General features: G+C 40.7%; 13 protein-coding genes, 1 long non-coding RNA gene and 1 pseudogene across 15 annotated transcripts; 1 reads left to right on the top strand and 14 right to left on the bottom strand.

The window, feature by feature from the left end:
• Positions 1-8,422: 8,422 nt before the first annotated feature.
• On the bottom strand, positions 8,423-9,385 carry LOC143522450 (trace amine-associated receptor 13c-like). Its single transcript, XM_077016170.1, has one exon. It carries the CDS (start codon positions 9,383-9,385, stop codon positions 8,423-8,425), a length of 963 nt encoding a protein of 320 aa, XP_076872285.1.
• Positions 9,386-13,773: 4,388 nt separating this feature from the next.
• Positions 13,774-18,944, bottom strand: LOC143523643 (trace amine-associated receptor 8b-like). The gene is made up of 2 exons (XM_077018199.1): positions 18,731-18,944; positions 13,774-14,747 (listed from the first exon to the last, which is right to left on the bottom strand). The coding sequence occupies exons 1-2, from the start codon at positions 18,942-18,944 to the stop codon at positions 13,774-13,776; spliced, it is 1,188 nt and encodes a 395-aa protein (XP_076874314.1).
• Positions 18,945-22,138: 3,194 nt separating this feature from the next.
• LOC143522449 (trace amine-associated receptor 13c-like) lies at positions 22,139-23,122 on the bottom strand. Its single transcript, XM_077016168.1, has one exon. The coding sequence runs from the start codon at positions 23,117-23,119 to the stop codon at positions 22,139-22,141; it is 981 nt and encodes a 326-aa protein (XP_076872283.1). The 5' UTR covers positions 23,120-23,122.
• A 7,065-nt stretch (positions 23,123-30,187) lies between these two features.
• LOC143522448 (trace amine-associated receptor 13c-like) lies at positions 30,188-31,180 on the bottom strand. The gene has a single exon (XM_077016167.1). The coding sequence runs from the start codon at positions 31,178-31,180 to the stop codon at positions 30,188-30,190; it is 993 nt and encodes a 330-aa protein (XP_076872282.1).
• Positions 31,181-34,774: 3,594 nt separating this feature from the next.
• Positions 34,775-35,761, bottom strand: LOC143522447 (trace amine-associated receptor 13c-like). Its single transcript, XM_077016166.1, has one exon. It carries the CDS (start codon positions 35,756-35,758, stop codon positions 34,775-34,777), a length of 984 nt encoding a protein of 327 aa, XP_076872281.1. The 5' UTR covers positions 35,759-35,761.
• Positions 35,762-36,655: 894 nt separating this feature from the next.
• LOC143523641 (trace amine-associated receptor 8b-like) lies at positions 36,656-37,249 on the bottom strand (annotated as a pseudogene).
• Positions 37,250-41,361: 4,112 nt separating this feature from the next.
• Positions 41,362-42,348, bottom strand: LOC143522446 (trace amine-associated receptor 13c-like). Its single transcript, XM_077016165.1, has one exon. It carries the CDS (start codon positions 42,343-42,345, stop codon positions 41,362-41,364), a length of 984 nt encoding a protein of 327 aa, XP_076872280.1. The 5' UTR covers positions 42,346-42,348.
• A 4,002-nt stretch (positions 42,349-46,350) lies between these two features.
• On the bottom strand, positions 46,351-47,337 carry LOC143522445 (trace amine-associated receptor 13c-like). Its single transcript, XM_077016164.1, has one exon. It carries the CDS (start codon positions 47,332-47,334, stop codon positions 46,351-46,353), a length of 984 nt encoding a protein of 327 aa, XP_076872279.1. The 5' UTR covers positions 47,335-47,337.
• Positions 47,338-59,316: 11,979 nt separating this feature from the next.
• On the bottom strand, positions 59,317-65,086 carry stx7l (syntaxin 7-like). Of its 2 annotated transcripts, none has more exons than XM_077016613.1 (10): positions 64,942-65,086; positions 64,177-64,283; positions 64,017-64,086; positions 63,747-63,837; positions 63,389-63,529; positions 63,158-63,207; positions 62,822-62,912; positions 62,039-62,111; positions 60,464-60,546; positions 59,317-59,804 (listed from the first exon to the last, which is right to left on the bottom strand). In XM_077016613.1, the coding sequence occupies exons 2-10, from the start codon at positions 64,247-64,249 to the stop codon at positions 59,709-59,711; spliced, it is 768 nt and encodes a 255-aa protein (XP_076872728.1). In that variant the 5' UTR covers positions 64,250-64,283; positions 64,942-65,086; the 3' UTR covers positions 59,317-59,708. The 2 variants fall into 2 exon arrangements, with proteins under 2 accessions (XP_076872728.1, XP_076872727.1); XM_077016612.1 differs by lacking the exon at positions 64,942-65,086 and adding an exon at positions 64,369-64,392.
• A 14,782-nt stretch (positions 65,087-79,868) lies between these two features.
• LOC143523640 (trace amine-associated receptor 13c-like) lies at positions 79,869-80,915 on the bottom strand. The gene has a single exon (XM_077018198.1). It carries the CDS (start codon positions 80,913-80,915, stop codon positions 79,869-79,871), a length of 1,047 nt encoding a protein of 348 aa, XP_076874313.1.
• A 4,504-nt stretch (positions 80,916-85,419) lies between these two features.
• Positions 85,420-86,445, bottom strand: LOC143522444 (trace amine-associated receptor 4-like). Its single transcript, XM_077016163.1, has one exon. The coding sequence runs from the start codon at positions 86,443-86,445 to the stop codon at positions 85,420-85,422; it is 1,026 nt and encodes a 341-aa protein (XP_076872278.1).
• Positions 86,446-89,300: 2,855 nt separating this feature from the next.
• LOC143522443 (trace amine-associated receptor 4-like) lies at positions 89,301-90,332 on the bottom strand. The gene has a single exon (XM_077016161.1). The coding sequence runs from the start codon at positions 90,321-90,323 to the stop codon at positions 89,301-89,303; it is 1,023 nt and encodes a 340-aa protein (XP_076872276.1). The 5' UTR covers positions 90,324-90,332.
• Positions 90,333-95,720: 5,388 nt separating this feature from the next.
• LOC143522442 (trace amine-associated receptor 3-like) lies at positions 95,721-96,752 on the top strand. The gene has a single exon (XM_077016160.1). The coding sequence runs from the start codon at positions 95,730-95,732 to the stop codon at positions 96,750-96,752; it is 1,023 nt and encodes a 340-aa protein (XP_076872275.1). The 5' UTR covers positions 95,721-95,729.
• A 3,089-nt stretch (positions 96,753-99,841) lies between these two features.
• On the bottom strand, positions 99,842-100,561 carry LOC143522441 (uncharacterized). Its single transcript, XR_013132999.1, has 3 exons — positions 100,423-100,561; positions 100,235-100,334; positions 99,842-99,984 (listed from the first exon to the last, which is right to left on the bottom strand). It is a non-coding gene; the product is annotated as an uncharacterized LOC143522441 (long non-coding RNA).
• Positions 100,562-105,991: 5,430 nt separating this feature from the next.
• Positions 105,992-107,041, bottom strand: LOC143522440 (trace amine-associated receptor 4-like). Its single transcript, XM_077016159.1, has one exon. It carries the CDS (start codon positions 107,039-107,041, stop codon positions 105,992-105,994), a length of 1,050 nt encoding a protein of 349 aa, XP_076872274.1.
• Positions 107,042-114,591: the final 7,550 nt, after the last annotated feature.

The following is a 114,591-nucleotide window of genomic DNA, read 5'->3' as shown; positions in this document are numbered from 1 at the left end:
TTGTTGTTCGCACACTCTTCAATTGTCCTCTGCTAAATTAGATAAACAAGTTAGGAATAAAACCCACCCACTCTCCCAAGTGTGTCCACCCCACACACCCCTAGAGCCTCCCGCATTACAACCACCAATCTTCACCACCAAGTAAGTAATCTTGTGAGCTATGAGAGCTGATTGTTAGCCTGTGGTGGGGTTGACACCAGTATTTGTTGATTTTTTTTGATTGGTCCAAACCATTTTCTTGGTGAAGATAAGAGTGAGAAATTCTTGGCCTGGTTTGGTATTCATCTATGTCCATGCATGTGTCCTTCCCTGGCCCACTGTCTGCCTGTGACTGTTGTAGTAGATACACTGATTATTTATGAATTATGAAATGGGGCACCATCCTGATTGCTCAGGAACCGATATTTTGATAACAGGAACAGGTGGATTATTGTTGAATCAGTCTCATTACCAAAGGCAGGGGCGGCCTCTGACAAATATATCAGGGGGGCCAATTGTTGTGATGACATCCAAGGTGACCATTTCAGTGGGTAAATAAAAAACAGTGACTTAACCAATGAAAATATAATGATAAATATATATTTCTTTTTACATTATAGACTGTACAGTATTTGTGTACCAATATCTTGTAAATATCATATTGGTTAAAGCTCTACAATGACTGAACAATTAACTGAGATTGTCATCTCTCAATTTGCCCTCACAAACAACTTTAAACATGGAGAGAGGCCAGATTTACCATTAATTAAATAAAGTGAATCTTTCCCACTCACAATAATTTCTGTATTCCTCAGACAGCATTTTAGTTTAGGTATTAGAATATAAATGGGCAACAGCATTAAGGATGGAACAGAATGCAGGGAGAGCAGAACAGGGTGCGAGCTACTTCACAGCCTGCTAGCCATGTTTTCTCTTCATACCAGTTTAGCGAAAATCCTTGGTTATATTCTTTTCCTCCCTTTGTGGACACTTCACTTGTTTGATGTTTAAATTTGGTCTCGGTGGCCCTAAGTCCTTAGTTGCTAGTTTATCTTGATTATTACGACGACAGAATGGCACTTCTCTTAATGAAACGATTGAGTTGTTTTGAGTTGAAGGAACGCTGGCCGTGTTGAGCAGATTATTTTCCCTATGTTACGTCTGACGTAAGCACGTAAGGGCAAGCCCTCCCGGAACCCATAGACATTGCATTACAGCGCCTACACTTTAGAAAAAAAACATTTAACATGAGAGTCTACGAGAGCAGTCGGGGCAATTTTCGTTAGACTCAAATCGCCCCAAAAGAGGCGGTACTACAGGGAATGCACCTCAACGCTGATTGGACAATGGCATTCAGAGGCAAGAGACGCTGTCCAGAACAGACATAGCTAAGTAAATACCGTGATAGAATGTGAGTGTCACGTATGGCTACGCCCCCTCTCCCCGCTGTCACTCCAACGTCTCTGTTCCTCGTGGTTTTGTTATTCCCTGCCTGTTTATCCCGCCCAGCTCGTTGTCTCTGATTCCTCGTTGTTACCACGCCCCTGTCGTCATTGTTTGCACCTGATCCTTGTTTGGTGTTCTGTGTATATATAATTCCTGAGTGTCCCTTGTCCCTTGTCGGTTGTTTTGGATGTTTGGATGTTCTGGTATTTTGATTGTTTGGATGTTCTCTGTTTCGTGTTGCCCTGCCTTGGTTCGTGTACTCTCTGTTCGTAATGCCCTTGTATCTGTCTAACCTTGATGGCTCTCCCGTTGCGACCCCTGCCTGTTACTACGACGACGATTATGGTATGTTCTGCAATAAATCTCGCTCTTCTCAGCGTTTGTGTCCGCGTTCTGCTCCGTGTTCTGCTCCGCGCAGATCGTTACATAACAACCGACCTTACGAGGACACAGCGAGAGAGCGAGACTCTGGTAAGTTCAATCGCTGTAATGAAATGTTGGCTGGTTTAATTCGGTTCGACTCTCCGGTATTACAGCGTGAACGAACCAGAGACAGGAATTCCCCTTGTGCTGTGGGTACAGGGGAGTCTCGTCGCTGTAAAAACAAGGCAAAATCACTTTCGGTTTCTAGCTTTAGCGACGAGCTCCCTGATAAGCGCTACGTGTCTGCCCGACTTGACACACGCTACAGGGAGGAGCAACCTGTAGCACGAGATTCGGGCAGACGGAATGAATGTGCAGACGAGCGTTGGCTTGGCTCTTGGTTGGCTTTCAAAAGCCATTGTGAGCTCCCGATACCTCCGACGAGGCGGAGTCACAATGAAAGCCACCGAGAAGCAGTTGTGTCTGTATGTTCTTCCAGGCGCAGACCAGACCGGGGAAGGAGGAAGACCACGCCCCCGGTTCAGAGCCCCGCTGCTACAACGCATGAGGTCGTAGCTTACCCTGAGGAACTCCTCCCTCCTCTGATCCTGCCAGCTTCCCCCCTTAAGACGCCAAAGAATTTTTTGGGGGGGAGTAGTGGACACTCACGGCAAGAGTGGCCGACTCCGCCCCCCGGTGACGTCGATATGGCGGTCACGCCCCCCGGTGACGTCAGTATGGCGGTCACGCCCCCCGGTGACGTCAGTATGGCGGTTCCGCCCCCCGAGGACGTCAGCCCGGTTGTTCCGCCCCCCCCCCGAGGACGTCTCGTCCACGCTGGTTCCTGTCCCCGCGACCCGGAGGAAGTTGTCCACGCCGGTTCCTGTCCCCGCGACCCAGGAGGGGTCGTCCACACCGGTTCCTGTCCCCGCGACCCAGGAGGGGTCGTCCACGCCGGTTCCTGTTCCCGCTGCCCGCCTGCCGGCTCCTGTTCCCGCTGCCCGCCTGCCGGCTCCTGTTCCCGCTGCCTGCCTGCCAGCCAGGCCTGCCCCCCAAGAGACTGTGCTGCCCACGTGTGGGCTTGGACTGAATGTGTTCCCTGCTTTGCCCTGTGATCCTGTCTTGTTTCCCATGTTCCCCTTGCTCCCGTGTCCTGTGCCTGGTTTTGTGTTGGTTCCTGTTCCTGTGTGTGTGCCTGTTCGAGTCCATGTTCCTGTGTCTGTGTCCGGTGGTGTCATCTCTGTCCCGGTCCTCATGTCTGTTCCCCAAGTTGTGACCCACTTTGTTCCTGTCCCAGTCTGAGTTGTCCAAGCCAAGTTTGCCTTCGTGTGTGCCTCTGCCCTGTCCCCTGGCCCCACTCCCGAGTCTGTTCCTGGTCCTGTCCCGTCCTGTCCTGCTCCTGTACCTCACCCTGGCCCTGTCCGGTCTCCTTATGTTCCCCATCATGCCGTGTCCCAGTCCAGCTCCTGGCCAGTCTCTGCTTCCCCTGTCTCTGCCATGTCCCGGTCTCCTTGTCCTGTCTTGTCTCATCCTGTCCCTCTGGTCGGTCCGGTAATGTCCTGTCCCGTGTCCCCTGTCCCTCGCCTTGCCCCGTGGTTCCCCGTCCTGTCCGAGTCTGGTTCCTGTCCTGTCTGCCCTTGCGTGCCCCAGAGTGGCACGCTTTGAGGGGGGGTACTGTCACGTATGGCTACGCCCCCTCTCCCCGCTGTCACTCCAACGTCTCTGTTCCTCGTGGTTTTGTTATTCCCTGCCTGTTTATCCCGCCCAGCTCGTTGTCTCTGATTCCTCGTTGTTACCACGCCCCTGTCGTCATTGTTTGCACCTGATCCTTGTTTGGTGTTCTGTGTATATATAATTCCTGAGTGTCCCTTGTCCCTTGTTGGTTGTTTTGGATGCTTGGATGTTCTGGTATTTTGATTGTTTGGATGTTCTCTGTTTCGTGTTGCCCTGCCTTGGTTCGTGTACTCTCTGTTCGTAATGCCCTTGTATCTGTCTAACCTTGATGGCTCTCCCGTTGCGACCCCTGCCTGTTACTACGACGACGATTATGGTATGTCCTGCAATAAATCTCGCTCTTCTCAGCGTTTGTGTCCGCCTCCGTGTTCTGCTCCGCGCAGATCGTTACAGTGAGAGAAAAAAAAACTTCCTTTTCATCCTTTCGTGGTGCGTCGCCCAATGGCCCTAATGAACAAACCGCCCCTGACCAAAGGGGTTAAGTTCTGAATCCATGCAGTAACCTAAAACCATAATGTGACCACAATATGTATTTACCACCATGATCAGATTAATGAATAAATGTCCAAATTTATTGAATGGTTAATATCACAGTTGATGCTTTATAAGGAATAACATGTGGACTGATTTGGCTCAAGAATGGAACTAAACATATATGTAAATCTACTAATCTAAACAAAGGATGTAAAATAATAAACAATAAAAGATGGAAAATAAAACAACAATAGAGAATAATAAACTATTGACGATCATTTGATTATGAATGGATTACATAGCTAACATAACACGTCTCTAACTAATGTAGGACCCAGGGAGGGAATCAAAGCCTCAGAAAGAAGTTAGAAAGAGAGCAAGAATTCTGACAGAGGCTAATGAACAGCCCCGATTATATTAAAACCAGACATTAGGGAGAGATAGAAGTATTTGGAGGCCAACGATTAAACTGGCAACCCCAAAGCAGCGTATGAATGACGCGCGTCTTACTTGTGTGCAGGGAGGACACGTCCGTGGGCGGTCCCTGTAGGTTGTGAAGGCGGATTTATTGATGCACCATATGGAGCGTGGTTTCTGGCCTGTCTAGGGGCGCATACACTATCCGTGCTCAAAGCCGGCCTCTCTGAGACTGCCCAGTGGTGAAGACTTAGCAGAGACGTCACAGTAGCAGCTGCGGGGCACAGTCAAATTCTTGTTGCGTTGGTTACTTTGCCGAGGATTATTCAAAGATAAACTAAAATAATCAATGCCTGTTGGCCAAACAGAATTAACTTTAATTTAACTAAGAAAATAAAATAAAATTGACTAAAAGGACTAAATAAATGAAAGCATGTTTCGTCGACGACACATAAACTAGGTTAAATACTCAGGTTCGAACTTGGCTGCGGTCTCTTGACATCACTCCAACTAACTCGGTTGGATGAGATATCTTGGCATGACTCCTACAACTCAAAGTTACTTTCACAAAGGGCATGATTGTAGTACACACATAGGTCACTACACTGTTGACCACTGGATCTGGGTTACTGAATATTCATTACCTCTGTCTGGAAAGGAAGTTCTTTGAGGAGGAGAGAGAGAGAAGGAGAGAGAGAGAGAGAGAGAGCATAGTAACAACTGCCCTTCCCCCCAGGTCCAGTTAACGGGTGATGAAAAGCAGACTAGGCATAGAACCGCAGCACAATTCAAAGTGAGGATCCCTTATTCCTAAAATTATTTACTTGTATTATTCTGCCTAATTAAGTATGTTTGGTTCTATCATTGTAAACATTGAGCCATTTTGAATTCCCACTTTTAGACAATAAATGACACATAATGCACAGACAGGCATGAATCTGAGGTCATATAAGCATACATGGATAAGCTTACATTTGAACTAATTGCACACATACTAATACATAGATATGCATACACCTAATATAGCACATTACACGTTGATACTTGGTTATATATAAATCAAAAATAATACTACGCCAGAACACAAGGGTGCCTATATGTCTAAAATAGCGCTGCACAGGAATATAGAGCTATGCATGTCTCTATGACTCTAACACACAAAATTAATAAACATACATGTCTAAAATAGCAGAGCACACCGGAATATATATATATATATATATATATATATATATATATATATATATATATATATATATATATATATATATATATATATATATGCATTCATGCATTCATAATACAATTCTAGAATACAGGGACATGTATATCTAAACTACTGAAACACACAGGAATACATAGATATGCATCAATGTGGGGTGATTACACAATAAAAGGTATTATGAAGGAATCAATTAATACTAAATACATGAGAGATCCTAAGTTGTGCATTTACATCAACAACAGATCACATAATGTTCAAGTCTCATAGGCACATGTTTCAGCTTGTGCATTGATACTTTGTCCAGGGTCCTTAATGGCTGGTAAAATGAATACTGGTTTTAAGGATAATTACCCTTCCCTTGGTTGGAAGGCTGTCGAGTTTGGCGTCTTTAGACTGATTGCGCAGAGTTCCTTCCTGTAGGCTAGATTTTGATTCAGTGTACATCTTGAATTTAAAATTATAAAGACCTCTGAAATATTTGGATCCTTACGTATGAGTTTTAACAAAGAACTTCCAAAAGATGGTAAATTGGGGTGAAGCCTTGGGGAATCAGATAAGGTTGGAACTTAAGAGTTTGTGAGTGTAGGGCCTTCCTGAGTTTGTGAACTTTGTGTCCTTCAGAGGAAGGGTGAACATGACCAGAACTCTTTTATGGCCTTTCCCACTCACTCAGGAGATCAGATGAGGTCAGTCTCTCACACTCTGCGAAGGAGGGGTCTCTGTGTGTGATGGTGAAGTGGCCTTGGCCATCTCCACTACACTGTCACTGTCACGTCAGGCTCCATCAGTCATGTTCTCATGTTCAGTTTAGCCCCTCCTCTGTCTGTTTGTTTTGGTATTCCATGGGCTCATGTTTTGGTTTTCCCATGTGTTTTGTAGCCATGCCCAAGCAATTTGTAACTCTGCTCCCTCGTCATTGTCTCCAGCATGCCTTGATCAGGTCCTTGTTTAATCTTGTATTTAAGCCGTGTTTTGTCATCAGAGTTTCTGGTCATTATTTGTCGTGAATACCCTGGTTTCCTTGTTCCCTGGTTCCTATCTTACCAAGTTTCTGTTGCTTTATTTTTTTCATTGTTTCTGGTCTGTCTCCCCTGATTTTAGTTAGTTTCTTATTCTGTTGTGATTCCTGGTTTTTCTTTTATTGATAATGTCTGTCAATCTCAGTTGTTGTTCTTTGTCTGGTTGCTCACCTGTTATGGCTCCAGACCATTTTATGAACTCTGATTAGGGATTTACCTGTAATAAATCCCGATCCTCTCAGCGCTTGTGTCCACCTCAATCAATTAATCAATCAAAATTTATTTATCTAGCACTTTTTACAACAGTTGTTGTCACAAAGCAGCTTTACAAGTGTTAGAGCCTAAGCCCCCAGTGAGCAGGCTTGGGTGACAGTGGCAAGGAAAAACACATGAGGAAGAAACCTTGAGAGGAACCAAGACTCAGCGGGGTTGGTGGAACCTATCCTGTTCTTGGTCGATGCCAATAAGAATGTAATTCTTATTCTTAAAAGGACATTTTAAATGGCGAGACAAGTTGCACATATAACCCACATGGTGTAAACACGGTGTGTTCAGTTGCGTGTAGATGGCTGACAATCAGTATGCAGGAAGTTATACTAGTTCTAAAATAAAATTTAGTGTGTAAATGTAGTGTGATGTGCTTGTGTTTAAAAAATGTATATTATTAGTAATTTTTATGCAGAAAAATAGATTTGTACCAGTGACAGGACCACTAGAGGGCGCATCTGCACAAAGAGGGTAACCCGGGACACAGACACAGTCTCAATATATCTAATCTTAGCATCAGCATCATGCTTCAGTTATTTTACCATTACAGTCTTCTGGTATTACAATACAGTGAGTCCCTGCTTAACGACAGGTCTGGTTAACTACGAACCGGAGTTATGAGTTTTTTTTTTTGCACGGTGCGCAGAGGAGCAGTGGTAGCACAGTGGAGTGTTGTGTACGATAAGCTGAGGCAGTGCAGCCTCCACCGCAGCCCATCTCGGCAACACGATCGCTCTTTCTCATGCTGTACGCACGCACGAGAACATTGTTAGTTTTTTTCTATACTGTATTTACGATCAAAGCATATCTAAATCTAGGGTCACGCTTAACAACGAAAACTGCTTTACGAGGGACTTTTCACTCTCTAACCCCATCGTTAAGCGGGGACTAACTGTAATATATTAGTCATATCCACTAAGCTATTCTGTGTCCCAAACACCACTGATTCCCAAACACCACTATGTTGCTCTGAATCACCCTGATCTGGTTCAATCTAATTGACTGAGTACTGCTTCTGGGCGCTGCTTTCCAAAATCATTGTAGTGTTAAGATCAGCAAACAAATTAAGTTACATTTATATAGCACCTTTCAAGGAACCCAAGCATACTTTACAATTACCTCACACATCTTACATCCAGTCACACACAGGTGAGAAGTGGCAGTACACAACTTACTCTCAACCAGAAAACATAGCCTCCATGAGCACTGAATCAGGTGCAGGGTAGTGATGGCAACACCCGGTTCAGAACACCATCCAATACTTGTAATGTAGACACAATGTCAACAACACAAATATACAAACCAGGACAATTTATTAGGATAGCCAAGATGTCTACCCAGAAACTCAGCTTGATAACGTTTTTTAAATATTGAGCTCAGATGCCCTTCTTATACATACCTAATGTAATAGAAAGACATAAGTGACCTACTGATTTAAATTACAGTTCACTTGCTCAAAAACTTCAAGTATTGAGACAAATCCATAAGGAATTTCATATCAAAGAATATTTATCAATGAAGAGTCTGTGCAGAATATGTGAAGAGTTAAAATTAATTTAACAGATCTCCTAAACCATGGATAGAACAATGCATAAATCACTGGATTGATGGCTGAATTAAGATAAACCAGCAACAAGACTTTTTGTAATGGTTTTTCTTGAATGTCTATTACACTACCTAAAACAGTATACACAAAATATGGTAATAAACAAGCCAAAAACACAGACACTAAGAAACCAAGCACTTTTGCTGCTTTTCTCTCAGATTTCATTGAGTCTGACATGTTCTTTCTGGTCCTAGTGTGATTGGTAAGCTCTCTAATAGCTGTGGCATGTTTCCTGGCAATAAAAAAAACCTGAACATAGAATATGATTATTACAGAGAGTGGAAAAACAAAAGTCAACACAAGGTCAACCAAAGACCAGATAAAAAAGTTGTTTCCAAGACATAATGCAAGACCATCAAAGCTGCCATTGTAATACTGAAGCACTATATTATACAAAAATAATAACATCCAGACAGATACAACTATAGTGCACATTGTCCTCAGAGAAACTGTTTTGTTGTACAGAAATGGCTTAGAGAGAGCAAAATAGCGATCAACAGCAATGAGAGCCACATTAAATATTGATGTGGTTGTCAGAAAATAAGACATGAAAGTAAAACATATACGGTACAATGTACTAAAAAGCCAACATGATTCAATCATCCAAATTAATGCAGCAGGGATGACAAAGACTCCAACCATGAAGTCTGAAACAGCCAGAGAGAGGATGAGCATATTAGTTGGTGTGTGGATCTGCTTGAAGTGACACACAGAGATGATGATGAGCAGGTTCCCACACACTGTTAGCAGAACAACAGCCGCTACACAAAAATATAACAACCCATATGCTGCAGTAGACAGAGATCTCTCTGCACAGGAACCCCAGAGGCAGTGTTCAGTATTGTTCAAATTCATCATTAAGATTCTGTATAATTTAGCTATTGAACATTTAAATTGCAGTAAAATCAATACTTCGCATCTGGTATTTTCTTCTTGGAAACAGTAGTGAGAATGGCAACATCCCAGATTCACTGTGATAGTAATGATGTACTAAGCTGCTAACAGTGCTGATATTTGTATGGTTTAGAAACTGTTCCCACCCTCTAGCCTGGATGAGACATGTGATGTCACGGGTTATTGTTTGGCTAGTGAAAAACCTGTCTGAGAGAGTGGAGGGGGGAACTATATTGCAAAAAGTATTCACTCACCTTCCTTGACTCACATATGAGCTCAAGTGACATTTCATTCCCATATGACGTTTAGGAGTGTGATTATGGGGATTTTTGATCATTCTTTGTGAGGTCTCATACTGAGTCCAGGCTCTCAGACTCTCATCCCAAAGGTGTTCTATTGGGTTGAGTTCAGGACTCTCTGTAAGGCAGTCAAGTTCATCCACACCATCCATGTCTTTATGGACCTTGCTTTGTGCATTGGTGCAGTCATATTGAAAAAGGAAGGGGCCAGCTCCAAACTGTTCCCACAAAGTATGGATCATGGTATTCTCCAACTTGTCTTGGTATACTGAAGCATTCAGAGTTCCTTTCACTAGAACTAAGGGGTCAAGCCCAGCTTCTGAAAGACAACCCCACAACATAATCATCAGCAAACTTTACACTTGGCACAATGCAGTCAGACAAGTACCATTATCCTGGCTACTGCCAAACCCTGACTCATCTATCAGATTGCCAAATTCGTCACTCCAGAGAACATGCTTCCAATGCTCTAGAGTCCAGTGGTGGTGTGCTTTACACCACTGCATACGATGCTTTGCATTACACTTGGTGATGTATGGCTTGGATGCAGCTGCTCAACCATGGAAACCCATTCAATGAAGCTCTCTGTGCACTGCTCTTGAGCTAACCTGAAGGCCATGGATGTCTGTAGTGACTGACTGCAGAAAGTTGGTGACCTCTTCGCACTGTCATTCGCACTGTCATTGGGAATGCTGTCATTCCCAAACACCTCCCTTTTTTATAGTGTGTGAATATATAGAAATATAGTGTGTGTGTGTGTGTGTGTGTGTGTGTGTGTGTGTGTATATTAGTGGTGGGCCGTTAACGACAAATCGTATGTGTGTTTACATGGATGCAGCCACGAAGTCGCCAGGTTTGCTTCATGGAAAATTCATTTTTAGGAACGTAAAGTGTTACCGGAGCGGAGCTCGGAGCGGTCGTTTTCTGCATGGCCCTAGCGCTAGATTTGTCGCTATTTAGATATATCTTTTTAACCGTTAAAACTGCAGAGGACCAAAACTGACTTTTGAAAATTACGTCCGTGAGGTTAAATGTACTAAATGTTGGCTTACATTTCAAATATCATGTTAACTGAATAAACCGTTGAACACGAATAGCCTACATTTTATTGAGCATGTAATTTTTCAAAGTATCAAAGTAGAACAGCTTCCTCAAGCAGTCATTGATGCATTTTGGAAACAGGAGATGAGCCCCTGGTCTAATCCACCCTCTGTATTAAGAAACCCTATCTCAAAAACTGACTTTTAGTCATTACTTGGGTAGCACGCATATGAGCCATTTTAATATAGATTAATCTAGATTACTTTCAAGATTTCAGTGAGATTAATCTAGATTAAAAAAAAAAATCTATGCCCACCCCTAGGGGTGGGATGCAATAAAAAAAATGTATCTGATTAATTAGAAGCTTTGTAATTAATTAACCTAAAGTTGTGACGTGCCAGGTTACGCCACCCGGCCAAAGATAGGCAAACGGCCCAGCAAGCGGCAGCATCATGCCTCTTCCACCTCCCAGCACCGCAAGGCCACCGTCGACCCTGAGCTGATGGAGCAGGACCAGGTGTGTGCGTACATCCTGAGTACGGCTCGGGAGACCTCCATCCCCGAGTTGGCGGACCAACTCCGCGCGGTAAGGATATGGAGAGAGCGACACCCCTCTCCTGCCCGCGACCTCTCGCCTCTGAGGGTGGGTGCCTGTGTGATCGGCGCCACAGAAACAACCCCAGAGAGCGAATTCGAGGACGAGGAGTCTGAGGAAGAGGACTACCCTCCATCCGTGTGCTCCGCTCCCACCGTAGTCTACGGTGAGGAGGAGGAGGAAAAGGACTACCCTCCATCCGTGTGCTCCGTTCCCACCGTGGACTACGGTGGGGAGGAGGAAGAGGACTACCCTCCGTCCGTGTGCTCCGCCCCCACAGTGGACTATGGTGGGGAAAAGGAGGTGGAAGAGGAGTGCTACATGGAGGAGGAAGACAGGTCCTACACGGAGGAGGAAGGAGAGTCCTCCCCCCTCAGAGTACTCCGCTGGGACTGTGAAGGGGAGGAGGACTCCTGAAGAGGGCGTGTCCTCCAAACCGTCTGAGGCCAGCGCCATGGACTACTCCTGGGGTGAGAGCCCGGCAGAGTCCATGAAATGGAGCCTGGGCAGTGAGGAGGAGGAGATGGAGACCGAAGGGGGACTACCATGCAGCCCACCGAGAGGAGAGACCAGTCGCGCTGCACCCGGTGGTCCGCCAGCCGTGCTGCACCCGTGATTTCTGTCTCGTCCTTCGCTGCGCCCCAGACATCACATATTTTTTGTATTATGTTACAGTTATCCTGCGCCACTTTGCTCTTCAGTTTTTGTGAATTCACTTTTTCATGGGTTTTTATAAGATATTAACCTATACTGCAGAAGCACCCCCTAGTGGGCCCGCCGGCAGGACCAGCTCCTTTATGGGGAAAATAATTCACGGATCTTCGCTTTTTCGCCGGTTGTCTGTGGAATTTGATTGGTGGAAAAAATAAATTTTTTATGATTTTTTTACATGATAAAATCCCAAAATGTATAAAAATATATTATAAGTATTCATTATAACAATAAAGGAATGTTATAAATAATAAAATAGTATGAATTACAGTAAATAGTGCATATTTACTCTCGGAAACAAGAACCAGCATCGCTTGCCTGAGACGCTACTCGTCTATATAAGATTGTAAACAACATGATTAGTTGCTCGCTGGACAAGCATGACTATTATAGTGTATAAATAAATATACTTAAATAAATATACCGTTTCTACTTCGAGGATTTTCGGTTATGGCGGGTGGGTCTGGAATCTCCAGAATGTGAGAAACGAGGGATTACTGTATTTGTAATGTGATTTATATTTCCTATAATAAATCCAACATTTAGTTGCATATTTTTAATTATAAATTTTTTACAACACTCTCGCCTCCTGGTCCCTGAGGCCGTGAACTAAACTGAAACATGAACCGTTCAGCCGTGTATCAGTTAGGTGGGTTGGAGTCCTGTGCCAAGCGCTGAACGATTCGGTGAACGAATCTTTTGAACAAATCTTTTTAGTGAACTGATTCTAATGATTCAGTTAATCTAAAAGAACTGCTGTGCCCATCACTACTGTTGTGGTTCAGAGCAAAGACCCGGTCATAACAATATATATTGATATACTACTGTGAGGGCACAGGAATTAATCTTAAATGACTGTAACTTAAATACATTTGTAATTGCATGAAAGGAAAATGAAACCATAATTCATGTATGCACTCGACAGAATACCAGCTCACTTTCATTAGAAAAGTGATTAAATTTTGTTATGAATAATACCAAAAGCAATTTATTAAATATTTTTTAAAATTATATTTATTACCTGGTTTGCTAACTTTAGTTTTGCTCAAGATATTGTCTGGCAAATTAAAAAATAGTGTAAATACAAATCTTTATATTTGTATCGCACTAAATCATGAATGGACATATTATTACAGTTCTAATGGTTATTAAAAACAACCCATATGTAAAAAATATATATGCATATAATGATAAAAGACATATTTGGATAATAGTGACCACTGGGGAGTATCTCAGATATTTTTCTTCTATGTGTGTAGCCAAATCATGCCTTCTTTTAGAACTGCCTTCTTACAATATCACAGAACAGCTAAACATGCTTAATTGACTGTTCTGTTTCTGGTAACATGACCTAACAGAGACCTGCAGAAAGTAAGCATTGCTCTGATTGGCAAGAAAGGTAATTAAGCTGTCCTTCTCATTCGGCGAGCTGAGGCATCCAACACTCAACTGCTGATTATAGGCTACTAATATTAAATAAGCACTCAGCATTTAAAATTGAACTATAACTACATTCCCTTACTAATCAACTTACCAATCCACACTGTCCAATTTATTTTTCATTCTTTTGGATATCAAAGAAATGTGGACAGTTTATGATTTGAGTCTGATGCAAACTTACACACTGCAAATTGTGAATAAATTAATTTATAAAATAAATACACAAAACCGTACCATGACATCTATAATGTTCGTTTCTGTCATCAAAGAACATTAATTAATGCAGAATTAGTGCAGAATATTTTAAGAGTTAAAATGAGCTCAACACACCTCCTAAACCATGGGTAGAATAAGGCATAAATAACTGGGTTCATGGTAGAATTAAGATAAACCATAATCAGAACTTTCTGAAATGATTCTACTTCTATTTTTACAAAATTTCCTAATATGCTGTAAACAAAGTATGGCATTAAACAGGCCACAAACACAGACACTAATATGCCAAGCACTTTTGCTGCCTTTCTCTCAGATTTCATTGAATCTGACATGTTTTTTGAGGTCTGAGTCCTAATAGCAATGGCATGTTTCTTGGCAATAAAAAAAATTTGAACATACAAAATAATTATTACAGCAAGAGGAAAAATAAAGGTCAATAGAAGATCAACTAGAGACCAGACCTCATCCAGGACCATAAAGCATTCTCCAGGACACATTACCAGACTTGTGAAGTATCCATTGAAGTACTGAAGTGCAATATTATAAAGAAGCAATGCAAACCAGTTACACAATACAACAATACACATTGTGCTGAGAGAGACTGTACTATTGTACAGAAATGGCTTAGAGAGAGCAAAATACCGATCAACAGCAATGAGCGCAACGTTAACGCAACATGTGGCTGTGAGAAAATAGGATATTAAAATATAAAATAAACAGTAAATTGAACTAAAAATCCAACATGATTCGATCATCCAAATTAATGATATAGGGATCACAAGCCCTCCAACAAAAAAGTCTGAAACAGCCAGAGAGAGGATGAGCATGTTAGTTGGTGTGTGGAGCTTCTTGAAGTGACACACAGAGATGATGATGAGCAGGTTCCCACACACTGTTAGCAGAACAACAGCTGCTGCAGACACATACAATAACACATATACTGCAGTAGATACAGATCTCTCTGTACAGGAAAACCCATGGCAGGCACTGGAATGGTTCATCTCCATAAGATTAATGGACTCTGCATTAAAATTCTACTTAAAAAATCCAGATATTGCTCTTTCCTGGTGAGTAGTAACAGTCCATATTCAAAGTAATATGAATTTTGGTTTGAGTAGGTAGCAGTGCGGCTATTTGAATGGTTTCGAATCTGCTCCCTCCCCCCTGTTGGAATGAGAGCTTGTCGTCATGGGTTGGTAACTGGATAGTATAAGACTAACTTAACACAAACAGATCATATTCTCTTTTGGGACAGACTTATTGGCCACAGAGACTGAGTTAGTTGTAAATTATTTCATTTAGGGGCAAGTTCAGTTTGCTTGTATCATGATCACCATGATCACCAGGCACAAAGCTGGTTCCTCTGCTGCTAATGCAATCCCATAATCCAACATTGCAGATGCAAGGAGAGCCTCTTTTCAAATGTACATTATTCTAATTATTTCAGTTGTTTCTAGAATATTCAAGAATTATTCAAAAAATATATTTCTTGTTATAAAATGACATAGCAGTTTGCCCCTTATGTTAGTTTGGGACCACGAGTGGAAGGCTTCCTCATTTATTTTTTTATTGCTGTGAATTCATTTTAACGACAATTTTTACTTTTAAGCAGCTGCATGTGCTGCGTCATGGGAAATTGCAGCAGCAGCTGGGTCTTTGGACTGATACTCATCATAGGGTGGAAAAAGATTATAGTGTTTTAAACTGGTCTTAACAATTACGCTGGTTTGTTCCAGTTCCCGGCAGTGCTGCTGTTTTGTCTGGGGGTGATTGTTTATGTTGTCTTTTTTGTTATTGGTTGCTCTGTCTGTTAAATTGTTTGGTGGTTGATAAAAATTTGTATCTTGTATTGCATTAAAGTTAAGTGCTTTTGGTATTTATTTATTTATTTAAGTGCTTTTTGGTATTTGGTATTTAATCTGTTCTTTACAGTGAGTCCCCGCTTAACAGGGTTAGAGCCTGAAAAGTCCGTTGTAAAGAAGTTTTCGTTGTTAAGCATGACCCTAGATTTAGATGCGCGTTGATCGTAAATGCAGTATAGAAAAAAAACTACCAATGTTCTTGTGCATGCGGCAGTCATGGCCTAGTGGTATAGTCTTGTGGCCGGAGGGTCGTGGGATCGATTCCCAGACATGAGGCCATGACTGAGGTGCCCCTGAGCAAGGCCCTTAACCCTCAATTGCTCACTTGTATAAAAAAATGAGATAAAATGTAAGTTGCTCTGGATAAGGGCGTCTGCCTAATGCCATAAATGTAAATGCGTACAGCGTGAGAAAGAGCGACTGAGGTGGAGGCTGCGCTGCTTCAGCTTATCGTACACAACACTCCACAACACTCCATTGTGCTGCCACTGCTCCTCCGTGCACCACGCCAAATTATTTAAAAGTTGGTCGTAACTCTGGTCCGTCGATAAGCGGGGACTCACTGTATAGTGTTTTCTTTAGTGTTTTGATGTTCCTTCTTTGAGTTTTTATTACTTCATTGTTATGAGTCAGTGAATATTAGATTTTTATATTGTCACTAAAAATGTTGGAACTACATCTCTGTAGTTCTACTCCTCCATGGATCACCACCTTATCGTGGTGGAAGGGTTTGCGTGTCTACATGATCCTAGGAGTTAGGTTGTCGAGGGCAATGCTCCCGGTAGGGTCTCCCAAGGCAAATTGGTCCTAGGTGATGGGTCAGACAAAGAGTGTTCCAAAAACCCCTATGGGATTTAGCAATAACAGGACCCAGATACCCTTGCCTGGATCAAGGTTACCATTGCCTCACCCTGGAGCCATGCCTGGGAGAGGGGCTCCTTTGCAATTGCCTGGTGTATCTACCCATGGGGCCGACTGGGCAGAACCCGAAGGAGATACATGGTTCCACTCTCCCATGGGCCCACCACGTGTGGGAGTGGTAGTCCTAAGGGTTTGGTGCATTGTGGATCGGGCTGTGGCCAAATGCGGGGCCTTGGCTTACCGATCCTCGATTACTGAAGCTGGCTCTTGAAACATGGAACATAACCTGTCTGGTTGGGATGGAGCCTGAGCTTGTGTGCGAGGCTGAGAGATATAGTTGGGCTCAGCTCAACACACAGTTTGGGTCTGGAACCAATCCTCTCAAGAGGGGACATTATTCTTTTGTGGAGTTGCCCATGATGAAAGGTGGAGGGCAGGAGTGGGCTTACTCATAGCTCCCTTCTAAATGTCATCTAGCTAAAGGAAACTTTTCCTATCTATTTTGTGGGGTGGCGTCATCTGGCCACAAGTGGATAAGATAGAGGCCCTTAGAAACAGTCTGATACCTACTACCAAGAGACAAGTAAGGTGTTTTCTAGGATTGGTAGGTTGGCATCAACATTTTATCCCCAATTTCTCTAGCCGCGCAGAGTTGACCAGAAAAGATACAGTATACTGCAAAAGTATACACTCATCCATCCAAATGATCTGAATCAGGTGTTCCAATCACTTCTATGGCCACAGGTGTATAAAATTAAGACCACAGGCATGCAGACTGTTTCACATTTGTGAAAGAATGGGTCGCTCTCAGGAGCTCAGTGAATTCCAGCATGGAACTGTGATAGGACGTCACCTGTGCAACAAATCCAGTCATGAAATTTCCTCGCTCATATCCCCTTTCAGACCCGAATTATGTTCCAGTAATGAGAAAAATATACGAATGCAATTTTTTGTCTGTAATGAAGTCCAAAATAAGAGTCAGTAAAAAAAATCAAATATAATACTTTATATATAGTTTTTTTTTTATGTCCACTGCAGTGTATGATCGGTCTTAACAGTTGTAAAGCAATGCTATATAATATGAATAGTTTATGGTTTGTTTGTTTATCCCTTTTTGAACATAAACCTGGTCAATAAATTAAAACTGCTATCCAAGTTTTGGGAACATCTCTTATTATGAAATATAATATATATACTGTAACATGTAACAATGAGAAATTTGTTGAAGTTTTGGTTGCATTTTGAAAAGTAAATAGTTGTCATGTAGAGCTACACCACCCTCTTCTAGCTGCCACTCCGGTTTTCCTGTTTCTCGTGTCTGTGTTGTTACCTGCACGTTGATCCCACCTTGTTGTCTGTTTCTATGGTTTCCCCCATCTGCCACGCCCGTGTCGTCAGTGTCTCCAGCTGTGTCTAGTTTAGTTCTGTGTACTTATAGTCCCTGTGTTTCCCATGTCGATTATCGGTTGTTTTGTTCATGTGTGCATTTTGTGATCTTTGTGCTCTTTATGGATTTCATGGTCTCTGTTATTTCATGAGTTTGGTTCAGTTGTGAGTATTGTTCTTTCTACATTTTGACCCTGCCTTTTTTTGTTCTAGTTTTAGTCAATATGCCTGTTTACCTGTCGTGTATGGACTGCCCTCCCGATATGACCCATGCCTGCCCTTACGACCACGACTATAAATCTCGCTCTCCTCAGTGTTTGTGTTCACCTCCTAGCTCTGCAGCATGTGCTGCGTTACATTAGTGTTTTCTGTTTTTTTTTCTTTAACTGGATCCTGTAACTGTACAATATTGAGGCATGCCAGTCCATGTCTTAGAGCAGGGGTGCCCACAAGTTTTCAACTTGCGAGCTACTTATAAGATGACCAAGTCAGAAAGATCTACCTTTACAAGATCGCTTGGAGTGAGATTTGAACCTGTAGGGGGTGGCGAGTGTAAATTGTTGACGGGGGGGTGGGTGACGAACATAAGTTGTTGACGTAGGGGGTTGGCGAACGTAAATTGTTACCGGGGCGTTGTGTATATATACAACCATCAGTGCAGATGGACGATCGCCTGTCATTCATCCACTACTTTTTAATGTCATGCGATCTGCCCACATTCCTTCGCGATCAACCGACACTTCCTTCCTTCCAATCGACGTAATGGGCACCCCTGTCTTAGAGGCATTGTCTTTGAGCTGTTTTGAAGCAGTTTCCTTGTGGAATGAAGCAGTAATGGATATGGCATTTGTCACAGTACACATGTTTTCCCAGTGCATTTTGGTTCCTTCTTTACGATCATCATAATTTGGCATGTGGTCCGTCATGTCCAAGCGGACCTCTTGAGGTGGAAGTCTTTCAGCAGAGGCTTTCTTCAATGGTTCCTCTGCTTGCACATGGGCTTCTGCAACATTCATTTTGAAGTGCAGTAAATCCAGTATGTCCTGTTGAGGAATGCCCTGGCATTCTTTGTCTCTTTGGTACTTAAGATCAATGGCATGTGTAGTCATTAGAAGGGATAATTTTCTGGACTTGACATCTATCTTGTACAGGCTTATTAGGACTTCAGGACTCTTGATTTTCACAAAGGACCATTTCTTTTTATCCCACCTCTCAACTTATTTTCCAACTCCAACAAAGTTGGAAGCCATGACCACAGTACGATTATCAGACCACTTTAATAACACTACCTTTCTATCCCTGCTTCTGACCTCATCATGGTTCCCTTTCTCTTCTAGACATCTCGTTGTCCCTCATCAGTGGTGGGTTGGCAAAGCGAGACACCCTAGCTGTTCCTGCTGCATGTGTTTTCTTTGCTGCCAACAACTTCAGCAGTCAAAGAAGATCTTGTGGTTTGGGCTGTGCAGCCATTGACAGATGGGTTATCATTGAGGCTCCATGGCGTAAGATGGTCTTGTCCCGCTCAGAAAGCGCTGTGGTGGCACCCTGGTATATAAGAAAATTATATGCCAGGCCACTTCTGCCACAAAGACAGTACATTTTGATGCCCTATAGTTTCCCTTTGATGTACTGACAGGAAAGTTTTCCTCTGAATGGTACAATTTGTTCATCAATGCTGAGGTTCTCTTCCATGGACAATGAAAGACACTGTTTTCGCACAGTGTCATACAGAGTTCTGACTTTATAAAACACTTTATTGTCAGGAGGTCTGTCATAGTTATTTTCGACATGTAAATTGGAAGTTGGAAAAAAAGTTTTAGACTAGATTCCCAGTACATTCACACTCAAACTCCCATTGCAATGTGCAAGCCTACTTCTATTTCATGCACTGATGCATATTTGTACCCCCTGGCAGCAGTTTGTTCAGAATAGACATTTATCATGGTGGTCATCAGCGCAAACATCTATTGTGGAATGTATTGTTTGAAGTAGGCATATGGAGTTAATGTTTCAGTGATGTTTGTGATGGGATCTTCCCAAGTAGACAGCACAGGAGTCTAAGGAGTATGATGCCACTGAACATGTTTTTTCTTTGTCAGGTTAGCATAAGGATTACCTTCACAATATAAAACAATCTCTTCCTCATTTTCCTGCCTTAAGAATACTGTCTCAATAATAACCTCTTGCCCTTATCACTGGTACTTCCTCATCTCTGACATTTCCTGGAATCAATAACAAAAATAGCTGTGCTCATATACAGTATTTAACAGATAGCTATGCTTACCTACTCTTGAGAGTCTTGCACTCTCTGCAAACTCTCTTCATCATCATCACTATCCAAGCTTTCAATTTTCAATTTTGGTGGAGGGGGGGATTATGGTGTGGGGTTGTTTTTCAGGGGCTGGGCTTGGCCCCTTAGTTCCAGTGAAAGGAACTCTGAATGCTTCAGCATACCAAGACATTTTGGACAATTCCACACTCCAAACTTTGTGGGAACAGTTTGGAGCTGGCCCCAGAGAGTCAAATTGATAGAAGAATGCAATGCAGCTTTTAACAATTTTAAGGATTCCTTGAGCTTAGCACCAATCTTGGTGAGCCCAGACTTTAGCCTGAATTTTACTGTGCAAAGAGATGCATCAGGAAATGGATTGAGTGTGGTCTTATCTCAGGTGAGGAGAACTGTAAGCCCATATTTTATATTAGTAGGAACCTTTTCCTAAGAGAACTTGACTGTTCCACAGTTGTGAAGGAGACCCTGGCAGTTAAATGGGCACTCGTTGAAATATTACTTGATGGGGGATGACTGTTTTCGAGACTCGCCACTGAAAGAATAACACAATGTTACCTGTACTTGCAACCTTTCCAGTTCCAGGTTTGTTGGACAGAATCACACTTTTGTATACTGTATCTACCTTGGATCCTAGATTCAAAATGTAAGGGTAGCAGAACTGTCATCAGCAGTGTGAACTGTAATAAGCTGTTTCGGATAGAAGTAACGGACAAGCTAATTCATGTATAATGAGCATAAAAAGAAAGATGTATTCATTTCTGTTAAAACCCGTCCACCAATGACGTTGACTTTCTTGAGCAGTGAGCAGGCTTCTTGGTCCACGTGATTGGATTTTTGGAGGTTTCCAGACCTTTCGGGGCAAGAGTCAATTTTGGTTTTGATGGACCAAAGTTAAACACAAGCTAAGCAATGTACAGTGTTGTGAATTTTCTTCAATGCAGAGGAAAGAGTCAGGAGAATCTGGATGTTGATGCAGTGTTATTTATTGAGTTTGGTGTCTGTCTTCAACACAGGTCCAGATCCTAATGTGTTTCTGTGAAGTGACTCTTTGTACCTAGTTACAAGAACTATGTCCCCTCTCTAACGTTACGCAGAAGTCATCTGTCAGTCTTGGGGTGACACAAAGCATGAGAATCACTAAGATAAGGATATCAGAGAACACAATTTCATCGTAATTTCATCAAGTGTTCAACAATATAAATCCAACAACAGGGTAATTGATTATGAGGAACAATGCAAGTATATAATGAACAAGGAGTAAAGGGAATAAAAAAACAATGGATACTTATCAAATGAGAGATGCGAACATTACAATTTGAAGGTTATTCTCAGATAGCCGTGCTTTACTGTCTGATTACCAGTGGACATCAAAATAGGTTAAACAGAATATCATCCTTTGTGAAGCTGTGGGAAAGGGAATATTTATATATTTGTGTGCTGAGAAGTTGTTTGTATTGGTAAGTTTTAGGTCTGGTGGATTTAGGCTCATGATTCCTTGAAACTTGGCTGGTAAGAGATTTTTGCATTCTTGCAAGAGAAGGGAGAAAGGGTCAGGAAGTCAGGCCAGCATGATAAGCCATCAGCTAGACTGCTTATGGCCTTGTTGCTAAGCATTAAAGTGCCATAGGGATCCTGTGAGGTCATGGGATGGGCTGAGACAAAACCCACTCTGACCAGGTCCAGGTTTCATCTGAGGAATATGTGATTGTCAATCTTCACTACATGTTGCACCACAGTAGGTCTGATCCAGGGTTGAGGGTTAATCCCTTTTATCATTTAGGTCTTAAGAGCATCACTTGGCCTAATAGTGGGTAAGCACTTGAGAAATGTTGAGGAAAATATTACCAAGCTGTGTTCAGTTTCATGAAAAAAAAGTTACAATGGAAAACACTTCATTTGCATATTCTTTTGAACTGATTGACTGATTGTAACAAATTGATAATGCTCAGTGTTGCCAATTCCTCAGTAAGGAAAGTAGCTAATGTCATGCTTTTCTGATTCTGATTTTGTTCCTTAAAGAACACTGATCAATGCAGAGTCAGTGTGAAATATCTTAAAAGTTAAAATTAATTTAAGACACCTCCTAAACCATGGGTAAAACACAGCATAAATAACTGGATTAATTGCAGAATTAAGATAAACTAACATCAATACCTTCTGAAAATGTTCTACATCAATTTGTATTACATTACCTAATACACTGTAAACAAAGTATGGAAGTAAACAGGCCAGAAACACAGACACTAAAATGCCAAGTACTTTTGCTGCTTTTCTCTCAGATTTCATTGAGTATGTTGTGTTCTTTGAGGTTTGACTCTTGGTGTGACTATTGACATCTCTAATAGCTGTGGCATGTTTCTTGGCAATAAAAAAAACAAGAACATACAATATAATTATTACAGCGAGTGGAAAAATAAAAGTCAGCAAAAGATCAACCAGAGACCAGACATCATCCAAGATTAAGAAGCAGTCCCCAGGACACATTATGAGTCTCGCAAAGTGTTCATTGAAATACTGAAGTGCTATATTATAAAACAGCAGTACAAACCAATGAATTAGAACTATGAAGCACACTGTGCTGAGAGAGACTGTTCTGATGTAGAGAAAAGGCTTGGAGAGAGCAAAATACCGATCAATAGCAATGAGAGCAACATTAAATATAGATATACTTGTGAGAAAATAAGCAATCACTATAAAACATACACAGAAAAATTTATTAAAAATCCAACATGATTCAATCATCCAAATTAATGCTCCAGGGATGACAAAGACTCCGACCATGATGTCAGACAGAGCCAGAGAGAGGATCAGCATGTTAGTTGGTGTGTGGAGCTGCTTGAAGTGACACACAGAGATGATGATGAGCAGATTCCCACATACTGTTATCAGAACAACAGCCGTAGCACACACATACAATAGCACATATAATGCAGTAGATAAAGGTCTTTCTGGACAGGAAAATCCAAAACAGAGATCAGTATGGTTAAGATTCATTAATAAGATGTTGTATTATTCAAGTATTCAGCATTAAAATGTACTAAAAATAGATTAATTGAAACTGCTTAAAAATAGCTTTATCCAGAAATACATCAGCTGGAATAGTAAGATATTAACAGTACAATTCATAGTCTTAAAGAATTCTGACTTAAGCAGCAAGAAGTACTGATATTTGTACAGTTAAAAACTGTCCCCACCCTTCATTTAAATGGCAATGCGTCATATGTGAAGTCATTGTCTTTGGCTGGCCAGTAAAAGAACAACTTGAAGCAAACAAGGCAGAAATGTTATTAGCCACAAATTGATTTGTTTGAAGTACAGTAAGAATTGAAGTAAATCAGATGATGTTTTTTAATACCATTTTAGATGGTATATTTTTCTTTAATTTCCCAGGCCTCTGCCACAGGCATAGTGCCTAGAAGTGGTCTTCTGCATGTTCAAAGCAAATGACTGGATCTTCTATTCATCATCTATAATATGAGCTGTCACACCAAGATAATTCTTGTTGCTAACAGAGGTCCAGTGATCCCTAGTCAGAGCCACATTTGTGGCGCTCTTCACAATAACCTGTTTTACTTCCCTTTCCTCGTCATACAGCTGCTGGATTTTCGACATTGTCATTGTCTTTCTGGGGTGAGTTTCCCAAAACGTTCTTAGCGCTAAGTAGGCCTACTTCGTAACCTCGTTCTTACGTACGCTAAGAACGTTTTGGGGAAACTCACCCCTGGTGGGTAGTTCGTAACTTGCATCATTTGACGCAATGTGCAGCGCTTCTTGTAAGTCTTTATCTTCGACCACAGAGAGCGAACAGCACTGCAAATAATGTGACGCGTCATGTATAAACACGTGCGGAGTCGCGCGCTACGGTCACTCGCGAAAGTTTAATCCAGTCGTAATTAAGTTTAATCCAGTCTTAATGGTCCAAAGAAGGCAATTTAAAAACCAGGACATTTCCTCACTTAAAAAAACCCGGGACGGCCGGGACAGGATGTGAAATACGGACATGTCCCGGGAAATAGGGACGTTTGGTCACCCTATCGTACTAGGAATACATTTATCAGCCAAGTTATCATTACTGACCTGCGCATTAGCCCCAACATGTGTTGCGTTGAGGTGGTAACGAAGGGTGCAAGTGCTCCTGTGATAAGCGAACTCCTTCCTACATAAAGTGCAAATAACACAATTTTTGTTTGTACTTTCATCTGGAAGTTTCTTATATTAAAATTTCCCATCCACCAGCGTAGCCTCTTCAGTCATCTCCATCATGATTTTATTGTGCGTTCATATAATCTGTATGTCTGGAACTCGTGCACTGAGAAACATTCCACGGTGCAAAAGTGTCTTGTGCGTTAAATGCATTCAAATGCGTTAATTTTTTTAGTGCGTTAATTGTCCTGTAATTAATTAATCGAAATTAACACGTTAAAGTCCCACCACTAATATCTATATATATATATATACACTGCTCAAAAAATAAAGGGAACACTCAAATAACACATCCTAGATCTGAATGAATGAAATATTCTCATTGAATACTTTGTTCTGTACAAAGTTGAATGTGCTGACAACAAAATCACACAAAAATCATCAATGGAAATCAAATTTATTAACCAATGGAGGCCTGGATTTGGAGCCACACACAAAATTAAAGTGGAAAAACACACTACAGGCTGATCCAACTTTGATGTAATGTCCTTAAAACAAGTCAAAATGAGGCTCAGTATTGTGTGTGGCCTCCACGTGCCTGTATGACCTCCCTACAATGCCTGGGCTCCTGATGAGGTGGTGGATGGTCTCCTGAGGGATCTCCTCCCAGACCTGGACTAAAGCATCCGCCAACTCCTGGACAGTCTGTGGGGCAACGTGACGTTGGTGGATGGAGCGAGACATGATGTCCCAGATGTGCTCAATCGGATTCAGGTCTGGGGAACGGGCGGGCCAGTCCATAGCTTCAATGCTTTCATCTTGCAGGAACTGCTGACACACTCCAGCCACATGAGGTCTAGCATTGTCCTGCATTAGGAGGAACCCAGGGCCAACCGCACCAGCATATGGTCTCACAAGGGGTCTGAGGATCTCATCTCGGTACCTAATGGCAGTCAGGCTACTTCTGGTGAGCACATGGAGGGCTGTGTGGCGCTCCAAAGAAATGCCACCCCACACCATTATTGACCCACTGCCAAACCGGTCATGCTGAAGGATGTTGCAGGCAGCAGATCGCTCTCCACGGTGTCTCCAGACTCTGTCACGTCTGTCACATGTGCTCAGTGTGAACCTGCTTTCATCTGTGAAGAGCACAATGCGCCAGTGGCGAATTTGCCAATCCTGGTGTTCTCTGGCAAACGCCAAGCGTCCTGCACGGTGTTGGGCTGTGAGCACAACCCCCCATCTGTGGACGTCGGGCCCTCATACCATCCTCATGGAGTTGGTTTCTAACCGTTTGTGCAGACACATGCACAATTGTGACCTGCTGGAGGTCATTTTGCAGGGCTCCAGCCTCTGGACACTACGCTGACAGACACAGCAAACCTTCTTGCCACAGCTCGCATTTATGTGCCATCCTGGATGAGCTGCACTACCTGAGCCACTTGTGTGGGTTGTAGAGTCCGTCTCATGCGACCACGAGTGTGAAAGGACCACCAACGTTCAAAAGTGACCAAAACATCAGCCAGAAAGCATAGGTACTGAGAAGTGGTCTGTGGTCCCCACCTGCAGAACCACTCCTTTAAAGGGGGGGTCTTGCTAATTGCCTCTCATTTCTACCTGTTCTCTATTCCATTTGCACAACAGCAGGTGAAATTGATTCACAATCAGTGTTGCTTCCTAACTGAACAGGTTGGTTTCACAGAAGTGTGGTTGACTTGGAGTTATATTGTGTTGTTTACGTGTTCCCTTTATTTTTTTGAGCAGTGTGTGTGTATATATATATATATATATATATATATAAAATCAGTGGGGAACAGTCAGGGCCCTCTACGCCCTCTGAGGGCCTAAAATATTCTTAAAACATTATATATATATAATTATCCAATTTTATTTTATCTACTTACAGTTTTACAATCGACATCTAAACAATTACAAAAAATATAAGCAAATAAAATATTCAACCATGCCTATTCAATCTGTGTTGGAAGGTGAGGGGTTAAGTGGAAGCCTGTGAGCCTGTGTCTCCCCCTATCAGGGCTGTGATGCCCGCTGATGCCCGCTGCAGCGCAATACCAGTTTCAAATGACAGTAAAACTGACCAATCATATCTTCCCTCTTAGTGGGCGGGCTTAACTGTATGATAATTTCCGCCCGCTAGCCTACCGTTAGGTAGTCGTTAGCCTACCGCCGCTAGCTAGTTTCGATTCAGTCCTTTGACGTCCTAATTTACATATTCCGCTTGCGAGAACCACGGAGCTGTGAAACCTTATTTTGTTTGGAAACTTATTTTGCTTAACAAGTTATCTAGTACAAATGTTATTTGAACGCACTACATGCGTTTCTAAAGCTATACTGTCGTCTCAGTTTTTTCTTTATTATTTAGTGCAGTTTATTAGGAGAGGAAAAAAAAATTCGGGGGGGGGGGGGGGTGTAGCGGGCCCAGGTTTAATGGTCACGGTTCGCTACTGAGATATATATATATATATATATATATATATATATATATATATATATATATATATATATGATAGGACAGGCGTCGATAACCAATGAGGGATAGGAGGGGAGGAGCAGATAATTAGTATTATTAAGAGATAGAAATAATATCACGTAAAGCTCCCCTAGAGGTGATCGGGGGCGGTAAGCATTACAACATACAAGGGGAAAATATATTGCTAGGGCAAACAAAATAGAACATGGCTCAGAAACTTCATTATAAACAAGACAGTCTTCAGACAAACTGAGGTAGAGAAGGCTGAGCCTGGTTGATGAGTCTGGCAAATAGATAAGCGTGATTAAGGGAATGAGCTATGGTGGAGGTCGTGCTTAGCAGGTTGGCATTTCTAGAAACTAAACCAAATTGGCCAAGGGGATGTCTGCAGTCCTTAACTCCTCAGATGCCACTTCACTTTGTACCAACCTAATGCCAGACCAGAGGAAAATGACAGTCAGTTACACTGGTTAAAACATTCCTTGAAGAAGAGCTCATGGTCTAACACAGTGTAGACATTGTGTCTCTGATTAGAGATGGTGTTAGTAGTGCTCATCAGACTACTATGGAAAAAGGGGCCAAAAATTTTCTAGGTAAATATTTTTCTCCAAACATATTTAGATGACACTTTAGATTAATTCTGTGAGAATTACATGTTGAGAAATATTATTAAGTGATAGAGATACTGTAGATGTTACATTCTTTAAGGCTGTCAATACGCCAATGGTCAAATAGTGATGTAAAATACCCCTGGCCTAGGACCTTGATCATCACTTTGAATAACTGGAGCCTACTGATATTGATAAAACACATCTATGTATATGCTTATCTGATTTCACAATGAATACTATATGTAAGCTTTAAACAACAATTTGACCAGAGATGGTGGATAAACCATCTTAGACAGGCTAGTGCCGTCACTTTTTTCGGCTAGTTGCCCCCTGCTAGTCAGCATGAGTTAACATTTGTTACATTGCGTTATTCACATTTTCATATTTCTAACACCAAGTCTAACTGTAAGGTATAATTTTACACACACATTTCATTATAGCCTACTGCAGGAAGGAAATGAATGAGTCACCGGAATGTGGGATCTTAGGTTGGTGCTAGATGTCAGGGCTCTCAAGTCTCACGCATTGAGCGTGTGACACACGCATTTGACCGTCTTCACACGCTCACACGCCACACTTCCGATTTCACACGGCGAGAAAAAAAAATCTAGTTTATTTACCTCCGATCACACCTGTCAAGTTTAGTATTTAAAAATACGGGACATTTCCCGTATATGACGTCATCGCCTAATTTGCATAATCAGTTATTTGCATATAGCCGCAATCGAGGCTGTAGGAGAAACGAAAACATCTTTGGAGTGGCAAAAGTGAAGAAAAAACACCCCAAATATGTTTTGAACTACAAATGAATAAAAAAATTAAAAATTTCTAGTGGTATTTCTAGCTACAAATGGGGACATCTCCTGGGCATATTTCTGTGCCTTTAGTCCGCGTTTGTGCTTGGCAGATTGTTCGTGCTGATGGACATCGTTCCTTCCCCCATGAGAGACACTTAAATCACTGCTACATATCTTACAGAATGAGTAGCTGTGCCCCTTCATGCTCCTCTTTAGGAAAATAAATTCCCTGTCGCATTCGTCAAGGTACTTACACGTACGCTTAGCTTTTTAGGCAGGACTGCCTTCTCTCGTTAAATCCTGATTTGTTGTTCCACGTTTGCTCCCACTGTCGACACTAAACCCGCGAGTTTTAATTTATATATTTTTTAAAGCATTCATGTGCCGCGCCAAACAGAATTCTGTCACTAGCCTCGCGAGAACTGCTACCTGCAGTAGTCTGGGTGGCAGTTCTCGCGAGGCTAGTGACAGAATTCTGTTTGGAGCGGCACATGAATGCTTTAAAAAAATAAAAATTGAAAACTGAAAATACGGGACAAATACGGGAAAATAAAAATACGGGACGTCGCCGGGACAGAGCGGTAAAATACGGGACTGTCCCGGCCAAAACGGGACACTTGACAGGTATGCCTCCGATCCATATCTATGTCGCCCTCCACTGGCGATCGATCGCGATATACAAACCCCCACCCCCTCAACAACTTACGTTCGCCACCCCCCCCCCCCGCCACCCGCTCAACAACTCACGTTCGCCAGCCAACCCCCTCCCCCCAACCCCCCCCCCCCCCCCCCGCTCAACAATTAACGCTCGCCACCCCCCGTCAACAACTCTCACACTCTGACATGAATCCAAAACTTGAGAGCCCTGTAGATGTCATGTTGACATCAACAACAGTTTGGTTTTGGGATTGCACAGTTAAACACATATTTAAACACACAGTTTTTCTCTGACAATTCAACAACTGTCACATTTTGCAGGTATGTCTACAATGTGACTTCAGTGTACTGCTCTTCTTCAGTGGAGTGCTATTGGTTTTTGTCTTTGTGTACCTTTATTTGGAATACTTGTATGTATTTTCTGTATACTGGCTGGTGTGTCTCGTTTGGTTCCCTGATTCCGCCAGTGTATTTAAGTCCTGTGTTTAGGCTCTTGTGTTGTCGGTGATTGTAAGTCTTTGTGCTGCTTGTAATCTTGCTGTTCCATGTCTTAAATGTTAGCCTTTATGTCTCCCCTGCTCTGTGTATTGCCTTTAGTGTTAGTTGGTGTATTTTTAGTTAATGTTTGGTTTATCTTTGTTTTATGCCAGTGTACTTTTTGTAGTTTTGTTAATAAACTATTATAGAGTCCGCACTGTGTCCAGCCTACCATGACGAAATGTTACAGAGCAAAAAAAAAAAAAACGCAACTACTGCAAAGTTATTTGATTCAGAAATCAGTAACGCTACTGACAAGCTACAGGAACATGTGATTCAAGCAATAGCTTCTCTACATTTAGTGGTGCTACTGCCCATCACTGCACCCAGTAGAGATGGCAGTAATCTCTGGGACAGGAGATTAATGGTCATAACAGAATAGGGACCACATTGATTTGTGGAACATATGTCGTCCATTGGTTCAGATCCCAGTCACAGTGGAGGCACAAACCAAGCTCCCTGCTTTATCTTTCAGTGTGTGTCAAGTGAGTAAAGAGTAGGTACAGGCTCCAGTTCTGGTCAGGTGTAACGAGAAAGAGGTGGTTGTGTAAAGCAATGCCCCTTACAAAGGAAGTCATTTTGCAGGACATGGGAGCAGTTACGCATTTTGCTTATATACAGTCCAAGCTGTGTTACAAAAATAATTGCATACAATTTGATATAGTTGCTATTTGCCTCTTTTTACCAGTGTATGATTTATTTTTGGGTATCCAATAGAGAATCATCTATTCATGCTCAATTGGTATGTACATACCCACACAATGGTAATCCAGTCACATAAGTGTTCACAAACATAATGGCCATTGATTCATTTTCAACATCAAATTCATTTATCAAAAACATTTATCAATGCCGAATCAGTGTACAATATCTGAAGAGTTAAAATTAATTTCACAGACCTTCTAAACCATGGGTAGAACAAAGCATAAATAACTGGATTAATGGTAGAATTAAGGTAAACCAACATCAACACTTTCTGAAATGAACTGACTTCAATTTCAACTATATTACCCAAAACACTATAAATAAAATATGGGAATAAACAGGCCAAAAACACAGACACTAAAATGCCAAAGACTTTTGCTGCCTTTCTCTCAGATTTTACAGAGTTTGACATGTTATATGATGTCTGAGTCCCAGTGTGACTGTTAAGCTCTCTAATAGCAGTGGCATGTTTCTTGGCAATAAAAAACACTAGAACATAGAATATGATTATTAAAGAAAGTGGAAAAACAAAAGTCAACACAAGATCAATCAGAGACCAGACCTGGTTCAAAACCAAAAAGTAATCTTCAGGACAAACATGACTTACAAAACCTCCATTGAAGTACTGAAGTACAATATTATAAATAAACAACACAAACCAATTAGATAAAACTACTATACACATTGTGCTGAGAGAGACTGTTTTGTTGTACAAAAATGGATTAGAGATAGCAAAGTACCGATCCACAGCAATGAAAGCAACATTAAATACTGATGTGGTTATGAGAAAATAAGCAATCAATATATAACATGTACGGTACAATGCACTGAAAATCCAACATGATTCAATCATCCAGATTAATGCTATAGGGATCACAAAGACTCCAACCATGAAATCTGACACAGCCAGAGAGAGGATGAGCATGTTAGTTGGTGTGTGGAGCTGCTTAAAGTGACACACAGAGATGATGATGAGTAGGTTCCCACACACTGTTATCAGAACAACAGCTGCTGCAAACAAATAAAGTAACACATATACTGCAGTAGATACAGATCTCTCTGTACAGGAAAACCCACGGCAGGCATTAGAACGGTTAATCTCCGTAAGATTCATTGATTCAGCATTTGATGAAGTAATGCAGATATCAGGTTTTCTTGGAGAGACAAAAACATCCCAAATTCGCATTGGCAAAATAATGATGTGCTGAGCTGCTAACAGTGCTGATATTTGTATGATGAAGAAACTGCTCCCCCCTTCTAGCCTGAATGACAGCTTAATACATGTGATGTCATGGGATACTCTGAGAGCATGAAAAAAACGTTGGCCATTTTCTTTTTAAGTAAAACAGTCCTAATATAAGAAATTAGGGATGTGCATTAACATAAGTTAATAAAATAATTTTAAAATATCTAAATATATTGAATATTTAATTATATTAAACTCCCTGAAATCCTACTTCTGTCTGAAAAATGTGTGTGTACCAAAAACAAGCTTGAGAATTTCGGTCACCACTTTTTTTCAATGTAAGACCCCCAGGAACCTACATGCATGAAAATTAATCACTTTACATGTCCCCGCTTGTCCTTGGTCCCATATACCCCAAAATATTTTTTCATGGTTTTACTCACCTTTAAATGCTATAGTGGTAAGATCCCCACAGCTTTTGAGACTGATAAGCCCCTTTAAACCAAGTCTTTCCGATTTTTGGTATCCATGAATACCTTCTGTTTGAGGGCCTCAGAGTATGGTCAGTGTTCTTTGAATGCTTATTTGTTTTGGTTACCTTAATGTCTGAGCTTATACTGCCATGAGAACCCATTTGACTGAACTAATGTTCTCCCCTGGGATGAAATAGCTCAAAAATACTGGCATCATCCCATTTGAATAAATAGTAGGTTTCCAGTCCACTATATAGTACACAGGTTGCTTCAATCCAGGTGGAGAGGTGGTGAGTTGCAATATACTTTCGACTGGGAAGGGTATGGCCCTGAAGAATAGTGTTGCATGCCAGTTTGTGATTTTCAGGATCCTGGTCACCATTTGAATAGGTCAACCCAGGGGAGTCCTGAGGACATTCCATGCATTGCTCGGAGGGTCATTCTGGAGTGTGTCCTGGGAGGAGCATGTGTGTTTGACATTAGTCCCATTGGTCTCGGTCTTTCCAAAGAACATAGAACATTTATTGACACAACAGACATAAACTTCGTGTGGAGAATGAGCACAGCTCTCTGACACTCACACAGACACGTAGCTTTAGACAAAGATGAGCACAAGACACTGCGCGAACGCACATTAAATAGGTGAATAACGCTAACCCGCGTGATCTCGAGACAAGGCACAGGTGCCCACGTGGGATGTATGTACTTCCGTGGGACAGCCCACACCCACGGAAGTACATACATGGACATAACGGCACGCAGACAACGTAGCGGCACGCCCACAGGGAAGGGTCCGGAGCTGTCACCGTGACAGAACCCTCTACCAGGGGCTCGCTACTCCCGGAGCGTCCCGCGCAGCTGGAAAGCCCCGAACCTACACCAACGGGCAGGTCCGGAGCCGCCGGGATCCCGAGCCTCAGAGAGCCGCGAACAGCTCTAGTACACCCTCCCTGGGAAGACAGGGGAGAAAACATTAAACACGGGCACAAGCACAAACACACACACAGGAACATTGAACACAAAGGGCACAAAAGGAAACAGGGGGTTCGGGAGAAACACGGGGGCTGACACACAAACAGGAACAGGCAGCCACGACAGTGTTTGGGCTGCCTGCCAGGGCGCTAGTGGTGGCGCTATCCCTCCAGGGAAAGCAGGTGCAGCAGGTGGAACAAACGGCGGAGTCCCTCCGGTCCCCGGTGCCACGCTTCCAGCGCGTGTTGCTCCTCCCGGTGTGCCCTTGGTCCAGAGGCGCGCAGAGTAGAGTCAAAATTTACTTTATAGACTTCTATAACCATATTTGTCCTTGATCTTGTATACATAGCTAAATTTTACAGTGAGCATCTGTTCCTGGGGTAGACCACAACTTAGCCTAAATTTGCAACCCTGTTAGTCGCAACCCTGTTACTGCATACCAATTTACATCTAATAAAGAAAAAACTGCTTCCATATCTGAGCTTGACAAATCAAACTTTTTGATAGTTTATAACCTATAGATAAAAAATATATGATTTAAAATGATCAAATTAAGGATCAAATTTTCAGAAGTGACCACCCCTGAAATGTACTAAAATCCTGAAATGACCCTTGTAATGATATAGATAGTAGTGATGAAGGTAGCTTGAAATCCTGTGGATTTTGAGTTCTTTAATGAAATGCATGCAAAAATAAAATATTAATGGATAAATGAATGTTATTTTACGATATTGCTCACTATAATGTTGAACGTACACAACTAGGTTCACATTTAGACACGATGTCTGCTGCTTGCTAGCTTACCAACGCTAGTACTGATGTAGATAATACTAATAAAGATAAGGGAGCTTGAAATCCTGGGGGGTTTGAGTCCTTTGATGAAGACAAATACAAAAATAAAACATTGATGGCAAATGATTGTTATTTTTACAATATCACTCACTATAATTTGGGACTTGCGCATGTTCATATTAGGCATGATGTGTCTAACTTCTGTACAAAATTTGTATAATTGATTCAAGATAAAATATGACTAAAAACTTGTGACTTGTTTTTGACCTTTACCTAAAATGACTGTCCATTAGTAAATTAATGGAAAATACTTAGTATGTTTCTGTGTGTGAAAGGATTATATGGAATAATAGGTGAATATAAGTATAGGTGAATGGATATGTTTGGCCATACTGAGAACTGTTCTGTGCAGTCTTTTTTCCTTTTTTAAAAAAGTTTTTTCACTTGCACACATGAATCCTGAGATAACCTATTGATGCTCCATGAAGTTTGATAAATAAATCAAAAATAATCAGTCACATTTTATCTCAGCACCTCAGACCACACTTTTAAGCAATAAGTCATTGTAAAAATATATATTTTTACGCATTTTTAAAAACACATTTCTATACTACTTTATTTAAATATTTCAGTACTTTTGGGAAACAAACACTTTGGTAAACTTATAAACAACATCAAAATGCTAAATGTGTTACATGTTATATATGAGATATGAAAATAATTTGATCATTGCACCTCATATTTTCAGCTTTAGGACCATATTACTTATGTATGCAGTAGTCTTGGTCAAATGTAACCTCAGGATGTAACAATGTAGGATGAGGGCTGAGATTGTTGTGAACATTTTGATATGAAATTTATGGGTATAATGCTATAAGTAAGTATGTAGGCCTATAGAGACAAATTTAAGAAAATATGCATAAACATTATCATTAGTTCTAAATGAATGAATGAAATAAGGTAGACATACTAGGATGATGGTTCTATGAACCTAACTGAAACATGCAAAAGTCTATCATCACTTTGACAGTAAAACATTACTAAGTCATTTTTGAGGGTTGAGCATGACCAAACAAAGCACTTAGACATATTCAACAATAATGTATTAGTTTGTGTGCATTTTTTAAATCTCATGTTCACTATATGCTCTCAGGGGCAAATCTATATTTCATACATTTGGAGCTCAGTGGATGTCTGTAACTCTTGAGTTTGACACACTTTACAAAGTATGAGAGGACAAACGTCAAGCAAATAAGCACTCAAAAATTCAAAGCACAGTGACAATTCATGAAAGTATGCTTATCAAGGCAGAATCAGTACTGAATATGTGAAAAGTTAATATAAGCTTAACACACTTCCTAAACCACGGATAAAACAAAGCATATATAATTGGATTAATTGCAGAATTAAGATAAATCATCATTAAAACTATTTGGATTGATTCTACTTTAATTTCTATTACATTACCTAATAAGACATAAAGAAAGTACGGAAATAAACAGGCTACAAACACCGACACTAAAATTCCAAGCACTTTTGCTGCTTTTCTCTCTGATTTCATTGAGACTGACAAGTTCTTTGAAGTCTGAGTCTTAGTGTGACTCTTGAACTGTCTAATAGCAGTGGCATGTTTCTTCGCAATAAAAAAAACTAAAACATACAATATGACTATTACAGCAAGTGGAAAAACAAAGGTCAATAGAAGATCAACCAAAGACCAGACCTCATCTAGGACCAAGAAGCAGTCTCCAGGACACAGTTCCAGACTTGCTAAACTTCCATTGAAATATTGAAATGCTGTTTTATAAAATAACAGTGCAAACCAGTTAAATGAAACAACAATGCACATTGAGCTCAGAGAGACTCTGTTGGTGTACATAAAAGGGTTAGAGAGAGCAAAATACCGATCCACAGCAATGAGAGCAACATTAAATACTGACGTGGTTGTGAGAAAATATGATATCGATACATAACAAAAACAGTAAGTTGAAGTAAAAATCCAACATGATTCGATCATCCAAATTAATGCTGCAGGAATCACAAAAACTCCAATTAGAAAGTCTGATACAGCCAGAGAGAGGATGAGCATGTTAGTTGGTGTATGAAGCTCCTTGAAGTGACACACAGAGATGATGATGAGCAGGTTCCCACACACTGTTAGCAGAACAACAGCTGCTGCAGACACATACAGTAAAACATACAATGCAGTAGATACAGATCTCTCTGTACAGGAAAACCCATGGCAATGATCAGTTAGGTTAAGATTCATCAGTAAGATTCAGCAGTTCTATATTTAATTTGTGCTGAAAGAAATATTCTGATCTATTTGGTTTTCCTTACAACAGCAGCAGCAGCATTATTAAGATGTCAGCAGTTTCAGTTCATAGCCAAATGAATTATGGGCTGAGGCACTGCAGTGTTGATATTTGTATAGTTTGAAAAAAGTCCCCACCCCCTGTTTGACAACCTGACCAGACCTGGTCCTCAACACAGTCAACCTTGTGACATGTCATTTATATGATCTGCACAGTACACTGCAACACAAGCAACCATTTGTGCAGTCATTTGAGTGATACGGTGCAGTGGTAGCTCACAATAAAACAATGTATTCTGAATTATAATCCTTCAGTATAGAATGTAGCATGCTACCAGGAGTTCCTAAACTCAAGAAAGAAATGTAATGTTTGAATACTTGTAATATTTATTTTGCATTATTAGAGACTGAATATTAGATGTGTATTTCTTGTATATAACTTTGCACTGCACTATATCTTTAAATGTTGTATTTGGCATTCTTGGCGGGGGGGCAAAGAAGGAATTTCATTGTACTTGGAAACTTGTGCACATGACAATAAACTTTTGACTCATTAAATCATCTTGATTCATTCAAACATCTGACCCATTGTTAAGTTTCCATGAAACAAATCTACATACATTTTGTTGTTAATATGTTTTTAAAGGATTTGTGCATTCTCATCTACTCCTTAAGATTTGCCTATTGTACATGGTAGAGTCAGTTGTTCTAAAACATCTACAAAAGAGCAATCTGTGTACATGATTTTACAACTTAGAATCATTTTCATGCACTTCTGAAGCCATGAGTAAAACAAGGCATAGAATATTGGATTTATGCAAGAATTTAAATAGAAGAGAATTTAAACATTATTTATCGTAAGGAAAGAGGAGTCAGTAGATCAACAATGGAGTTAATCTCACCAATAGCATAGCGGCATTCTCCAGGGCATATTATTAAATTTGTGAAGTTTCCACTCATATAAAATATTGCAACATTATATAATAATGAGAAAAACCATGTCAACCATACAACAGTGTGAATAATTGTTGATGAAATGTTCCTTGAATAGAGAAATGGATGATTCACTGCAACATAGCGGTCCAAAGCAATGAGAGCAACATTGCCAACAGAGACAATGGTTAGATGAAAACTGGCAAAGTTGAACAGAACAAAGAATACACGTCTAAAACTCCAACAAGATTCAATCAACCATGTAAAATGAAAGGGCATTCCAAATAGTCCAACCAGGCAGTCTGACACAGCCAGAGAGAGGATGATCATAGTTATTGTGTGTAGTTACTTGAAGTGACACACAGAGATGATGATGAGCAGGTTCCCACAAACTGTTATGAGAACAACAGCCATGGCACACACATACAATAGTACATATAATGCAGTAGATACAGATCTTTCTGGACAGGAAAACTCCAGACAGTGATCCGTTTGGTTACCCTCCATAGGCATTATGGATCACAATAGTGAACAAAAAGCTTTCAATATTGATATTTTAAAAAAAAGCTTCGAATATTGCTGATATTTGTATGACGAAGAAACTGCTCCCCCCTTCTAGCCTGAATGACAGACTTGGAGTCACTAAACTGATGACTTGTGACTTGACTCGACAACATCACTGAAGACTTGCGACTTGACTTAGACTTACCTTTACTGACTTGGACTTGGAATTGGACTTGAGCTTTAAGACTTGAAAAGACTTGAAATCCTTATTTTAACATAATAAATAAGTAATATAGAATCACATAACTGGATCATTTTGTATTAAATGGTGCTGTAAAATATGAAATGCTCAGCTCAGTTTATCCGTAACCGATCGGGGGAGGGGGAGGGGGAGGGGGGCAGCAGCGTTGAATTTGTGCAGAGAGGACAAGCAACATGCTCCCAAAAATGATCCTGTTCAATTATACAGATTATGCTGTTGTGAATAAAAGAAGAACTGTGACATGCAAGACATGTGGAGTCAGGATAAGAGATGGAGATGCAGCCACTTCAAACTTTGTTCGACACTTGAGGCTGCACAAACTAAAGTAAGTCTCTGCTATGTATATTTCACATAATGCTATAACGGTTAGCTAGCTAGCTGGGATGTGATAACTCAGGGGTCGGAAATTAACTTTTACAAGGGTCCACACGAGCAACTTGACTTATAACAATAATTCGAAAGTGGATACCAGGGGGTGGGGGGTGGGGACAAAAGTCACTGAGGTAAGGCGATGCTATGGGGGGGTGGGGTAGGTCACAACGACATCTCACTCAAGCGAACCGAAACGCATCAAACGCCTAACGTTAGTTAGTCTGACTAACTTAATATACTACTAATCAACTGCATCAATTGTGTTAAATATTGAAATGACATCTGGTGACTTGACTAGGACTTGAAGTTTAAGACTTGGGACTTGACTCGAGACTTGATTGTATTGACTTGGGACTTGACTCGAGACTTGATTGTATTGACTTGGGACTTGACTTGAGACTTGATTGTGAAGACTTGAGACTTACTTGTTACTTGCAACTTAGTGACTTGTTCACATGTCTGCCAAAAAGCATGTCCCTGCTTGTCCTTGGTCCCATATAGCCCAAAATATTTTTTCATGGTTTTACTCACCTTTAAATGCTTTACCACTTAACCATAGTGGTAAGCTCCCCACAGCTTTTGAGACTGATAAGCCCCTTTAAACCAAGTCTTTCAGATTTTTGGTATCCATGAATACCTTCTGTTTGAGGGCCTCAGAGTATGGTCAGTGTTCTTTGAATGCTTATATGTTTTGGTTACCTTAATGTCTGAGCTTATACTGCCATGATAACCCATTTGATTGAACTAATGTTTTCCCCTGGGAAGAAATAGCCTGAAACTACTGGCATCATCCCATTTGAATGTTACTTTACGATATCGCTCACTATAATGTTGAACGTACACAACTAGGTTCACATTTAGACACGATGTCTGCTGCTTGCTAGCTAGCCAACACTAGTACTGATGTAGATAATACTAATAAAGATAAGGGAGCTTGAAATTCTAGGGGGTTTGAGTCCTTTGATGAAGACAAATACAAAAATAAAACATTGATAGCAAATGAATGTTATTTTTATAATATCACCCTGTTACGTTGGGAGGAGGCAGGCACAACGAGCGGGTACTTTGACATATAATGTTTATTTGGTGCGGTACAAAGAACAAAGTGTGGAGCATGTAGCACACGCATTTCACATCTAACACACACAGGCACAATCTTCAGACAAAGATGAGCATGACACATTGCGCGAATGCACATTAAATAGGTGAATAACACATACCCTCGTGATCACGAGACAAGGTACAGGTGACATTAACGAACATGCTCCCTAATGACCCACACCCACGGAACTACAAACATGGACATAACGACACGCAGACAACGTAACGATACGCCCACAAGGAGGGGTCCTGAGCTGTCACTGTGACACACTCACTATAATTGGGGACTTACGCATATGTTCATATTTAGGCATGACGTGTCTAACTTCTGTACAAAATTAGTATAATTGATTCAAGATAAAATATGACTAAAAACTCTTGACTTTTGTTTTTGACCTTTACCTAAAATGACTTAGGTACATAAACATACTTAGTATGTTTCTGTGTGTGAAAGGATTATATGGAATAATAGGTGAATATAAGTATAGGTGAATGGATATGTTTGGCCATACTGAGAACTGTTCTGTGCAGTCTTTTTTCCTTTTTTAAAAAGTTTTTTTCACTTGCACACATGAATCCTGAGATAACCTATTGATGCTCCATGAAGTTTGATGTATAAATCAAAAATAATCAGTCACATTTTATCTCAGCACCTCAGACCACACTTTTAAGCAATAAGTCATTGTAAAATATATATTTTTACGCATTTTTTAAAACACGTTTCTATACTACTTTATTTAAACATTTCAGTACTTTTGGAAAACAAACACTTTGGTAAACTTATTTCCAACATTAAAATGCTAAATGTGTTACATGCTATATATGAGATATGAAAATAATTTGATCATCGCACCTCATATTTTCAGCTTTAGGACCATATTATTTATGTATGCAGTAGTGTTGGTCAAATGTAACCTTCTTAGTGTCACGTTGAGGACCCCGGCCCCTCCCTTTTGGGCGTGTGTTTACGTCGTCTACGTCTCCTAGTCTGCGTCTGTGGATCTCCGTGGTTGCGGTTGTGTCTCGTGCTGATTCGTCTCACCTGTGGCTTGTCTCGTAATCACATGGGACTTATGTGGTTTGTCTACTTAATGTGTAGTGTCCAGTGCTCGTCGTTGTCTGAGTCTGCACGTCGTGTGTGCGTGTCTATATGTTTTTTGTGCGTTTACTGCGCTATATCTGTTTAAATAAAGCAGTGACCGTGTGCTAAAAGCAAGGATTCCGTGTCTCATCCTTCGCCCTGCCCGCACGTCACACTTAGGATGAGGGCTGAGATTGTTGTGAACATTTTGATATGAAATATATGGGTATAATACTATAAGCAAGTATGTATGTATAGAGACAAATTTAAGAAAATATGCATAAACAGAAAAAAGGCCTATAAAACCTCAGAGGGTTAATCATTTGCTTTCATGTCCATTATGATACAAATGTATAAAAGGCTGAATATACAGCCACCCAAAGAGGTGTGCCAGGCACTCAGAGCCATTCTCTGGGCCAGGCACTCAAATAAAAAGGTATTACAGTATCAAACAGTTTTATCAATGTATGTGTTTATGTGCTAATCAATAAAGGGCTTCTAATTCATTCAATAATCTATTACCTATAATCATATTTAACTAATAGCTAATTACTGGTACATATTTTTATAACCTACTATGAAATATCTGTATTAACTCTAATTGATGGTTTGTAGCCCACATTGTTCAGTTATCAGTTGCAGCTTTAGCAATGTGCACTCCAGTGTACTGGGGAATAAACTATAGCCTAATAAACATAGTCCACTATGCTTCCCCTTAGGGGTTTCTTACTGGTAATATCATATAAGAAAGAATCCATTACATACTATACATGATTGACTTTTGCCTTGACAGAGAGGTTGAGCACTCCTGTAACTCTGCTGTACAATTTGTAAATAATCCCTTACTTAGCCAGTAAGACATGGAGCATTTCATTCTGAACACTGAATATTATGTAACTCCTAACTAATTATAATTTTAATGAAAATCATGCATTTTCTGTAGTTCTAAATTACAATGAAATGTTAAAGAAAAGGTAGACATACTAGGATGATGGTTCTGTGAACCTATCCTATCATCCTTACTACACATTACTAAGCCATTGTTTTTGGTTGAGCATGACCAAACAAAGCTCTTAGACATAGCTTATAGGGATACAACAATAATGTATTAGATTGTGTACATTTTTTTATTCTCATGTTCACTATATGCTCGCAGGGGCAAATTTATATTTCATACATTTGGAGCTCAGTGGATGTCTGTAACTTTTGAGTTTGACACACTTTACAAAGTATGAGAGGACAAACAGCAAGCAAATAAGCACACAAAAATTCAAAGCACAGTGACAACTGTAATGCCTATTTCATTCATGAAAGTATGCTTATCAAGGCAGAATCAGTACTGAATATGTGAAAAGTTAATATAAGCTTAACACACTTCCTAAACCATGGATAAAACAAAGCATATATAATTGGATTAATTGCAGAATTAAGATAAACCATCATCAAAACTTTTTGGAATGATTCTACTTTAATTTCTATTACATTACCTAATAAGACATAAAGAAAGTATGGAAATAAACAGGCTACAAACACAGACACTAAAATTCCAAGCACTTTTGCTGCTTTTCTCTCTGATTTCATTGAGTCTGACATGTTCTTTGAGGCCTGAGTCCTAGTGTGACTCTTGAACTGTCTAATAGCAGTGGCATGTTTCTTGGCAATAAAAAAAACTAAAACATATAATATTACTATTACAGCAAGTGGAAAAACAAAAGTCAACAGAAGATCAACCAAAGCCCAGACCTCATCTATGACCAAGAAGCAGTCTCCAGGACACAGTTCCAGACTTGCTAAACTTCCATTGAAATATTGAAATGCTGTTTTATAAAATAACAGTGCAAACCAGTTAAATGAAACAACAGTGCACATTGAGCTCAGAGAGACTCTGTTGGTGTACATAAAAGGGTTAGAGAGAGCAAAATACCGATCCACAGCAATGAGAGCAACATTAAATACTGACGTGGTTGTGAGAAAATATGATATCGATACATAACAAAAACAGTAAGTTGAAGTAAAAATCCAACATGATTCGATCATCCAAATTAATGCTGCAGGAATCACAAAAACTCCAATTAGAAAGTCTGATACAGCCAGAGAAAGGATGAGCATGTTAGTTGGTGTATGAAGCTCCTTGAAGTGACACACAGAGATGATGATGAGCAGGTTCCCACATACTGTTAGCAGAACAACAGCTGCTGCAGACACATACAATAAAACATACAATGCAGTAGATACAGATCTCTCTGTACAGGAAAACCCATGGCAATGATCAGTTAGGTTAAGATTCATCAGTAAGATTCAGCAGTTCTATATTTAATTTGTGCTGAAAAAAATAATCTGATCTATTTGTTTTTCCTTACAACAGTAGCAGCAGCATTATTAAGATGTCAGCAGTTTCAGTTCATAGCCAAATGAATTATGGGTTGAGGCACTGCAGTGTTGATATTTGTATACTTAGAAAAAAGACCCCACCCCCTGTTTGACAACCCGACCAGACCTGGTCCTCAACACAATCAACCTTGTGACATGTCATTTATATGATCTGCACAGTACACTGCTAGCACAAGCAACCATTTGTGCAGTCATTTGAGTGATACGGTGCAGTGGTAGCTCACAATAAAACAATGTATTCTGAATTATAATCCTTCAGTATAGAATGTAGCATGCTACCAGGAGTTCCTAAACTCAAGAAAGAAAGGTTTGCACTGCACTATATCTTCAAATGTTGTATTTGGCATTCTTGGCGGGGGGGGGGGGGGGGGGGGGGTTAGGGTGCAAAGAAGGAATTTTATTGTACTTGGAAAGTTTGCGCACATGACAATAAACTCTTGTCTCTTGACTCATTAAATCATCTTGATTCATTCAAACATCTGACCCATTGTTAGGTTTCCATGAAACAAATCTATTTATATTTTGTTGTTAATATGTTTTTAAAGGTTCTGTGCATTCTCATCTAAAGTACTCCTTAAGATTTGCCTAGACTGTTCATGGTGGAGTCAGTTGTCAGTTTCTAAAACATATACAAAAGAGCAATCTGTGTACATGATTTTACAACTTAGAATCATTTACATGCACTTTTGAAACCACAAGTCAAATAAGGCACAGATTATTGGATTTATGGAAGAATTTAGATAGAAGAGACGTCACGTTACAGCCCCTGACCCCTCCCTTTTGGACGTGTGTTTACGTTGTCTATGTCTAGTTGTCTGCGTCTGTGGATCTCCGTGGGTGTGGTTGTGTCTGAATGTGTTCATTCGTCTCACCTGTGGCTTGTCTCGTCATCACCCGGGGCTTATGTGGTTTGTCTATTTCGCGCAGTGTCCCGTGCTCGTCTTTGTTTGAGTCTGACACATCTATATGTATACGTGTTCTTTGTGCACTGTATGTGCTATATTGTGTGTAAATAAAGTGATGTTCGCAAAAGGAGGAGGCCAATGAGAGGAAAAGTGCAAAATATGCTGAGCTAGTGGAGGAGTGCTGGAATAACGGGTGGCGAGCACAGTGTGTGCCCATTGAGGTAGGATGCAGAGGATTTGCGAGCCAGTTGCTTTGCAAGACATATAACATCTTGGGCATCACAGGGGCCAACAAACGAAGGGCCATCAAGGAGGCCACCGAGGCAGCAGAGGTTGCCTCAAGATGGCTGTGGATAAGAAGAGGAGACCCGTGGGTGGGGTAGCACTACCTGGACACAAGCTGGGGCCTGATCAACCCCGGCTGGGTCGCCTGGGTGAGAGTGTATGATGTTGAAAGACCCCAGGTAACATCACTGATGATGTGTCCAGGTTGCATCAGTAGATGTATGTTACAAGCTCCATGAAGTTTGATGTATAAATCAAAAATAATCAGTCACATTTTATTTCAGCACCTCAGACCACACTTTTAAGCAAATATATTTTTATGCATTTTTTTAAACACATTTCTATGCTACTTAAAATATTTCAGTACTTTTGGGTAACAAACACCTTGGTAAACTTATTTCCAACATCAAAATGCTAAATGTGTTAAATGGTATATATGAGACATGAAAAGAATTTGATCATCGCACCTCATATTTTCAGCTTTAGGACCATATTATTTATGTATGCAGTAGTCTTGGTCAAATGTAACCTTTTTAGGATGAGGGCTGAGATTGTTGTGATGTCACGTCCAGCTCCCCCTCCTTCCCAGTCTTGTGTCATCTGCCCTAGCCCCGCCCTGTTTTTCCTGTTACCTGTCTGTCACGCCCCGTCCTCAGTGTTTCACCTGCGTCTCATTTCTCCTCCTTGTCCCAAGGTATTTAATCCCCTCTGTCTCATCCTCTCGTTGTCGGTCATTGTGTTTCTAAGGTTTTCAGTACGGTCCTGTGTTCTCGTGTCTCCGTGTCCTCTAGCCTGATCTTCCCCGTTTTCTGGTCTGGTTCGTGTTGTGTAGTCTTCCTCGTGTGCTCTCTCTCTTGTTTCTCATTGCCTATGTCACCCCTGCTTTCATCTAGTGTTCTCTAGTATTTCCGTATTGGTTTCATATTGTTCCTTGTCCTGCTTATTCCCCTCATCTAGAATTTCCCCCTTGCGTATGATTCTCTGTTGTGCGTTTTCAGCATCTGCATTTGTTTCCCCTGTCAGTCCTATCTCCCGATGTATGTTAGTTTAGCGTAGCGTTCGTTTTATATTCCCAGGTTCTTGTGTCGTTTTTTTAGTACGTTATTTAGCGTTATGCATGATTGGTTCGACTATCCCGATATTTTGTATAGTTATCCACCTTTCGTAGCTAGTAAAACTTTGTATCGCCCGTAAGTCGTTTTTCCCGTAGTCTGTTTTATGTCTAGTATTTCTGGTAATGTGTTAGTAGTCCCTCTCGCAGTGTGTTGCAGTCTAGTCTTTCTGTTTAGGTATATGTAGTGCTTCTTGTAGCTTGTTATTTGCTTGCCGTGTCTTCTCTCTATGTTTAGTTGGATATATATTCTATTTACCCTGATTTTCCTCCTTTGTTCTGTTTGGTGTGTGTTTCATTTAATAAATTTCATTGATACTTGTGTTTGCGTCGTACCTGCCCCCTTGATTCATTACATGTGAACATTTTGATATGAAATATATGGGTATAATGCTATAAGCAAGTATGTATAGAGACAAATTTAAGAAAATATGCATGAACAGAAAAAAAGACCTATAACCTCAGTTATATCATATCAAGCCAATCATTTGCTTTCATATCCATTATGATACAAATGTATCAAAGGCTGAATATACAGCCACCCAAAAAGGTTTCTCTGGGCCAGGCACTCAAATAAAAAGGTATTACAGTATCAAACAGTTTTATCAATGTATGTGTTTATGTGCTAATCAATAAAGGGCTTGTAATTCATTCAATAATCTATTACCTATAATCATATTTAACTAATAGCTCATTACCGATACATATTTTAATAACCTACTATGAAATACCTGTATTAACTCTAATTGATGCCTTGTAGCCCACATTGTTCAGTTATCAGTTGCAGCTTTAGCAATGTGGACTCCAGTGTACTGGGGAATAAACTTTAGCCTTATAAACTTAGTCCACTATGCTTCCCCTTAGGCAGGGGTGCCCACAAGTTTTCAGCTTGCGAGCTACTTATAAGATGACCAAGTCAGAAAGATCTATCTATTTATTTTTTAGCGGCGTGTGTCGATCAACGTAATGGGCACCCTGCCCTTAGGGGTTTCATACTGTTAATATCATATAAGAAAGCATTCATTACTTACTATACATGATTGACTTTTGCCTTGACAGAGAGGTTGAGCACTCCTGTAACTCTGCTGTACAATTTGTAAATAATCCCTTACTTAGCCAGTAAGACATGGAGCATTTCATTCTGAACACTGAAAATTATGTAACTCCTAATTAATTATAATTTGAATGAAAATCATGCATTTTTCTTAGTTCAAAATTACAATGAAATGTTAAAGAAATGTAGACATACTAGGATGATGGTTCTGTGAACCTAACTGAAACATGCAGAAGGCTATCACTTTGACAGTAAAAAATTACTAAGCCATTCATTTTGGTTGAGCATGACCAAACAAAGCTCTTAGACATAGCTTATAAGGATACAACAATAATATATTAGTTTGTGTACTTTTTATTTATTTATTTTTTAATTCTCATGTTCACTATATGCTCGCAGGGGCAAATCTATATTTCATACATTTGGAGCTCAATGGATGTCTGTAACTTTTGAGTTTGACACACTTTACAAAGTATGAGAGGACAAACAGCAAGCAAATAAGCACACAAAAATTCAAAGCACAGTGACAACTGTAATGCCTATTTCATTCATGAAAGTATGCTTATCAAGGCAGAATCAGTACTGAATATGTGAAAAGTTAATATAAGCTTAACACACTTCCTAAACCATGGATAAAACAAAGCATATATAATTGGATTAATTGCAGAATTAAGATAAACCATCATCAAAACTTTTTGGAATGATTCTACTTTAATTTCTATTACATTACCTAATAAGACATAAAGGAAGTACGGAAATAAACAGGCTACAAACACAGACACTAAAATTCCAAGCACTTTTGCTGCTTTTCTCTCTGATTTCATTGAGTCTGACATGTTCTTTGAGGCCTGAGTCCTAGTGTGACTCTTGAACTGTCTAATAGCAGTGGCATGTTTCTTGGCAATAAAAAAAACTAAAACATACAATATGACTATTACAGCAAGTGGAAAAACAAAGGTCAACAGAAGATCAACCAAAGCCCAGTTCTCATCTAGGACCAAGAAGCAGTCTCCAGGACACAGTTCCAGACTTGCTAAACTTCCATTGAAATATTGAAATGCTGTTTTATAAAATAACAGTGCAAACCAGTTAAATGAAACAACAATGCACATTGAGCTCAGAGAGACTCTGTTGGTGTACATAAAAGGGTTAGAGAGAGCAAAATACCGATCCACAGCAATGAGAGCAACATTAAATATTGACGTGGTTGTGAGAAAATATGATATCGATATATAACAAAAACAGTAAGTTGAAGTAAAAATCCAACATGATTCGATCATCCAAATTAATGCTGCAGGAATCACAAAAACTCCAATTAAAAAGTCTGATACAGCCAGAGAAAGGATGAGCATGTTAGTTGGTGTATGAAGCTCCTTGAAGTGACACACCGAGATGATGATGAGCAGGTTCCCACACACTGTTAGCAGAACAACAGCTGCTGCAGACACATACAGTAAAACATACAATGCAGTAGATACAGATCTCTCTGTACAGGAAAACCCATGGCAATGATCAGTTAGGTTAAGATTCATCAGTAAGATTCTAAATAATTCAGCAGTTCTAATCTGATCTATTTGTTTTTCCTTACAACAGTAGCAGCAGCATTATTAAGATGTCAGCAGTTTCAGTTCATAGCCAAATGAATTATGGGCTAAGGCACTGTAGTGTTGATATTAGTATAGTTTGAAAAAAGCCCCCACCCCCTTTTTGACAACCTGATCAGACCTGGTCCTCAAGACAATCAACCTTGTGACATGTCATTTATATGATCTGCACCGTACACTGCTAGCACAAACAACCATTTGTGCAGTCATTTGAGTGATTTGTTAACCTTGTTAACCTTGTAAATCCTGTAAAGCTGCTTTGTGACAACTTGAGTTGTTAAAAGCGCTATACAAATAAACTTTGATTTGATTTGATACAGTGCAGTGGTAGCTCACAATAAAACAATGTACTCTGAATTATAATCCTCCAGTATAGAATGTAGCATGCTACCAGGAGTTCCTAAACTCAAGAAAGAAATGTAATGTTTGAATACTTGTAATATTTCTTTTGCATTATTAGAAACCACTGCATTATTTTTACATAGCTTACTTCAACTTGAATATTAGATGTGTATTTCTTGTATTTAACTTTGCACTGCACTATATCTTCAAATGTTGTATATGGCATTCTTGGTGGTACTTGGAAACTTGTGCACATGACAATAAACTCTTGACTGTTTCTTGACTTGACTCATTAAATCGTCTTGATTCATTCAAACATCTAACCCATTGTTAGGTTTCCATGAAACATCTACATACATTTTGTTGTTAATATGTTTTTAAAGGATCTGTGCATTCTCATCTACAGTACTCTTTAAGATTTGCCTAGACTGTTCATGGTGGAGTCAGTCAGTTTGTACATGATTTTACAAGTTAGAATCATTTTCAGTCGTGGACTGGCGGTTAGGGAACTGGTCTTGTGACCGGAGGGTCATGGGTTCGATTCCCAGACCTGAGGCCATGACTGAGGTGTCCCTGAGCAAGGCCCTTAACCCTCAATTGCTCACTTATATAAGAAATGAGATAAAAATGTAAGTCGCTCTGGATAAGGGCGTCTGCCAAATGCCATAAAAATGTCAATGTAAAAAACATTTTCATGCACTTCTGAAACCATGAGTAAAACAAGGCATAGATTATAGGTGTAGGTACCATGCTAAACCAACAGGTGGCAGTACCACTGGCAACACATTGAACAAGCTTGCTTTGACGGAAGTAAGGGTGTGTCTACAGTTCAGGTGTTTAAATACCCTGAACAGCCATTCATCTCTTTCTCTCTGGTTTGACTGACACCGAGGTTAGACCTATTAAAGAGAGGCTCCGCCATTTCTCTCTCTCTCCGGTTTTGTTTGAGAGCACGCAAACTTTGATACGACTAACAGCAAACAGCTGAAAGTCGTATTAGTTAATTAACGAGCCCGAGTTACGGTGTAATCTAACCAGCAACCGATCAACGTTACCGCGGCAACAGATTCACCGAACTACTTCAATCAAGCTTGTTAACGCGGCTACACGGACTGAAACAAAGGCGATCAATTCCCTGTAGTTAAACCGTGAACGAGACTCTCATTCCTGCGGCCCGTCCGAAACCGAGTACTACACTACTATATAGTACGCGAGAAGCAGTACGCAAGCAACCTAGTACGTCCGAAACCACAGTATGCATTAAACCAGTACGCGAAACGTACCCGGATGACGTACTGCATCAGCAGCCATTTTTAAGTATGTGATTGCAGCACACTGTCCTATCCCATGATTCAACTAGAGCAACTGTCCTATCCCGTGATTCAACTGGAGCAACTGTCCTATTCCATGATTCAACTGGAGCAGCAGAGGAGTTCGAAGTTAGAAAAATAAAATGGCGGAAAGCGGCAAGCCAGCAATTTACAAGTGTAAGTAGATACAAACATAAAATAAAACATTTAAAAAATATGATGATGTGCAAACCAATTGCAACCCAAGTGCCGTTACAAGTAGTGTCACTGAGAATGAAAAATACAATTTGTTAGATTACATATATATCGTTTTTACATTTTTTTATTAACGTAGTTAGCGAGTCCAAGCTGAGGTAATCTTGTTAGCTCGCTATTTAACCCGTCAAGCTAATACCGATTAACTCATATATCCGATAACGCGAAAAATGTGCGGTAATAATGTCGGTTTTGTTAGATTTATATGCATATGCGCATATCCGAATAGAGCTGTGGATTTCTGTATTTTTTTAGTGTTTATGACCATCAGCGAGTCCAAGCTGATGTAATATTGTTACAGGCATGAAAATCTGTCACCTTTTGGCGACATTCGCCGTTTTGAAGTTGAAAAGGGTGACCTACGTGAATCGTGTAGATCCGATGAGTTTTTTTGGGGTGGGGGAGATATTTTTTATATAAAATCATATTGACTTAATAAGTAAACAGCACTTCCGAAATCGGCAATTTCTGCCCGGATACATCATCATAGAGGCCAAATACGAACGTTCTTCATTCGTGTTGTGGCGCAGGACCGAGTGCTATCTACACTGGGGACACGGCAGAAGAGCGAACGTTTACCAGATCGTACATTTACCACTACATTTACCAGATCGTACATTTTCATGCCTGTTGTTAGCTCGCTAGTTGACCCGTCAAGCTAATACTAATTGTACCGATTAACTCGCAACAAATCTGAAGCGCATCCGTCAATTTTAGACCATTTTGCTCGCAATGATTTTAAGACATGACTAGCTTAATCTGGTTTACAAGTGGTTTGCAGGTCGAATTCCTTTATGTTTATTTTCTTTTATTTTAAACCTTGGTTGTTTGTCATACTGATATAACGATGTTCGTGCATTCACCTCACCTTTTTAGTAATACTATTGAAAGGCTAACCTATTCTTACCATATTCTATACTATTAAAATATATCTAGCTTTGTGATTATTGATTTTTGTAACTTTGCTACACTGATACAGTAACCATCAATTTTAAAGCTAAAGTTTATTATTGCAGGGACCGATGAAGACACCAGGGACCTTATCAGGTGGAGGGTGGCCAATGCGGCCCTCTTCACTGGTAAAAGGAATGCAGCTGTACGAGGTTTTGAGTAAGTAACTTAGGTTAAATTAATACGTCTGCATTACAGTTCATGTACACTATTAACTACAAAAGGCTTTATGTAATAGAGATGTAGTATTAACAGTTTTAAAAGACAGTGTATGCATTTTACTGTAGTTAACAGTTATGTCTATTATCTTGCAGAGCCTTCGTCTTGGAGAAACAGCTGCCAAAGGCAATCTCTCCACTTTATGTTAAAAAAAAGTGGGAGAACCTAAAGCAAAAATATAAAGTAAGTCTCTTCCTGATCAGATTAAAAAAATTCAGTGAAGGTTTAGTTATAATACAAGGTATTGTCCCCCGTCCCCTCTTTCGTGTTTTTATTAATTTTGTAGGAACTGAAGTGCCCCCCAACTGGGGTGAGTACAGAGGGTGGTGTAGCAACAGCAGCATCCTGGAAATGGTATGCTGCCATGGATGAGGCAATAGGTGGGAGGCCATCAATAAGTCCACCCACCCTTATTGCCTCATCTGGCCAGGGTGCTGCTGTTGAGCCACTGCCCTCTGTAAAGGAACCCCTTGCCAAGAAGAGGCGGGGGAATTTAATGGAATATTTGAGGGAGTTGGAAGAGAGGGAAAATGAGAGGGAGACAGAGGCTGAGGAAAGAGACGAGAGAAGACAGAGAGAGGCTGAGGAGAGGGAGGAAAGAAGATGGAGAGAGGCTGAAGAGAGAGAGGAAAGAAGAGAGAGGGAAAGAATAGCACGAGAGGAGAAGAGAGATGCAGAAGCTAGAATAAGAGAGGAAAGGAGGGATAGGGAGGCAAGAGAGAGAGGAAAGATTTTTAAATGTATTGGAGATTTTGGCAAAAAAATAAATAGTTGTATATCGGCTTTCAAGTCTTTTGGTGTTATTATATATTGTGAGAATGATTACAGTAATACATTTGCAACTAGAAATAGTTAGGTTGTAGATTTAATTTAGATTTTTTGTGTGCGCGCGCATGCTTACCCAAGTCTTATAGTAGTATATAGTATATACCCAAGGCATATACTATAGGTAGGGCATAGTTTTCAAGCTTATGCATAAATGTTGTGTGTGACTAGATCTTTTTGTCCCAAACAACTTCATTAATTAAACAAGTTTTAGTCTTCTGATCAGTAGCCACACTAAGTAGAAATTCTCATGTCATAGATCTTTTGAATGTATTGATGGAGCAAGCTTTCTGTTTAAACTTTAATGCTAAATGATATTCATAACCTAAAGTTAATACATCATTTACACCCAACAAGTCTGAGTACAATTTGGAATGATTTTAATTTGGCATCAGTAAGAAAAATGGAGAAATACACAATTTGAAAAACATTTCTAAATATAAAGAGGGCCTATACCCAGCTAGAGGAAGGTGCATCCTTGGGGATGGGGGTTATCCGTGCATCAGCGCACCAATCCAGCTCCTGACCCCTTATCGAGAGCCTGTGCAGAACCCTGTACAGGCTCGTTTTAACAGCAGACTCTCGGGCCAGGAACATAATTGAAAGAACATTTGGAATGCTGAAGACCCGCTGGCGCTCCATTTTCTTTAAAGCCCTTGAGGTGAGCCCTGTCTTTGCACCAGAGGTTGTGGCATGCTGCGCTGTGCTCCACAACCTCTGCATTGCTCACGGCGACATCATAGACCCAGATATTCCAGAGGCTGATGACGCTGACCCACCAGAGCCTGTCGGCACAGAACAAACATCAGGGGAAGATGCACGAGAGATTCTGGCTGCAGCTGTCTCAGCACCACAACATCGTGTTTTAGCTCTGCACGAGCATGATTATATATAGGGCTGTTCTTCAGCACCCGTGCGTCGTGTACAGACCCAGGGTAACCAACAAAAATGTCAATAAACTTTCCCTGATGGTCACAGATTGCTTGCAGCTGCACGGAATTAAAAAGCTTCCTGTTCAGGTAGCACTGTGCACTGGCAGATGGGGGTTTTATTCGGATGTGGCACCCGTCGATTGCACCAACTGCCACTTTGAAAGATGCCGATCCAGCCAACTGGGCAAATCCTGCTCCTACCACCTCCAGTTCATCACCAGCAGGTAACATAATGACCCTCTTCAAAATTCCACATACTGCTTTGCTCATTCTGTGCACGATGTCACACACAGAAGATCTTGGGATGGCGAACACTCGGGAGACCACACGATGGGATGCTGTGTGTGCCAGCCAGTAAAGGAACACCAACAGCTCGATGTCCCTGCTCCACCCATGATCAGTCTCCTGCCTCAGTGCATTACTGAGTGAGGTGATGGTCTTACGGGAGAGTCTGAAATCTGCCCTGAGGTCTCCACCACCGAAATACAGCTGCAAGACGGGCACAGCTGTATTGAGGTGACAATACGTCAGGCTCCCATCCTGTAAATCAATGCACATAGTTTAATTAATTATTAATATAATAATACTTTATTTATTTGATCCACTTAGAATTTGGTTTTTTATTTACTGTAAAAAAATTAATTGAATAAATATTTTTGTGAAAGTGGTGTGGCTATACTTTATTTCATAATGAGCACAAATAATGTTTTTTGCTCCGCGGTATTCAAACCAAATATTTGCTCGTCACAAGAGAGAATTTACCACTACGCCCGAAGCTCCACTAACTCTAGAACAGGGCTAATCGCGGCGGCGGTGAACGTAAGTTGTTGACCGGGGGGGGGGGGGGGGGGGGGGGGGGGGGGGGCGGCAGGTGGCGAACGTAACACTCGTGACGGAGTGTTTTTTCAATAGCACTGAAATAAATGCTCCGGTTTAAAATGAATTCTCCCGTCAAAATTATTCTGGGTCCATATCCGGACCGAAGTCCGTTGGTTGCGGACCACGGAAATAGAAACTTGCAGAGTTAATCAGGAATGACATTGGGTCCGGACAGGACTGCGTTCGGGTCTGGATCCGGACCGCGGTCCGCCTGTCAGTGACCTCTGCTGTAAAAGTATAAGTCGAAGCTGTATTTTTAATCATCTTAGTTTTAGGAAGTTATTGATCTGTCATTGATTTGTGCTGTCCAATCACAAATCTAGCACAAATATGTATGTAGTAAGTGCCGGCTACGATTGCTAAAGACGATAGCGGTACTTACATTTCTCCTGAGGTAAATAATCAAATTCCTGAGGAATCTTCTCCGAGCTACTGCTCGACGCCGTCTTGCAGAGAATACCATCGCAAGAACTGTCTTGACGAGATAATGTAAAATGAAATGTAAATGAAGAAAATGTAAATGTAAACGAAGCAAATCGAATGTAAATCACGAACAGACCATAAAGTAGAAAACTGTCAAATGGGGCTTTTAATTAACTTTGCGGTCTTTTATTTTAGTAGCGTAACGTCATAGGTCATGTGACATAGGTAAGATGGTGGACGTAGTATGTCTGAGGTTGGATGCATACTGACCAATCGCGTACTTAAATAACGTACTGCTTTGACGGTTGGGAAGAACGTACTGCACCGAAATCTAGTACGTACTGCTTAAGTACGCGATTTCGGACGCAACTCTGGACTTCATATCCAGAAGGACGTTTCCCAGCACACCTGGACGACGCCGCTTTATCAACGAGGAGCCTGCGGTGGAAATTCCCTCCTAATTCAGGCAGGACGACGACACTACCCAAAATCCTCAACATGTGAGACTCTAACCGCTGGGCATAGTTTATAAAAGGGCAAAGTTATTTGAACTGTAGAGTTAATCAAGTTTTCTGTTAATACATTCTGAATGTGTTTAACTTTATTTTCATAATCTTCATCAAGATTTGTATACACAAAGCTCTCTTTGCTGTGCATGCCACCATCTTTTATTTACCTGATTAATGGACAACTTGTAGTCTTCCCCATTCTCAGACACATCACATTAATTTTTAGTTATTAAGCCAGCGCCATTACTCTTTGTTCTGACCACGTTGGAATAAACCAGCTGAGCTCATTAACATACAGTCGCGCTGCTCTACTGTTTAATTTCGGCGCCATTTTAGTTGCTTTGTTCTCTATAGGAGAACTGAAACTACAACCCCCGCCTCGCACGCGTGCACACATTACTCTCCTCCCCTTTTTTTACACACACACACACACACTAGATACCCAGTCATCACTGTAAATATACTGATCCTTGTTGATGCTGTTTGTTTTAGAATAGTTGGTTTTAAATAAATGTATCATTTATTTTCACCAAATTGTCTGTTGATGTCATTCAAAAGTGGTTGTTGCCAAAACCTCCAAAGAATTCATAGTTAAATCCTTCAGATACCAAACCATTAATTACCTTTAGTTGATAACTAAACTTGTGGTTCTGGTATAATTAGAATATGAGACTGATTCTAAATTAATGAGACTGATTAATAATTAAGGTAAAACAAATTATATCTACTTTAAAGGATTAGTAGGTGAAACCCCTACATAGGATTTATGGAAGAATTTATATTGAAGAGAATTAAAACATTATTTATCATAAGGAAAGAGGAGTCAGTTGTGACACTGAATACATAGTATGGCAGTAAACATGCCAGAAAGACAAACACCAGAATGCCAAGAACTTTGGCTGCTTTTTTCTCAGATCTCATAGAGTCCTAATTATTTTTGGAAACATATATGTTTTGATTGAGTTCTCTTATTGTATTGGCATGTTTCCTAGCAAGGACAAACACCTATATATACATAATTACTGTCACGGTAGGCTACAGCCCCTGACCCCTCCCCTTTGGGCATGTGTTTATGTCGTCTACGTCTGCATCTGTGGATCTTCGTGGGTGTGGTTGTGTCCGAGTGTGTTCATCAGTCTCACTTGTGGCTCGTCTCGTGATCACTCGGGGCTTATCTGGGGGGGTCTGTCTATTTAATGTGCGTTCGCACAGTGTCCCGTGCTCATCTTTGTTTGAGTCAGTCCATGTCATATGTGTAAGCGTTATACGTGCGCTGTCCGTGCTACTTTGTGTTGCAATAAAAGTGACGTTAGCCTGTACAAGGTCGGACTCGTGCCTTGTCCTTCCCTCAAATCAATCAATCAAATTTTATTTATACAGCACTTTTTACAACAGTTGTTGTCACAAAGCAGCTTTACAAGTGCCGAGTCCTAGCCCCCAGTGAGCAATCCAAGGGCAACAGTGGCAAGGAAAAACTTAAGGAATTGATAAATAATTTTATATATATTTATGTTTTAAGAATATTTTTAGGCCCTCTGAGAGGGCGTAGAGGGCCCTGACGGTTCCCCACTGCTTTTGACATACATAGATCAAACTTGTGAATAATTTTGAAAAATACAAAAAACTGACTGCATCTGCAACCAAACGATTTTCCAGCTTAGTTGAGAGTTCATCTTTCAAGCAACTTAAGTTAGGGGAATCTCAAAGAGTGTCAGAAAAGTGATTATCCTGACCTAAGCTTCTGATTTTCTTCTTAACACTTACAATGAGATGTCATTGCGATGTAACAGTGAAATTGGAAAATTGCAAAAGTGGAATAAGCAACAAACATTCTAAGTAAGAGGGAAAGCGTTCATTATTAGTTATATTAATAGACAGCATCTCAAAAGAATTGGAGATATTAAAGTGTTTCTGATGAATTTCTAAAGAATTTTGGTAGATTATGCATATTCCTCCTCCTCTGCGTGACAATCTTGGTTTATAACTGTATCCTGCAGGAGTGGTTTCATTTAGAGTAAAATATTCACAAGATCGAATCCAAGTTTCTGTGAGACACAGAACATCACTTTTCTGGTCACCTATAATCTCGTTCACAATAGCTGCTTTAGAATTGAGTGATTGAATATTGAGCCATCCGATTTTCAGATCTGTCATATTGCTACTAATAATCAGATGTGAGGTATGAATAGTAGTTAAAATGTATGTTCAGATTTGCATGCGTCTGATGCATGCGGTGTTATAAGGAGCACAGAAGGTGGTTGGAGACATCATCAGGAAGATGAAACCCTCCACCTGTGCTATAGACCCATTGTCTACATCCCTAGTGAATATAAACATCTTGAACATCTACGTAGTACCCTGATATCACGGTCATTTCTTTCTGAAGTGCTGTAAAAAGTAGTTGCTGTTGTTCACATCCAGAATCTTTTTGAGAAATTTCAGTCTGGATTTTGCCCTGCTCACAGCACAGAAACTGCTTATGTTAGTCTCAGAAATTACATTTACATTTTACAGCATTTGGCAGACACCCTTATCCGGGGCAGTCATGGCCTAGTGGTAGGGAACTGGTCTTGTGACCGAAGGGTCGTGGGTTCGATTCCCAGACCTGAGGCCATGACTGAGGTGCCCTTGAGCAAGGCACCTAACCACAACTGCTCCCCAGGCGCTGGGCTAGGGCTGCCCACTGCTCTGGGCACATGTGATCCACAGCCCCCTAGTAATCACTAGTGTGTGTGTGTGTTCTAACTGCACAGATGGTTTAAAAATGGAGGACAAATTTTGATTGCGGTGTAAAAAAAATCACAATTGACAAAAATATAGCACATTTACATTTTTTACGCCCTTATCCAGAGCGACTTACATTTTAATCTAATTTTTTTTACAAGTGAGCAATTGAGGGTTAAGGGCCTTGCTCAGGGGCACCTCAGTCATGGCTTCAGGTCTGGGAATCGAACACACACCGCTCTGGTCACAAGACCAGTTCCCTAACCGCCAGACCACGACTGCCTTAACTACTAATCACTGTCAGCAATGGCCCTACTATACCCATGCCTTGCCACCAGAGGTCACACTCTCCAGAATACTAGTGATTGCTTTCACCTGTATTGTACACACAACTTCCTGGAACCCATCTGTCATTGCAAATTATTGCCAGCATCTTTGTCTGCATACCGAGCATTTATCTCTCTGTGTATCGTCTTATAGTGTACTGACTTCTGCCTGTTTTCAAGTATCTATTAGTCTTGCCCCTTTGTACCACCGCTGTCTGTAAACCTACTGTCTGTAAGCCCAGTTGTACCTATTAAAGTGACCCTGCGAATGAATCCTGCTTCTGTGTTTACTATGGCTTCCTTACACTTACCTTCTCTTATTTTGCATTTACATTTTGCATTTAGCAGACACTCTTATCCAGAGCAACTTACAAAGTGCTTTGCATCTCTTCACAGAATGCATCCTAGATAAAGCATAGATCAATCAGAATTCGCAAATTACTATATATATAAAACAGTGCTGCTAGGATCCTGATAGCATGAAGGTATGAAAATATCACAACCATTTTCCAGTATCTTCACTGGTTTCCATGTCTCTGCTAGGATTGAATATATTTTTCCTCCTTACCCCCCAGAATTAAGCTTCGCTCCATGGGTGAGCCATTTGTTCTGCCACCCTTCATCTACAGAACATCCTTCCTAACCCTGCGTGCACCAAGGATGATTTCGAGTTTTAAAAAAGAACATTAATTTTTAGCAGAATTTATGACTATGTAACCAGTTGATTGTTATACTTCTCACGTTTTGATATATTTTTTATATTTTTAAGTATTTTTTGTCTCTTATAGAAAAGCTTTTATATTGTAGCACTAAGATTTGTTTAAAAAAATAACTGCATTATAAATACAATTTATTACTATTATTAAAAACACGATCTTGGAACATTTCAAATAATTTTATTAAACAGCATGGAAACTGATCAACTGATCATCTCAATTACTATGTTTAATGCTGTAAATATATGTACGATTTATTTTACTTAAAAGTTTTGCTAGGGAAGTGACTTTTACATGACATCTTTAATTATACAGGTATAAAAGCTGTTAGATGTATTAATATATTCAAATAAAAAAATAAAGGGAATGAATGGAGTTTTATGACAGCACAGAAACAATTACAGTAATTGAAACTGTCTACAATATGTGCAAATTCTGAATGTGTTGCATGAAGAAAATATCAATTCCATACCAAATACATAATATAATGTCAATCTTCACAAGTCGCCACACACAATGCAAATGCCTATGTGACCCTCTGACACTGGGTTTAAAGAAATGAATGTTGGTCTTAGTAAAAAGATATGAAGGACTATAAATGTATAGAAATATAGCTATAATATGTACATTTACATATTAATATTGCCTTAATGGCCACCATTACATCCGTGTAGCCAGGAGTACATAAAAATTTGGCCATTGTGTGTAATGCTTCCTTAAATGGACCATCATTTAAACTCTTTGACACTTGGCAGCATTTGTCTTTGAACAAGATGGCTGCAGTTGGAATGCAATTGTGTCAATCGATATGAATGTGATCTGAATCAACATGGAAAACAGTAGGATCCATATTAATTTGTAGTTTACAGTTCAAACATTAGATTTGGTTATTATGTAGCCATAAAAAATGCTGAAATGGTAGTGTTGCATAGTATAAGTATCTTAAGTATGGAACCATTTACTGTAGGTGTTAGGTTAATGCAACTCCAGTGAGTCAATGATAAATGAAGGCAAACAGAGTACATCAACACTAAAGAGTAAATCTAGTCTTGGAAAGGGTGGACCTCTCCTGGTTGGACTTGGATAACTTAAGAGATCTGAGGACTTATCTACTGTATGTACTACTAATGACAATGTCTCTATGGTGAACCTGTGCGATACCCATACAGAACAGCAAATAAAGAGCAATGACAATGCAGCAAACAACTGTGGGAAAAGAAGCAAATTGTGTGTTGCTTTTACACTGAAGCTAGAAAAAAACATAAAATAATATTACAGATTATTATTTAAGCTGCATTGAGTATAGCTGCGTTTCAGTTTAAGGAGTTTCAGTTTATAGTGCTGAAGCTGTTCCTTCAAAAAACCGAAACAAAATTCTACAATCCTCATTTCAGACTTGGGAATTTCTCCAATGGAATCCCAGTAAATTTATCCTTAAAAATAGGACAAGAAAAAGGTAATGCTAAAATCCATCAATTAGAAATTTGCTAGATTTCATATGCCAACAGAAAGCAGAGCTTTACTCTTTTCTTTTCTGCACAAGAAATACATGAAATTACAGAAAACAATAATTGGGTTTATAGGCTGGAACTTTAAATATATTAAAAAATCTCCTATACTCAGCTATTCCGAGTATCTGAATGACTTGATTCTTTCATAAGGTAACTGCTGTGACAATTAAACAGACACAGAACAATCGTAGTCGCAGGCTAAAAATGGCTGCGATCAGAAGATTCCTCTCAGACAGCACGATTTAGTCCAAGAATTTATCAAATATGTGTTCAGAAACTGTGGCCATAAAACTTGTGGCCAACTATATTTCTTTTCTCTATTCCTGCTTCCAGGGGGTGCTTCTCAGCAGTCACGTGAGAATTCAGGCAAAAGACGCTTCTCATCCTTTGAGTGAGCCCCAGATGATGAGACCCACAACCACAGCCAGCACCACCAGGATGACAATCAGTATGGCAATCTTCTTGCGAGACTTTTGCTGTGGAAACCAGAATCTGTGATTAATGCAGATCTCAGTAATTATTACACTATTAATCAGAAGAGCAGCATCCAGTTCCCTTAAAAGAAAGAGTGTAGGGGTTTCTGTTGCAGGTGCTTGCGTCTACTTAAAGGCTGACTGCATTAGACAAACAGCTTCATGTATAGCTGAATTAATAGAAGATATTTTGATGTGCAGTGTAAAAATATAATTTTTCATGCAGTCAACATAACCTAGCCCAACATAAATAGCCTAGCCCGCCTTGCTCTGCCAAGGTCTGTCATCTTATCTCATGCCATAATGTAACAAATTGGCTGTCTCTGATTTTGTTTGTATGGTTGAGCCACTGGCCTGCGCTACTAGGCAAAATGGCCTGAACCAATCCAAAACAGGAACGAATCTCACAATAATATAAGCTATGAGAGAGAAAACAGCAGGGAGAAAAAAATGAGGAAAACATGGTCAACCTCAAAGCACCATGACCCTCCACATTGTCTCCATGCTCCATTAGCTCATGAACCTCCAGCTGTTGCAGCTTATCCATGTATGTGTATTCAATACACAAATGCAACATGAAGGACATGTAATTAGCTTTGAATGCTTGACGGTCCACTTCCTACATACACGTCGAAGTGATTAGCAGAGAATGCTGGTGTTACCTGGTAATTCGCAGCACTGGCTAGCTGCTGGGTAGCAGATTGCACATTCAAGTCTGCATTCTCTACATTGGCCTCGATGCTGTCTGTGGAAAGGAAATCACATAGGGGAAAAAGGACTTAAGTATTGATTGATCAGTATTGATTGAACAGTATCTCAGAGGAAAGTGCTTGCTTTAGAATTAAAGACTATGTTCTGATGGGTGAGCATATCTAAATATTTATTTGAAGTCTAAATAAGGCTTCAGTGCAATGCTGAGGTACTATATTCAATTTCCCTACATTCAGTTACACTATATTCTCAGTTTCACACTGAGAAAACCTACAAGCAACATTTGGTCCTATGAAATCATGCTGAAACATGAAGACCTGGTCTGGATATGATCATTTTCAGAACAATCCGGCAATGTGCAGCATGGTCATTGGCAATCCTGATCCACAATCAGCAAAGTTAGAGTAACCATATCAGTTTACCAATCTAATGTTCCAGTATTCCTCAGTCCAAGCAGTACAGTTTCTTTGGAAGAGGCCTTTTGCATGTTCTCACACCTCCATCACACCCACTTTAAACTCATGTTGCAGAAAGTATGTTAAAAGCAGAAAAATCACGCAGAAACCGCTCCAGGGACAGGGCTAGGAACCTGGTCTAGATCATGTGTTTCCAGTTCTGTGAGGCCACTATAGTGGAATTTGTTTTTTTTAATTTTCCTCTCAAACATTACTTTTATGCCCCAAGGTAAATGAGATGCATTTAGACCTGTTTGGTGACACTCGTCTAGATAAAGTGGCACCAGTGCAGGCAGTGGGTAATCAAAGCAATCAAACATGCATTTTCTGTAAATGGATGCTTCCTGTTTAAATGTTTCTGATCTGCCTTTTCACTGCAGCTACTATTAACAATAAACATATTGTGCACTGTAACACGAGTTCAAATCTACATTACTAGGCCTCCTTCTTTGCCATTCAAAGACAAACAAATGGCACATTTCCACAGGGCTTGCCTAAGCTGGCCTCAGTGGGTGTCATTAAGAACACCTGCTTGGCTATTTTCACACATTTGATTACCATTGTCAGCTTGGCTGTAAAAATGGCTTTGTGTATGTGCCATGATATTTGTGTATTCATTAGAATGTTCCCAGGACTTGTTTATTAAACAAGCAATATTTAATTCCCATGGGAAAAGCAAGTCATCAGAGATATACTTAGGTGGTTACAGGCCTAGGTGTGTGTGTGTGTGTTTAGGCAGCCATCATGGTTGAAAACAGGCTTAGCTGATAATCAATGTTGGATAAATTTATGAAGGGCCTTTTGCCAAACTTCCAAGAAACTCAAAACACTACTGTGACCAAACTAAAAACCTTTCTGGATTTCATTACACTAAACTTATTAAAGGGCAGTAGGCTTTTCAGTACTATAATTAAACAGGACCTTATCAGACTCCACATACTATAGTACCACATACATACATACATACATACACAACATGTTGTTGAACATACAACATGTTCACCCTCTATGCTGTGTTGTTACTTCTCTATCAGCAATCATGGCCAGAATGTGTGTTTTAGCAGACCTTACCAATCATGTCTCCCTGTTCGTGTACCATAACTGCCAGGTCTTTGAAGATTTCATTGATGTCTGTTATATCTGACTGAAAAGCATAAAAAGAATCTTAGGCTACATTCATATTACCAATCTCAAATGACTCAAATCCAATTTGCCTTAATCTGACTCAAATCTGATTTTTAAAGGGTTGTGTGGACAATACTTTTCAAAGCATGTGACTTGAATGAGAATAGGCAGATCCCAGATTTCATGTGGGTTTTTGCCTATACACATGTGCTTAGTGATGTCAGAAACAGCAATCATAACAGTAGCTGGGAAAACAGCTAAAGTTAGTGATCTGGCTTCTATATATCTCCGCCCTCTCAATAAACTGTTAGAATCCTCCAGAGCAAAGATGTACATGGTTCGTCATACATGAACCATCCCCGTGTAACTTTTGTGATTTAATACCATGACTCATCTTCCACATACATTTTTTGTGAGGAAAAAAATTTATCAATACATTTCAAAAGACAGACCATCTGTTCATTGTTCTTGATTATGTGGTTCAGGCAATGTGGGGCTGGGATTGGGAAACAATGTAACATATGGAAGTTCCTGAGAACTGGAAAACACTGCCCCCCCCCAAACCTTTCATGGGCCTTATGTAAATAAAATGTCAAATTGTTCCAGATTGTTTTAACTGCAGTCAGCAAACAGCAGCCACTTACATTATGCTTTCATATAATATCAGTCCTCTCTCATCTCAAATCACTCTTAAGAGCTCTCACTCTGTCTGAAATGTAGCTATCTAACCTCTAGTTGCCTGATAGCTGTCTCTCTCTCCTCGATGAGATGAAGATCTTCTTCAGTGATACCACTTTCATAGGTCTGAGCCTGGCTCTCACTACATGCACACACACATTAGCATGTGCACACATGAGACAGAGAGGAAAACAGTGAGACACAGGTAGGTGAAAACAAACCACAATATTCAAATCAGTACATTTCAATTCAAACAGACATTATGAATGTTTTAGTTACACATTTTCATGTTTGTGAAGTAAAAAAAATGTGTCAAAAGGACACAAATATACTAAATATTCTCTAGAAGCAGCTGGCTGCTTTAGCCATGCTGGTCAAGCTTCTGACCTTTCAAAAGGTGAAGCTCTTCCTCCAAAGGTGTCATCAGGAAAGCCTCCCTGTGGACAAGGGGGGTACTACACATCAGGGCTAGTCACATGAGCGCGCGCGTGCGCGCGCACACACACACACACACACACACACACACACACACACACAATCTGTTTCTTGCTTCCTCATTTCAAGAACTCTGATTAGCACATTTTTTCTTTTTCTTTTTTTGTGGTAATGTTCTCTTACCGAAACCCTTGAGCTAGCTCGCACTCGGGCCACAAACTCCTTCTCTTTCACCGCTGCCAGTCTCTGAGCTTTCTGGAAAACTGCCAAAGCATTTGAGAAGTCACCTACAAGCCTCTCTCGCTGTATCTTCCTTTGCCGCTGCTGGAGAACAGAAGGTTGTGTCAGAAATAACGGCCTCACCGTTTTAGTTGGTGTCCCATTTTTAAAGAGCTAACAATAGTGTTTAGGTGATCTGAGGCCTGCTCTCTTATCTATCAATATTCTCAACATGGGAATGTGGACATTTCTTACTTAATAGCTGAATTTAAAACAAGTGAAAAGTTGTGAAGTTGAATTTGAATTGTATGCAACATTTTACCTGATCAGAGGTCACTGGTAAAGAGCTGAACTCCTTCATGCATTTATCAGTTTCTTTAGCAAGGTAGTTGACATGCTGCTGTTTCTGCTGCCTGCATGTGGGTGTATGTGTAAATGTATGACAGACAGATAAACACAATTAGTTAGTTGTGCAGCAGAGTTGACAGTGTTCTAAGAGTAAAATTTGGTACTCATCTGGTGATTAGACTAAAGTGTGTTCAGTGTATATTTTCAGAGCATGGTGTGATGAGAGTGCCCTGGGCTCACTCACAGTCTCTGTCGGAGCTCTGATGTATCCTTGTCAGTTCCAAGCTGGCTCACTATTTTCTGGATTTCAGTTGCTGGTGCAAACAAAGGCAAGATACCATAAGAAACAACCCACACACATAGTGAACAGAAACTGGTAATAGACAGGTGCCACAATCACTTACTCTGCTGTGTTATAGTCTGTATATTGGAGCTGATTGTTTGAACTAGTAGGTTTGGGTTCTTGAATCCAGACATGGTGATGAATATCCCACCCTCAACTCTACCAGTCCTTAAAACAGAAGATGTAACAAATGACAGACAAACTGGCACCCTCAAGGCTGGAAATAACAAAGCATTTGCACCAAAAAACATACATTTCTTGACCGTTTCATTCTCCATGAAAACTTTCCTAATATTGTCCAGCTAATGAGGCCAATAGTTTATCATTAACCTGAGCGAGGCAAAATGTAAACAACAGCATTACTTGTTACATTCTTGAAACACACACGGCGTGGATTCATACAACAAATAAAGCTGTTAAAATAAATGAAGGGGTCTTGTCAAGCTTCAGTAAATGTATATTCCACCTACACCTGCTGCCTAAAGCGTTCGGGAAAAATGCGGAAACTAGCGCATTCTCACATAAGTAATGTTACAAGATTGACCGGAAAATAATGTTTCAATTGCATATGTAGATTCTTTCGTTCAAGACAAACCAAATCACAGATGTCCTTTGATAATGTTTAGCTAGGCGACATCTATGTAATACTGGGGACGAAGTTGTTGCGGGACACAAGGCTCAACATTGACGTTTACTCGCCAACAAATATATTTGGCCTTGACAACATTTCAGCGGACAAGGCGCTACATTTCGAACTATCTACAAATGCGACGCAGCACAAGATTATACGTGAACGTTGAAATAAATGTTTTTTTTCGTGGTTTACCTTGATGTTCTTGACCAAAACTGTTCTCCTGAACAGATTTCCTGACATCGAAAGTCATGCCCTGTCACATGGTTTCCAGAGCTAATGTGATTGGTGTATATTGTTTCAATCTTCCGCTCATGGATTTCTGCCTTAACCACAGAAAGCCATTGGCTCAACAACACACAGTCCGGTCAGGTTAAACATTTCTGACAGTGGGGTTATTCCACAAAGCGACTAAGTTTAACTCAGATCAGGAAAACTTGAGATTTCCCGCTTCAAAAACCGAACCAGAAAGTGAGTATCAGTTAATGTGACAACATATGGTCAACTGAAGCCAACTTGCTTTCTGACAGATTTATACTTAACCATAAACAGCAGGTTACACCCACGTTAGTCATGCGAAAATAGAGTGCCCTTACCGGTTATCTATTGTATCGAAGTTCAAATTAATCGCCAGAGTTCAGTGTCGGCATTTTCTGCTGAATATTTACTCAAACATTACCGTTTTTCGTCAATTTTTTTTTCGTCAGTCAATTATCTACACAGACAGCATTTTAAGAGGCATATTTTAACATTACACATTGTGGATTAGAATTCATTTCTCAGCAATGTTTTGGCCATTGGACGTTTTCTGTATGACGTAGAAAACGCTGAAGTAGACTTTTGGTCCGTCGGAAAATTCGTGCAAATGTTTTTTGGCGCTCTCACAAACCACAGGCACAAACCTTTAATGAAGACCAAAGAGGCACTGTAATTCCACGGGTTTGTGTTTTTATTAGGTAACAAAAAATAAAAGTATGAGAGAAAAGCAATAGCCAGTAAATACAGGTGGCATAGAATGCATTTACAAAATACTTTAAAATTGTTCCCTTATGTCAGTAGGCCTACAGAAGATATATGACTTTGAAAATCCCCAAAGGCATACTCCCATTCACAAAACTGATTTAGCTCTAAAGTGAATTTAATTTTTGTTTGTGTGGCGTGGCACTATTGCGGTGGTACCAGTAAACTACACACTGGGTACCATTACCTCCTAAGCTCAGACTACGCCACCCCACTTTTAATACTGGGTAGGGGATCCCTAAAAGGTTTTTCAAATATATGAGGAACAACTCTTCATTACCAAGTATTTTATTACATTATTCAAAATACGTTTGTTATGCAATTAAAAAAATATGGAGTAAAACAATACTTCCCATAGGTCTACTGTAGGCCCACCCAGTCAACATGTCCATGTGGGCCCCATGTGGGTTTGAAATGGGCTGGTATATGGGCCCTTTTTGGGTAACCAAGATGGGACCCACAAAGATTTGTCCATTGGCTCCACATGGGCCCCATGTGTGTTAGCCCATTTGGGTCAATGTGGGCTTCAGGTGGGCCCTGTATGAGCAATGATCCACTGGCCCTACATGGGCCCCTTGTTTGTGTGGGATAATGATGGGGCCTAGGTGGGCAACAAGTTGGGCCCTTATCTGCAGACATCCACTTCAGGCCCATTAGGGGCCCAAACGGGTTCATATGGGTCCCATGAGCAAATCTTTATAGGGCCCATATGGGTTGTGCAAAGGGGACCCAAATATCAGCCCATCACTACCATGGGGTTCACAAAAATGTCAGCACTCATCACACTTTTGGAGCACAATTACTATAATGCTAACTTGTGTTATCCAATGTGGGTCATGATGGAGTCATGGAGGACTTCAGGTGTGGTCTCTGCTGTACATATCTAAAGCAATGTGCAGTTGCACAGTATTGAAGGCTGTATTATCATAAGTAATTTCCATCACAGATGAGCCATTTTTAATAATACTTACAATTAAATGATGACAGGCTCAATGAATCCTAATAAAAATGTTTTATTAAAAACATACATGAATTAATTCATTAATAGTTTGTACCAGAGGTGGGGACTCGAGTCACATGACTTGGACTCGAGTCAGATTCGAGTCATTAATATTAAGACTTTTGACTTGACTTGAAAAAATATTCAGAGACTTAGACTTGACTTGGACTTTTACACCAATAACTTGGGACTTGAATTGGACTTGAACCTGTTTACTTGCAAAGACTTGATTTTTTTTACCCCAAATCTAAATTTTAAAACGCATATTAATATTTATAAAGTGCGCCCCATTAATTTCATTTCCGTCCTTCTGACACAGACCGGCGTTACACCAGATTCTGTGACCGTCGAGTTTTGTGACCACAGGGGGCGCTATTTCACAGTTTCTGTTCAGAGGCACAAACGCTTTACGAATGCTACATAAACTACGCTGATGCACTTTCTTTACTCGTTTTGTTGGTGTCCACGAGCCAAAATATGACAGATGTTTATATTTACATTTATCGTCTCTTAATTACATAAATGTACTTAAACAAGATTTACCATCCCCTCACCATTGCAGCCAACAAAGAAATCATGAATGGGATGTACAGGTGAGCCTTTTTAACTGGGGTCACCAATTCTGACGGCAGCCATCAGAATATGTGACCCCACTGAATCTCCAGGTAACAATAGTACACCGTGACCCCACAATAACAGAAAACAATGAAAAAATAACCCTAACCTTTTATTAGTCTATATTTAAACATTTTATCCAAATGTTTAGAATAACCATTCGTAATGACAGCATCTTGCTTACGATGAAGCTTGCTATTTTCGTGTAAAATGATGTAACGAAACATTCTTGTTTAAGTACATTTATGTAATTAAGAGAAGATAAAATGTAAATGATCTGTCATCTTTTGGCTGGCGGACACCAACAAAACGAGTGAAGAAACGCATCAGCGTAGCATTCGTAAAGCGCTGGTGCCTGTAAAAAAAAAAGACTCGAAAGGACTTGAAATTCCAAGTTTCAGACTTGGGACTTGACTTGACGGTTGCCTGTCTTGACTCGAGACTTGACTTGAGTTGACTGTCTTTGCTTGAGACTTGACTCGGGACTTGAGGATAAAGACTTGGACTTACTTGAGACTTGCAAAACACTGACTTGGTCCCACCTCTGGTTTGTACATAAAATCCAAAAATGTCCATAAAAACTGTCATATGTCAAAAATTCTTCATTGAGTGTTGGTGGGTTGTGTTGTTTCACATCTTGCAGAAAGAAACAGAGAGGGGAAAGGGGACAGTCACAACAGTAACACTGTAGATGATCTAAACCAGGGGTTCTCAACTGGTCTCAGCTCAGGACCCACATTTTCTCATTGTCATTAAGTTGCGACCCAGTTTTATACAATGCAAATGTTATAACAAATTAAAAGGGCAAACAATTGGTGGTTACCATGGCAACAAGATTGTTTCGCATGCTGGGCTCCAGACAAAAAATAATTCAAGGAGCCAGTAGGTCCTAAAAGGAAAAAATCAGGTGCCAATAACTTTTTCTAGGTGCCATAATAATATACAAAAATTACATTACAGGGGTGTAGAGCAGAGCCAGCAGTGGTATAGCAGCGGTGAAGCAGAGCTAGCAGCGGTGAGAGTAATAACTTTCCTTGGGGTAGCTCAGATACTTCATTTGTCCCTTGACAACAAGCAGTGCAACAGTCTTAGTTTCAACAATGGCTTGTTGTGTTGCGCATGAGGTAGAACCTCAATTTCTTTGGTTACTTAATGATGGCTGTTGAAGTGTTGTTTAGTGGTTGTTAGCCAGCGAAGTACACATGAAGATTTGCCTTGAAATGGCGCATTACAGAGTAAGTGATGGAAATGCCTTGAGCTTCCTTTCGTCATCCTCGAGCAGAATTTTTCTATTAACAGGGGTCATGGCAAAATACATTGTCCGCTTGGTCAGAAGATGTCTTCATTACATTGTATTATTTTAAAATAACATTCTTCTCTACCTGTATAACATTAGCTTAGCCAGGGTGCTCAGTGATCGGTTTGGTGAAATACCACACCTCCCTCAACTGCTCTAGAGCCGCCAGGACTAGAGGCAGCGGGTAGGGGCATTTTACCAAGAGGGAATTGAGTCCTCGATAATTATGCATGGCCTCAGCCCTCCGTCCTACTTCTTCGAAGAAGATGCTGGCTAAGGTGGCCGAGGTGGAGGGACGGATGTAGCCCTGAGCTAAAGCCTCCCAGATGTAGTGGGAGGCGGGGGTGTATGCACTTAATGGAAAATATGCAGATAGGTAAAAAACATATATTTTAGCCATTGAGCTTATTTTGAGTACAGAATTTTATATTAATGAAAGATTTCAAGATTATTTAAAAATTCTAGACTTTAAATAAAAAAAAAAATTGCTGGGCTCTTTGATGGGCCCCCCTGGCCCTGGGGCCAGGGACAACAGACCCGGTTGTCCCCCCCTGTCCACGGGGCTGATGATATTGATGATATTATCCACTGATATTACTGCATATGGTAAGTGTTCATTATAAATTATATATTGTCTATACAGAGATACAGTAAAGATAAACTGTATAACAATCTCCTTATGATTTCAAATGTCCAACCAGTTTATCCAGTTAAGTAAAATGCAAATAATCATCTCAATGAATATTCTTTCAGTTTTGTCAGTAATCTCTTTCTATTAACTTGGGGTTTGACTATACACCATAGGAGGCAGTTTTTTTTTATTGCTGTATGTATGCTATTTATGTACCACTGAGTATAAACACTGCTCAGATTGTCTTCTATGTGCACAGTATTCAGCATTGGTGGAATGATGCTGCTAACTGAATATTTTAGAATGTAATTTATTTTTGTGTTGTGTACCTCTGAATGATATATGTGTATGTGTGTGTGTGTGTGTGTGTGTGTGTGTGTGTGTGTGTGTGTGTGTGTGTGTGTGTGTGTGTGTGTAGCTATACCTACTGTAGGGGTTTCTCCTACTAATCCATTAAAGTAGAGATTATTTGTTTTAATTATTAATCAGTCTCATTAATTTAAATCAGTCTCATATTCAAATTAAATCAGAGGTTTGGTATCTGAAGGATTTTACTCCTTTACAACCTCATACTTCGATATGCCTATAGTACTGTTGTACTTCTCACATAAGAGAGAAGAGTAGTGCTACCGAAATCCCTGTAATGGGCAGAGAAAACTGAACAGTACTGCATCAAAAGGAACCTTACCTGTCCTTGTTCCTGATCTGACCACAAGGACAGATCAATAGCTTCCAGTTTCTCCTGCAACACACAAACTGCCATGGAGGTCGCACCAGAAGCTATAGCCCGCACTTCTGCAACTCCTCTTGGTGAATGAATGACCTGAGCATCAAGGTACATAACTGAGTGTGAGGATAAAGCAACACATCATTGGTACCCACAGTGACAATAGGGATGTACACTGTTCCATTATGCTGACTTACCAAAGCTGGAGAAGCTTACAGGCCTTCATGATGCCACCAGGAACACACTGAGCTCTCTTGCCATGCAACTTCGCCCTATTGTATGCTTCAGATATAGGCAGAGGTTGGTAGAGTATTCAACAATTTTACTCAAGTAAAAGTACTGTTACTTGAACCAAATTTTACTCAAGTAAAAGTAAAAGTATGCATCCAAAAATTTATTTGAGTAAAAGTAGTGAGTAAATGCAGAGTACTGTCTTGTGTCAATAAATTACATCATGGAAAATTTAATTACTGGAAACAATGACTTTTAATGATAACAAAAATAATTTATTATAAATAAATATAATATATAAATATTATTTATTATAAATAATATGTATTTTTGATTGTTCCTAATTATTAAGCCTGTGTAACGTCAGTGTGTTCCACAAAGCCACTAACTGAGGAGACTGTCAGCCAATACGTTTAGCTACAACTTGACGCCAACTGAATCAATTTGTAGCAAACTTTAGTTCAACTTAATCATCATATATAGCTAGTGTGTACACTCACAGAGTTTGAAATGGTTTTTAGTATTGCACTGCGTTACATTTAATAAATACATCATACAAAATTATGCCTCCAGTTGTAACAGAGATATAGCATTACACAAAGAAGACAAAATTATATATACAGCAATCTTATCGCAACGTGTTTCCTCAAATTTGATTTTGAGATCTTGTAATCTGAAATGTCCATATGTTTTGGCAGACACAATTGACAGCGCATTATATAACTGTCCTTTTTACACGTTTGTAATGTAAACATTGGCTGTAAGTTAGGTCAGGGATGTTCGGTAGGTTTTCCTCGCGCCCTGTCGATTCGCAACGAGCGTGAGACACACGCATTTGACTGTCTTCACACGCCATACATCTGATTTTTCACGCTGAAAAAAAAAAAAGTTCATTTATCTCTGATCTACATCTATGATTCAATGAGTTACTAGTTCGCTCTGGCGCCAACCACTGGTGATCGATCGCTTTAGGTGCAGCAGAGAGGAAATAATAATTATAATATATATAATATATAATAATAATATAATAATTTGATTAATCTGATCTTGTTGCTGCTTCAACATCTCTTTTTATTCCCCCAATTTGTATCTAGGTATTATACCGCCTGCCTCTACCTGAGTACCCCATACTGAATGCCATATGCGGGAACTGACTGACTTTGGGCTTTAACGCCCCCTAGGATACCTCTTGATCCCACCAAATGCATTCTGCCCGAACTTCCAACAACATGACAATGGGCTGACGATGCACCAACTTTTTCAACTCCCTGCAAAGGGCACCAGCAAGAACATGTTCAATGAATTGATTATGCAACAAGACATCAGCATTAGGCGTGCCAGTAGGTGCACTTTGTTTAATTATTTCCATACGATTGAATAGTGCTAAGGAAAAACACTGTAAAGTCTCACCATCTTGCAACTTCCACTTACAGTCTTGCAAGACTGAAAACACCCATATAACAGGACGATGAAGCAAGTGCACTTTCATACACGTAGGTTTATTCTTATCTGAATAGTGCAGATAGCTTACAATAAACATACACACAAAGCGCAACATTTCAGCCAAAGACGAGCATGGGACAGATTAACTAAAGTAGCCCCAAATGATGACAGGACAAGCCACAGGTGAGACGGATGAACCCACTCACATTGAACCACACACCCAAGGAAATACACATATGGATGTAACCAGACGTAGACTACACCTACACATGCCCAATTGGAGGGGCCCTGGGATGTAACGTGACAGGAAGTAGCTCTTCAAGACCAGTCCAAGGACCAAGTTTGACATCATTCTAACCTGAGGAAGTATCATTATCCTCTGTGAAGAATATAAGGCCATCTGGCCATGGTCCTATTATTAAGCATCTGCCTCTTTGGCCAGCTTATAATTATTTGTATCACCAGAACTCTGGACTAAACTTAAATGCCCAGGCAAAATTCTGTGTCTATACTGTCTGAACACTAAGTGACTTGTATTTGTGACGTTCATGGGTCGGCGACGGACGAGACACAGAATCCTTGTTTTCGACAGACGTCACTTTTAATCTTCACACTTATTGCGCAATAGCGCACGAGTAACATTGAATGAAGCACACACACAACGTGTAGACTTAGACAACGACGAGCACAGGACACTGCTCGAGCGCACATTAAATAGACAAACCACATTAGCCCCACGTGATTACGAGACGAGTCACATGTGAGACAGATTATCACACGACATAACCATAACCACGGAGATCCACTGACGCAGACAAAGCACGTGGACAACGTAAACACACGCCCAAAAGGGAGGGGCCGGGGTCCTCAACGTGACAGTATTTGGATGTGAATGTATGCCACCTTACCCCTCTGGTGAAGCGGCTCATTCACCTAGAATTAAACCATTCCAGCATTAGGATTAAATAAAAGTAATGACACCTGCACTGTGATGACAAGATTAATGATAAAGTTAGGGGTTGAATAAACCCACTAAGCCATAACTGATATAACATTATTTCAACTGTTCCCATTATCAAAAACACATTTCCCTGAAAAGGATGGTGCCCTTTATAATAATCCATAATTAACCAATACTGCTACAATATATACACTAATCTTGCATCAATTTCCAACATGGCGTCCTCCATGACAAAACACGACGTGATCCAGGTGTACTGGGAATCGTCCTTCTAGCTATAAATTCCAGGAATATGAGTCTCATCCATGGTTTAACCAGAGGAAAATTATCACCTTTGTTTCAGTCCGTGTGACCACCATTGCAAGCTTGATAGAAGTAGTTTGGGTAATCTGTTGCCGTGGTAACATTGATGAGCTGATTGTCACTCTGAATGGAGAAAACCACAGAGAGATGGCACCGCCTCTCTTAAAATGTCTAACCTTGATGCAGGGCAAACCAGAGAGAAAGAGAGATGTTCTTCTGATCAAGGTACTTAAACACCTGAATTTCACGTGTGTTATACACACCCTCTGTCTTGCTTGTGGTGGTGTCACCACCTGCTGGTTCAGCATGGTACCTACAAAGGAGACATGGTAAAATGAGGAAAGGGGCTTGGCGAGTGAACACACTGGAGGCACTTTGAGAAGGAAGCCTTCCAGCGGATGGAATGAATGACGAGCAGATGCAGCGCAAGACACACAGAGGATTAAATTCAATGCACGTAAGATTATGCAAAAGGATTGTCTGATTTCGCTTGAGTAACAGACATTATTTATACTGTGGCTGAACTTTTTGGTTAGTGTTGTACTGCCTATCTGGATAATAATAATTGAGGCTGTGGAAGGTGTGTGGAGCTGGTAGAAGAGCAGGCAATTGATGCGGTTGAACCAGCCAAGCTATAGGACAGTGCTGTTGGAGACTGTCCTCTCTAGTCATATACACATAATATTGAGTGTTTTTCAGACCTATGGTCTCTCAGTGAGACTCAGTCTTTTTGAAAAAATCCACTTGTTCAGTGGGATCAAGTCCAACTGAGTGGTCCTCAAACTGGGACTTGTGAGTATCCCCACCCTAGTCTTAATCAGACCATTTACAAACAAAAGAAGTGATGTTCCATGTTACCAGAGACGGTGTCCACTGACACTCCTAGTCTGTAGTTTACACTTAGAAGTGGTAAAAAAATTCACTATCTAGTCCTGCATAATCATAGTCCCCATAATCACTGCCATTCCAGTCTCATCATTGCACCTACAAATGATAATCTTGAAGTCTCTTCAATAAATACATTAATCAATGCAAATCCTAAAAACCAGCCAAAATCTCCATCTACTGAACTGACCGCATAAGCGATGAGAACACAACCTTGCATTTGACATCAAATATGATGGGAGACCATGCCAAATCCGGTTGTATTATGGGGTCAAGCACCGTCTCTTGCAGTAGCTTTCGTCACAGTGAGATTAGGAAACTCTCATTGGCTCACCAACTATAGAAAAGTCTGACTTTCTTTTAATAAATCAACCAAACAGACAGAACTACTCTTTGCTTGGGCACATCCACTCGAATAAATAAGTGCTTAATAAAAAAATGTGAACTTAAAAAAAGGAAGACAACAGAACTAGCAATAAGCTATCATGATTACCAGATTTCACATCGAACAGCCACAGGGTCCTAAAGCCTGGGATAGCCCATCTATCACACAATCCTTATTAGGTGCTTCCCTTCTCCAGAGTCACGTTCCATTGTCATGGTCTACTCCATCGAAAACAACCTAATACACGCCATGCTGGTTGTCATGTCTCACACACATCCCGCTTCCCGTGTAGACTCCCTAACACCCTCTAGTGGTGTGCCTTGCCCTCCACGTTCCAAATCGCCAGAATACAAACTGTCACCTGTCTCATTATCTTTCCAGTCCTATATAAATGCCCACCTATCTCTACCTCTCTGCGATGTATTGTTGACTATATCCTCTACCGAGCATTATCTTCTGTTTGTTCTCCTGTGTACCGACCTCTGCTTCTCCCTTAGCTTGCGAGAACTGCCTGCCCCTAGGAATTGGACGCTGCCCAACTCACTTTGTGTACCTTTCGTGAGTCCTCAGAGTCTCTCCCTCTCTCCCTACCCTGATGCCTTTGGCCTAGCTGTTACAGACCCACATGCCTGAGTGGAGGCTCTCGGTAACACAGAACTAGAAAATAAACTTACCTTTCTGCACTTGGATCCTCTGGTGTTGTGGCTTCCTTCCAGCATTACAGAATACTTTGCCTCAATGGATCCAGCGGAAATGCAAGCACGCCTGGTCCAACAGGATGCCGTCATTGCTGAACTTAGAAAAACCATTTGGAGACTCACGGAAGGTTCATCGGTGCAACCCCTAGTGCATTTGATCCTCCCGGTTTTGTTTCCACTACCTACGTCCATTCCAGAAAGGTATGATGGTTCTCCAACTCGCTGTCGGAACTTCCTATGCAATGTTTGATATATTTCTCTCATCACTCGGCCCAGTTTCAGATGGATCAGGGTAAGATTAATTTTGTATCATCACACCTCACTGGGGAGGCTGGGGCATGGGGAACTGCATTATGGGATAGCCAGGATCCTTCCTTGTTGCCGAAGCTCAGTTTTACACTATGTTCAAAGCTGTGTTCGATCACCCTGCTTCAGGGAGAGACGTCAGTACTGTGTTGTGCGAAATGCATCAGGGGAGACACACCGCAGTAAGATCTCATTAAATACATTATTCCGAAGGGGTCTAAGAAAGGAATTACAGATTTAGCTGGAGAAGCATCCTCTTTAGCTGACTTCATCTAAACTGTGATTTCCATAGATAAACTGCTACAATCACATCGCCCTGCCTCTCATCCTGCGAATTCATCTGGGATGGAGCCCACTGCCTCCATGCCTAAAGAGGTCCCTTGTTGGACTCCGGAGAGCCCATGCAACTGGGAAGGGCCCCCGTAAGCCCCCAGGAGAAAGCTAGGAGGATTAACGAGGAATTATGCCTGTACCATGTAGAGAGGCCACTTCTGCAATCACTGCCCTGCCTGAGCGCTTTGTCCGGGGACTTGATACATGCCGCCTACTAATATAAGAACTTTTTCCTTCTCTCTATAAGGAATAGCCAGTTTAACCTCCAAGTTGTTCTCTCATGGAATGGAAAGAGAAAAGCAGTCTTCTGGCAGCTCTCATTGACTCTGGCGCTGCGGGTAACTTTTTAGAAAAAGAGCTAGCTCACCTCCTAGACATCCCCTTGGTCCAAGTACAGCCACCATTACGTGTCAACTCTCCGAATGACCAACCTATTGGTGGTGGTCTAATCCGTCACCAAACCATTCCCATTACTCTAAAGATCGGGCTCTTCCACAAAGAAGAAATTCTGTTCTTTCTCCTACCCATGTCCCACGATCGCATGATTTTAGGCATTCCCTGGCTAGCTCTACATAATCCTCAGATTTCCTGGAGAGACTGCTAGTTAGTTACATGGAGTCTCTTCTGCTTGCCACAATGCATGCACCTCCTGTTACTATCCACATTTGTAGAAAGCACTGAATCTCCTGATCTGAGTATTATTCCTATCAAGAGGTTCTCTCTGACTTCAGTAAAGAAGAAACTACTAGTCAGCTACCTCCTCATAGACCTTGGGACTGTACGAATGAACTTCTGCCTATGAATGAACCACTATATCAAAAAAGGCCATTCCAATTTTTCTACCATATAATCAGCACATATCAAAGTATATTTTGGGAATCAGTGTCCAAACAAGGGTACCGTATGTGTGAAATCGGATATTTGACAGCAAATTGTGCAAAAACTGGACCACATACTCAACATTGCCACTGGAAGTACTTTGAAACATAAAACATAGATCAGCCTTCTTCTACTCCATCCATGAGATAATGACAGGTGAAAATGACTCTGAAAGTTGGATTTTTTTTTCAACTTTGGGAATTCTTTCTATTGACACAACACAACTTACAGCACCAGAAAGTACATAAATTACAAGTATACAATTTTCTAAACATACAAAAAATTTCAGCCTTCTAGCTGTAATAGCTTTAGAGATATTCACATTCAAACGGAACAGAAATACTTATTCCATGAAACATATCTGCCTACAAATGGGGAAAGTTTGAAGGGATTCTGAGGTGGTCAAGCGGGGACCAATCCAAATATTGATTGATTTGACATGGAATGACCCAGGAGTGAACTGCGTATAATACATACCTCCCCCAGTGTGGGGCACCCTGGTAATTCACGTACCATCCATCTAGATGCAAAGAAACACTGGTGGCCATCTCTCCACGACGGCATATGCTAGTTCGTGCTGGCCTGCCCTGTGTGTCATGCACTTCCCGCTCATTGCTGGCAGGGGAACTACACCCTCTCCCCATATCTCATCATCCCCTTTTTTCAAACTGCCTACCACTATGGAGGCAGCAGAGGCTATTTTTGCCTTTGTCTTTCGTATCTTTGGCTTACCTGAAGAGATTGTATCTGACTGCGGGGCCCATTTCACTTCCCGCATATGGGCTCTGTTCTGTCAGAAACTAGGTACATACACCAAATGTCAGGATACGTCTCTCGAGCGAAGAAGGGGAAGAAGAAGAGTAAATGGCATCATGCATCTTCCCCTGGGCGTGCTCGAGAGGATGAGGAGGAGAGGAGAGAGGACTTGTTTTTCCAAGATGGAGAGAAGGACTCCATGCACTGATGGGGGAATTCTCTGCCCTGACATACCTGGAGGAAGGTACTGAGGACCCGTTGGTGGTGTGTGCAGGAGTGTGGGACTTGACACCTCTCGAGTTTGATTTTGAGAGTGAGGAGTCGGAAGAGGAGGAGAGCCCGCCTCCCTCTGAATACTCAGGGGAGGAGACGGACTGTAGAGCCAGCACCTCTCCGTCCATGTACTCCGCTCTCACAGAGTACTACAGTGAGGGCGAGGAGGAGTTCAGCCCTCCTCCGTCTATGTGCTCGAACCCCACTGAGTACTATGGTGAAGAGGGCAAAGATGCCAGCCCCTCTCCATCCATGTGTTTGCCCCCCATCGAGTACTACAGCGAGGGTGAGGAGGAAATCAGCCCTCTCCCGTCAGTGTACTCGGACGTGACCGTGAAGTCGGGAGGGGGGTATCGATATGAGGACGTTCCTCTTTCCCCCTCTGAGGGGAGCAGTATGGATTGTTTGCGGTGCCAAGCCTCGAAGGAGGCTATGTCACAGAGCACGGAGGCCTCAGAGGAAGAGGAACCAATGTATAGGGTGGGGGGTACATCTACGCGGCCTCAGGAGGCATGACCGAGGACTGGTTCTGCGAGGGAGTCACCGGATATATTCTGGGTCCCTCCCGAGGCGCCCTGAGGAGTGCCCAATGCGCGTCAGCAGGCGCGTCCTCTCCGTGACGCCCAGAGGGACTGCAAGCGCGTCCACCACGAGGACTGCTGTCGCGATATCCCGGAAGCATCTACCGGCATTGCATGTGGTGGAAGAGCTATCCTGAGGACAGGAGGAACTCCACCTATGCGTTGCCTGCGGATTTGGGGGGTTTCTCTCCCCTGGCCACACTCGACAAGCGGGACGCCTGTTTTTATGGGTGCCAGTCTCTGTGTGTATGTGTATCTATCCCGGTGTTTATTCAAATCCCCTTTTCCCTCTTGTGCCGCTCGTTTTCTTTGTTCCTGTGTGTGTGTTTGTGAATGTGACTGTGTTGTCTAATGTGTTTTCCCCTGTCTTCCCGGGGAGGGTGTTCTAAAGGACTCCGCAGCAGGCCTCGCCGTTGGGGATGATGATTCCTGAGGCTTGCGGTTCTGACTGCTCCAGATCTGCCTGTTGGTGTAGGTCCGGGGCTTTCCAGCTACGCTGGGCACTCCGGGAGGAGTGGGCCCCTGGTGGGGGGCTCTGTTACGGAACAGCTGGGGACCCCTCCTTTTGGGCATGTGTTCATGTTGTCTACGTCTGGTTATGCCCGTGTATGTGGGAGCATGTTCATCGGTCTCACCTGTGGCTAATCTTGTGTTCACTTGGGGCTTATATGGTTTGTCTATTTAATGTTCATTTGCGCAGCGTCCCGTGCTCGTCTTTGTTTGAAACTATATACTACATTTGTCTTTCGGTGTTCTATGTTGATATGCACTATTTGCGCCAACATTAAGTGTACATGTGTGACACAACGCACTCGCCTGGTCCTGCCTGCCTTCCTCGCGTTACAGTTATTTTAACATATGATGTCACAAAGCAGCTTTATAAACATGTAGCTCTAGACCCCTAAAAGCTAAGCCAAAGACCATATGACAAGAAAAATCTCTTGGAGACAGATTCACAAGAGAAACCCTTCTCCCTCTGGGCAACAGTGCATTTTAATATTGAGCTTGTACATGAACATATTAATAGCATTCAGGTCAGAATCGCTAATGGTAGAGTATGCAGAGGGGATGAAAATAATACTGACTCAATTGAGCCTATTCAGGACCTTTCTTTTAATTTACACAAGACTAGTTAATCATGATCCTTTCAGGACTTTATTTAAGTTCATTTAATACATGCCATTCCTGGCAGTGTTTGTTTTTTATGAAATAATACCTAAGATTTCAGTTACTAGTCAGCATGGGTAAATGAAACCAGGACATGGATCTGTTCCTAAATATGGGCAATTAAAAACCTAACTACTAGTTAATGGCACACTTTAGAGATTAAACTGCTTATCACATAAACCCCCTCTAAAATTATTCTACAAAAATATTTTTAATTTGATAAAACATTTTTCAAAATAAGATACTTTTACTTGATATTTACATTTACTTGAAATGTATTTATGTACATCTCCCTATGTCATTAACATCTATTTACGATAAACACGAATATGCTGATTGGTTAGCTTATGTTGTCTACTCTTATCTGTGATGTTAGCATCATGCTGCTTATTGTTTACTCTCAACATACAAAAATAATTTTGTATACAAAAATAATTTCTGCACTAAATCGTCTGGATTCTGTTGCAGAAGATGTCTTCTGCAGTTAGTTCATGGGGAAATACAGACTGGTCATGCAGATGTTTTATTAATATGCCATTATTTATTTAACATTTGGTTAATTTATAACTTTAATACCTTATATAAATTATTTTAAAAACTTTTGACATGGTTTGGAACAATTCAAACTTTTTCAAACTACAGAAAAAACATTTGTGTCAGAGGATTGAGGTGAAAAAATTCTTAAATTCACTATGAGATACAGAGATTTCCTGAACCATGGGTAGAAGAGGCCATATATGATTGGGTTTAAAGTTGAATTAATATAACCCAACCAGACAAAAACATCAAAAAGAACTGCAGGTGTTGAGAAGTTAATATAAGGATCAATTAGAGAGTTAATAAAAAAGGGCATCCAGCAACAGATGAATGAACCCACAACAACCCCGAGTGTTTTTGCTGCTTTGTTTTCATGTTTTACAAGCTTGGTTATGTTCACCTCATTTCTGCATTTCTGTTTTGTGTCCTCAATTTTTTTTGCATGCTTCATTGAAACAAAAAAAATTTGAGCATACAAGCAAACCATCACAGAGCATGGCAAAAGGAAAGCTATTAATGTATCCACAGCCCCCCACATGGCATTGAAAAGAAGATCACATCTTCCCAAACAATATAATGATTCAATTAGCTCATCTAAACTTTGGACATTTCCTTTTAAATATAGGAGACTATAAGAATATACTGCAGCTGTAATCCAACTCATAGCTACCATTAGCCATGCAATGGGTATCGTTATTCTTGAAGGGTACTGAAGTGGATGGCACACAGCTTGATGTCGATCTGTGGCAATGCAAATCAGGTGAAAAATAGACACAGAGGTGAGAAACATGTCACAACTAGAGTGCAGTAAACAAAAGGTTTCACCATAGTACCAGCAACCATCCACAGATCTGATCGTGCTGAATGGCATAACAGTCAGGCCCAGCAGTAGGTCCGCCAGCGCTAAAGACATAACCAGTATGTTTGTGGGTGTGTGAAGCTGCTTGAAATGAGCTATGGAGATGATGACCACAGAATTCCCCAGAATGGTCACTGTCATCGCCAGTCCAAGTAAGACATATAACACAATTTGGGCTCCCATGTTGTAAGGGTTTTTCTGACATGAGGCATTCGATTCAGGATAACAGTAGTTCTTCAAATCTGCTGCATCCATTAAAGATGAATTTGTTGATTCCAGCATCATATAGTCTTCCTTCACATTAAATTGAATTGAGATGCAAAACAAAAAAAGATTGCAGACTTTTCTGCAATTTCAGAGCATGATGTGTGGAATGATCCCCACTTTGACAATTGCTAGAACTTATACTTTCTTGATCTGTAAGGGAAGACACCCCCTGGGAGATCATTGTCCAATAACAACTCTCTTATCGTTAGCTGAGCCTTGAACAGGGTGTTATGAAACTAAATAGATATCTATCTATACATATACAACTTTGATTAGCACAAATGGTGAAATATGTACAGTACATAGCCTACCATGTTAAACATAGTAGTACAGCATGAAACATGAAATAAGTGTAGACTATACATACAGTATTGCCAGATTTATACACACATTATTATGATGTTTCATTTATTGTTTAATATAATATTAAATCAGCTCACCAGCCTTGTCCATTGTTGTTGCCTGTGTAATTCAGTGAAAACAGTATTCTTGCAGAGTCTAACAAATAAAAGGAACGGACATATAGGGTATATTTTGGGCTAATTCAAGAATGGATATTATGACAGACACACTGTAAATATGAAAAACTTTAAAATGCAGGTAATAAATGCAAGACTTAAAATCCAAAGAGATAAACAAATTAGTACATATAAAAATCTAAACAAGTCCATTAATGGGGATTGGAGTTTTTCTGTCACTTTTCGGCCGTACCATGCCCCACAGGAGTTAAAGTCAGAACCTGTTTGAGAGACCTCATCCTCCAGGAGACTGATAGCCTTAATTACAGTTTCACTATTGGTTTGGGACAGTCCTCCACTAGATCCTAGTGTCCTTTGCAGCCTGCCCAAGGCTAGCTAGTTTAGCACATGTTGTTACCCTATCTATCTTCAGTGAGAGAACATGTATAGGTCTACTTGCCAAAATGTTGGTTATTCTTGATGAACTATTTAAGGTAAATGATTACATTAGATAATAAAAGGTAACTGTAATGTTGATGTAGGCATGATGAAAGACCATTAAGGAATTTCAGTAACACTTAAAGCTACCTAAATCTACTTTAAAAAGCTTATGTGTCACTGTTGATGCGGATCTTTCATTGACACACATATATGCAACGTTGCTAAGGCTGCCTTTTTCCATTTCCATTTTGCAGTGGCGGATTGGTTCCCTTTTGAGTCTTGGTCCACCCAAGGATTTTTCCTAATCCCTGCCACCTTAGGGAGTTTTTCCTTGCCACTGTCGCCTCTGGCTTGCTCATTAGGGATCTGGACCCATACGATTGTAAAGCTGCCATTTAACAACATGTGTTGTAAAAAATGCTATATAAATAAATTTGACTTTGACTTTGACCATGGTGCTCCATTAAGGATCCACAAAGCAACTGCCACCTTCCTGCATCTTATATATGTGGTTCTCTACTCCTGTCACAATATGCTGCTGGCTTGGCGTGCAGACATAGACATTAGGTGGTGCTAAAGCACCACCAACTCTGCCCTTTATCAACAAAAGTGCCCTGAAACTTGAAACTTTTTAAAAATGGTTTTTATTATTATTATTATTATTATTATTATTATTATTATTAACATTTTACTGAGGTCGGTTTGAAATGATATTTTGAAAACCTGAGCGATTAAAAACAATGCCTTTCAACAATGTTTCAACAATGAGCCACCACCTCGCACACACCCGACCTCTCTTCCTTTGTCACACCAGATGCGCTGCAGCAGCAGTTCAGTTCAGCGAGTGGAAGGAAGCGTGTCTTCCTATGGATTTTATCAGTTAGTTGTGTGACTTTTTTCCATTGAAAACTCACATTTAGAGAATGTTACAAATAAAAGTCTTCAGCACAACACGCACGGTCACAGATGGGCTTCTTCTTACGTGCCCCACCAGCCAGGTCACATACACATCAAGTAAAATCGTACCGTTTGCCCTCTAAGCCCAATGTGAAATCATTTTTTTGTGCAGTAAAATGTCTCATACAGCACCAAACTACTAAGCATTTTTAGCCGACTGGTCACCTGATAAACTAGTCGCTCTAGCCCAAATCAATGATAGATAACGTGAGGATGACCACATACAAATAATTAAGGTAGAGTTTGCAAATCTATGTGTTAAGCTGAACGTCTTCTGTTGTATAGGTTTTGTTAGGCAACATAAATTAACCCATTTGTGAAAAAAGAAATGGGAAGTTCCCCATTAACTGTGAAAAACGCTCATCTGCATTCATTTAATGACAACACTCAGTAGCCTATAACTCCTTTTCATACTTTTTGGTCTTTTTACTGTCTTAATTGTAGGCCTATATTGATTTACTAATTGCAAAATATATGCAACAAGGCCTGCAGACAGTGGAGGGTAAACAGAAGTTAACCGAAGGACTTAACAAGGACTGTATATAGTTAATATTGGATATGGATTTTATCGGTTGATTGTGTGACTTTTTTCCATTGAAAACTCACACTTAGAGAATGTTACAAATAAAAGTCAAATTTCATTTCATGTGCGTATAATTTTTAAAATAATTATATAATTATAATTTTTTTCCACGTGCGCTAAAAAGTGCCCCTTTTTCCCCTGAGCACTTGCCCCCCAAAATGTCTGTGCATGCCACTGGCTGGCTGCATAACTTGTTTTAAGTGTGAAGAGTTCTGGGCAGTTACCACTAAGTCACAGAAAGGCCAGTAACTCATTTAGGCACAGCAACTGTGGTACCAAATAAGGGCTGGCGCCAGAACATATACAGTGAGGGGGCGTCAGGAAATTTCGGGGTGGCGAACGTAAGTTGTTTGTTGAGCGGGGGGTGGCGTGTAACGATTGTTGAGCGGCCGAGGGGGCGCCATGTAGCGATTGCTGTAAAATAAATGGGTCTTATTATTTACATTGAGGGGGCAGGACACAATCGCCCCCCCGTGGCGCCGGCCCTGTACCAAATCGACAAGGTACCGTAGAGGACAGTGGATGACAGGTTCATTTTATTGCCATAGAAAGCTATTTAATTTTATGGGGTTGCTGGTTTCTACAAAATGGCATTACCTACCTTTTCCTCAACAGGATATACCTGACCAGATATACCTGATACAGGTTAATTGTCTTTGTAAAGGACAGGTCTATATATGCTCCGGTTTCCCTGCTCCTTGATCCCGCCCTGCTTGTCTGTCTCCATGATTTCCCCTCATCTGCCACGCCCATGTCGTCATTGTCTTCACCTGTGTCTAGTCCAGTTCTGTGTATTTATAGTCCCTGTGTCTCCCATGTCGGTTGTCGGATATTTTGTGAATTGGTGTTCTGTCTTCGCTGCCATCTGGTATTTACGGTCTCCGTGGTTTTACTCCCTGTTCTTGTTCCCTGCCTCGTTCGTTTTATTCCTGTGTTAGTATGCCTGTTTATATTTCATGTTCAGACTGCCTGTCTGTTATGACCTCTGCTTATGATTACAACTCTGCCTATGGAATTCCCATTAATAAATCTCGCTCTCCTCAGCGTTTGTGTCCACCTCCATGCTCTGCATTGCTCAGATCGTTACAATATGTAAATATGTTTCTGATATTGCTAATGTGTCTTCCCAACATTAATTGTAATTAGTGGCACACATAAGTGCCAAGCTGAACAAACCAAGAAACCAAGCTATGTGTTGTGTTGGCACCATTCAAAGACAAAATCTTGGTTATGACAACATTTTTTAACTAGAACAAATGTCTATGCTTTTCAAATTTGTTCACACAATGAAAAATATAAACTTTGTGTATATGGGTATCAGTCTGACTTTTGAAGTATGCTTTGCATGTGTTCAAAGTAACATCACCTAAATAAGCTTCTTCATTAATTAATTAATTATAGTATAAACCACAAATTATACGATATTTTGCATAATAAATAATAACTATGACACAGATGGGTCTGTGTCTTCCTTACTGTTTTAAAGTTTGTTCCTCACCTGGCTAAGGACACACTTTTCCCTATTCTATGGGGAAGGATTTTAACCGTATGCTCCTAGTATATGTGCCTTTCTCAGGACAATAAAGCTTTTGAAGACATCAGCTCATTGTTCTCTGTATTATTTCAGTTGTGCTTTATCAATATAACACACACTACACATTTATATCACATCTTTGCTTAACAGTTGCTTCAAGTATTTATTTATGAAATTAAGTTCCTCTACTTGATGTGCTAAATGTGAATGTTTCCTCTAAATTCGGGTGCCTAAATCTGGTCCTGGTGATGTACTGCCCAGCTGAGTTTAGTCCCAACCTAGTCTAACACCAGTCAGGCCTTTCAATAGTGTCTTAATATTAGAACCAGGTGTACTAGATTTGATTACGTTAGATTAGGGTTCAAGCCAAAACTGATTCCTGTAACCATTTCCCTTGCTCATGACAGATATATGTAGCAATGTTTATAAATCAAATGTTTAATAATAAATGTTTATACATTTACAGTGATCATTTGATAAGTACAGGATGACAAATGTCACATAATTGCATTATGTTCATGGCTTTAAAAAGTTTACATAGCAGAATCAAAGTACTAACTTGCTTGAATTTTTTATGTGGAAAATATATCTTAAAATAATTATCTTAAATGCTTTCTGGAAGTGGGGATAGAAAAATCCATAAATTAGTGGATTAAACATAGAATTAAAGTACCCAAACCAGACCAGAGCATCAAAAACATCCAGGCGGGTTGAGAAGCCAATGAATGGTTCAATTACAGTGGTAAGGAAGAAAGGCAGCCAGCACAATATAAACACCCCCATAACGATGCCCAGAGTGGTAGCTGCCTTCCTCTCTCTCTGTTCCGACACCTGACCTTTCATCTCACGACACACTACTACAGTTGTTCTATTAGATAATATTTTAGCATGCTTTCTTGCAACATGGAAGATTTTGAGGTACAAACAGCTCATTACAGTTCCTGGAATATAAAAGTTAAGAAGTGGAGCAATAATACCCCATTCCTTATTAAAAATCAAAGCACAGTTTCCAGCACAGGGATTTATCTTGGTTGAGTCCAAACCCATAATATTTACTTTAGAAAAAACAATTCCAAAACTAAACAGACAGGAAAACAGCCAAATAACAGTAATACACATAGCAATAGTGTTCTTAGTCGCCTTCAACCTGTAACTCAGAGGGTCACAAATAGCAATATATCTATCAATAGATACCAAACACAGATGCAGAATAGAAGCAATACTCAGGGTCATATCCAAACTTGAATGTATTTTACAAAAATGTTCACCCAGGAGCCAGCAGCCTTCCACCCATCGCACCATACTGAAGGGCATGACCAGACAGCCCAGCATACAGTCCACCAGGGCCAGGGAGAGGATGATGAGGTTAGTTGGAGACTGCAGCTGTTTGAAGTGAGAAATAGTGATGATGACTAGCAGATTGCCAAACACGGTCATTACAATAGCAGCCAGCATTAAGATATACATGGCCTCTTTGAGTGCAAATAAGCGCTCTGTTCTGATGCAGGAGTCAGGTTGGTTTGGGAAGCATAGATACACATTCTTAGATATATTCACAAAGAGGATGTCCATCCAAGCCAGTCAAAGTGTCCTTTTCTGAAAAATAAAATGCTACCTTGTTATTGTATGACAGTTTGAAAACATCCAAAAGTAAACAAAATACAAGTGTCAATATTAACAGTAAAATGTTTTTGACAGCTTGCAGACAAGCCACTAATAGCCACCAATTAAACAGACAAATCCACTGCACTGCTCCATGCTGGTTTATATACATTCAGCTCATTAAGCAGCAGCACCCCTTTTCCAATAGAAATGCTTATAACATGAATTCATTACAACTGGAAGCTGAGCAAGATCAATCACAAATGAGCTACCTAATCCCTCACCAAATATTGAATGATCTCCTTATGTTTTTTATTTTTATATTTGCTTTATTGTTTATGCTTAGCGATGTATTAAAATCATCATCAGTGACAACGTTAAAGGCACAGAGGCAACTACTAAAAATTGATATAAACTATAATTTAGGAAATTATTTTTCATTGCCAAGTAACTGCTGTTTACAGAATTACATATTAATCCTGCTTTGCTAAGCCAGTTAGCCAAGCATGTGCCTGTAATATTTTTTCTTGCAAGTCAAAATGGAAAACTACTACTAGATAGATAGATAGAGTTACAGCAGAAACTGTAACTCTATCTATCTATCCTGTAACTCTATCTATCTATCTATCTATCTATCTATCTATCTTAAAGGTGATCTGGAGGAGAGGGAAGGTAGCCCAGTCATGGAGATATGCTGAGGGATTGTACATACCAAAAGAGGAAAGGTCTGAGAACATTGACCAGTTTAGGATAATTTCCTTGCTTAGCGCCAAAATCTTCTATATATATATATATATATATATATATATATATATATATATATATATATATATATATATATATATATATATATACAGCAGCTAGAACAGTTTCAACTCTTCTGTGAAGGCTGTTCACAAGGTTTAGGAGTGTTTTTGACTATTCTTCCAGAAGCGCATTTGTGAGGTCACATACTGATGTTGGGCGAGAAGGCCTGGCTCTATGTCTCTGCTCTAATTCAGGTCAGGTCAGGACTCTGTGCAGGCCAGTCAAATTCATCCACACCAGACTCTGCCATCCATGTCTTTATGGACCTCTTTGTGCACTGACGCACAGTCATGTTGGAAGAGGAAGGGGCCAGCTAGAAACTGTTCCCACAAAGTTGGGAGTATGGAATTGTCCAAAATGTATTCGTATACTGAAGCATTCAGAGTTCCTTTCACTGGAACTAAAGGGCCAAGCCCAGCTCCTGAAAAACAACCCCACACCATAATCGCCCCTCAACCAAACTTTATACTTTGCACAATTCAGTCAGACAAGTACCGTTCTCCTGGCAGGTGCTAAACCCTGACTCGTGCATCAAATTGCCAGATGGAGACGCGGGATTTGTCACTCCAGAGAACGTGTCTCCACTGCACTAGAGTCCAGTGGCGGCATGCTTTACACCACTGCATCCGATGCTTTCCATTGCATTTGGTGATGTATGGCTTGCATGCAGCTGCTGGAACATGGAAACCCATTCCATGAAGCTCAATGCACACAGTTCTTGAGCTAATCTGAAGGCCACATGAAGTTTGGATGTCTGTAGTGATTGACTCTGCAGAAAGTTGGTGACCTCTTTGCACTATGTGCATCAGCATCCGATGACCCTGCTCCATCAGATTTCATGGCCTACCATTTCGTGGCTGAGTTGCTATCATTCCCAAAAACTTTCATTTTCTTATAATACAAACAGTTGACTGTGGAATATTTAGGAGCAAGAAAATTTCACGACTGGATTTGTTGCACAGGTAGCATCCTATTACAGTTCCACCCTGGAATTTACTGAACGAACCATTCTTTCACAAATGTTTGTAAAAACAGTCTGCATGTCCAGGTGCTTAATTTTACACACCTGTGGCCATGGAAGTGATTGGAACACCTGATTCCAATAATTTGAATATGCCCACAATAACAATAATTAAATAATTAAATTAATGAGACTGATTAATAATTGAAGTAAATTATATCTACTTTAGTAGGTGAGACTCCTACGAAGATCTTTAAATTAATTGTATTTTTCTTTTTAAATCAAGTACATTAAAATACAATTTTTTATTTTATTGTATTATCATTTTTATTTTTGGCAAAACCTTCCTCAGGGGATAGATGTGAGGATGTAATAAGCTTTCATATTTTTCTAGACCTGTGTAAAGCACTTGTGACTGTATAAAAAAAAATCTATACAAATAAACTTTCCAGCTTCACTGTACTGCTTTGGCAAGTCCTACTGTGACCTTCTGCAAGCCATTGATGTTAAACTACATGGATGAATTGGAGTCTTCAGTGACAAAGCTAAAAGATACAACATCAAAATAAGTTCCTTTATACATTTTTACATCATATATAATCAAATTGTACACCTAAGAGTAAAATGATTAAAATAAAATGTTTCATTATTGGTTGTTTTGGCTCTCAACGCAACTCAAATCAACTTTATTTATATAGCACTTTAGAAAACAGCTATGGCCGTGCCGAAGTGCTGTACAGAGGATACAAATCAGATAAAAGAACATATCACAAAGTGTGTAACAACCCGTAAATATAACATGTAAAGAAATAATACAACATAAAAACTAGACCCAATAAAAGCAGCAACGTAAAAAAATACGGGAGCATCAGAGAGCCAGCCAAACACACCGCCGCCATCTTTTGGTTAAATACTGCATCTTCTAAACAGACATAGCCAATAAAAATTGTTATACTCATTAGCTATAAGGTATATACACTGGAAGAAGTAAAGCCTCCCTCCCAAAGGTTGCTTAAAATTTGACATTACTAGCCCACCTTTACTTATGAAGGTTAGTTTAAAGACTTGGGTTGCTTGTGTTACTGAAGTGAAAATATTTTGATAAAATGATCTTAAATGCTGTCTGAAAGCGTGGATAGAAAAATCCATAGATAAGAGGGTTACACATAGAGTTAAAATAGGCTAACCATATCAGAGTATCAAAAACATCAGCAGGGGTCATGAAGTTAAAGAAAGGGTCAATTATATTGGCCATGAAAAATGGGAGCCAGCAGAGAAGAAAAAACCCCATTACAATACCCAGAGTCTTAGCGGCCTTTCTCTCCCTCTGCTCTGAATACTGGCTTCTCACCTCCCTCGACCTTACCACGGAGATCCCCTCACATATCACTTTAGCTTGTTTTCGTGCAACAAAGAAGATCTTCAAGTACAAGGAGCTCATAATAGTCCCTGGAAGGAAAAAGTTTAAGAGTGAAACGATAACAGTCCACTCTTTGTTGAAAGTCAATGCACAGTATCCAAGACAGGTGTTTGACATGGAAAGTGTCTCCAAACCCTGCACATTAACTTTGGAAAGCACAATGCTGAAGCTAAACATTAAAGAAAATAGCCATATGATAGTCAGACAAAATACCATAATGGGTTTTGTCACCTTCATTCGATATTTCAAAGGCTCACAAATAGCAATATATCTATCAACAGATACCAAACACAGGTGCAAAATTGATGCAGTACCTAAAGTCATATCCAAACTGGAGTGTATTTTACAAAAAATGTCACCCATGAACCAGCAGCCTTCCACCCATCGCACCATACTGAAGGGCATGACCAGACAGCCCAGCATACAGTCCACCAGGGCCAGGGAGAGGATGACAAGGTTAGTTGGAGACTGCAGCTGTTTGAAATGAGAAATGATGATGATGACCAGCAAGTTCCCAAACACGGTCATGAAGATCGTAGGCAGTGTTAAGATGTACATGAGCACCTGAACCACAGAGAAACGCTGCACTTTGGGACACGAGTCACGCTGGTGTGGGAAGCAGAGCAGAATGTTCTCCACATCAGTATCAGTCACATTCATAATGAGGGTGTTAATTCAAGTCAACTTGCTTTTGTCCTTCATAAAACAAAACTTGACACAGATAACAGGTAGAACAGTATCAAAAATAATATAACTGACAATCTATGCATACAACAATTACACAAATCTCCATTATTGCTTGAAATCAATTGCGAATAGCTGTACTTTGCCTTAAATACATTCTCAACTGAAAAGGAAGCACTCATTTACCAATAGGAACAGCTTATTCAAATCACTCCCCTGTGGACTTGCATGTTCTTGGATGAGATGAACATCGGAGGATATACAATGAAAACATTTATTTTCATTGAAAACATCTGTTTATTTAATTATTGTATTTTAAGAGCAAATTCACAATCCCTACTATTCAATATGTTTTCTCAATATGTTTACATGGTGAAGTTACTGTTTTCATACTGTGATTTTTACAAGAGACCTTTTTAATGATGTCAGTAAAAAAGTCTTAGTAAGTAATACATAGAAAAATATAATATGTTCAATGCTACATATGGCAAAATGTAGCACACAAAAATAATGTGAAATGTGAAACATTTTATGATTGCATTCACTAGTACTAAAATAAAAAAAAGTGAAAATGTTAAAATGATTTGATCGTATTTTATTAGTGGTATAACAAGGCTTGCATGTGCTATCTAACACAATTTTCACCAAAAAGACAGCCAGACAGCTAGGGTACTGCCAAAAAATGATACAATATTGGCATTATGATATGATTCATTGCTTAACAGTCCATTATACAAACAAATGTTTTTCCTTAGTTAGCCTGTGTTTAAACCCTGTGCTTCCCATGTTATGTTTGTAGTCATTTATTCTACGGCTCTTCCTTGTTCACTGTACAAACCTCTTTCCTGTGAATTCAATCTGCCTGTGTTCTGTGTATTGTGTCTTGTAGACATGGGGTAGACAAAACAACTCACAGGCGTTTGATAAAAAGAATATAAAAAGAAGGCTGCTCATTCTGTCATGAACAAAGAACATGCGAAAAGGAAGGAATCTACCACTGAAGAGATAAATAAAAACAAAATGAACATGAACGTGCACAATCGGGAAGTAAAGAAGACCAGTACATTACTGACCGACAGTCATGTTAACTGTTTTGATCACTCTAATCATGCCGCCATCACCTGCACTGCACTTCAGGACAGTTGAGCACATGCATGCATCTTCATTAAAAAGATGGAGGGAGAGGTCATCCTCACAGGTAGGAATGCTTTTGGCATGAGTCTTTGGCTGAACGTGCTCCTGTATCTTGCTAGTGTGTGGTACAGCGGGTGGGAGACATTGTCCATAATGAACTTCAGCTTAGACAGCGTCCTCCTCTCAGACACTGTCGCCAGCGAGTCCAGCTCCACACCCACAATGTCACCGGCCTTACGAATCAATTTGTTCAGTCTGTTGGCATCTGCCACCTTCCGCCTGCTGCCCCAACAAGCAGAAAAGAAAACAATACCGTGAATAATATGGTAAAACTATAAACAGAAAACCGCGGAAATCTCAACACGAAAAAGAAAAATAATAACTGCAGCATTTGACACAGTGTGCCATAGCCTATTGCTATCTCGGCTTAAAAATATGATTGGCATAACTGGGACTGCGTTAGCATGGTTCACTTCTTATCTCTCTGACAGGCAGCAGTTTGTTTCTATTGGAGGTTTTAAATCTGACATTTGTTCCGTGTTACATGGAGTCCCCCAGGGCTCAGTCCTTGGACCTCTGCTGTTCATTTTGTACCTTCTTCCTCTTGGGGACATCATTAGGCAGCATGGGCTGCAGTTTCACTGCTATGCTGATGATGTGCAGATTTATATCTACACCAAACCTGCCCATACAGTAGCTTGCCTCCTCTTGCCTTGTTGAGCTGCATAACGGATGTTAAGGGATGGATGATGGAGAACTTCCTGGGTTTAAACAACAGAAAGTCTGAGGCCATCATAATTGCTTCTCCTGCTACAGTTAAGAGACTTTGTGACACTACTGTTAGTATTCCGGGTTGGGTTGTTTCTACCTCTGCTGAGTCATGTTTGACTCTACGTTATCTTTTGAGTCACACATTAAAAATACATGTAGGGCAGCCTTTTTCCATCTTAGGAGTATTTCTAGGATTCGCCCTTTCCTTTCTTTTGCTACTGCTGAGACCTTGATTCATGCATTTGTCACATGCCGACTGGATTACTCCAATGCTCTGTTGTATGGCCTCCCTGCGCGGGCTTTGAGCAAGCTGCAGTATGTGCAGAATTCAGCTGCGAGGGTGCTTACCCATAAAAGATCTTGGGAGCATATTACTCCGGTACTGTGTCACCTTCATTGGCTTCCAGTGCAGTATCACATCCAGTACAAACTGCTAGTGTTGGTTTTTAAATCCTTGCATGACCTTGCTCCTTCCTACTTAAGTAGGTTACTCCAGCCATACTCCCCAATACGTACGCTTAGATCTTCAAGCCAACACTTGCTTGTGGTTCCACCCTATAAGTTAAATTCCACTGGGAAAAGAGCCTTCTGTGTCGTGGGTCCAATGCTATGGAATGGGCTCCCTGATGAAATGCGGGCTTGTTCATCTTTAGATATTTTTAAAGCAGGTCTTAAAACTCATCTTGTTAAAGTGGCCTATGGGTGAGATTTGTAGATTGTAGTGTTATCCTATATTTTTATGCATATTTATCTGTATTTTTTATTTTATTTTATTTTTCCTGTGTCTACAGTGTCCTTGGGTGTCCAGAAAGGCGCTTTACAAATAATAATAATATTATTATTATTATTATTATTATTATAATAAATGCAACACAAAGAACGCGGCAGAGCCTATAGTGTCAAACCTGTTAAAGAACTGATTTAGTTCATGGGCCCTGTCTTCACTGCCCTCTACTACACTGTTGTCATTTGACCTGAAACCGGTGATGGTCCTCATTCCACTCCAGACCTCCCCGATGTTGGTCTGCTGGAGTTTACACTCCAGCTTTCTCCCGTAGTTGTCTTTCCCCACTCTGATTGTGGTCTTTAGTATCCCCTGGATCATTCTCACATCCTCTTTGTCTCCAGCTCTGAATGCCCTCTTTTGTCCTTTTTTTACCCATGGTTTGTTGTTTGGGTAACATTTTACAGTCCTGGTTGGGACAATGGAGTCCACACAGAAGTTAATGTAGTCTGTTATGCACTCACTGAGCCCATCAATGTCCTCTCCATGCTGCTCACAGAGTGCCGGCTAGTCTGTAGTCTCTTCTGACCATTTTCTCACAGTCGGTGTGGTCATAGGTTGGCTGTTAACAATGGCATACCAGGGGTTTGTGGTCAGATCTACCCAGAGGGGGGAGGGGGGAGCAGCTGTATACATCTTTAACATTGCAGTACAGCAGATCCAGTGTTAGCTCCTCTCTGGTTGGACAGGCCACATATGGAATAAAGTTTGGTAGTGCCTTCGCCAAAGTGACGGGGTTAAAGTCGCCTGAAATGGCTATGAAGGCATTCAGGTGTTAAATGATAAGGTCGAAGTCCTACAGCAAGCAGTTCAAAATTGGGGCAACAGATATTTTACATAATGGTAATGTGACCAGGGTGACACTAGTGGTTATTAACAGTGTTGCGTCATTTTGTCAGCAATGGGATAATATAATTAATTACTTTTCCTGTCGTTACAACGCCGTTCACGTTACTGGTCATTAAAAGCGATGCGTTACTATATATTGATATTCTAACAGTAATCCGAGCGGACCGCTGTCCAGGCTAGTGAGGAGTAACAGATCTCGATAGGTCACAGTTCTCGGTGTAACACCTGTTTAACTTAACAAGTCAGTAAGCGAATCAGAGCCAGTGTTTTAACACGCGCGCCGAAGCACTCCAGTGACATGGAGAGACACGCGGCACAAACGGAGAAGAGGCTGAAATGGCGAGTCAGGAGCAAGCCGAAGAAAAATTTGCATTTTCAAGGTGGCGATATAAACATTATTCAAGAAAATACTTCCTGAATGTCTACCAGACTGGGTATTTGATTTATTTAATTAAGGATAGAGATTTATTGTTAAGTTTACTTTGTGAACAAACCAGTTGTCTCAGGTTGAGAGAATTTAATTTAATTTGATAGATGTAAATGCACTTTATATAGTGTAACTGTTTACTTTTGCTTTTTTTTTTTTACAAAGATTTGGGATTTTAAAGGATTTTATCCTGCACTGATCTGTGGATGTGCAATAAATATCAAAAGTTAAACACCTTTCTGATCTACTCATTTCAACTGACTGTGAAAACTGCTTTTTCAAAAAAAATATCCTTATTCATCGGCATAAAACTTTTTTTAACTGTAACACAAATAGTTACTTTCCCTGGTAACTAGTTACTTTTATTTTAGAGTAATTTAGTTACTAACTCAGTTACTTTTTTGATCAAGTAGTGAGTAACTATAACTAATTACTTTTTTAAAGTAACGTTCCCAACACTGGTTATTAATAAGGACGGCAAGACCCCCCCTCCCCCCTCCTTTTCTCGCTTGCCGCGCTGCACCAGTCGGCATGAACAGTCTGATATCCATCCACGGAAATTATGTTCTCTGGAATGTCCAGGTGTAGCCATATCTCCGTAAAGTACATTAAATTACTGTAAGTTCGTCCATTTTATTCACCAGAAATCTCACATTGCCCATAACAACGGAGGGAACACTCGGCTTGTATGCTTTTTTTCTCCATTATTCACCGTTGTCTTGCTCTCACTTTGACTGTGCACTCGTTATTTCCACCTCTGTATCCCCTGTGTTCGCCTCCTTAACTCTGCTGGGATGTGTGTTGTAATGTCCGCTATGTTGGCCGGCTTCAGTGCAATCAGCTGGTCCCGGCTGTACACAGAGTGGGCAATATGCTGCACCATGGTGAGTGAAAAATAAACCAAAACTCTCTCTACTAACATGATTCAAAAGGGCACAGCTTCACAAGGTTACCAACTAAGCGTACACAAGTTTAAATAAGAATAAGTAAAGAAAATTAAGTAAAAGCGGAAAGATAACAGACGAGCAACTGTAACGGGCTGCAAGCTTTTGAGAAAACAAATTGTAGGGTTTGTGAATTTCCTCTTCAATAACATACAACAACAGATGTATTCAATGAAAACCAATATTTGTACAATATATCTTCGAATTTTCATCTCACTCAAGTACATGCTCAAGTCCACAGGGGAGTGATTTGAATAAGCTCTTCCTATTGGTAAATCAGTGCTGCCTTTTCAGTGCAGAATGTATTTAGGTCAAAGTACAGCTATTCACAATTGATTTAATCAGTAATCATGGAGATTTATGTAATGGTTGTATGTGTAGATTGTCATTTTTTATAGTATTGTTATTTTTTATAGTGTTCTTCATGTTATCTGTTGTCAAGTTTTGTTTTTTGAAGGATTAACACCCTCATTATGAATATGACTGATACTGATGTGGAGAACATACTGCTCTGCTTCCCACACCAGCGTGACTCGTGTCCCAAAGTGCAGCGTTTCTCTGTGGTTCAGGTGCTGATGTACATCTTAACACTGCCTACAATCTTCATGACCGTGTTTGGAAACCTGCTGGTCATCATCACTATTTCTCATTTCAAACAGCTGCAGTCTCCAACTAACCTTGTCATCCTCTCCCTGGCCCTGGTGGACTGTATGATGGGGTGTCTGATCATGCCCTTCAGTATGGTGCGATGGGTGGAAGGCTGCTGGTTCATGGGTGACATTTTTTGTAAAATTCACTCTGGTTTTGATATGACACTGAGCATTGCATCAATACTGCACCTGTGTTTGGTATCTGTTGATAGATATATTGCTATTTGTGAGCCTTTGAAATATCAAATGAAGGTGACAAAACCCATTGTGGTATTTTGTCTGACTATCATATGGCTATTTTCTTTAATGTTTAGCTTCAGCATTGTGCTTTCTAAAGTTAATGTGCAGGGTTTGGAGACACTTATCATGTCGAACACCTGTCTTGGATATTGTGCTTTGACTTTCAACAAAGAGTGGACTGTTATCACTTCACTCTTAAACTTTTTCCTTCCAGGGACTATTATGAGCTCCTTGTACTTGAAAATCTTCTTTGTTGCACGAAAACAAGCTAAAGTGATATGTGAGGGGATCTCTGTGGTAAGATCCAGGGAGGTGAGAGGCCAGTATTCAGAGCAGAGGGAGAGAAAGGCAGCTAAGACTCTGGGTATTGTAATGGGGTTTTTTCTTCTCTGCTGGCTCCCATATTTCATGGCCAATCTAATTGACCCTTTCTTTAACTTCATGACCCCTGCTGATGTTTTTGATACTCTGATATGGTTAGCCTATTTTAACTCTATGTGTAACCCTCTTATCTATGGATTTTTCTATCCACGCTTTCAGAGAGCATTTAAGACAATTTTATCAAGATATGTTCATCTCAGTAACACAAGTAACCTAATTCTTTAAACTAGTCTCATAACTAAAGGTGCATTAATAACAGCTCAAAATTGTTCATGTGCATGTATGTAACCCAATGTAAAAATGACTTTTTCCAGTATATATAATAATCAGTGTATTTTATTGATGAGATCTGCTTAGAAAATGCAATATTAACGAAATATACGAGGATTATAATTATTTTTACTATTTTACTACTTTGTCTATGTTTCTGTTATGTTTCTATTATAAATGCCTCATACAGGAATATTCTATATGTTATAATGCCATATCCTTAAGATCCATCACTGAAGGCTCCTGATTATATTAGTTGGTTGCATAATCATACAGTAGAACTTGCTAAAGCAGTACAGCAAAGCTGTCAGTGCAACTTGCTTTGAATAGCACTTTTCCTACACAGTGGCAATTTAAAGTGCTTCACATAGACATAGAAAAATAGCAAATTATTATCCTGTGAAGGTTTTGCCAGAAATAAAAAAAGTTTATTTATTTAAAGAAATTAAATGATGAGAGATAATTTTGAGTAAAAAATATATAATTATATTTATGTTATATATAACATATAAAGTGTTGAGAAAATGCTCAAATAATAGACAGAATAATTTGATAATTAAAACAAAAAAAAGCATACTATGGTGCTCAAAAGCTGAAACTGCAGTACTACATGATATGAGTGTTTTTTATCCACCAATCCAATTATGACAAAAAATAAATGCTTAGTTAATTAGAATTTTAAGCAAATGATACAGTGATGGATTTCCAAAACATCCATGTGCTATGCCAGGGGTACTCAACTGGCGGACCGCGGTCCGGATCCGGACCCGAACGCAGTCCTGTCTGGACCCAATCTCATTCCTGATTAACTGGATATGGACCAAAACAAAACCGTAGCATTTATTTCAGGGCTATGGAAAAAACACTCCGTGACGAGTGTTACGTTCGCCACCCCGCTCAACAACTTACGTTCGCCACCCCCGCTCAACAACTTACGTTCGCCACCCCCGCCGCACCGGACCTCAGGTCACAGGTATCTGCCAAAATTGGACCGCGGACAAATTTAGTTGAGTACGCTTGTGCTATGCAGTCTTAGTAGATCAGCATTTTCATCATCATGGAACCTTATGACTATTATTGAGATGCTCTTAATTGTCACTGAACATTCCCACCCACTACATGCAACTAACATTTAATCAATCAATCAAAATTTATTCATATAACACTTTTTACAACAGTTGTTGTCACAAAGCAGCTTTACAAGTGTCCGAGTGCAAGCCCCCAGTGAGTAAGCCAAGGGCAACAGTGTGTAGTGGAGATAGCCAAGGCCACTTCGCCATCACGATATAGAGTTGACCTCCCCTCGCAAACCTCATCTAATCCCTTAAAATGCTTGGGAAAGGTAAAGATGGTTTTTTACCCATCACCTATGATCTAAGGAACTCACAACTCACAATCCTTATCTGATTCCCCAAGGCTTCACTCCCAATTTACCATCTTTTGGAAGTTCTTTGTTAAAACTCATACGTAAGGATCCAAATATTTCAGAGGTCTTTATAACTTTAAATTCAAGATGTACACTGAATCAAAATCTAGCCTACAGGAAGGAACTCTGCGCAATCAGTCTAAAGACACCAAACTCGACAGCCTTCCAACCAAGGCAAGAGTAATTATTCTTAAAACCAGTATTCATTTTACCAGCCATTAAGGACCCTAGACAAAGGATCAATGCACAAGCTGAACTATGTGCCTATGAGATTTGAAAATTATGTGATCTGGGGTTGATGTAAACACACAACTTAGGGTATCTCGTATTTAGTATTGTTTCCATCATAATACCGTTTACTGTATAATCACCCCACATTGATGCATATCTATGTATTCCTGTGTGTTTCAGTAGTTTAGTGTCAGGAATAGCCGATAACACAATTACGTTCACCTGTCTCCCCACCACGCCCACATTCTGGGCATACTTAAGCACCTAGACTTCACTTCCTGGTTGCGAAGTATTGCCTCATGTCGTTGCATACCAAGCCGTTATTCCTGACTGTCTCTCTGTGTGCCGAACTCTGCTTGTCCCCTAGACCACGTCTCCTGCCCGATCCCTGGATACCTCCCGGACTCTGCCCTCGCCTCTCGACCCTGGACCGCACTGACCACCGCTCCCACGCTACTGCTCTGCACCTGCCATACGTCACTTTGCTCATCTTGTGGCTAGTTGTACAGAGTTATTCAAATAAAGAACGTGTTATTCCGCATCAGGATTCCTCTCAGCGTGTTCTATACGTTACAGAATACTTCGCCAATCCCATGGATCCTGCGGAAACACAGGCTCACCTGGCTCGCCAAGAGGCGACTATCGCAGCCCTGACGGAGCGTATACAACAGCTCACCGAGACAGCTTGTAACCAAGAAACTGCGCTCCGTGCCCTCACCGAATCTGCACGCCAGAACGTCCAAGGTGCCAGCCCCGTGTCTTCTGCCCCCCTGACCGTTGCGATGCATCCCGCCAATATGCCAGTTGCCTTACCTGAACGATATGACGGGTCTCCGGAGCGTTGCAAGAACTTCCTGATGCAGTGCTCCATGTACTTCACCTATCACCCGGCCCTGTTCCAGACGGATCGTCAAAAGGTGGATTTTATGCTGACATTCCTGACGGGAGAGGCAGGAGCTTGGGCTACTGCTCTTTGGAGTAGCGGAGACGACTCCCTGAATACGGAGCACCACTTCTCCGAACTGCTCCGATCCGTCTTCGATCACCCCGCCGCCGGGCGCGATGTCGGCACCCAGTTATGTGAAATCAAGCAGGGGAGACGCAGCGCGGCAGACTACGCCCGAGAATTCCGTACATTGGCTGCTGGCAGTGGCTGGAGTGGAACTGCCCTCAAGACGGTGTTCCGCCGCGGTCTCAGAACCGATCTGCAGATTGAGTTGGCCTGTAAAGATGAAGATTTAACTCTTTCCGAGTTCATACAAGCAGCGGTGAACGTGGATAAGCTGCTCACTACTCACCGTCCCAACACAGCAGGTGTACGCACTTCCACTCTTTCCCACCAGTCGTCTCGTCTCCCCGGAGAGGGCAATCGAGAGTACTCCGAAGCGATGCAGCTGGGCCGGTCTCCACTCACTCCCCGGGAGAGGGCGCGTCGCATGCGCGAAGGACTCTGCCTCTACTGTGGCGAGGAAGGTCATTTCCGAGACCGATGTTCCACACGACCACCTCGTCTCCGTGGGAATTCCCCCTCTCAAGCAAAAGTAAGCCCTCCATTACTTTCTCTTTGTGGTAATTCCCAATTTAACCTACCTATACAGCTCACCTGGGGAGGTGTAACTCGCAGCTACTCAGCGTTAGTTGACTCAGGCGCAGGAGGGGACTTTCTCGACAGCGAACTAGCCAGATCGTTAAACGTTCCCGTTGAGGAAGTAAACCCCCCTTTCCGAGTTAACTCAGTAATCGGACAACCCATAGGTACCGGATTAGTTGACCGACGTACCAAGCCCTTGCTCCTCCGTGTCGGGCTGTTCCATACCGAGATGAGGCAGTTCTTCCTGGTCTCCGCTCCTCGCGATTCTGTCATCCTCGGTTTCCCCTGGCTAAGAGAACATGACCCTGTCATTTCGTGGCAAAGACGCGAATTAGTTGCGTGGAGATCGCATTGCCAGCAGGATTGTATGCATTTACCCCTTCGCTCCTCGATGGTTGAGAGTCCTCACACGCCTCTCTCCGATGCGGTCCCTGAGCAGTACAGAGAATTCGCTGACGTATTCAGTAAAGAGCGTGCCAGTTTACTCCCTCCACACAGAACCTGCGACTGTGCCATCGACCTCCTTCCCGGGGTAACCTTGCCCAGGAGAACTAAGCCGTACCCGCTCTCCCGCCCAGAAGATGCCGCTATGGAATCTTATGTCAGTGAGGCCCTACAGAAGGGGTTTATTCGCCCGTCGACATCTCCCGTCGCGGCTGGGTTTTTCTTCGTAGAGAAGAAGGACGGGGGGTTACGTCCCTGTATTGATTATCGAGCCCTGAACGCTGTCACGTCTAAATATGCTTACCCTCTACCCTTCATCTCTGCCTCACAAGAACGACTAATGGGGGCTGCAGTGTTCACGAAGCTTGATCTCAGGACTGCCTACAACCTGATTAGAATATAGTGTTATAGCCGATAACACAATTACGTTCACCTGTCTCCCCACCACGCCCACATTCCGGGCATACTTAAGCACCTAGACTTCACTTCCTGGTTGCGAAGTATTGCCTCATGTCGTTGCATACCAAGCCGTTATTCCTGACTGTCTCTCTGTGTGCCGAACTCTGCTTGTCCCCTAGACCACGTCTCCTGCCCGATCCCTGGATACCTCCCGGACTCTGCCCTCGCCTCTCGACCCTGGACCGCACTGACCACCGCTCCCACGCTACTGCTCTGCACCTGCCATACGTCACTTTGCTCATCTTGTGGCTAGTTGTACAGAGTTATTCAAATAAAGAACGTGTTATTCCGCATCAGGATCCCTCTCAGCGTGTTCTATACGTTACATTTAGATATACATGTCCCTGTATTCTTGAATTGCATTATGCATGCATACAGTCCCTGACATAAGTTATGTCGCTTATCCATGTTGTGGAAACAAAAGCTTATAACCTGACTTTAACCCTTTGGTAATGAGACTGATTCAACAATATTCCACCTGTTCCTGTTATCAAAACATTGGTTCCTGAGCAATCAGGATGGTGCCCCGTTTCGTAATTCAGAAATAACCAGTGTATACGCTACAAGTGGCACGGAAAACTCCCTAAGAGCATTAGGAAGAAACATTTAGAGGAACCAAGATTCAGGGGGGGAACACATCCTCATTTGGCCGACGCCCATTACCATAACAACATTTAGAGATATACATAAATAAAGAAAAGATGGGAATGATAAATAATTCTCATCTTTGTGTGTATTTATTTACATGTGTTCTCTGTATTTATTTTTCAGTCCTAAACCTCTTGATGGTTGCTAATAGTACAGCATAATTCTAGCAGGGGAGAATTTGGGGTGGTGAGAGGGGCCAGGGCAGTGGGTTGATCCTTCATCCACAGCTGCTTAGGCTGGAGGTGGCTGGCCTAGGGTGGATATCAATAAAGGCTTGTCTCTCCTCGTCTCATTATTTCTCGGGCAGGCGGGCAGCCATTTGGAAAAATGTGTGTCTATATGTGGGACAGAGGAAATTTAAACATTTCTGGAGTGTTGCAGCAACTCTGGCATTAAATGATTACAGGCTAGCTAAAAGGCAGAACCAGAAGGTAACACAGACTTGGGAGCATTCTGAGACATTGGCATCCATCCACTACACCGTCAGCAAACTTGAGTGACCACATGCAGTGATAGGAAGACAGCACCAGTGCCCCAATTTACCATAAAACCCTTAGCCCATGAACCCCTGTATCTGTACCTTTTTCTAAGGGGACATATCTATTACCAAACGCTAAATTAAATAAGTAAGTTTTCAACCTAGACTTAAAGATTGAGAGTCCAGGACACATTATGGAAGGTTATTCCATAGTATGGAGGCCTTATCCCCTGTTGTTACCTTATTAAGCTCCTGGAAGTAATCAGGAGCAAGCCCATGCAGTGCTTTATAAGTCAGTAGAATAATTTTTAAATTAATACATAATTTAACTAGGAACCATTGCAGGGCAGATAGGACTGGCCTGATATGATCAAATTTTCTAGTTCTAGTCAGTGGCTATTTGAAGTTTATTTAGATTCCTATTTTAGCATCCTGACAGTGATGAGTTACAGTACTCTAATCTGGAGCTAACAAAGGCATGTACCAATGTTTATGCATCATGCTGGGATAATGCATTTCTTAGCTTGGCAATGTTGCGGAGATGTAGTAGCTATAATAATAGATTTATCTATATATTTATCAAATAATAGGTCAGAATCGAGTATGACGCCGAGATTTTTGGCTACTGAGCCAGGTGTAATGCAAGATTTAGCATTAGATCTGGTATTTTCTGTCTTGCGGCCTTTGGGCCCAGAAGGAGAACCTCCATGTTGTCACCATTAACTTGGAGAAAGTTTAGCGAAATCCAGCATTTAACATCTCTTACACAATTTTTTTTAACATCTCTTACACAATTTAACATCCCTTAATTTTTCATTATATGTAAGGTTTGACTTATATGTAAAGTTGGGTGTCATCTGCATAGCAGTGAAAGTTGACACCATGTTTGTTTATAACAATGTCCAATGGTAGCATGTATAATGTAAATAATAGTGGTCCTAAGATGGAGCCTTGTGGGACTCCATATTTACATTTACATTTAATGCATTTATCAGAAGCTCTTATTTCACTTCTGTGCATTTGGAGGGAATATTATTGAGCTCTACAAACTGATAGTGATTAGTTAAGTAAGAATTAAACCATGAAAGGGGTGTGCGTGAGATTCAAACCCAGTTTTTTAACCATTCTAGCAAGATACTGTGATTGTGTCAAAAGTTGTACTACGATCGAGAAGCACGAGTAGAGATACATAGCCTTGATCTGAGGCAAGATCATTTATTACTTTAACTAGGGCTGTTTCAGTACTGTGGTGGGGCCTAAATCCAGATTGGAACTTTTCAAATATGTGATACCTATGCAGATATAAACATAATTGCTGGGCTACAGCTTCTTCTATGATCTATAAATGAATGAAATGTAAAAGATATATTCGAAATGGGTCTATAACTAGATAGTTGGATCAAGACTTGATTTCTTGATCAGAGGTTCAATGATCTAGTTTACAGGATTTGGACATGTGACCTATTGTAATGGATGAGTTAACTACAGCTAGAAGAGTTTCAGTCACAACTGGTAATAACTCTTTTAGTAATTTTGAGGGAACTGAGTCTAGTGTGCAATTAGTACAATTTAACGATGAAATTATTTTCTCCAATTCTGATTGTGGGAGTGGATGAAAAGCTTCAAGCGTTTTTCCTAATGCAAAATTTAGTTCAATATCAACCAAACCAGATGACAGACCAGTTGGATTACCTATAAAAGGTTTTATATTTTGTCTAATATTTTTTAGTTTAGAAATAGTACTAAAAAGAAATATAGAATTTTTTTAATTATTGTTGTGACGTGCGGGCAAGGCGAAGGACGAGACACGGGAATCCTTGCTTTGCGAAGCAGACGTCACTTTAATAACAAAGATTGCGCAATCGCGCACAGAGAACACAACACAGACACTGGTAACGTGTAGACTCTAGACAACGACGAGCACAGGACACTGCACGAGCGCACATTAAATAGACAAACCACATTAGCCCCACGTGATTACGAGACGATTCACAGGTGAGACACATTATTCACACGACATAGCCATCACCACGGAGTTCCACTGACGCAGACAAAGCACGTGGACTACGTATACACACGCCCAAAGGGGAGGGGCCGGGGTCCTCAACGTGACAATTGTCAGTCAATGAGGCTAAGTATGCTGAGCGTGCTTAACGAGGGCCCTTTTGTATTCAATAAGGCTATCCTTCCAGTCACAGTGAAATACTGTGTAAGATACTGAATCACCCTCAGTATCTTACTGTCAGTTTTTCTCCCCAGTAAATAGCCTCTTCTATATTTGGGCCTTTAAGTGCTTTGATTGTTGATCTCAAAAGCATTTAATGTAAAATTAAATGACTTGGGTTGCTATTAAAAACTGTAGCCTGAAGTGCTATGTCAGCATTATGCCTTCTTGCCACCAGAGGCCAGCCTCACCGGAATACTTTTGTTGTGTCAATAGTAGTTTGCTCTCTGATTTCTCAGATTTTTTACATAACTTTACACTTTGGAATATTCTTTGACGTGCACCTTTGTACCTCCTTTTGTTATTACATTTTACATGCATATGGATCCTTGTCGTGTTCAAGATTCTCATTTGTTACAAAACAGCTTGACTATCGGGTCTCTAGGTTGCCTTTGTTGTCTCAAGGGATGTTACTCAGTGATCACAAAAGGCTCTCATACACAAACTTTCATACTCTCAATATGGTCAATGAATGAGATGACAGGGCCCTTACCACTGTATACCAACAAAGACTCAATAACATTCAAAATTCACAAAACTGAATGTGGTCTGACCCTGGAATCCGCTGCCCACCTGATACTACACATATTGTTCCAGTCGTCATATGTATACATTCCTTTGTTGCTATCAATATTTAGTTACTTTATATCTTTTTTATAACAGTTTATATCTTAAAAAAAAGGTTTTCCTGTTTGTATGCCTTTTTACACTCATTTTGATTAAACATACTTTTGCTTCCATTCCAACTCATGCTTGCATCCTTACTCACATGATCACAATAGTGTTTGCTCATTTAAGGCATAGCATGCAGTCCCTCCACCCTCCATATTATTTTTAGTAATGTATTGTTTAACATTTATTATTTAAGAAGACCTTAGATTTGTACAGTTAGAGACTGCAGCTCATCTGTCAACATACTCTTAACCATTTGTCATTGTTGGGTTTCTGGTTGTCAGTGCATGAAAAAAATCATGTCCAGTATATTAGCTTTTAATTGTAGGCACATTTTTAACATTTCTCATAAAGTGTATCCCTCTGCAAGAGGACAAAAAGCAGTATAATGAGATCACAAAATACCTTAAATGAGCTGAGTCAGGTAGGTAATTTAAGGAAGGAATGTTTTCAGTAAGACCTGTCTCACAAATACCCTTTTCCAACAACATTCTCATCCATATGTTACTGGATGAATCATGAAGCATTTCTAGGTCTCTTTCTGCATGGTACAGTGATCATAAGACATGTGAGATCCAGTCTGTGGGTGTGGTGTGTGGGTTTTTCAAACACATATTTGAATACACAATGCTTCACTAAATAAGGTTTTGGAGACCAACATGTTCAGTCAGTAACAGCATGACACTTCTCGTGTGTAATTTGTTTAATGGGATAAACTAATGTGATAAACTGATTTTCTTTAAACTTTTAGTGTTTGTATATATGACCACTGACTTTTTACGATTACCCACCCTATAGCAGTTCATCTGTTCCACTTGATTTCTAATGGATTCATAATAAATTACTTTTTATCCCATTTAAATGGGTCTTTTGACTTAGGATTTGTTTGGATAATTTTTATAGATCTGAGCGTCTAACAAGGTGTTTTACGTAATGAAGCAAAGACTACATATGACTACATTATTAATTAACAATTGTTCATTAAGCAAAATGATCAATATTTTGCTCAATATTGATAGAATCAGAGTGTTAAACTGCCAGAGTTACTGAGGTGGAAAACATATTTTGATATAATTATTTTAAATGCTCTCTGAAAACGAGGATAAAAGAAACCATAGACCAAGGGATTACAAGTTGAATTGAGGTACCCAAACCACACCAGGGCATCAAATACATCCACAGGAGTTGAAAAGCCAAGAAGTGGGTCAGTTATAGTAGTGATAAAGAATGGCAGCCAGCAGAGCAGGAAGATCCCCATTACAATGCCCAGAGTCTTTGCTGCTTTCCTCTCCCTCTGCTCTGATGAGTAACTCTTCTTCTCTGACAGGGTCATCACCGGTGCCCTATCAGATATCAGTTTAGCTTGTTTTCTTGCAACATGAAAGATCTTGAGGTAAAGTGAACTCATGATAGTTCCTGGAATGAAAAAAGCCATGAGAGCAACAATAACACCCCACTGTCTGTTAAAGATTAACGCACAATTTCCCACACATGAATTTAAGATTAACAGGCTATCCAAACCTTGAGTATTTACATTAGATAGAACAACCCCAAAGCTAAATATGAACGAAAATGCCCAAATGACAGCAATGCATGCTGCCACACTGCTCTTTGTCACCTTCATCCTGTAAGTTAGAGGTTCACAAATAGCCATGTATCTATCAATAGATACTAAACACAGGTGCAGTATAGAAACAATACTCAGTGTCATATCCAAACCAGAGTGAATTTTACAAAAAATGTCACCCATGAACCAGCAACCTTCCACCCATCGCACCATACTGAAGGGCATGACCAGACAGCCCAGCATACAGTCCACCAGGGCCAGGGAGAGGAGGATGAGGTTAGTTGGAGACTGCAGCTGTTTGAAATGAGAAATAGTGATGATGACCAGCAAGTTCCCAAACACGGTCATGAAGATCGTAGGCAGTGTTAAGATGTACATGAGCACTTCAACTGCAGGGAAACGCTGCACTTTGGGACACGAGTCACGCTGGTGTGGGAAGCAGAGCAGTATGTTCTCCATATAATTTTCAGTCATATTCATAATGAGGGTATCCATCCAAAACATGTAACCATGCTCTTCCTTAAATGTAAAATATCAGCACCAAGGAAAGTGGAAATTTTTATTGATTAAATGACAGTAATGGTGAATCATACCATTATATAACCTGTAGCTACAAACGTAGTAAATTAAGGCTCAAAGTGACATACTAAGCTCACTTAAGTACATGCGATTTTTAAAAGGTAACACCCCTTCACCAATAGAAATACTTTCATATGACATCATACCATGGACAGATAAACTGTGTGTTATTCATATGATCTTATTCGTTGTGTTAGATGGGGTATTGTTTCATGTTATTCCAATTTTCCTCGTTTTCAAAATCCTTATTGAACAGACCGATACCTCACAAAGTTCACTATTATATAAACATATTAACTGAAATGCTCTAAGCTGAAGAAATAGCTTTTTCAAGATTTCAAGAAATTCTCAGATGTCTGAGCACTGCTGTTAAGCCAGCTCATCTCAGCAGATCAAATATCAAGATTTTAATTTGATTTATTTCTGCGATCTGATATCTGCATGAATAGTAGAGACATTAACCACATTTCCATATTGTCTCAATTTCTTGGTCATATGTAGCAGTAGTCATCTCTCACAGCATTTCCCTCCAAAATTGTAAAAGCACAACAGAATTTCATTCACTATCTTGATAAATTGCAGCCATATGTAAATACTGTCCCACTTACACCAAACGCTTCTCCCCATATCAGTATAATGATAGAAAATATACAGTTGAACCCTGACAGGTGTAAAGTGTAAGAATTTTATATATATATATATATATATATATATATATATATATATATATATATATATATATATATATATATACACAAAGGTATCATAAAAGGTTTTATAACAGGAAAATAAAAATATTTTATTAACACTTTCATTGTGCTAAAGAACTGTAGACTATTCACTCTGGTGTGCAACACTGTGCTCTTAGACTTTGTGCTAAACAGTGTAAACAGTATTAAGAGTTATGGGGGATTTCCACTACCCTCTTCAATACCCTCCTCACTCTTCCACTAGTCATGTAAAAGTGCTCTGTGATTCTGTTTTTGTATTGCTTGTGCCCATATTCTGATCTTAATATGTCTCCCGTTGTTCTATTTAAGGTGCTGTTCTAATATGTGTCCCTGTGATTTTCCTGTAGACTTTACTCTAATTATTTTACATCCGTGGAGACAGAAAATGTAAAATAGCCACTGTATGGAGCTGAACAATCCAGCTCCATACAGTGGCTATCCAAGCATGTGGACATACTTTTTATCCTGCAATAAATGTAATCTTCCTCTAATAATATACTAAATTCATATTTAAAATGTTTTCCTTCATATATGTGTTCAGACAACTAAGATCAAAAGACTTCTCTTGGGATGTGATTCTAATTATGGCCTTGTGTTGTGTGTTGAGGTCACATATTCTACAATAATCATATGATAATAATCAGAACAACAATTCCTTGTGTTTTGCTTAGGGATTATGTACAATGGGTGATTTACAAGACAAGGAACTACTTTTTGATTGATGCATGATATGTTTCATGCATAATAGAAACTCAGACAATGAGGTAATGCTTGCATCTTTGCATCCTTTTAAGTTAAAGCCTATGGGATCAGTTATCACCTCACACCTTTAATGGAGCACACCCTCTCACAGGTATCTATTGTTTGTGACAGTAAGCATTTGATTTGATCAATCAGAGACAAGACACACAGGGAAGCAGCTGTCTGCACTGAGTCAACCCACGCAAAGCTGCAGGACCAGATCACATCCCTGACAGAGTGCTCAGGGAATGTGCAGAACAACTGACGAATGTTCTCACAGACATCTCCCTGAGCAGCTCCACTGTCCCAACGTGTCTCAAGACCACCACCATCGTTCCCGTGCCAAAGAAGTCCACAGTGTCCACAGCCTCACTGACTACCATCCCGTTGCACTCACCCCCATCATCATGAGGGTAGTCATGAGGAACATCAAGACCCCTACAATTCCCGTATCATCCCAACCGCTCCACAGACGATGCCATCACCACCACCCTTCATCTCTCCCTCACCCACCTGGAGAAGAAGGACACCTATGCCAGAATGCTGTTCATAGACTTCAGTTCAGCATTCAACACCATCATCCCACAGAAACTCATTGGGAAACCATGCCTGCTGGGCTTAGACACATCCCTCTGTAACTGGATCCTGGACTTCCTGACTGGGAGGCCCCAGTCAGTCCGGATCGGGAACAGCACCTCCAGCACCATCACAATGAACACTGGGGTCCCGCAGGGCAGTGTTCCGAGTCCTCTACTGTTCACCCTGCTGACTCAGCACAACAGTGCTGGGTCTCAACAGCAAAGGCGACGAGTCAGTGTACAGAGAGGAGGTGCAGCGGCTGACAGACTGGTGTAAAGACAACAACCTTCACCTGAACGTGGACAAGACCAAGGAAATGGTTGTTGACTTCAGGAGAGCATGTCACACTCACTCTCTGCTCAACATCGATGGGTCCTCTGTGGAGATCGTTAAGAGCACCAAGTTCCTTGGTGTCCACTTAGCGGAGAACCTCACCTGGACCCTGAACACCAGTTCTACAGCCAAGAAAGCCCAGCAGCGTCTCTACTTCCCCCGGAAGTTGAGAAAGGCCCGCCTCCCTCCACCCATCCTCACCATCTTCTACAGAGGCACCATAGAGAGCATCCTGAGCAGCTGCATCATTGCCTGGTTTGGGAACTGCAATGTCTCCGACCACAAGACCCTCCAGCGTATAGTGAGGACAGCTGAGAGGATCATTGGTGTCTCTCTCCCCTCCGTCACGGACATTTACACCACCCGCTGCATCCGCAAAGCAACCAGCATTGTGGATGACTCCACCCACCCCTCCCACACACTGTTCTCCCTCCTCCCATCGGGAAGAAGGTACCACAGCATCCGGTCCATCACGGCCAGACTCTGCAACAGCTTCCTCCCACAAGCCATCAGACTCCTCAACGCCAGACACTAAACTGATGGATTTCTCCTCCATACATACACACACAGTCACCCACACACACCCAACCACTTATCCCTGACAATGTGAAGGCACTTGCACTACACTCACTACTTTACTGCGACAGGGACCCCCTTTGAATATATACTGTGTATTGCACACGGCACAATTTGTAATAAACAAACCTACCTCTTACACTTCTTTGTCTAGTAAAGTGTCTGTTTGCACTCTGTATATTGTACTGTCTGTATCGTGTTGTACTGTCTGTTCGTTGCACTTATGTTCTGTCTGCACTGCGTTTTATGTTGCACCAGGGTCCTGGAGGAACGTTGTTTCGTATCACTGTGTACTCTGTAGTTGAAATGACAATAAAACCTTTTGACTTGACTTGATACCACATGTCATGTTTACAACATTTGCTGCTGCTGCAAAAAGAAAATGTCTATTAACACATGGAATCTTCTTAAGAGCTTTTTTCTTCAGGAGGGTGCTGTGTTAGAGATGCTCTGATTTATCTCCAACTATGCTTATCCCCACACTCAGTACTGTGCTGCCTTTTCTGCAATACCCATCTCCCAGGATGTCTCACTGTCACCAATCTCTGCATCAGGGAGCCTGACCAGGCTGTCATTGGGCCCATAGTGCTATTACCGACTGGGTTACCTTCTTGTCCCCCTTTCCTAGTCCCAGTCATGATGGCAGTACCTTCCCCATCACAGTCATCCTCCCCATCCCATTCCCTTCCTGATCATGTCCTGGTTATTGTTATCCCTGTGATGCAGTTCCCTGACCAGTCCGTCTCCTGGCCCCCTCACCAGACAACTGCCTATATTGCAACAAAGCTTCAAGTACTGTTCTGCACTTGCACACAGGAATCTTGACAATGATACTCCGATACGTAATTGTAATACTGTCTGTGTTTCACAATCGAGGGCCGGACACGTGCAAAAGAGAGCCGCCATGCTCGTTACTCTGACTCCTGTGACTCCTGTGCGTACGTGCCTTATGTGGCATAATAGATAGATACAACCTAAGTGATAACTACTACTAAACTAGAAAGAATGCAAAAGAGAAGAACAGGTTTTACATCACAAAATGTATTAAGAACAAACACTAAGAACACAACAACGGAAGAACAATATTAACCAACAAGGGGTACAACTAAACATAACATAACCAGACTCCTACACGTACAGAACAACCGCAAAAACAAACAAAAGATCTAGCATATATGCATGAAGTAACAAGCTTAGGACGATACCAATAACAATATAACAGAGGAAAGGAAAAAGGAATAACTCAAATGGATGCCTTTTACACCAGACCACACAGAAAACACACAACCCATACGATGCACAGAAAACAGAAATACAAGCTAAAGTGATCCCAAACAGATAGACCTCTACTACATCGAGTACATGTAAGAGAAACATTTAAACACACAACTTATTGTAACGCAGCGTGCGCTGCGGAGCTAGGAGGCGGACACAAACGCTGAGGAGAGCGAGATTTATTAAATGGAATTCCATAATCGAGGTCGTATGGGCAGGCATGGGTCGTATTGGGTAGGCAATCAGAACATGAAATATAAACAGGCATACTTGGACAGGGAACTAAGCATGACGGGGAAACACAGAATATACATGTAACTCCATTAAAATGAGCACTCTTGCTTATCGCTGGGTCGTTCTGTGGATTGGGTGCATTTGCCCCTCCCACTCTCTCCCCTCCCTCCTTCTTCCCCTGTCGTTTTTTTCTTTCTCAAGCACATGGTGTGAGATCGAGTTTTGAGCTGAACGAGTAAAGCTAGTATAAATTTACTTGTGATAAAGAGACCTAAAACGTCCAGTATTGGCGTTTTTCTTTTCAATTGTCGTCTTGCTGGGAGCTGAGTGGACTCTCGCCATTTTTAGTGGATAAACTGGTGGAGAGAGGCTCCGGTGAGTTTGGACATTGTTGGCGGATGAAAGATTCGGTTAAGTAGTATATGTGGTGTATATATTCAGGTTTTGAGAGTTAATGAGTTAATAAAATAGTTTAAAGCATATTAAAAGCAACCGGAGTAAAAAACTATGCTGGTTATATGTTGTTAAGAGTTCGTTTTTCTGTTGCTAATTTGTCGGCTAAGCGGGGTGGGCTAGCATTTGGTGTGGGAGATGTACAATTTCGGTGTATAGCGTGAGAGTCTGCAAATACGACTCGGTTATGTGTTATGTGTATGTTTGCAGTACAGCCTTGTTAATCTGAGCCGTATTGTGTAGGTTGCTTTAATAGACGGGAAGCGTTAAGAGAATTTACCCAATCCGGGATGGCGAGCCAACCTGAGACTACGTTTCCCAGAATTCTGTGCTTGTGAGACTCTGCAGCAGGAGTCAAGTATGTCTCGCTGCAGCCTGCAGGAAGGCGGAGTTGGACATCCAACCCCGCCCACATCCAACTCCACCCTCTAATGCGCTGTCATGCGCCAACCCACTACTTCTTCATTCGAGAATAACTGTGTGGCACTTGAAAATATGCATAATAACTCACAAGTGTTCAAGAGACATGTCGTTGCGCTTAATTTACACATACCTCGTTTACTTTGTGTATTGTTCCATGTATGTTATTCATTATTTTTATTTATTGGGTGGCGAACATAAAATGTTGACGGGGGGATGTAAAATGGACACAAATTAAGTATTATATCGCGATAGATCGATCGCCGGTGGTTGGCGCCAGAGCGAACTAGTAACTCATTGAATCATAGATGTAGATCAGAGGTAAATAAACTAGATTTTTTTCGGCGTGAGAAATCGGATGTGTGGCGTGAGAGCGTGTGAAGACGGTCAAATGCGTGTGTCTCACGCTCAATGCGTGAGAGTTGGCAACCCTGCTACTATAAGTACACAATTAAAATGGTAATGTTTACTGTTTACTGATAATGTTGGTGATAGAGAAGGGGTATGTTGGTAATGGAGAAGGGGTGTAATCAGGGCTTAATTTGAGCCGGATCCTGCTGGAACAGGATCCAGGAACTCTTTCATTTTGAAGGGTGCGTTCCGGGAACTGTCTGCCTCGATCCGGTAACTGTCAAGCCTAATAATTATAAGTTATGAAGAAATCTGTCTGCGTTGAACCAATTAATTGAACAAATAATTCTATAAAAGACATTTTTAAACACAAGATCCACATTCCTAAATCACATAAGAGCTCTCCTTTTTAGCGATGCCTTTCCGTGTCTCCCCTATAAAGCTAGTTATACTTTCGTGAGTGACCGTAGCGCGCAACTCCACACACCTCGCGCGCGTCACATTCTTTGCAGTGTCCTCCTGAAACGATATGTGGTAGTATAAAGAAACACCCCTCAAACACAGGGGAAGGAACATTTACCTAACCAATTTTAATGTTGTATTGTGTTTCAGATTTGAAAAGTGCTGGAATTTAGGCTAAAGTACTTGAAAATGCACTTCTGCACTTAAAACACTTATAAAACACACGTAAATAGTTCTGGAAGTTCTGTTTACTGGGAGCAAAAACAGTCCCGAGTTTCGAACGTAACATGGGCGTGGCTTCGGACTTATTTTCAAGTGCCACACAGTTATTCTCGAATGAAGAAGTAGTGGGTTGGCGCATGACAGCGCATTAGAGGGTGGAGTTGGATGTGGGCGGGGTTGGATGTCCAACTCCGCCTTCCTGCAGGCTGCAGCGAGAGGCTTCTCGCACGAGTTGCTGAAAGTGCACGCAGAGAGAGACAACGCGGATGAAGAGAGCCAGCACTAGTAACACACACACACACACACACCACTTTTTTTTTTTAGTCTACCTGGGTAGTGAAGATATAACATCTTTTTGGGACAAACTGATTCATACACTAATAAAAAACCGGACATTGACTATCAATTTATTTTCAAGTTAAGCAGCTGTTCTATACTCAAAAGTCCTTATTCAGGGAGTGATGAGATTTTCATGCAGAGTTGAGCTAAATCCAATTTCTGTGAAGTTGACTCTGTGTTTCATAAAACTAGCAATTTTACAATACATTAATTCAGGAACTTTGCCTTTTGGAGTTTTTTTCCAGTAAATGTTTTATTGACTATGTATTATCAACAGAATTTCATATGTTTAATTGATATATCCCATTGTATACATATTCAAGCCGGATTATCATTTTGTTTATATTCCCTTTTTTTTTCCTTTCCTAGTCATCCACACACGTCAGTCCAAAAGGGATCCATTGTTTTCTTTTGTCAATAAATACACAACTGTACCTCTGTCCCTGCACAACTTGGTCTGTTGCATTTTTTTTCTGTCCCAGCCCTCCTTTCCGAGCCTAGATTGTGTGTTTGGACAGTCCAAGTTCATTGGTCGACTCATCCTCCATAGTATTATCATTGTGACCATTGAGCTACATATAACGAGTGCTACATATACACAAAGGGAAAATGATACTCACAACTAGGCAATGCAACGGGGATAGCAAAAGGCACGAGGAACAAACGAGGCATTGAAACAAAACGACCGATACCAACATGGGAAATACAGGGACTATAAATACATGGAACTAAACAAGACACAGGTGAAGACAATGATGA

This window comes from Brachyhypopomus gauderio, chromosome 9 (genome assembly GCF_052324685.1).
Source record: "Brachyhypopomus gauderio isolate BG-103 chromosome 9, BGAUD_0.2, whole genome shotgun sequence".
Classification (NCBI taxonomy): Eukaryota; Metazoa; Chordata; class Actinopteri; order Gymnotiformes; family Hypopomidae; genus Brachyhypopomus; species Brachyhypopomus gauderio.
The sequence above is the reverse complement of the archived record's forward strand: the minus strand, read 5'-3'. Positions and strand labels throughout refer to the sequence as shown.

Excerpts from the sequence above, each read along its gene's own strand:
- stx7l (XM_077016612.1), bottom strand. Across the intron at positions 63,530-63,746 it reads TACCAGTGACCTCTGATCAG|CAGCGGCAAAGGAAGATACA; the intron begins GTAAAATGTTGC and ends TCTGTTCTCCAG. Across the intron at positions 59,805-60,463 it reads CCAGTGCTGCGAATTACCAG|CAAAAGTCTCGCAAGAAGAT; the intron begins GTAACACCAGCA and ends TGGTTTCCACAG.
- LOC143523643 (XM_077018199.1), bottom strand. The coding sequence starts at position 18,944 with ATGACTACACATGCCATTGATCTTAAGTACCAAAGAGACAAAGAATGC. Across the intron at positions 14,748-18,730 it reads CATGCCAAATTATGATGATC|AGTCCATTAATCTTATGGAG; the intron begins GTAAAGAAGGAA and ends ATTTTAATGCAG.
- LOC143522444 (XM_077016163.1), bottom strand. The coding sequence starts at position 86,445 with ATGGACATCCTCTTTGTGAATATATCTAAGAATGTGTATCTATGCTTC.
- LOC143522445 (XM_077016164.1), bottom strand. The coding sequence starts at position 47,334 with ATGAATCTTAACCTAACTGATCATTGCCATGGGTTTTCCTGTACAGAG.
- LOC143522446 (XM_077016165.1), bottom strand. The coding sequence starts at position 42,345 with ATGAATCTTAACCTAACTGATCATTGCCATGGGTTTTCCTGTACAGAG.
- LOC143522449 (XM_077016168.1), bottom strand. The coding sequence starts at position 23,119 with ATGAATCTTAACCATACTGATCTCTGTTTTGGATTTTCCTGTCCAGAA.
- LOC143522448 (XM_077016167.1), bottom strand. The coding sequence starts at position 31,180 with ATGAATCTTACGGAGATTAACCGTTCTAATGCCTGCCGTGGGTTTTCC.
- LOC143522442 (XM_077016160.1), top strand. The coding sequence starts at position 95,730 with ATGAATATGACTGATACTGATGTGGAGAACATACTGCTCTGCTTCCCA.
- LOC143523640 (XM_077018198.1), bottom strand. The coding sequence starts at position 80,915 with ATGCTGGAATCAACAAATTCATCTTTAATGGATGCAGCAGATTTGAAG.
- LOC143522450 (XM_077016170.1), bottom strand. The coding sequence starts at position 9,385 with ATGAATTTGAACAATACTGAACACTGCCTCTGGGGTTCCTGTGCAGAG.
- LOC143522440 (XM_077016159.1), bottom strand. The coding sequence starts at position 107,041 with ATGTTTTGGATGGATACCCTCATTATGAATATGACTGAAAATTATATG.
- LOC143522443 (XM_077016161.1), bottom strand. The coding sequence starts at position 90,323 with ATGAATGTGACTGATACTGATGTGGAGAACATTCTGCTCTGCTTCCCA.
- LOC143522447 (XM_077016166.1), bottom strand. The coding sequence starts at position 35,758 with ATGAATCTTAACCTAACTGATCATTGCCATGGGTTTTCCTGTACAGAG.